This window comes from Calypte anna, chromosome 1 (genome assembly GCF_003957555.1).
Source record: "Calypte anna isolate BGI_N300 chromosome 1, bCalAnn1_v1.p, whole genome shotgun sequence".
In the NCBI taxonomy this organism is placed as follows: domain Eukaryota; kingdom Metazoa; phylum Chordata; class Aves; order Apodiformes; family Trochilidae; genus Calypte; species Calypte anna.
The window spans coordinates 191,825,925-191,970,103 of record NC_044244.1 but is presented as its reverse complement, the minus strand read 5'-3'; the positions used below and the strand labels follow the sequence as shown (position 1 = coordinate 191,970,103).

Here is a 144,179-nt window from a genome sequence, read left to right as displayed (position 1 = left end):
TTCTAATTAAGGTATTAGTTGTGTGGTTCAACACAAGCATCAAAAGTTCAGAGAATGTGCTTCAGTTTGTGTTCTGCCAAGATTCCTTTGGAAAGCCCCTGTGCTTTTCTGTACTACAGTTTCTCAACAGGTTTATGGGAGAAGCATTTCTTACATCTTGGGAAGTATTATGAAAAAGTATATATATAGTTTATGATTTGTTTAATTAGTACACTGCTGCTATATAAATACCATACACAAAGTAACTAAGAAGTAAAAGAGCCCTTGAAATAGTGTACAGAGGAGAATGGGAGAACTATAAATTATACTTTAAAAATCTGCAGTCAGTTTCAAGAAATTATTTAGTGATATTTTAAAAGCACATGGTGGGTACTTTAAGGCTGGATTTGATATATATATAGAAGGATTGTGCCAAATGTAAGTTCTCATAGGACTGCAATAGTAAATGTAGAAAAAAAAAAAGGATTTTCTGTAATGCCTTGAAGAAACAGGGTCTTAAGAGATGAGCTGGTTTGGGTTTGGGTTTGTTTTTTTTTTTTCACATACCAGAAGATTTCTGGATCATTCAGGGACATTGAAATAATTTTTAAATATGTGGTTTGAAAGTAAAAGTCTTCCTCCTTTCCTTCATTCTCTTCAGGGAACACTTCTTCACAGAACCATAGGGTCACATAGGTTGGAAAGTCCCTCCAAAGCTCATCTTCTATAACTCCTGCTCAAAGTAGGACCTCTTCAAGCTGGTTCCTTAAGGCTTCATTATGCCAGGTTTTAACACCTTCCAAGCAAGAGATTCTGCAGCCCCTCTGGGCCCCTCTTTTCAGTGTTTGACTACCTTCTTGGTAATATTTTTTTTTTGCTTGTACTATTTTCAGTGTTTGACTACCCACATGATAATATTTTTTCCTTTTCAGAAATTCCCATGCTTCAGTTTGTGTCCCTTGACCTTCATCCTTGCCTCATCCTTTCTCTGTGCATCTGTTCTCTACATCCTTCCATCAGGTAGCCATAGGTAGCAATGAGTTCCCTCCTTAGATTTCCTTTAAGGCTGAACAGACCCATTTTTTTCAGGTTATCTTCGTACATCATGAGCAATAGTCCCCTGACCAGCCTGGTGGCCCTGCATGGTCAATGTATTTCTTGTCCTGAGGAGTTTAAAGCTGGACACTTGTAAGAAGTTGTCTCACAAATGACAAAGAGAGGGGAAGAACTTCTTCTCTTGACTTACTGCTTACACTCTTTTTAATAGTAGTCCAGTATGTGTTGATGTGAAGACATTTTATTGACTCACATTCCACTTAATGCACACCAGGACCTCCAAGTCTTTTTCTGCAAAGCTCCCTTATTGATCCCTAACCTTTGCTGTTGCATGAAGCTATTTATCCTCCAGTGCAGGACTTTACATTTGCCTTTGTTGAACTGCCTGAAGTCCCCCTGAATCCATTCATCCAACTCATCAAGGATGCTGCCTAGAAACCCTGACCTCCAACGTATCAACTGTTCATCCCCAGTTGAGTATTTTCTGCAGATTTGCTGTGATTTCTCCCCTTTGCATTGCCCATGTCATCAATAAAAGACATTAAACAGTTCTGCCCTGGTATTCCTCCCTGAGGGGTGCCATCAGTAACCTGCAGCCAGTTGGACTTTGTACCACTGATCACTCTTACAGCCAATGTCCAAGCTAGTTTCCCACCTGCCTTGTAGTCCCCTTGCTCAGCCATATTTCACCAAATGAACTATAAGAATACTGTAAGAAAACATGTCAAAAGCTTTGCAAAAAGTTTACAATGTCCACAACTGCCCTTTTGTCTGCACAGTCATCTCACTGTAGAAAGTAATTGATTTGCCCAGGTAAATACATGCTGGTTGTTTGCAGTTGGTCTCTTTGTCCTTCCTATCTTTGGATGTGGCTTCCAGGGGGATTTTCTCTATTACCTTCCCTGGACTAAGGGTAGGCAGAGTGGCCTGTGATTCCCTGGATCTTTCTTGCCCTCCTTGAAAACAGGTGTGACCTTCATCTATCTCCAGTTAGGAAGAACCTTCACAGATCTCTATAACCTTTCAAAGATGTTAAAGGGTGGCCTTGCCATGACATTGGCCAGCTCTTCCAGCAGCCTTTAGCCTGCTCCTCCCATCTGATCTTGTGTCAGTGCTCCCTAACTGCTGCCATCATACCTACAGAAGCCTTTCCTGTTAACCTTCACCTCCCTGTCTGGCTTCAACTCCAGATGAGCTTTGGCTTTCCTAACACCAGCCCTGCATGCTCCAGCAATGTTTTTGTATTCCTCCTGGGCAGCCCATCTGTGCCTTCTCTCTCTGTACACTTCCTTTTTGTGTTGGAGCTCACCTGGAGTCCCTTGTACATCCATGCTGGCCTCCTGCCACACTTGCTTGATTTTCTGTACATCAGAACAGATTGATCTTTTTTTCTCAGAATAAGGTTGTTCTTGAAGATCAAGCAGCTGCCCTGGGCCCCATGCCCTCAAGGGCAGTCTCCCATTGGATCCTGCTAATAAGATTTCAGAGTAACCCAAAATCTACTTTCCTAATCTCCAGGGTTGTGATTCTACTACTTTCTTTTTAATTTCTTTTTTCTTTTTTTTCATTTCTCTCCAGATTTTCAGCTCTACAGTCTGATGTTTGCTGCAGCCAACTATGCCTTCATGTCTTTGAGCAGTTCTTGTTTATAACAGGTCCATCAAGACACTTTCTCTGGCATCTTTTGTTCTTGATACACCTCAGGTAGTCTCTAAGAAACCTTCAGAGAACCTCCAGCCTCCTGCATTCTTCTGATTGTGATTTTGGCTATCAGTCAAGAGAGCCCAGTACTTTTTTCTCCAAGAGCAGGCAGTAGAGGATTATTAAAAAAGAATGTAAGAAATAGTGATAGTTTGAAGAGACTTAGAATAAGCTCAGGGTTTCTCAGCTGTTTAGATAACACTGAATTTTGCCACCCTAAATATGAAGGGGCTGAGCTGTGCTGGGCAAGGAGGATACTTGAAATAGAGAGCTAGTGGACAGGTAGATTAAGGAGTAGAAACCTGGAAAACTAAGCTTGTTGCTACCACTGCCACAGCCAGCATGGAAAAGGCTGGAGAGGTGTTGTCCCCAGGCAGTACCTGTTGGCTTCACATCTCTCCCATCACTCAGTGGAGCAGCTGTGAGTCTGACTTCTTAGGGCTCTGACATTTCCAGTGGGGTCCTGGCCTTTGTGCTGCCTCTGGTACTCTGCTACCTTAGGTAACAGGTATTTTACCCATCTACAGAGTTAACTTTGCACCTAAATTACCCAGTACTGGCCTCTGCTTTATAAAAAGGGTTTCTTCTTACCGATATTAAATGTTTTCTCTGTGCGTATAGGTCGGAATTGCTGAATTAACTGGAAAAAAGTAATTTTAAAAATTTTATTATTAGCTTAATGGGAAAACATAGCCATGGCAACAGAGGTCGATTCTGTTCTGCTCCATGTATTGTCAGGAGCCCTGTCAGTTAATCTCCAATTACAGAGGCTGTTTAACTGGTATTTTTATTAAGCATTTGAAAACACAGCTGGATTTTCAGAACACCATTTGAGTTTGTAAGCCTGGCAGCTGGTGTTGTAGTTTTTTCCCTGTAGAAACAGCAAATTTAGAAACCAATGAAAAAGTATTATCACAGAAACCCATAGCCTCCTTTTTGCATAGTGGGAATGCAACAGACAGAAAAGGCTGCAGTCTTTTTTCTCCTCTCACATTTGAAAGATTAATGGGTCAAACCTTTAGCTGACTCATGCTTTGAAAGCAAGGAACAGCTCACACATTTAAATCTTGCTGCAGAAGTTCAGGGTGATATGGATAAAAGTCAATTTTTTTTATCCATCTGCTAGAGCTAACAACCTGCATAAAAATGGAAGGTGTATCTGAATCAGAGGATGAGACAGCTGAGTTGATCTAACAGATCAACACTACTGAAGGAAGAATATTTCACCCACCACTCTTTCCAGACCTTCTCCATGTTCTTAATTCTGGTTTTCCACCACTTAATCTTCCATGGGCTCAGCTTTTCCAAAGGCTACCTCAGTGAGCCTGTTCAGCTCACTAACTCAGAAGAAAACTGATAAGCACGAAATAATTTGATCTTTTCAGCTAATGAACAAAACCAGATTTCTGCAAATTCTCTGCATACCCCCACAACTGGTACAAAGGAAGGCACAGCCAAGAATTAAAGATGTCTAAGAATGAAGATCCAATCCTGATGGTAGTGGTGAGCTACAGCTCAGCAATCTCCTGAAGTCTCCTTCTGTGCCACTTCAGTGCGTGGTGTGAGAGTGAAACAGTTTGGCCCAAGGTGTAGGACTGCCTGTGCTACTCTCACAACTGAGCTGCTGTGATGGCAGAGGGACAACAGCCTCCAATTGGCATCAGGAAAGCCTAAACCCAGTCTGTGGTTTCATGGTGAGCAACAGCACTGCTCAGGCAGTCACATCCCACCTCACCCACCTAATTTCTCCTGCTTCCACCTGCCCTCCTGTTCTCTGCCAGGGAGTGATTTATACAGCTGTGTAATGAATCACACAGGTCAAACGATCTGCCAGAAGAAAACAAACAACCTTTCTCCATTTTGCCTCCTTGTATTAGATCAGTTCCCTTGTTTGTTCATGATAGAGCTACACAAACAGTTCTGCTGGCACAGGGCAGGGAGGGGCACACAAACAATTGGTGGGAAGAGAAGGAAGTGGGAGGAAAAAAGCCAGAATTAGTTAAGTTGGTATTGTCCCCAAATAAATCCTCATGGACACACAGCTCATGTGAACAGAGCATCTGGTCTAGTTTAGAGTGACTTTTCTTCCAGAATAGCTTGTTCTGTGTGTGAAGGAGCTTTCACTGAACCAGTGAGGCACATTTACAGTGTAGGAACCATATTTATGAAGGGACTTTAGACCCAGATTTTTTTAAGAAATATGGGGGATCTCCTACATTAGCTCTGTGGTACAGTACAATAGCAATGCAACCTCTATGAACAGGAATCCAGCTGCTGGTTTGGCATGATTTGCCTGTATTAGCAGCTATTAAAAATTTTCTAAATGCTAAGGGCTGATGTCCATCCTATTTTGGCCATCCCAGAACTTGTTCCTAGAAGTATGACTAGTAATCTACTAAACCTGTCATCACAGCATCAAAGAATCTGAAAGACCTGTATGCAAAACTTATTTTCAGATACACTGTATTTCACTTGCCCTGTCTGAATAGTGAACAGAAGTATGTGCAGCTACCACCCTAGGATTTTCTCCACACCTTCCCAGAAAGTGCTACAAAGACGATCCCCACCAAGATCTGCATTCAACTTGGGAAAGATGCAGCAATCCAGGACCATCCAGGGAAGCTCCATACCTGCATTACCTCTTGGCAACCCTTGGACAGGAAACTGTTGACCTGGCACTGTCCTTGACACCAGGGAATCCTCCTAGATAAACAACCCTGTTACACAGCCAGCCCATGAACTTAGTACAGGCTCAGGCCTTGCACTGCATTGTCTGTTCTCTGTAAGCATCACTTGCCAAAGGAGAAGCTAGTGCAAAAATATATATAGATGACTGAATAAGACTTTGCAAAATGTGGCTTTTGCTTTTCCCTATTTGTACATAACTTTTGCCTTTTTCCCATGCCCCACCCTAGTTTTCCTATGTAGTTGACCATGACAATACACTTTCCCTTAAATATTTTTCTACTGAAATAGCCACACACAACACTTAGCCCAAAGTATTTTCCACTGAAACACACGCTGTCACGATGACTGTGTTGGCCTGATCTTTAGAGGCTATTCACAGTGCTAAAGTATCAGTGCAATGATTAGCTGCAACAAAATTTGATGATTTAGAAATGCCTTAGAGACATACTTATTCTTTCTAATTCAGGCTTCCTTTAGCTGCATGCTGTGGGAATTATGTGCTGGGAAAAATGGTCTGACACCTAAGGTTAATCTATATTTAAATAAATGGGTTATTCTCTCAGCTCGTATTTCAGTTTAATTTTTCAGTAGTTGTACTGGAAAAACTCCAAGGTAAGTGTGAAACCTTGTAATATGGTGCAGGCACAGATTTGCCAGCAGTGCTAAGGGGCAACAGGCCACACCAGCAGCTGCTGTATCCCATCACCTCATGGCTTTGCTGTTGTTTTTCTTGACCCTAGAACTGTGTTTCCTAGGATCTACCTGATTCTGGTGATTAGCATCTTTCTATTCCTGAACCATTCCTCTGGTCACACCAGCTCACATAAAGCTGTTATCTCTTTACAAAGAAGAAAGTCTTGGCCATTAATGGCTTTTTCTCCCACTTAAGAATGTGGCTGCACCCTATTCCAGTCGAGTGCTGCAGGCTAGCACTAAAAATCAGCTTCTCATTCCACTGTCATTTTCCCTCCTGCCTCAGTCCTGTGTTCCCTCCATATCACATGGTGGCAAACCCCATTTGGATTAAACCTCAGGCAACTAAACTCTTACTGCAAAGGTTGTTGCAGACTGCTGCTGCTAAAGCAAGGGGGCAGTCAGGGGGTATCCTGCCTTCGGTGCCTTTCCCCTATCACACATCAGCTGTGGGCACATGATTTATTTAGTGGTGTTCATAGCTCAAGGCATACATTGGAATCTAATACTGAAAACAAACTAAAGAGAGAGAGAGATTGGGAACTGGAGAACTCTTCTAATTGGGCAGATGAGATAAAAGTAAGGAGGGAGGTGTTCCCACAAGGTATCTTCTCCTCAACTCCTCTCCAGTCCCCTCCTCCCTCCCTCAGTAGCTCTTTTCCCATAATAATGATAAAATGTTTATATGGACCCACACAAATTCTGTTGGTTGTAACCTCTTGGGTGGGATGGTTGTTAAGCTCTGTGCCCCTGAACTGTAATCCAAAAGCTACAGCCAAAGAGTAGGAAAAGGGAGGAAGAAGGGGTGATTTCTCATGCTGATGGAAATTGCTTCCCATGAGAACCTGCAGAGAACACTATCAAGAATTTGCAGGTGCAAGGTCATGAGAACAGCATGAGAAAAATAAAGGAGAGATAGTGCCCCAGAGTGTCTGGGAAACATTTCCAAAGCATCTAGAGAGAGAGGACATAGAGCTGGGGGTGGAAAGCAGGTATGGAGTCACTACAGAGGGCAGCAGCCCCAGGACACACTGCTGGTACATGCTATGTCCTGTTTGTCTCATCACAGCCGCACACTGAGGTGGGGAAAGGCAAGTCTCTGTTCTGGGCCAAAGCTTATTTTTAGCTGGGTGAAAGACACTGAACAAAACTACTTTTTAGGGACCCCTCTCCTGTACCTAACACCTGTCTTGAGCTGACATGAATTGACCCGTTAGGTATGTGGTCAGCCAAATCAGAGATCAGATAGAAAGCTAAGCAGTTCAGAAAGCACAGAGTAATTTTAAGTATCACACCCACCATCAGAGAGAAGACATGAGCGGAGAGATGCATGGGACCATTTCCCTGAGCAGCAGCAAGGGCAGAGGGTTTTTTAAGCCCATTGTACTTCCAGCCACACTTTCCTGTCCTCTTCCTTGTGTGGGCACAAGCACCCCAGTGCCATGGTTCAGGGCACGCATCTAGCCATGAGCTGTAACTTCATCTTTTGATTTTCCCCAAACCTGGTTTACCCCTTGGCTACACAAATAGTGGTGTTGGCCTGACAGAAGGGGCTGTGCAGGGGGTACAATCCAGTGCCAAAGGGATGGTAGGAAAAAAAATCCATAAGCTGATGCTGCTTTTCAAAGTAACAAGTTAATTTCTTTGTGCTTTTGCCACTTTTCCACTTGAAGACCTGACAAAGTTTGGAGATGACAAACTTGCTCTCTGCTGGGTACTACCAAACTAGCACAGTGCTGTTGCAATTGCATTGTACTGTTCCTTGCTGCCATTCTTTATTAGTCTGGCTGCATTACCAACTGTGAGTCTCCCTTGTTAAGAATTTTTCAATCTATTCAGTAATAATTTAGCTGCTGGAATGGAAAATGGATACATTCCACATGGAAATGTCAAAGAGGTGGGAGGGGATTGAAAATACACTGGGGTATGGAATTAGAATTCCAAAAGCTCTTCACATATTTCTAAAAGGGTCTGAAAATAGGGTTTTAATGGGGATAAATTGAAGGTACTGCACTCAGGCAGGAATGTTTAACTGCATAAGCATGGGATGGAGAACACACAAGTAATGACCAGGTTTCAGGAAGAATCCTAAGGAGATTATAACAGATAAAAAGCTGAATAATATCAACTACTGCAGTGAAGGTCTCATCTGTTTATTCAGTTCCAGGCACTACAATTCAAGAACATTATGACTCATCTGGAGAGCATCCAGAAAAGAACAAGCAGGAATGATGAGAAGGTTGAAACCATGGCCTGCAATGGAAAAATGGAACAAAGTGGAACTTCTTACCTTGATCAGAAGAAATCTGAGAAAGGAGATGATATTAGGTGTGAAAAATCAAATTACATTGAAAACAAAATATATTGTTATAAGACAAGAAGCGATGAGCTGTAACTACATCAAAGAAGATTCAGGTTATGTATAGGGAAATATAGGAATAGATAATGAGTAAGAATAGATTGCTGTGGAAGATGATATATGGACTCTTTAAGATTGGGGAAATGTCAGTCAGAAATATTTTAGGCATAACTGATCTTCTATAAGACCAGTGGCCTCTTCAGTTCCCTTCTATACAGGCATGTTCCAGGTGCAAGGCAGGCAAGAAAGAAGCACAGAATACACAGGGATTAGTAGAAAATAGAACAGTCTAATGGATTATGCAGCAGCAGAATCAGGGGAAAGTCTCATTGACCCATTTCATTTAGTGCCAAAATAAGGTTTGAGCTCAGGGTAGCTACATATTTCTGATACTCCTTGAAAAACTTAAGAGTTAATGTTTCCACAGTGAGTATACTGGCTTGTTGCTGGGAAGTAGCTTATTAAGTTGGCTGGCAGAAGAAAATTGCCTGTGAAAACTGCCTTTCAGTACTTTCTGTGTATCATGGCTTAGGTTGGGAGTTGGCTGTGGCTCTTGTGTGGAAGAAAACTGTGTTGTAATATTGTAAAACCATGATAGGAATAAATAGCCTTCTTGGTTTTTTGGTCCAGCCTCAGACTGAAGACCTGCTTTTAAATTGTGTAGCCCAATGCAGAGATGGCCCAAGCTCCTGTGTGCTAACCATTCCTCTCCTGGTTTCATGTCAGCACTCAGCTGGCAGGCAGCCTCTGGCACTGTGCAAGAAAAGCTTCACCTCAGGCTGAGCATCAGATACTTCAGGTACTTCCTATCTACTCCTCTCCCACCAGACAGCATTCATTTGCCATTGGGCTGCAGACTGCACATACTGCTGGCTATGGATCAACTCTTACCTACATATAAAGGAACTGTTGAATAGATGGAGATGACACTATATAGGGTACCAGAAATGTTTACAGCTTTAGCTATATATTGTCTGTTGTTTGACTATATTTGATGGAAATTATTAGGGCCAGATCCAACTACGAGCAAAAAAAGGAACCCTTTGGTCCACTTCCTTCAGGGTTATCATCAAAAAGCAGCCACAGAAAACCTTTTTAAGAAAATAAATTTGGTTTATTGTAATAAAATTAAGATGTTTGTATACTTGCAATCTTGTCAGATACTTACCTGAGATACAGACAGCAGGATTCCTGCCACTAGTTTCTGAATAGCCATGGAGTATCTCTTTTCACTTTCAAGTATAAAAGTCAAGAAAATAATAATACTGATTTCCTCACTAATGGACTTTGGACCCTATTGAAGGAAAGTGCTCTTCTAAGAGCTGCTTCATTATTTTCATGAGAAAAAAAAAAAAGTAGTTTTTTAAGGAGTCAGGGAGCTTATGAGATGACTTGCTGAGAAAATTGCAGATTTAAGACTGCATTAAAAGCTTGTTACTTAGCCTTTATTCACACGTAGCATCTGTTGTATCTAAATAAATTTGCTTCTTTCTACTTCCCTTTCAGTTAATACCAAATCATACTTTTCTCCAGAAGTTGTAGTTCTGCTTTTATATAACACAGTCTGAATTAGACAGAAAGAATGCTGAATTAGACATAATCATAGCTAAGGGGCTTCAGATAGAGACAGACTGACCTCAGAGATGGGTTCAGAGTAGGAAGCTGTCCTGGACACCAGGTCATCAGGAGCTGCAAAATTCCAGCCAAAACATTGCCACTGACAAGGAAACTATGAATATATACACTAACCAGTTCCATAGTGGAGTTTAATAGCTGTTTCATTTACATTTCATGGATTTTTAAGAGTAGGAGTATTGTGTCATCCAGCTTGACCTCCTTTTTAGTAAGCACAACAAAATTTTACTGAGTTGGTTAGTGTTGAGCGCAAAATCTCATGTTTATTAATAGTATTTTCCACAAAGGCATCCAGTCCTGAGCTGAAGACTTGAAGAAATGGAAAATCTACTGCTTCCCATGGTAGTCTGTTCCACTGGTTAATCACTCTCACAGCTGAACAATTGTGCCTTATTTCTCATGTTAAATTTGCCTGGCTCCAGCTTTTCCCAGCTTTTCTTCCTATGTCTGTCATTTATAAAGTAAGGAGACCTGATATTTCTTCCCTGTAAGAATAAATTCTGTCATACACACTCTGCTTTTAGTTTTTATTTTTTAAAGATAAAAGATACAGCCTCTTTAAGGGTAAAAAACCAGCAAACATATTGTAAACAGCTGTGACCACAGTAGCATTTGCTGTGAGTACCCTGTGTACCCAGCCCATCAGACCTCTTGCCATGTTCCTCTTCTGAAGAATCCTGTCCTCTGTCTGCTGGCAGGACATCTCATTTCAGTCCCAAATCATTGGGTTCACTTCATTCCTTTACAGGTAAGTGTCCTGGCTCACTGCTGAACACATCTTGGGCAACAGCAGAATGTGGGGGGGAGGAGGCCAGGGACCAGCAGGTAACACAGCTGAGCACAGGAAAGGATCTTCACCCACAGCCATGGTGCTGTGACCCACAGTGGTTGTTCAACTTTGATCACAATTCTGTGACAATTGAAGCCAGTCTACTTGCTATAGCCCCTATCACTCCCTGGCACAGCTTGCTCAGGGCAGTTGTAGATGCCCCAGCCCTGGAGGTGTTCAAGACCATGCTGGGTGGGGCTTTGATCAACATGATCCAGTGGGAGATATCCGTGCCCATGCAGGACGCTTGGAACTAGATGATCTTTAAGGTCCCTTCCAATCCAAACCATTCTGTGATTCTATGATCCCACCCTGTTCTTAGTGCCAACTCTTATGCTTGTATCACCCTTGATGACCCATTCCAAGGCAATAAATCAGCAGGAATCTTTTGCTTTTTTTTTTTTTTTCCTGCCACTTTGGTGCCCAGAACCAGCTCATCAAGGGATTGGACAAGTTCCAGTGTGAGTGTACTGGAGGACATTGAAATCTGTGTTCATATTATAGTTGTCAGCCCCTACAGCCATTTTTAATCTGCCTGTGATCATGAGTCACAACCCTGAGTTTCTCTGACCTCATAACAAACTGCCACAGTTCAACACCTTTCTCACAATTCATCTGTAGAGCTAAAACCACCTCCAAGATTACTATTTTATTTATAAAGTCAAGTTTCAACACATTACAGATGCATGGGTGAGGTAGGACTGCATTGTCAAATTGTTGCTGGAGGAGCCCTGCCTACATCTCAGACTACACAGCACAAGGAAAACCTCAGATCAGCAGATTTTCAAGGTCCCTGAAGATACCCACTGGAATGCAGCCACTTTGTTAGAGACCTGAACTGGAGGTTTAAGTAGAAGGTCCCAGTTCACAGCCTTGATAAACTTTTCAGCAGCTGCACATCAGGGTGGCATTACAGGCTTCTGCAGAACAGCAACATTCTACTCTTGGCTCAGCAGTGAGGTGTTTAAATACTGGAGAAGTAAAAAACAACTGCTTTGTGTTGATTAAGATTTGTAACAATTGTGGTCACCTAAACCAGCCTTAGTTTTGTTTTGCTCAGGGGATGGCACTTCACTCTTAAATAAAATGTAATATCTTCTGATACTGACAGCTTCCCAGAGCAGCTCACCAAGCACTGGCTGTCAGGCTGCTGGTCCTGATCGTCTGCTTTCCCCTTGTGTCTGTTCATTTCATATAGTTCTGATTGTAAAGTAATAAATTCGGTACCAAAAGCTGATGACATGTCCTCCAGAAGGAGAAATCTCAAAAGCTTGTGGATAAAAAAAAATAATTCACAGATCTCTGTTTTCTAATAAAATCCCTGGAATTATCATGGCTCATGTTGGCATGGCTTAATTTTTTTAAAATAGATACTGGAACATAGCCAGCTGCCCCAAACAATCAAATCAGAGTTATCTACCTTGTTTCTAGGTTGAAGAAGCTTCTCCAGTATTAAAACCAGATTGTACTTGGCTTTATAATTTCACAGCAGTTAAAGATACGGCAAACTTTAAATGCATTTGCACACACAATTATACGCACAGCATTTCCAGACCTTCTCAGCTGTAATTACATGCCATTGTTCTACCAGAGAGTTTGATGTTGTGCTAGGTTTGCAAAGAGAAAAATGCTAGAAAGAGGAAATTTAAATGCCCCGGCAAATTCTGCCTTCAGTGGGAACTTTTTTTCATAACCAAGAGCATACCATTTTGGAGACATCTGAAGATGAAGTTTTTCTTACATTCATTTTCCCATTATACCTGGAGCATGAGACGGTTCAAGCAACCCTGTTGTGAGAGGGAGGTTCCAAAGGTTAAAGATTGCAAACCCCATATCAAGATTAAGCAGATCCCACTATCTCATGCTGTTGAACCTTCAAACCAAACAATGTGATTCAATAGAGATGTCTACGTTTTCCTGACATCATCTTTAATCAGGATGCCCAGCAAAGTATTGGAGCTTGCATAGGAATTACCATATTGGATCTGAATAGTGAACTATTTAGTTAAGTATCCAATCTTTGGTGATGTCTAGATTGTATGAAAAGAGGAGCATGAATACTTGCAGTGAGTGGTTTCTCTCTAGCAGTATCATTTACAGGTTGGCTACACTCATTCTGTGGGCTTTGAATATTTATGTCTCTTCCATACCAAGTTTTGGTCTCTATTACTTTAAGTAATAAAGGAATCTCGTTTTCATTAAAATACTCAGAAAATGTTTATTAAAAGTTCAGAAAACACTTTCCACACCCCAGTCAACTTCTCACTTTAATATGTTGCAAGTCAGTGGAGGTTGTACAGTGTTTGAAATATTATTTGCCTTTTTCCTTCCACACTCAGAGCTATTCTGTTTCTGTGAATGGCTTCTAGTGAAAAGCATATGAATGGGAGAACCCAAATCTGTCTCTTTTAAGCATTTACTTCATGTGCTTCATCATAGTCTGCCCTCATTTCTAAAATTAAGCTTCAGCATTTTTCCTTTAAAGCCGATGGTTTTCCATTCTTACATGATTTTTACTGCCCATCTCAACATTTTTCTTTCAGCTCTAACCTTTGTTAGACACAGGAGCCAAGCTGAGCACATTATTCTAGAAAATCCATTCAGAAACTCTTTGTTCTGTCTCCAGGTCTCTTCTTCCTTAAATAATACTGAGAACCCTCCAGATTTTGCCTCCCTACTTCTCACCTCTTTTCCATCTCAGTAATCAACATTCATAAAGAAACCCATGGACAACACTCCAAACAAGGAATATAATATGAGTAGCCCCCAGATGGCAATTGTACAGGTAATAATACAGGTTGTTTCTCTTAGTACATAAGCAAGAGTTTAGTTTGGGTAGGAAACACTTTATTGATGTTTGTTTTATGATGTTCTTCCTTTGGAAGAGCCATGGCAAGTGGAAAGAGCATTTGTTCTCTCTTTTAATCCTTCTCACCAGAACAGATCTGGGGGGAGCATTTGTGGCAGAGTGGGTGACACCATCACTCCCAGGTTTATATAACATGTTAGTACAGCAAAAGTGCAAGTTCTGCATTAGGACACTAAACTGTGAGGACTGGGATGCTTCCTGCCACTTGGCAGCACAGCAAGGCTGTGCTGACTACTGCAGCTTCTGCTCCAAAATTTTTGGCTACTCTGTGTTAACTCTTGGCTGTGATGAACATGGGTGGGGTGAGTACTGATTTCTGCCATCACTGGCCTGTGGTGATATTTTATTTCTCTCAGACAGCTTAGTTATTCCTTGTAAAGAACTTGTTAAAAGGCTCATTCAAGTCCAACTCTGCCACCTGATTCTTCTCCTCTTCCTATTTTATTGATGGATTCAAAGTACTGTAAGAAATTTTCTTACACAAAAGATGTGCAAGAATCTTTCCTAATTTGATCATCTTTCTACTTAATCTTTCCACTGGTGTCCCGGGCATGTAGGCATAGGTTCACTCCTAGCTGTGTACATAGGCTGCCCACATTCTTTTGGAATAGTAGGAAGTTTTAGTCTGTGACCCTGATACCTTCCTCTAGATTGAGCTGTGACACTGGAAGAAGTTATTGCTCCCAAATGTTCTTCACCGCGTCTCTTCCGTGGACTCCTGACCCTTTGTATCTCTCAGATGAGATGTTTGTGTAAACATTTCTAAACCCATCTCTGGCAAAGGGACCTGGATTGTGAAAATGAATTATTTAAACTTTCTAAGCCAAGTTGGCTGTTTTTCACTCAGATGGGTTAGGAAGGATTCACACTCCTCCACCAGAAGAAACCCATGGAGTTGTTATTTTGAAAGGGAAGAAAGCATAGCAGCCTTGGTGAGGAGACAGGATCACACAGGCAGAAATGGTCACTTCTTTCACCAGCCTGTGGCTCTGGAACTAAAAATCTGTCTCTAGACTCTGTCTGGCAGATGGGCTGTTGGCTTGTGGGGCCTAAGATTGTAAGTAGGGGGCTGAGTCTGAGATAAGAAACCACAGGAGACACAGAGTGGAGAGTTAAAAGTAGATTTACAGGACCCAAGGGCAGTGGCTCATCCTGGAACATACAGAAGAAGAGGAAAGTTAACTACTAGGAAAAGGAGTCAGTTTGACATAGTTAGCACTTGGGGGGTTCTGCAGTTGAAAGGTTTCAGAGACTTTTAGTGCTTTGAAAAGCTTTTCCTTTTGTTCTCACACAGGAATGATTTAGAGGTGACACTGAATTTGTATCACCTTACTGATCAGAACAAGGACCCTCAGTTCCCAGCTGGGAGGATGTACCCACATGGAACATTCAAAACTAAGTAAAATAAGTGTTTGGCACATTGCTGGGAAGAATACTTAAAGCCACAATGTATCACTTTGACCCATACTTAAAGATGATTCTAAATAAAATTAGACAGGTCCATGGATTCCAAAGCTATCCAAACGTACCACTGGTGAGGGCAAAACAGCTTTTTGGAAAGGACATAAAAGATCACACTTCAGATTTAAACCTAGAAGCTGGTCTGGCAATATGACTTTTATATGGGATGCATTTTTCTACTTCTACTTTCTACAGGGCATCTTCTCCAGTAAAATGACAGGGAATAAGAACAGGAACATCTCTACTATATAGATTTGCAAGTGTGGATCAGCACTTGCTAGAGGATGCTCTAGTGTGCTTGTCTGCAGGATACAGACAAACATTCAGGAGGACAGTGTGAGTTAGAGGAGCTTGATCTAAGTCCATCCAAGATGTGCTACTAGAGCAGCCTTGGGGCTGGTGATGTTTTACACCTGAAAAAGCAGTGAAAGGTTAAATGAAGCACAAATTGCTAGTCTCTGAAAAGGTTCAGAGATCAATATTGGAGTTTCCACACACAAAGCAGACATGAATTTCCCTTTCCTTTCAACACTGAAATGCTGGATGAGCATTCAGAAGCATCTCATTGAATCCTAAGCCCCTTCAAAGCTCTACAATGTGTATCCACAGTTTTTGAGTCATCCTACCATTTATTCTATACTCCTGTAACTTACTTACTTAGTCTTTGCTAATAAACTCATCCTTTCTTCCATTTTCTGCCATTTCCCAGCATTCTGTGTGAAGAAAACCGATGCTAGAAAATAACAATTTTTTTTGCACTGTCTTCTTATCCTTTTTACTACTACCCTCACACCCTGAATGCACCATGAACAGGATTCACAGGCTACTTACCATTCCATTTCCATTACCACTATGCAAAACATCATGAATATAGGTTGGGAAGCTAAACAGATGCCAGATGGAAAGTTGTCCTAATTTCTTCTTCCTGTGAAATCCTTCTGTACTCTGTTCTGTGAGACAAAATAGCATGTGATTATGTAAATAAAGATGTCATCCTAATATATATGCTATAGTTGAACAACAAGTACCTTTATTCTTTAGGTTTTCAGGGACAAGGAAATAAACCAATATTGCACATGTGGAACCATTGTGAATCTTGACCCATCTGCTTGAGTGCTCAGGCTGCTTGAGCTATAGGGACAAACTGTATTCATTGGCAGTACAAAGAGGTCATTGCCCCATAGCAACTGTTAGCACACATACACTGAACTGTGCTAGAACATTTATTTGGGTATTTTCAGGCCATGTAGATGGGATTCATTGCCCCAGTGCCCCATGTCAGTAGCAGAGGTGACTGTCTCAGCTAATCAGCTCAGGGCCCATCTGCAATCAGTGGAGGGGGCAGCACCATTCATGGACTCTCTTTGAGACATTTCATTTAGGATGGGGCAATTTCTGTTCTATGTGTCTTGCTAAGAGTGTAGTAAAGGGGTGCAAATCCAAGACTATTTCTCTTACAACTGAAAAGGGAAAAATAAAAGAATAGGTTAGTTCAGTGTTTACTATTATAGTCTTTAGTTCCTCTCAGACCTTGTTCACACCTGATGTGTATAGGTCCTTGTTGACTGGATCCTATTAAACAGACTGAAATTTTCAAGTATAAATAGGGGAAGATTTGCTTTTTGGAATAGTGGTGTGTTACACAAAGGTGACTGATTTCACAGTGCTGTACAGACACTGCATCAGAACAAGATGTTGGTGAAGAGAAGGAAAGTGACAGTGCCTGGAATTGTAATGGAGAAAGCTGCATCTGGAAGTTACCAGAACCTCAGGATCAACAGTTTTGAAGCAGCAGCAGCAACCATCACAGCCAAATGAGTTGTTGTTGTGCTTGTGGGGATGATAAAACACCAAACAGAAGCTTAGGCCCTCCTCCACAGGCAAAATTGTTGGCAGAGCACAGGTTGCTGCTGCTGAATACAAAAGGGAGTTAGGAAAACTATTAAGTACATCTCTTGTCCTTGAGAAAAGGAGGGTTATTTCCATTCCACCAGGTATTCTCCTCCCTTTTCCTTGAAAATTGATATTCTTATATCTGGAGCTTTTTCTTTATCAGAACAAAACATTTTTGCCCACCTGCAAAAGCTTCCCAGCATCATGCCAGACCAACAGTATTTCCCAACACACAGGACATGTTTAGTGGAGAGCAGGAAAGAACTATCCAGAGGACCAGCATGTACAAGATGAGGCAAAGCTGTTGAGTTGCATACAAAAAGCTTGGCAGAGTTCAGAGGGAATCCTGACTGATTGCACAGAGACAGAACTTGTAAGGATTTCTGTTCTGATGAAACTCCTATAGCCATCTAAATCCACTTCTGAGCAGCTCTGTTCAGCCACAGTCTGTACTGACTGATGCCTTAACCCTAGAGCAGGCACATATAGATGTTTAATGGTGACAGGCACCTGAACTATTTTCCTGGTTTTGCCCTCTGACAGTGCTTGGTTTTCATACATATGGACAAAACAAATTCAGTGAATAAATTGTTATCGCCTCTCAAAGATATTTTCATTATTAATTATTGGTGGGTAGTAGTTTAATGCTTCCACCTATCATCTCCTCACCTATAATTCTACTGGAAGTAAAACAAAATGGGACACTACACAAAACAAATGACCTGAAGAAATTTCAGGTTCTGTAATTGACACCCTAATTACAAACATGAGAGTTGTTTGAGAGTGGGCTGGGAGGTCTAGGTGGACTTTTTCAAAGGAAGATAATTATCTCAAAAGAGTGCAATCACAGCTGTAACTACTCTGCATGGGTTCCAGGCTAGGATGGCACTTGTTAGCTTCTCCATAGAATCAGTGATTTTCTTTCTGTTCTGAAATAGCTCATCATGAGATGTTTAAATACGTCTTTCAGATACTCCATCTACTTAGGCAGAATAGCATCTTTTGATAAAAATAATCCTTAGGCTACTGATGTAGCACTGATTATGTTCTTTCTAGACCAAATGTAATGTTCTCTCAGCTCTTGGCTGTACATTACACCTTTCGTGGTGTGTTCTATCTGGTTTTTGTTTTATGGCATGAGATATGTTAGAGCATTTTTTATACAGAATATTTTGGATATACTTGATCCACATGAAGTACTTATATTTTGGAAAGTTGTCTAATTTTTCAAGCTATCCCAGCTGGTTTAATAAAAAAGATTACCAGTAAAATTTGTTTCACCTGTACCCGATTGAAGTGTAACTCTTTCTGCCTGAGTAACAGATGATAGAAATCCAGCAGCCTGGAAGCTTTCTGCTTCCCTTGAGCATATTCATAAAGGTACTGATCTTTTTTCCCTAAAACGTGGCATTTTCCAGACACAAACAAGCAAACAAAAATTGTACCAAAAAAAGAAAAATTTCTGCTTGCAGCATTGTGTTGGACCTAGCTGGTGTTTTTCAGCTAGAAGCCTGAAAAAAATCAAAACCAGAAGAATGAAAAATTTGTAACAAAAGGAGCAGACAAAGTGTAGTGTTTATGAAAGAGGACAGTGGAAATCTTCACCAGAAAGTTTTTGTTAAATATGATTTGCACCTGATTTTTCAAAATGTGTTTATCTGATTGTTATTATTTACTTGTTGTGCTGTTGGCTCAGGAGACTTTGAGCTCAGCACTGTATAGAGATGGGCAAATAGCTTTACAACCTAAATTCAAGACTAAAGACAACAGACCTATATGGAGAGTGAGGAAACGATGCAACTGCATTAGTCAGCAAAACAGCATCTATTGCCAAGTATTTTCTAGGCATCAGGGCCAAGGATGAGCATTCACCAGAATCTAATTGAATCCTAAACCCTTTCAAAGCTCTACAATGTTCATCCACAGTTTTCTCCTCCAAGGAGGGGTCTGAAGGAGAACAATGAACAGGGCTTATAGATATTTAATAGGAATAGGGGTCTTTTCTGGAAACATGGCAAATATGAAGCAGAAGCAGGAGCCTTTCTCTCAATATGGATGATAGAGATATGAAGGAAAGTGAAGGTGAAGAGATACAGCTGAGTTTAATCACTACAGAAGAGGAAGCCAGTAAAATATAACAGATGTGGTTATGCATCTAATAGACTTAGATTGTACTTACTATCTGCATAGTTAGCATGACCCATAGTCTGAGTGAAGTTATCTATGAGTTCCATACTCTTCAGTAGTTTGATTGTAGGCAATTTCCACAGCTTGCTCATGAAAAAGACATGAAGCTTGCACAGAATTTTTATCCGTGAGATGCATAGGAAAGGCTTTATCCTAGAGGAACATAAACAGTTGAGACAGTCTATATTTAAATTAATTCAAAAGAGGTCAAGGAAGTCAAAACTTATACCAAATATATGGGTCTGACTGACAAGCAAGATCATCATACAGTACGTGGAGACTGAGAAAATTATAAACAGGTTTTGGTAGCGAAAGCTGAAATATCTCCCTGGGTTACATGGAGTATAAACCAACTCCACAGAAGATGTCAAATCTGTATGAGATTTTACTTTGGACAGAAGGGATAGGACTCAGATGGCACTATATTATATTTGTACATATCTGAGCCAATTATCCAAGCTCCCTTTGTAGACAGTGGAGACCCACTGAGTGGATTTTAGGGTGAAATCAGTTTCATCCAGGCTAAACATAGACCAGTTCCAAATATAAAGGTCTCTAAAAATACCAGTTTCTTTCCACTGATTACAAAAGGCAATTCAGACACCTAGTTTAGCTGTAGGCACCTATGCTAAAGATGCCTGATGTTAGGTGAGATGGTTCCCAACCCCTGAGGCAGATCTGGAGCTGAAGCAGAAATTTCCAGAATAGACCTGGTAGATGAATATTTGTGAGTGTGAGATCTCCCTGAGATATAATGCAAAGTCTGTATGTTTGTGTGTATATGTGCTGCTCACCAATCTAGCATGCATGAAATTGTTGCTTTCAGAATGAGTGGAAAGGCTCCTGCTCTGGATGGAGGCTTTTGCTGCATTGCACATTGGCTTCACTCAACATAAGGAAAGCAGCAAAGTGATTTCCCTGATGAATACAGTTAAGCCTTGTTCCAAGAATACTGTCTGTGTATCCAGCAAACTCTTGGACATGTACATTTCCTTTGGCTCTCAAGTACTAGGACCACAAAATACCGTATAAGTGCATGAAATCTCCAGAGTGTTTTTCTTGAAAAGAAAGTTTTCATCACTGCAGAGCTGAGGGCAGACATTAATATAAGTTTCTTACTGCTGGCAAGGACAGGTGGCCATTTCTGTGTGCATGGCACATCTGTAAATAAAGCAGATCTGGCATGTTTTACTGACTTGTCTCTCCTTTCCCACCCAGTATCTCACAGCTGTGGATGAAGGGTATTTGGAGATAAGCATGCTTGTAAATAGTAACTTTGATAAAGAAAGCCAAAGCTCAACATTTGAATTAGAATCTCACCACTTCAATAAACTGAATTGTGCCAGCATGAATCTTTTGAAGGGATAAATAAGGATTGTGTGAATGAATAAAACAATAAATGCTGCGAGGTAATAAATCTCAAGTCTTTGGGTGCATGGTAAATCACTGTGCCTATACATAGGGAAAACACTTCATGACTTTTGGCTTCCACAAATAAATAGAGATTTCTTACTTAGAAGGGAAGGAGAAAAATAAAATTAAAAAAAATAATTAAAAAAAGGAATTTGTAGCTGCACTAATTCCTGTGGTTAGAAAGTATTTGGATAATGATGGGATATCAATAATAACCAGGAAGCAAAACAACAACATAAAATAGCAAACTCAAAGGCAGTTGTCTGAGAGTTTTCCATCAGTCAGCTCAGGAAAAAAGAGCAGATTTTAAATAACTATTGTGGATGAACTCACCACTGTGTTTCTACAGGCTGATGACATGATGACTGCTTTGATTTCAGGGTGATGTAAAGCCAGACCAGCACACTGTTGACACAAACCCATTGTTTCATACCAGTGGAAACACTTTTGAGTTAATGGGACAGGTCCTGACTGATTCAGACCAGAAACTGAGATTGGAATAAGCCAACTGAAGCAGATTATTTGATCCTAGTGGAAAGCTTTTAGTCTTCTAATTTATCCAGGACACAGATCATCAGGACACATCATCATCAGGTAGCTGATATGGTGAAGGACCAGAGAAATGAGTGGCACGTGGAAGCAGTAATGAAATTCCTGAAGTCCGTTGAGTTACTTCTCATGTAAAGACAGTAAAGCCATATATACACAAGTCCTGTGGGATCTCTCCTTTGAATTCATAAGCCTAAATAGGCAAAGAAGACAGCACAGGGCCAGAGTGAAGCGGTATGCTACAGCAATCAAGTGTGCAGGTCTTGTAGCAGCACCAGGGATGGCCACATAGTACAGTGCAGAAGGAGACAATGGATGCTATCTGGAGAAGAGATCCTCTGTGCCAAGACTCTGTACAGAGCAGAGCAGTATGAGAAGAGCAGTATAAGCACTCTCGAATGTCTGTTTGGAGATGCAGGCCACAGCTTTGGCCTGAGTTGCCTTCTATTCCACAGAGTCATGAAAATGCCCTCATAGGAAAGAGGTGTCCCCTGGCAAGATCTCCTATGGCAGCACATTGGCTGCGCCCTCCACTCCAGCCCTTCGTGAGCCTCCTGAAACAGGAAAACACCACATGCTCATGATTTCATCTCATCTGTTAGCATAGCAGATTCCCTCGTTGCTTATGTTTTAGTACCCACCTATGAATTTGGAAAAATAGCAGTTTTCCCATACAGGAAAACCTATCGAACAGGGTTTTCTTTCCACATTATTGCCAGCTCCAGCTCTAGTCTGGAGCTTGAAGATACTGGGTTCAGTACAACATTATATTTTAAAGATGTGTTCTCCTGTATCAGGGCCATTAGCAGACTATATAAGTACCTAAATGAAGCTCAGGAACAGTTTTAAGATCTTGCTGAATTATTATTCATTTAAGTTTATGCTAAACTATGTCAAACTGCAGAACCCTGGCTTCAAAAATAGGAACCCCTCATTCCCCCTGTGCATACTAGAAAAGCACTAAGTCCCTTTCAGAAAGGAAATCTAAATTCATCCTGCGCATCATTTGGATGTCTGAGTCAAAGGTTTAGTTACATGTCTAGCCAAGCCACAGAACGTTTTCACATCTGGATGTGTCCCATTTGCTTAACTGCTTCAGTCTGTGAACAATTCCAAAATACACTCAGCTTTATTATTGTAAAAGAATGTAATGTTATATAACCAAACGTGAAAGCACATATTGTGGAATATTTCAGAAAGAACAACATGTTAAAACTGCACTTTTAAAACAAGGTTTGAATTTAACCAAGAAAATGGCCTCAACTGGTCTGCATATGTCAATAGTTTACGTAATGGGCTGAGAGCAGAGCAGCCTGCCAGGAGAACTGCTTTTAAAATTAAAATCACACCGGTGGGAGGGGAATTGCTGTCTAACCTTCAGAGCAGAGATGGGCCTAAGCCACAAAGATCAGAGCTGGGTTGTTCAAAAGTTTGAAGCATTTAGATCCTGGGGTATAGCCCTGAAGCAAATTGGTATTTGAAGTAGATTTAGAAGTTATCCCCAAGGAATTATGATTGTGTTGCTCCCTATAGTATAGAAAGAAATCCTGAAAGGTTATAAAAATAAGATCTTGGGATGAGGCAGATTTTCTATAAAATATTAGCAGTATCAAGACTGACTTTGTCCTAGTTTTATTGAACGGCTTCTTAGGCTCTGAAAATTATCTTGAGTGCTTCTTCATCCTTTGTTCCTAAGGGCTCTGAGGGCTGCCAAAATAACAGCAAAGCTCATTCCAGGCCCAGATATGTAGCTAAGTTAAGAAGGCGATTGTGATGGAGCAGAAAAATGCCAGCTCAGCCCTCCCAGAGACTTTTGGAAAGGTCTTGGAACTTGCCTGTGCCTCAGATTCCTACCTATAAAAAAGAGAAATAGTCTTCCACCATAGAAGAGTACTGTGAGAATATATGAGAAATATTTCTGTGCCTATGAAAGGCCCCACTTAGTGACAAGACATTGTGGTGGAGAAAATGTGTTAAAGATTTCCATAGTCAGGCATAAGCAGAAGCTTTAATGTAAAAGAGAGGAACAGACACCAGAGCAGACTACTTTTTAATTCTTTGAGGTTACTTTCATATATCATAAAGATGAACCAACTTCATTTGTTCCTTTGGAGTTTCTGTCCTTTATTATGCTGCAAAATTTCCTGCTAAATTTCCTTTTTTTTTTTTTTTTTAATTTGGAATTTTATAGCACATCAGCTGTTTGTGGTTCCCTCAGTCATCATCTAGGCATGATGAAAATAACCTTTACTTTCCAGATGAAGAGTGGACAACTCCCAGCACTCAGATAACACTGCTCTCTGCTTCTGCACTGCTGTTATCTCAGGAGGATCCCAGCATGCTTAAGAAACCATGGGCAAAGTCTGCCTCCTGGATACTCAGTGTCTCTTAAATACATCACCGGGTATGAATGTGGGTTTCTTTGTGCAGATATCCTTCTCCAGTAGCATTCCAGCAGCAGGCAATCTCCGTGGTGGGAAACACAGCAGCCTTTCCCATTCTGTGCCACCAGGGTTACACAAAGGAAGGGAAGTGAGGAATACGTCATCCAACTGCAACTACAGAGAAAAGTCAGGAAGAAGGAAAAACATCTGAGCTGGAACATAGCCACTTCTCAGAGGTTAACACCCTACTTCTGTGAAAAGTGCTGTAGTCATAATGATAAAAAAAGTGGCCAGGGCCTTGTGTTTCATCTAAAGAAAGGTTTTTCAATTCAATTTCCATTTTAATAGAAATCAAAATGCAATTCTTTCTAGGTGCACCTCTGGGTAAAACATGTAACAAATAGGATACCTTTTTTGGTTAGGAAATCTTGAAAAATGTGGTGTGTGTCAGAATCCAGTGAGTAAATCAATTAATAATTATCAGCCGATGGCTTATTAGTGAATCATTTGTTTCCATACTTCACTCTCCATTACTCATGTCATGTGGCTGATTGCTTAAGGTTTTGTCTCCACTGCAAAGACGGATCTGTTCTTTGCTTGGAGGTACCTGGGCCAGATCAGCTTTGCTGCCCACAGCTGCATTTTTCCTGGAGGTAGAAACTGCTGTGCCTTGCTTCCATTAGGATTTACACTGGGGAAAGACAGCTATTTTAATGGAAAAAACCACTGGGCTTGTGTTTGTTTTTTGTTTGCTTTGCACTGAACATGTCATTTTTGTCCAAGACATTGTTTTAGCTTTATAATTGAATGACGGAAACTTTTTAAGCAGAACAATGAAATGGCATTCTTCTGAAAAAAAAAAATCTGGTTGTCATCCAACTATTTGCAAATAATTCTCATTGCAGAAGCCAGAGTAAAACAAACTCATTAAAGTATTTGTGAAGACATTTGGCATTTTGTATTTTTCAATAGATTCTGCTCACAACCACACTTGGGTATTGCTCTGTACAGAGAAGGGAGTCCTGTTTCCCATCCAGCATCACTGATTTCTCACTCATTTGATCCTATTCATTAAAGTACACCATAGCAGCTCAGCTTTCCTCCATCTTATGCTCCACGAAGCTTTAACTCATTCTGATAAGAAACAAGATATCTAGAGGTAACCAGGAGGCCCAGCTAAAAATATAACTGAATTACAAGCTCACTTTTTGAATGCCTTTCTTGTATTTTAAGTCTGCTTGTCAAGTGAGGTGACATTCAGCACTGAGCTGGATCTCAGAATCTCAGTCATTTCTGCTTAATGCAATAACCTCTTGAATGAAATAGTTTGTTTCCTGGCAAAGAGCTTACCAGAGAAATTAGACTGCTCTGGCATGGCACTTAAATTGGCTTCCAGAAAGCCTGTGATTGTCTTCTGAAGCCCGCTGAGCCAGGAGTCTGTTCTTTATCAGTGCTTCTTGGTCTGTTCCCTTCTTTTCATACCAGTTCCATGCAGCACTTCAAGCTAATGATTGGGACTTCTTGGGAAACTTCTCTAATTTGGTTCAGGACATCACTTCTAATTTTTTTTTTTGTAGCTTCATTTTGTTGCTGCAACCTGTATCTTGTGCATGTATAGGAACCTGAATCACCATCTTCTGAAAAAATTACTCAAGCTCTTAACCTACCGCTAATAATCTCAGTTGTTACTGACTGTTCTTCCACCCATCTTTCCTTTCACCCATCTACCACTCCACCTGGTTACTCTTCCAAAGTCAATGTGCTGAACTTCACAATTCTGTTCTAATCTGACACCCACTGAAGTCAATGGAAAGATTTAAATTGACTTCAGTATCTCTGGGTTGTGGTCCAGGTCTAGCAAGACATTTTTGAGTTATGATACACATCATAGCTGAAGAGTTAAGTGCTTAGGTCTGCAGGTGTAATTCACAGTGTTCCTTAGGCACTTAGTTTAAAAGTGTAATTATCTTTTTCAGCTTCTACAAAGAGAATTGTGTCTTATTTCTAGCAGATGGGTACCATTATCATTGTTCCAGGACACACTAGCACCTCAACAGAAATGCTAATACTCAACCACTGTATATTCTCTCCCTCAAAAGTTATCCCTCCAGATAAAAACTGAAACATGTGAGGTGGAAGAGATATTCCATTGAAGGAGATGCTTCCATTGCTGCTGTTTATCCAGTTCTTGTTTTTTAACAAAGCCCAGAAATACTCATAATTCTGTCAATATGAGTTGATTAGAGGGGTAACCTGATGGTGTAAAAGAAAAAACAACTTTCATTATTAATATTATAAATCCATAACAAAGGACTATGGAATGAAATTCTTCTGTCCTAGAGACATGACCTCTACAGTTAAAGAAGTTGGTCCTCTCCATGCCATTCATTTTTTAGTCTGTTAGCTTGGAAATGCCCACAAACTCTTAGATAATGTCAGGCAGTGTGAGGTTTGTGACAGATATTCCCATGTAGGGAAATGGGGCTGTAAGTGTGAAGCATTTTTCAGTGTGCTGAGAAACACAGTCTTGAAATCATTAGAGCTTGCAGTCCAGGAGTCACCAGGAAGTGAGAAACTTCAAATAGCTTTTCACTAATCCCTTGAGCTGATCAGGCCCTTTCCTCTCTTGGGCATGAGTTAAAAAATTAATTTTCCAGAACGCTTAAAATATCATCTATGTCTAATTATTTTTGCATATGCAGGGAAAACATGCAAAACCATTAAAGTGACAACAAAAACATCCAGAGAAATGCGAGCTATTTTAAAGTGGCCAAATGCCATAGAGGCTCCTACTTGAAACTTATGCAGTTTGCTAGAGAAAAATGCACTTGCCATGGTCTGTTCCATCATCCAGAAGAATCTATAACAGGAGACCCTTTCCATGGTTTGTTCAATCATCCAGGAGAAGTCTACAATAGGAATACAAACGTGTTTAATTCTGGAGACTGAGCAGTTTGAAGAAGTTCATAGAAACAACTTTGTTGCTGAACAACAGGACAGTGAGTTAAGGAAAAGCAGCAGGAACCACTGCCTCCATAGTGCCATAAGAAAAGTGCTTCAACCCTGGTCTTAACTGCTGACCAATGCTCAAGAAGTTTGGGTGTAGTTGGTCAGCACCAAGTTCCAAAGTAGAAGTCTGTGGAGAAGTTACTGACAGTGTTCAGAGAACTTGCTCTCCTCTATTTTGCTTTCCATCCAATAAATTGCTTTAAAGGAGAAACCTAAAAATACATCAAATGCTTCCTGATAAATATTTTTCCTCATACACTGTTTCTGTACCTGTCACAGCGCTGTTATGAGAGTGAAATGTTCAACCAGCCACTCTCTGCTGCGATGCTCGGCATGTAATGGTTCTGTTTGAGAGCCTGGGGTATGAATGTCAGTAGATCCAAAGCAGAGGAAACCCAAAGAACTTCATCACTCTAACAGAGATGTGGAAAAGCTTCCTGGTTTAAAAAAGTAAAAATAATAAAAAAGCTTATGAAAACTGGTAACTCTACATTTACGCCTGGTGTTATGTGATCCTTCCTCCCTTTGAGTTACAGTGGATACCTTGTTCCACCTTCAGGAAACATCCGGCCCAGTGGAAGGAGGATGTTTGTTCTGTTCTTCTGAAGAAGTTTGAAGCAGAGCCCAGTCTGGGGCCCCTCATGAAAGGCTTTGTGATGCCACACTCCCTTGAGGAGATTTTGAGGGAATCTAATTTGCTGTGAGATACAAATGACACCGTTTACTTGAACAGGTTTTTCCCCTTCATGTGTAATGCAATCCTCCTTTCCAGCTGGTGGATTCCTGTTGTCCCATTTTGCTGAGGCATGCACTGACTTGTGTGTATCCAGTTAGAATGTTAAAAAATATTGAGTGCTCTGACTCTCGTGTCTGGGTTATTTGCAGCTTCAAATTGCCAACATTTTCAAATTTAATGGCCAAATTTTTGGTCCTAACGAAACATTTCTCAGCTGATAATCTAGGTCATCAGGATATTTTTAAAGCTGATGTTGTTCTTTGTTTCTATATGATGACTGCAGCCAGTACATAGAATTTGTTTGTCTGTTTTACATTTATCTTGAAAAAAAAGATAGGAGAACTTACAAGAGTCTTGTAAGAGACAAAACATTCAGTCCACTGTTTAAAGCATAGAAATATCATCTGCTTCTCCGGTGACTACCCATTAACTCTAATTTCTCATACATACCCTGAGTAAAACCATATCTGCTCAGGATCCCATGTCTTACATTTATGTAGCAGAAACTTCTGAAAAAAAATCCCTACTGAAACAAAGGAGAAAGCTGATTTCCTAATTTTTAAAAGGCAAACAACAGTTAAACAAATTCCAGAACAAATAGATTGTGGTGCCTCTAAAAAAATCACAAATGAAACCATCTCAGTCTCAGATACCTGGTTATTAGATTGTTAAAACCAGGACAAGTTTATCTTTCTGTACTGTGAGAATATCAGTGGTGCTGTGTGTCAGATTCCCCTGAAACTGCAATCTTCTTTATCTCATAACTGGCCAGCTGGGGCCATGTCTGGCTGCTGTTGACATCAGTGATTCTACTGAAGGGACTAAATAAACAGTTAAATGCCTAAAAGTGCTCACCCATGGAAAAATATCCCTACAGTCAGACTTGCTTTAGCTTTACAGTCACAGAAACGGGGTCAGAGACTTGCCCTGTATCATTCTCATCCATGCAAGTGACAAGTTCACTGGAGATGGCAGCTTCTGCCTCTAAGTGCAGTATGGAAATAAAACCCAAATCCAGCCTCCCAGTGCTGGTCCTTATGTCTGTACTTCACCCTGGTGAGAGGCCACCTGGGCTATTGTGTCCACTCTGGACCCCCTAGAGTAAGAAGGACAAGGACCCTCTGGGGGTGAGCCCATGGGGGGCCACAAAAATGATCAGAAGTATGGAACACCTCTGCTGTGAGGAAAACCTGAAAGAGTTGGGGTTGTTCAGCCTGGAGAAGAGAAGGCTCTGGGGACACTTTATAGCAGCCTTTCACTACTTAAAGGGGGCTTAAAGGAAAGACAGGGACAAACTTTTCAGTAGGGCCCATAGAAATCGGACAAGGGGTGATGATTTTATACAAAAAGAGGAGAGATTCAGACTAGATATAAGGAAGAAATTTTGTATGATGTGCATGATGAAACACTGGCACAGGTGGCCCACAGATGTGGCCGGTGTCCCATCCCTGGAAACATTTCAGATCAGGTTGGACGCGGCTCTGAGCAGCCTGATCTAGTTGAAGATGTCCCTGCTCACTGCAGGGCAAGTGGATTAGAAGACCATTAAAGATCCCTTCCAGAGCAAGCCATTCCATGATTCTGCAATCTGTTCAGCAGACACCAAACCCACAGCTTAGAAAAAGTCAAATGGTCGCCATGCTCCTGCAAAGCCCCTTAGGATTGATCTTGTATCTACCACAGAGCTAGAAAGGCTTAAGAGCATTTTTATCAATCAAGCTTCTTGTTTGTTAAGTAGCAAACGAAGTGGATCAGGTTGTTTCCATTCCAGCTCCAGTGGGTACAGCTGCTGTTTGATCTTGGCATGCTCCTTTCATGCCTCGCTGCATCAACATGGTGACATTTTTATTTGGTTTTGTTGGGTTTTTTTTGCAAAAAGCCCATGTGAACATATCCACTGCTCCATTTGGGGATAATTTCATGGTGTTCAAATAACTTCGTTTTAATGCTTGTCTCACTGCAGCATGAGAAGCTACAAGGAAGCTGTTTTCACTTCTGACATCTCAAGCAGGAACATCCCACAACTGGGTTTGACTTCTTTTTACAATACTCAAGAAATTCCATTGCTTGAGGAGTTCTACAAAGAAATACAAGCAGATAAAAGTCACCATTACATAATGCCTTGGTCTGGATGGCTTGGACCAGGATATCCAGCCAGAAACACTCTCTTTATTATATGTGACAGACTCAGACCCCTTGAGCTCTGACAGGGGTGATGTGGGTGTGCCTCCTCTAAAAACCTCAATTCTAAGAGCAAGTAGAGCCAGTCTGGCATCAAGCGTAAATTAAGGCAAGCTCAGAGAGACATCAGCTCTACTGCTCATTACTTCAGCAATACAACCTTACAAACAAATTTCAAATTTGCCTTTAAAAGAGTATTTATAAGGAGCATGGTCTTGTCCAAGTGGTGCAAGAACATCTCTATAATAGCCTCTATGCATTACACAGGATGAAAACAGCTGATTAGACACTCTTCATGCTTTACATAAACATGTTCTTGGCTTTGTGGTTCATCCTTTACAATACAAAAAAAAATGCTATGTGAAAATTCACATTGAACATGTCATTAACCTTCTTAACTCTGACCCAGCATGATGATACATGTTGGAACTTAACAATATCTTTTACATAGCAAATATATGTCTCTGTCCCAGTCATTTCTGAGCACAGAATAAATAAATGTGGATTTTCCAGCTGTACCTGTTAAGAAAATTAAAGACCCTCCTCATTAAAACTTGTAGCATCTTGTTATTTGAATAGCTCCCAGGGAAAGCTTAGAGCCAAGTAAATGACCCCTTCCCTTAACAAGAAATTAGGGGCAGCAAATAAGCAAATTTGCATATGGGAAATGCTTATTATTCACCAGAATTAAATGTTTCCTGTTCAAAATGGCAACAGAGGAGAATCTAATTCTCTAGTGTTTTATTGAGCAGCTAGGAAGTTAATGGGAGAGGGAAGATACTACACATGTCACCTCAGAAAATAGGCTAAAGCCAGCACTGAGAATTCTGCTGAAGTATGCTCATATTCAATATTAAATGGGCTCTTATTTGCTTGTTTAAATTCATATCTAAATAAGACAGCTCTGAGGAGGGTGAAGGATTAATGCAAGTGTATTCTAATAATACAAAAAAGCTTACAGGGCTTTTTAATTGTCTATCTGTCTGTCTGTCTATCTATCTCTTTATATTGTAACTAGAAGGGTAAAGATTAATTCTGCCAAGATCTTCAGAAGTGGCCATGACTTTTTATAGTACCAAAAACTACATTTACATTTTTACAGCTGCAAAGGAGTTAGTTTCACAGCTGAGAACAGTTTTTTCCAAAAACAGGCTTTCTGAGATATTTCAAGGAGGCCACTTGGATATTAAAGATGTGAGTGTGTTCACATCATCAGTGTCTTTGGAAGATTTTAGCCACAAGGGAACTATCTTCTTAGTAATATAGCAAGCTGTGAGATAACCAGCTTGACTTTTCTGGCTAGCTCATAATGCAGCCCTTTTTGAGAAAAGCAATGAAAACACAGTTTGCATGAAGTATCACATGACACTATACCGTAGGGAGGCAGAAAAATCTTATATTCCTCTTACTGTGCAACAAAATTCAACCAATAATGCTCAGATGTCTGCCTTAGGTCACCTAAGAGAAGCTACCTCACCATTTTGGCAGCCACCCAAAGTGTGCATTTTGTGTCCAAAGTTAGGGTGAAAAGGACATAGAGGCAAATGATTTTTCAGGAAGGTTGACACACCAAAAAAAAAAAAAATCTTGGAGCATTTTTAACAGAAACAAATACTTCACAGAGTTTTACTTTCAAAGGCCTGGCTGTGGCTTTTGTTTAGTTTCTTTTGTACTTGGCAAGATCCCAGTGTACAATTTGCAGAACATGAACTGCCTTTCCTGTACCTGTGGGTAGCTCAGGATTAGCATCTCTTAAAAGCCACTCAGGGCAGCACATGCAACTTCACTTGCCCATATCTTCTGTTACCAGTAGCAGTGATGGGGTTATAGGACCTGGGGAACATCTCATCTTGGGCACCTCATCAATCATTAGCAGTCCCTGTAGAAGTGGTAGTTTTCCAACAGTGACTAAAGGTGGATGTCAAGTGTAACAGCAGCCAGAATTAAGAGGTTTTAGGTTGGGAGGGCTTTTGTTTAAACAGCTGTTTAAATGGGGTAAGACTGGCCCATTACAAATATGTAGCTATTACATACAGAGCACTGCAGGTAGAATGATACCATAAAGCAAACCTAGAAAGGTAAATTCTCTTTCTTTCAGCTGCATGGTTGCCCCAGTGCTTGTTGGCTGCCCTATTCCTGTGATGAACAGCAGCCACAAACCTTCTGGGATGCCCAGTGTGATATAAACAGCACAAGGTAGTGAGAATGAGCTGGTAAATCTGACTCAAAGAGAGGGCACATGTATAAGGGATGTGAAGACACTGTAGCTTGGTTTAAGAGCTGTAGTTTAAATCTGCAGAGAAAGCATCTGGTGCAGAGATATGTAAGGGACTCAGACTCCACTGTCACTACAACCCCAATGTTCCATCTGTGGCAGCACAGGAGTGTCCCAGTGCACTGGACAGACAGTGTGGTCTTGGTGGGGAGAGAGGTGGAGGAGAGAAGGACAAAATTGAGAATGAAGTGTAGAGACAAAGAAAATGTCTTAATGTGACATTAAGGATTTTGAGTGTTGTCTTTATCCCCCTTTCTGTATCCCACAAAAACTTCATACTGTGCTCTCAGCAAGAAAACTGTCCTATGCTGAACGTACAGCCTAAATCACCCAAGGGCTAAGAGGTCTTCAAAACCTTCCTATGGTTCCACCTTGACACTGAGCCCACAAGCTCTTTAGGCCACTCTCTACTGTGCCTTCCAGTGCAAGAGCATGGGGCCAGCAGGTGAAGCCAGGAGAGGCCAGGTGGGGAACAAACAAAAGGAGATTGCTCTTCATTCAATAGATTGGCCATTTTCCCTTTTTTCTTTCAGGGATTAGCCAACTTAGAAACAACCTTTGGAAACTAAAGAGGGCTGAAGAAAGACAGAAAGCAGAGAAAAGGAGAAGCCAAGTGACTGCAGGGAACAGTGCCTGAAAAGAAGGGAGGAGATGGTAATAAAAGGTTAAAAAATTTACAAGTATGGAACTAGAGGTGGACAGGGAACAAAGGACTCTGGTAAGCTGCTGAAACAGCAATGCTGTTTTTTCCAGGAGCAGAAGGACAAATAGAAACAAGCGTCCTAGTCTTGGGGATCAGTTAAGCTTATTCCTCCTGTTAACAAAGCTGGCTGGCTTGGCCAAGACCAAAAGGAGGTAGGTAAGGTCTTTTAGTTGAGGCAAGTGTAAATAAAAAGATGAGGAAAAAGGTGTAGCCTAAGAGACTCTGGGGGAAGCTGAAAGATGGAATGCAGCCAGGCAAATTTGATCTAGATGTGTGCAAAGCCTCACCTTGCAAAGAAAGACATGAAAAGAAACTTTTTGAGCTGGTGCATTAATGTATTTGTGTCATAGAACGATAGAATCACAGAAGGGTTTGGGTTGGAAGTGGCCTTTAAGGAACCTCTTGTCCACCTCTTGCCATGGGCAGGGCCACCTTCCACTTGGTCAGGTTGCTCAACACCCCACACAACCTCACCTTGCACACTTCCAGAGATGGAGCATTCACATGTTCTCTGGGCAAGCTATGCCAGTGTCTCACCACCCTCATCATAAAATATTTCACTGCTTGAGTGGGAATTTTATATTTTATGTCCATAGCAATCAGAGGGATTTGCTTAGAATATAAGATGAAAGACTGGATACCAGGCTAAGATTGGTGAATAAGGAAGGAAGAGAAGAAGAAATCTCACTTTCTGAACAGAACATCTTGCTCTGTGATTTCCACGGACATGGGAAGTGAAGGCACAGCAATACACTAATGAGGACTGGGTTCTTTTTGCATGTGCTTCCAACAGGGCTTGGCACTGTTATCACTGCAGTTTTGGTAGTGCTGAGAAGTCAGGGATTCTGGCCCTGGGTCTGTTAGTGCTGGCTGTGCCAGCAAGCTTTAGCTCTCAAGTCCACAGTGAATGCAAGAAACAAGAAGAGACAAAAAACAGACAGGGAGACTTTAGGTAAATACCTATCTGTCTTGTCTGTGACATTTGGAAGACATCACCTTGTTTTCTAAACCCCAAACAAAATTACAGAATGTCTTAGAGTTCAGAGGAACCACATATTTCTCTCTGCTCTTCTGGAATGACAGTGGTAGGTGAACTGAGTCTTAAACAGATGATGGATAGAGGCATCTCCTTCCTTTTCCGGAAATTGGAGTCATTACTGAGACAGACAGCTGGATGAAGACCAGTTTGTGGCATAAATTTAACTGCAAGAACACAGATTTTTTTGCCAGCTGTTTTTGAGATGGATAATTTTTAAGTATAGGAATCGCTTCATCTTACATAATTCTCTCAGGAAATCCCATCCAGTTCCCACAAGGAATGTTTGTCCTGAGAGTGAGAGGGAGATACTTTTATGTCTGTCTATGTATCTATCACTATGACATTCACCCACTAGAATAATCTTCCTATTAAGTTAGAGGACCTGTTTTGCCATCCTGCATTTAGATTACATATCTTTTTCACTGGGAGTTACAGCCTTTACAGATGCATTTCAAATTCTGTTCGATTTAATTAGTGTAATTATCTCTCTCCTAATGGATTGGCTTTTCCCTCTGTGAGCCAGGAAGAGTCCAGCTGCAGGGAGACCAGGGAGGGCTCACTGGTGTCACAGCAAACCTCTCACCATCCTCCTGTTCACAGTGTTTGCTCTTCTGCTCCTTTACCAGCAGCTCCTCCTCTCAAGGTTCACTTCAATTCAGTGAACTTTGCAAGAAGCTCTGTCACTTCTTGTGGTCACCTGGCTGCCCCTGTAAACACAGGCTCCTTATAAGCTACATGTCACTGTCTCTACAGTGACAAACTGCAACCTTCAGCTCAGACCTGATGGAAAATTTATACCATATCTAAACTCCCTCTTACCTCCTTTTGTCATCAACAGCACCTCACAGAGATCTGACCTCCAGAAGTTGTAGCACAAATGCTTTTAACAGGCTCCAAGGAATGGTAGGAGTTTGGCCCAGACCTGCCCCCACATCATGACTTTCCTTCCCCACCTTCATCCAGAACTTAATAAATTTGGCTCTCTTCCAGGAATGAAACAAAGGACAGAATACTGCCTTTAATCTGCATGTCTTGTTTTCCCCAGCAGTAAAGGAAGGGTAACAAAACACATTTACAGACCTCTTAGGGGTATTGCGAGGGATAAATTAGTTAATGCCTGGAACATGTTCTGTAATTGCTCAAAATGTTGTAATGCAAAGTGTGAGCAGCATGTGAAAAAGGAATCACCTTCAGAACCCCAGTGATGCTGAGATAAAGCCTTACATACAGAAAGTGCCATTTTAAGAACAGCAGTGCTGTCTACCGACCTCACTCTTAATGCTGATGAAAACACTTGATTGAGGAAAGATGTGGAGGTGCAAGCAGTGCCTTCCTGACATGATTTTTGGGATTTAAACAGGCATCAGGAAACCTGTTGCACTGCAGTTACACAGCACAAACTGCTTGCTTGGTCTATGACCAGTTGTGAATGAGTCTGTGAGGGATGATGCAAAGGATATTAAAAGAGGAAATATTAGCAGTCCAGATCTTAAAACATCACGGCTCAGATTTCATTACCATAAAATTTGTTTTAAAATCTCTACATTTCCTATAGGTATCAGTTGTGGAGATGGGTTGCTCTTCCTTCCAACTTGTAAGCCCTGAATTTTTAAGTCTTTGCTTTGCAAATCTGATAAAAAGAAAACTTTCAAAGAAATAAACTGAAGCTGAATTTCTCACGTAACTACTGAATTCCAGAAGCTGGGTTTTAATGTAAAATGCACAGAATTATAAATGTCAAGAGCAGAGCTAACAGCTTGGTGAAGTACCCTCTGCCCTCGGCAAAGGCTTCCTACAGGTGTCAAGTTTGGGCTCTGCTCTGTTTGCTTCTCATAAGGCATAAAAAGGGTCAGGTTGAGGGAAGGACACTTGTCACATAAAATCACTCTGCCATATAACATCACCCCTATGCTATAAGGACTTTGCCAATTTATAATGGCTGCACAGATTTGTACTGATTTGCTGAGCAAGTGATTTCAGAAATCAGTATGGGTTCTCTCTGTCCTCACATTTTTGAGTCATAAACCAGAAGCTCTGTTGCTCAGGTGCTTTACTGCTACACGAACAGCAATATTTACAACACCCAGAAACAGACTGAGGAGGCAAGGCACACAATCAGTCTGAAAGCAAAGGAGCCGAGCCAGTTCCATAATCATGTTTCAAAGTATCTGCAATCACATCTGGAGAGCAAAGCAAGATATATATTCTCCTCCCCTTTCCTTCTTCTTTCCATATGAAAGGTATGGCACTGTGATGCACTGTCCGAGGGCTAAGGTCATGTTTGCTTTGATCAGATAACAGATTGTATAATAATAGCTGGTTGGCATCCAAGAAAAAACCTGCCTCTTTTAACTTGTGGTTTATCATCACAAGTGGAAACAAGGATTGCTTCTTTTCAGGGACACACCAAATGAAGGACAATTTGCAGGAACCAGATTCCAGACAAGTGGTCCACTCTGCAGCATCAACACAATAAATCCCAGCTCTAATATAGCTTCCAGCTACCTCTTGTACAGGAAACTTTGATGGTTGTGAAGTGGTGTCCTCAGGATCTTACTTTTGCTATAGGCTTGCTTTCCAACTGCTCATTAGTTTCTAGAGGAACTGAAGAGTTCAGTCTTACTTAAAATAAATTCCAGGACATATCACCTTTGGCAGGTTTCTGCATGGAGATAATAGTGTTTACTCCTTAGCTTTACAAGGGTATTGGGGCTGTTATTACAGCTCTGGTACTTTGACCATGTAACTGCTAAGTTGTCATAATTTTCTTTCCTTCGCTCTGTCATGTCTAAAAGAGGACTTTGAGATTTATAGGTTTCTCAGTCATCCTTCTTTCCTGGGTGTCAAAGATGTCAGGAAATCATGTTTGCCTTTTACAAAAGTTTGTGAGTCAATATCAAATACAGCTGAGGCTTTGACTCCCTTTTGGAGCTTGTTATTACATCACAAGAAGAAAAGGTAACGTGTCTAGAAGCCATAGATCAAGGATCTGTAATTTATTGCCTGCTCCATGGGTACTGATGGCACTCACAGAATCTTCCTGGGAAAGCTGGCCCTCTAAAACTGTTTCTTTATTTCAGAATACATATTATCACAACAGGGCATTATTTTCTCCTTCAGAGGTTTTTAATACAAATAAATATAATTCAAATTCTGTCATCTTCAGAACTGTAACTCACATTTTATCATTTTGGATAAAAATGCTGTGTTTAACATTAATATCTTAACTAAGTCAAAGTGCACATTTACCTAGTAGCTACAAACTCTCTCCAATGCCAATTAGAGCTCCTAAACAGCCCCTTGGATATGGGCAGAAATTATGATAAATTGCCCTGGTTTGGGCCAGTGTTAAACCGTGACATAAATAAAACATTCTTTCAATTAAAAAGTTGCTTAAGAATTCTTTGTGGCTATTTGAAACCCTCCAAAGCCTCAAATTAAGATCTGTCTTTCTTGCTGAGCAGTAGTCTCATTGCCTTGCTTAGTCATTTTTGAAGGCTGAATTCTTACTATTTTATTTAAGAACTGAGAAAAAAGCAGCAGAGTATTCTGTTCCACATTTGTTAAATACATAAATGAGATGATCACCTGCAGGGGGTTGGGAAAGGAGGAAGGGTGGAAGATAAATCACAGTGGAAATTCCCTAACTATATTTCTCTTTTAAAATAGCCTGGCAATAGTTTCAGAAGACATTATTTATAGAGCACCATATGCAATAAGAGTTCAACAGGCATGGGAGACACAAAGATTCGGTCCCCAGAGCATGGTTCAGAATTCACTGACTGCAATGTCAAAGACCACTTTCACAATTTGCACATCCCCCAAAGTCCCACTCTTGCCTGCATGTTTTCACCTCTCATCACCTCTCTGTGCTGACACACTGTGGACCCACATCATCAATTGGATCAGGGAACTCTGATCCAGCTGAAAAAGTAGCCCTGCAAAAGAAGGACAGTGTTATTTTTCTGTCAGATGAAGCTCCCTGATCAGATCCATCACCCAGTAGCACAACTGCTGTTGCAGGAGGGCAACACATAAGGAAGGCCACAGGGGCAGGAAGGGGATGTCACAGTGTCTGCAGCAGCAATGCCAAGAGGCTGACTACAAAACAAGTTCTCTGGCTCTCTCACCCTGATGGTCTGAGGGCAGGATTTACTTTGGACATGGTGAGTCATTCCCTTTACTAAATGGCACTGCATTCCCTTTACTAAATGACACAGCAAAGAAAGCCTAAGGTTGCCCCCCGTTCTTGTGGTCTTTGTGGGAGCCTGCAGCTAGGCTACCCATGTGAGAATCTCAGCATCTCTTTGGAAAGGTCAGGTTAACTTGAATCTCTCCTGGTTGTGGAGGAAGAAAGTGTGAATGTCAGATCCTAACAGCTCAAAAAGCTGAAAGCAAAGGGAAGAATCTTATGCATATACAGCATAAAATGTAATGACTCCATAGCCCATGCTATGCCAAGTTAATGTCTTATATTTAATTAATTTTTATTGGCTACTTTGTTTGCTGTTCATTAAGGGAAAAGCTGCTTTCAATGCACACTTTTGAGAAGTCTATCCCAAGAGGAGAACAGCAGAGTGTAGATTAGGGTTAGGGGCACAAAAAGACTGAGGGAAGAGGGGCACAAACAGTTTTGGGAAGAGAACCAGGGGGGAGAGAGAAGGAAGAGAAGGGCATAAGAAGCAAGGACAAGATGAAAAAAATGTCAGGAAGAAGACACAGAAGACCTAAGGGTAGGTCCTCCATGTGCACCTCCATAGAGTGCATGAGCTGTCTGGGCTGCTGTACACACTGTAGGTATTCTAGCTCAGCAATCCATCTCATTACTACACCTACCTGCTCAGTGCACTGCTACAGTGTGCTCTGGAGGTGCAGCCTGAATTCTGCTGGCCTTGCAAAGAAAACTACAGACCTCTGCAAGATGCAGGAGGTGAAGGGAGATGAAAAAAAGACATTTAAACTTGGAGAAAAGATAGTAGCTAGCTAAGCAGAGGAGATATATGGATTTTAAGGGTGGTTTCAGCTATATTATGGGGGACAGGAGAGAGTTTGGGAGGCTTGTTAGGAAGAAAAAAATAATTCCTGTATTTTGTCATGTATGTGCCCAGGGGTCATAGCTAGATACTCACATGTTCTGACCAATGGAACCTTTTAATTAAACAGAGGGTTGCTTCAGCATTTTGTTGTGCAAGTTTAGTTTAAATCATCAAAGCTGCTTCTGTTCCTGTGCTACAGTAACTGCCCTTGCAGCTTCTTAGGGCTGGAAGAAGTGTCAGCAGAGTTCTAAGGCAGAGCATGTGACTTCTGAGACTTGTGTCTTGCATGGGATCAAAGTTTTGTTGAAAGCCCTGTACTCCTGGGAAATCCTCTTCATAATTAACATTTATATAACAACTCCTTTACTGGCCAAAGACATGTTTACATTCCTCCAGCCTGTTTTCTTCAGACACTGTTGACCAGAAGTTTTTGCAACAGCATTGGAATTAGGCTTTTGTTTTCAGCTATGCTCCATCTACCCATGAGATGTTTAGCAAGTCTCTAAGGGGACAAATGCTCCCATACATTCCTTTGTTTACCAAAGAACCTGGATGCATTCTGCTTTCCTTGAGAGTATGAATCAGAAAGAAGTGCTAGAGAGCCTGTGGTGTCACTGAGCCAACTTACCTGCCCCCACCAATGGGAAATGGGGTTGGGGTGGAAATCTCAGAATCTCTGATGAAAGATGCCCAACCTGAAGAGGTGACAGCTCTGTGGAGTGTGCTGCAAAGTGACTTGAGGAATGGCAAGATTTCTGCCTTACCCTCAAGTCTTTGGGGTATTTCTTGTCTTTGTGCCTCCTGTCTTAGTGTTTATTGTCTGTAAAATGGATGGGCTATAAAAATCTTCACCCACTGTGACTATCAGATACATCTTACAGTCTCATGTGTATAATCATCAAACTCTCAAAAGCCTGAATGAAGATGGTGCAAGAGAAAGAAGTGGTCCAGTTAGCTTGTAACCCCTCTTATGATTGTGAGTTCTCCTTCCATCTGGCTCACATCCCCAAAACTATCCAAATGATTTAATTTTGGCTAAAATCACAACCTCCCTCAGGACAGCTACAGCCTCAGGGTTAGAAACCCAAATTTGGGAATTATTGCCTAAGAGTGCTCATGTTCTACTGTGGTTTCTGAAGGACAGATTTTTAACAGGCAAACCATCTGTGCAGGAGAAAGTCAGCCCTATGAAACAATGAGATGTCCTTTCTAGGAAACAAAATGATCTGCATCAGAGAAACGTCAAGAGATAAGTTCTGTGATGCTATTTGGAAAAGTTCTTCAGGTAGCTGCTTCTCCTAAAGCTGTGAAATATCACATCTGGGAATGAAGCACTCTTCACAATTAAATTATTGAAAAAAAATAGTAAGCATTTCTAAAGAGAGAAAAGGCCAGTAAATATAAATTTGTTGGATGTCTGCATAGGTAGTAACAGGAGAGTATTGCTGCTCCCAAACTGAGTTTGGCTGCCTGTGGAGAAGTGACTGGTAAGAGCAGCTGCCATACACACTAATTTATTGAATAACCTTCATAACCTTACTGGGAGGAATTCAAATTGCAATTTAAAGCAGTAAACCTTTGCAGGGAAGATAGCAATGTCCCTTCTCAAGGAATTTCTCTGGATTCAGTTCTTGCTGATTCAGAAAGAATAAGCTTTACCTTTTTGTAGCAGGATTGGTTTGAAGCCCACATCTGCTTCCATCAAAGTCTTTTTCATTGGACATTTCATAAGTTTTTCACAGATTGTAAGAGTATCTTTGTTTAAGGATGTGCATTTGAGAATGACAGAATTCTGCCCTTAAATTTGCACAGAAAGTATCTGCTTAGTGAGACACTGCAGTTACATCATGCACAGGGACTACATCTAGGATACACATCAGAAGCACTAGTATGATGCTTACTCATTTGCTGTATAATACTTTACAGTTCCTGTTTAATAAACAATTAATCCCATGTTAATATCGTATTTCTAACCACACTGAAACCTATCTCATACAACCGGGCACACAGAAATTAAAATCTGGTTTTTAACACCTTAGAATTTAAAAATTTTCTCTCAGGTTGAAAACACCTTACAATTTCACTTTCAATAAATGACTGGAGTCCCAAATCCACATTTGTAGGGAATGGGTTTACTCTGTGTCAGTAAGAATGCCAAGGTTTGTCACAAGGAGCTGACTTTCAACATGGAAGTAATGTTCCTCAAAAATTCCATGTCACTGATACTCCATTTTCTAGATTTTGTTTCTTTCAGTAGTCCACAACTTTAAAACTGTGCTCTTCTGTTCTGCTAAAATATGTGGACTAATCTCTGGTAAACCACTATATTTGATTTAGTTGAATATGTTTTAATAACATTTTTAGCTAGCATAGTTAGTTCATGTGCCAAGTATTACATTTTTTCATTCCACAGCAAATCAGGACAAACAGTACATGTCCTGCTGTGTCCGAAGCCGATTTGGCCAACTTTCAGCTATGCTAATTAAAGAATACAACAATCCTATTTTTATCTGATTTTAAAATATTACAGATACACTGGTAACTTCACTTGTTTCAATGCAAAGTTAGTTAATTGTGGGAAAAAAAAAGCTTAGGAGTTTGTTTTGTACTATTAAATTTCACATGCACAGGCCCATTCTCTGATACATGTCATAATGTTAAGAGATGTCAAACAGTTACAAAGATTTGTCAAATAAGGCTTAAGAATAATATAGATTTGGACTTCAGTAAGCAGAATATTATGGGACAGAAGAGAAGGTAAAAGAAAGAGAATTCCAATATCAAGGTCGAAAGACCTTTACTGAAAAACCTTGCCACAATACCAACAAAGTTCTGTTTTGAAAAGAATGTTTCTAACATTTCTGAACACTTTGTTTAACCATTTGGACAAATTTTAACTAAATAATGTTTATGAACATCAAGCACTCCAGCCAAAAACTTCAAATTATGATGAACCTTAAAAAAAAAAATTGATATAATGTCCCAAGAGTAAAAGTCTTTGTTAATTTGAAAATAAAAGTGTTCAGATCAGGCAGGCACTAAAGTTGCAGTACCAACTCCCTCCTCCCCACCTACACAATTCATTTCTATACTGCATTGGCATTGCTGGTCATACTCTTAGTTTACAGTGAGAAAACCTATTCTGTTTGAAGTTGATGGGCACCTTGCCATAGATTGACAGGAACAGAATTTGGCATCACAAAGCACACTGCCTGGGATAAAATATGGACCTACAAAGAATGTGATCTGTGGTTTTACCTGCCTATACTACTGTTTTCTTTACAGCTGCTCTTGGTTAAATATTCTTTCTTTTAGGCATCTGATCTTTCAGGTCAACAACTTGTTGCACAGACTACTTATTTCCTCCAACAGGGTGATGTAATCTGAAGCAGTTCAATGCATCTGATACTCGTTTTTGCCCTTTAACTTTTGCTGGTTTTTTGGGTTGCGTGTGAAGGCTAAAAAATACAGGTGGACAGAGTTGATCAGCATCTTGCTTTAGTTCTTCCTTGGTTTCAGCTGCTGCTGCAATGCACAGGGTCTTCAGCAATAACCAGGCTCTTGGAGAATTTTAAAAGTGAATGCCAACATGTGCAGGGTTAGTGTTTGACTTTAAAATACCCCAGTGCAATCTGAGAGACTATAATCCCTTCTTTTGGATCATTATTCCTCCTTTATTCCTCTAGTAGCAAGCACTGCCAACATGTCTGGCTTTCCAGTGAAAAGGGACACTGTATGAAAAGGCAAGGGAGGGCTTATCTGATTAGCAAAAGCACACAGAAGAAATGGTCCAAAGCATAGAACTAGCTAGGTGGGCCCTTTAGAAATGAGACACAGATCCTCTACCACCCTTTCCTCCTGCATTCAGATAAAAATGACCAGGAAAAATGCCCATGATTTAATTTGCTGGACTGCAGCCAGCTGCCAGTGGAAAGGTCCACATCACACAACTACCAGCCCAATAGGGGTCTTCTGATCTGCAGTCACAGAAGTTTGTTGCCAGATTCATTTGTAGCTTTAAATCAATATGGATTTACCAGGACTCTATGAAGGGAATTTCTGCCTTACTGTAACCTCTCTCCCACTTCTCTAGTGTAGTGCTGGCAGCTCCCAGTGTATCACCTTATCCTCTCCCTTGCATTTCCACTCCATCTGCAAGTGATGAAGAGCCAGAGAGAAGGCATGAAATGAGGCAGAACTATGAGTATATAATCCCCTGCATTAGGCTCCCCACTGTGGGATGTCCCTGAGGGCCATGGGCTGGCAGAAAGGTGTTGCCTGGCATATGGCTGTGAAGGGAGCACTGTAACCCTGACATTCACATCTGGCCTTCATCTGGCCCTGGCCTCAATGAAGGCAACAAGGAGAACATATAATCTGATCAGTTGTAGACAAGAGGCACAGCTGAAGCATATTAAGGCAAGTCTGCACCTCTGATATTAAAAAGTTACTAATTCTGAGCTCTCATAAATAACACTAGGAAACAAAGGATGATAGAGAAGGTGAGAACAGTCACCTGGGTATTACTTGTAATTATGTGCTTCTCAGATCATGAAAAACAAAGCCTTTTTAAAAAATCCAGTTAATTTTGGTTTTATGCATTTCCTCTATTTCACTGAATGGAAAGCACTCTCATTTATGCACTTGTGTGTACTGAAATGAATTAGGACAAATCCTCTATGGATTTTAAGGTTCAAAATAGTTTATACACCATCAGACTGTTGGGAGGGATTTAGTTAATGTCTGTTTCAGTAGAGCAGTTTGATTTAATTGCCATGAAGTCTGCCTACATGTAAATGCAGTCACTGACCCCTGAAGCAGAGGGCCAAATGCTGATAGCCTGGCTCACTTCAGTGGGCAAGATTAAGATCTCACATAAAGACCAGGGAGTGGGACCTACCTACACAAGCCTTGAAACCAACTAATTGGCATAAATGGATTTATTCATCTGCAGAAGGGAACCAGGATTTACTTTTTCTGCACAGACCCAATTGTGAGAATACTTTTCACACGTAGGTTTTCTTCTGGGTGAGAAGCCCCATTCAAGTCAGCATTGGCAGCACTGGACCCAGCTATTTACTCGCTATAGTTGGCATTGCCAGCATCAACATTTTTGTTTCAGCTCTACATCAAAATTCATGTGGGTGTAAAGCTTTCCCAGACATAGAGCATGAGCACATGAGCCTCAACATTAATGAGGGAAACTATTAAGCTCTGCTGCATGTATGTGTGTGCAAGACTGTGAGCATAAGTACCAATTATAGCTTGGCAGCAGGCTGAAATGGCTGTTGCATTCACACCCTTCATTTTTGTTTGTTTTTAACTTCCCTTTAAAATATTCCTTTGGGGCTAAAGCACGTTATGTTTGCTTTTGGCTCAGAGGTGACGGTGACTTCAGAAAATGATAGGAGCTGCTTCTGAGTTACAGAAGCCCAGAAGGAATGCAGTTCCTCCTGTGTCTACCCCGCTGGCTTGGTGTTTGTGAACTGGCAGGGGAGTGAAATGAATGACAGTGCCCTCTCAGAAGTGCCCAGAGAAGTATTCTTATCAAATGCTGTCTCCTGCCAAGTCTCGTGAATGCTGCCAGCCTGGAATGATGGGGAGAAGTATTTGGCAGCAATACCCTAAGGTTTTGAGATGAAACTAGGGGGAAGTGAAGGAGACAGTGTCACTAGCTGGGACTAGAACATTTGTTTTTTCCTGTCGGAAAGATGGTCTCCAGAAATCTTGTGGAACTACAGTCGTGCATTTATGCTGGTAAGGCTATGCTGCAAGGTTTGGTTTTCCTCTTGGAGCATCTTAGTTACTGTGAGAGTGCCCACTGCTGAGAAAGGATGTGTTAAAAAGAACCCTTAGGGAAGAGCGGTATTAGGGATGCTTGCTGATGGGCAATACATGCAGACACAAGGGACAGTGCACTTCTCACACTTCAGAGGTGTCAGTGTTTGACACATCCACTAGAAAGTGTGAACAAAATGTAGGGGAGCTTCTTGCTTTTCTATCTCACACTCAAAAAGGCATTTGTTACACATTTGTCTGCCAGGTAACAATCCTGGTTTTGAAAGCATTTGCTTATGGTATTAATTACATGATCAATTTTCATGTCAGGACAAGGAAAGAAAGGTGTTATAACACACAATGGAATTCAGAAGCATCATATTTGTTTTCCACCTCTACTTAGATCTTTTCATATGGCATGAGAACTTCTACCCAGTCCTGGTACTCCTGAGTGAAGGCAGTAAAATGAGCTCTGATTGCTCCCCTCCTGTGACACGGTACTGACTCACTTTTCTCCCTTCCCAACTGCTTTTCTCCTGTCAAAGATAAGTTACCTCTCAGGCAGCTGCTTTCTTCCTTGACAAAGTCAGCTTCCTTTTGGGGAAGAGAACAGCAAGTGACACCAACTACTAATTAACTGAAGCTGCATGTGAATATAACAAAAGCTGCAGAGCTCAGAATACCATGCATGAAGGAAGGATGGTGGATATTGGTCTTATATCAAGAGGCACAAAAGAGCAAATGTGAAAGGGACAAAAGAACCATCAAAGCTGGCACCAATTCCAGAAAGAAGTAAGAGAATTAAGAAAGAGCTGTCTGATTCAATATGAACTTGAGGAAGTTGGCTTTGTCTGCAAGGATGAGAGGTTTAAAGTAGATGTGAGGATAAGAGGGGCTAAAATAAAAACAGGTGCTGTAAGAGGTATGCAGAGCAATGAGTGATTTCAGCAGGAACATTTTGGGTAGGCTCAAAGTGGATATTTAGATGGAAAAAGATAATGTATTTGAAGCAGAAATTAACTGAGCATGGAATAATGATCCTTAGGAAAGGAAGGAGATGAGTGCTTAAGGTCTGAAGGATCAGAAATACAATTTCATAGAAATTGGATACAAGAGAAGCAAAAGTAAAGTCTGTCAGGTCACCACGTTACATGAGGGCAATAGGAACATTGCAGGTTTAAAGACACACAGAATGGAGGAAAGAGGTATTAATTAAAAAATCATCCTAACTCTGTTGCGTTTGGGGCTATTTGCTGTATTCTAGCAGCTCTCAGCAGTCGTGTCTCCTCCTCTGAAATGGAATCTGACCAATCTGCATAGCTCTGCTGGGCTTCCTGGTCTTGTTGGCAGCATGAGTGAGTAAAGAGAGCTCCTGGCCTGGGCTACTTTGAATCACGGGGCCATTCACAAGTGTCACTTTCACCTTAACTTTTTTATGTCCCAGTTTTGTTACATTTATCTTTTCGGAGGTGTTACAAAAACAAAATAATTTTTGTGAAATTATTTTATTACATTGCTATGATGCTGCAAATCATACTGAATTCCTACTACAGTCAAGCTGAAATATGACTCTATACATCTTTCACTAACTCTTTGAAAATGGTTTTGAATTTATTATACTGCAGTTAAATGGGAAAATGTTTACTAGGCTGGGCAAAATTAGGCTACTCAGTAACCTTGGATTGCTGTATACAGTCAGTGAGAGGCCCTGTTTTAGCTGTGCAGCTGTCTGGGGTTCTGCATTGCCAGAGGTGCAGGAGAAGTCAACCATACAGTCCAAAGAGGCCATGGACATAAACATGGACCTGGTGTTTTCTGTATCTGCATCTATTCTACATCCTATGTCTCTAACTCAAACAGGCTGTCATAAAATTCACTTTTCCTTAAATGTTGGGGAAAATACTATAGCCCTTAACAGCAAATCAAAACATGGTCATCCTTGAAATGGGGCATGGGAAACACCTGGGCTGTAGCACTTTTATAGATCACTTATACAACACTAAAAAAGTGTTTCCCAACTTTATTCAGGAGACTTCACTCCCTCTGGCTTTCCTCCCCATTGCCTCCTTGCCTGTCACTCTTACCATTCAGCAGTTCCATCTCTGTTCCATCAGCCCAGCCCTATGCCAATTTTTTTGCCTCTGCAACTTTTTTTCATCAGCTCCCTTCATTTTCCAGATTATGGTTGCTGTTGTGTTGTTGGTTTGTAATTTTTTTTCCCTGTTGTTATTGCTTCCACATAGGCCCTGGAATACTTGGTAACGAGCCTGCTAGTTTCTTACCCTGTGCCTCAACAGTTTTGTGCCTCAAAAGGCTTTATTTCCAATAGATGGTAGAAATTCAGCCCAAACTCCCATTTTGAACCTGAAGGTACCTCCAATTAATGGTGCCCCAAACCCCACAGGTTTCCTAATTCTTTTGCAGCATGGAGGAATGGCATGGATGCCAGCAGCCCTGTCAACAGCAAAGAAGCCAGTCAGATTGCAGGCATTACAGAGTAGTAGGCAGCACATAGAGTAGAAATGATCCTGTTGCAAGAAAGTGACATACATAATAAATTACAGAGGTCATGCTGAGGCAAGGTTTTCAGAACTATACAATAACAGACAGAAAGAAACAGCCCTGTCAGCTTGTCTGTCCTTCCAGGATAGCTGGATGCCTCACTCACACTTTTGGGAGCTTGTGAATGCAAGATACAGGGTTTTCACAGGAGCTGGATCCAGACCCTGGAAGAACTTTTCACAAGAGAAAAGAATGTTGTTTAGGTTTGTCACTTTGCTAAATATAGGACTTCTATCTTTGCAGTAGTTTCTCTTTGGGTATGTGCTCCTTTCTCCTTTCATTCTCAAGCACACCCAGGCACACAAACAAAAACAAATGAGTTATAAACTAATCAAACTTGTTTTCTTCATGTTGAAAAGGAAAAGAGATAATATTTTGATTTCAATTTCCAAATCTCTGGGAGGTGCTCAGATATTATCTATCACAGTGCTTCTAGCTTCTCACTGTAATGTTGTCAAGTAGCTTCTATCAATTAAAAACCAACAAACAATTACAAAAATATGTTTTGCCATCACTGCTCTCTTCCCTTTTTGCTTATGAACAAAAACAACAAGCAGATTTTTTAACTGAGTGGGGTAAAACTGTGGGGGTTTTTGTGCGTATGAAGAGCTATAAAAAGACTAAATTTATTTTTGGTTTTGGATCTCTATGACCAAGGTCACTTTTTGTCCCTTTAAGAATGAGATATTTTGTCCAAATGTGGTCTCAGTAACTCCTAGAGTTGCAAACTTCCTCTGTTTGGGTAGTTTAACTGTTCCTGGGGAAGGCAACAGGCATATTCAGAGAACTGATGGAGCCTAAATTACTTAGGCCAATTCCATGGAACTTCTCCAAACAGCAACTTGAAGTGGGGTATTGAAATCCTGGTCCTAGTTGAAGTTAGCATAAAAAATACCAGCAGTGTGAAAATTATTTAGCTCTCTGATTTGCAGTATAATTTGGAAACAATGCAAAATATGATGCATTCATGGATATATGTGTTGCTGTATCAATAGCCTATAGCAGTCTCAGTTTTTTTATGTTGCAACGCTTTATGCTAAAGCTGTCTTATCTGAGTCCACTGCTGTATACATCAGTGATTTATTTCCCCAGCATGGATATCTGGGACTCCAGAAGCAGTTCAGAAGGAGCCAAGAAAAAAATACCCAAACATAACAATATCTTCAGAGCCTGGCATTATGAAGGAAGCAACTTCCACATCCACACACACAGCAATGGCATTATTTGTGTTCAGCTTTCACCATATGTCCTTCCTCTGACACTGATTTTCCTTATGCATTATAAACTGATAATCCTACTTATACATCCTTTCAAACAGACAGAGCTGAGTAGCATTTGTATACTGCTTCTGTTTAAGTTGCCTAATAAATATTTCAGTGGCTTCATGGATGAGGGACAGTTTCAAGACGACTCATCAGGAGGCACTTCTGGGAAAGGAAGAACATTTGTCTGCTGGAATCCTGTGGTTTTGCTGTATTATTCGCTGCTGTATGTCAGGAAAGGAGAGGAGCCCCTGTAGCAAGTAATGAAAGTTGCAGATAGCTGGGAGGCTCTGACTGCATTTTGGGAACGTACCCGAGAAGGTACTGACTCCAGTATCCATTCCTCGTTGTCCACCACTACATCTGGGTCATGCAGTTTACAGATGGAACTTTAAGGAACAGTCAGCCAGCTTTTATGAACAGAAACATTAAGTAACTTTGTACAAAATCCCAACAAGCCAAGGACAGAGCTGCTGACCAAGCCCAAGAGCCTGAGAAGCATTAGCTGAGCAGTAAAACAGCGGGAAGCTGATCATTAAAGACCTGAAAACCACCGTTTTATTTTTTTCTGCTTGCCATGATGTACATTCAAGATTTTTCTCGTCAGCTTTCCAATAAAAATAACTCTGAAGATAAGCACAATCACAGAAACCACACAGCTCCACGCTCCTCATGGCCAGCGAACAAGATTGTTCCTCTCCACGCTTTCATTGTCTGAGGTGATGCTACGGGAGTTTCCTCAAAACTTTGAGGAACACAAAAAAACTTCCTGCAGGGCAGAGGAGACACCCCACCTGCTCCACGATACCTTAACACACCGCTTTTCCCCGCACTGCCTAACCCAAACAGGGGCTCACACCCGCTCCCTACCCCCCAACCACCGCTGTCTGCCCACGGGGAAGGGCTGCCCCCCACCCACCCTCAGGAGGGGCCCATTTTTGGCGGGGTCTGCTGGGCCCCCTCCTCCCCTTCTCCCCCTCCCGAGGCCTCGGGTGCTGAGGGGGCTGCTCACCCCCCCCCCTCCAAAAAAGAGTCCCCTGGCGCATTCCCACGTGACATTTCCACGCCCCCCCCCCCTCCGTGGGTGTCCTGGGGGGCTCCGCGCGGGGCGGGGCGGCGAGGAGGGCGGGGCGTGTCGCGTGTCACGTGATGCGGGCGGCCCGGAAAGGTCCGAGGAGGAGCTCCGCCGCCGCCATTTTCCTGCGGCGCCCAGTGTGTGTCCCCTGTCCCCGGCCCAGCGGAAGGCGCGCAGGGGGAGGGGACGGAGGCTGGGGGAGGGGGGGGTGGGAGGAGGAGGAGGAGGGGTCCCTGCTCGGGTGACAGGTCCGTCCCTGAGGGCGGAGCGGGGGCCGCCTGCGGCACGGCGGGGTGAGGAGTGCGTGCAGCTCCATCCCCCGGCTAGTCCTCCCGTCCCGGCCCCTGAAGAGGGAGCGGAGCCGCTCTCGGTTCCAGCACCGCCAGCAACCCGCCATGTCCGGCCAAAGCCTCACCGACCGCATCACGGCGGCGCAGCACAGCGTGACCGGTTCGGCGGTCTCGAAAACCGTCTGCAAGGCCACGACCCACGAGGTCATGGGGCCCAAGAAGAAACACCTGGACTGTGAGTACCGGGGAGGGATGGCGACCGAAGGGCTTCCCGCCGGGCTCCGCTGAGGAGAGGGATTGCTCGGCCTGTCCCGGGGCGCTGTGGAGCGGGGTGTCCGCTGTGGGGCTGCCTCCTTTCTCACCAGCCTGGCGGGGACGTGAAGCCTCGTCAGGCGGAGGAGTTCTGTGTGTTTCAGCATAGGACGTTCTCATGGGGGGGAGGGCGGGTAGGATCGGGGACGTGGCGATGGAGAGCTTGGGAGAGGCTGTTCAGTGTATCTGCGCTCCAGAAGGGGCCTTATAAGCTCTTCCCTATGCACAAGGCCCTGGAGAATGGGGGCTTCTAAAGGGATGGGGCTTCTCCCGTATCCCTTCCTTGGAAAAGGAAAAGCATGGAGGCTAAGCAGAGGAATGGACTGTAATTTCCTTACTAGTTGATCTCGTTTGTGTTTTGCTAGGGAAGCACTCCCCTGTTCTGTAGATGAGGTGCCGGAGGCTCAAGAAGGAATAGCTAACCGGTCATCTTGATTTTTTCCTAGATAGTCTACTGAAAAAAATAAATGTTTGTCTACCTTTCTTGTAGCTCATAGAAGAACGGGAAATGAGTGCTTGAAGACCTAATCTTTATTATTAAGGGTGTTCTTAGACTTATCCATTCTAGTCTGTCTCCTAGACAGATGGGTCCAAGAGGGCTTCTTTAGATCTGCTGTGCCTGAGCTTCACATTCCCTGCAGCGTCTGGCCATTTTTCTGTTTCAATTTAAAACAGATCCAAGGTGGGAAGAATTAAAAGGCTTGCTATCAACTATGTTCTGTTCAGGTGTTTGTGAAGAGAATTATGAGCACCAAAGTTCATACTAGTGTGTCTCTCACTAAGCTGTAAGGTCACAGGACTGAGGATGTTCTTGGCTTGAATACCTGATTATCTTGCATCTGGTTATTCTAGGCCTTTTAACGACTCACACACCCCATCCCCCACTTTTTCTTTTTTTTTTCCCTTCCTCCCATATGTAACGAAAGATACTGGAGAGATGTGTAGCTATACCTTCTGTATGTGTGCTTTCCCCTTTCCTCTCACCCATGTCTGTGAGGAGGTTGGGTCTTCATGTGTCTTGAATTTGTGCCTCCTGTGTCTCTCTATATCCAAATGAGAAGCCCAGATGGTATTACTGGGGTTAATTGTACTGCAGTTATTTCTTATTTCCACCAACCATGTCTGACTTAAAGGTTTAAGCAATTCTTGTTCCACCAGTACCAAAGAGGGTTGTGATACTTTTAGGGTAGCCCCAGAACAGCTGCCTTTGTTTCCTTCTGGTATTCTCTGTTGCATTTCATGTTTCACATGAAGACTGGGTGGTAACTGAGTGGCTTTATTTTTGATCAGCTCCGGGTGTCAGAAGGCTCAGTAAATCTTTGGGCTCTGTGTACCTTAGTCTCATCAGATAGAGAAAACACCTTGTCATATGGTTTATGTGTGAAGTTGTGTTACTGGATTTCACACAACAGAAGGGATGCTTTCTGGAAAAGAAACCTTTGTCATGTTTAGCCTGGAATAGTGCTAGAAGTACAGTCAGTACATCAAACTGACCAGACATCTGCTCTTCAAACGGGCATATGTCTATAGTTGTGGTGTTCTGAATACGGTTGCTAGGGGACATCCTAATTGACACCTATTTGATGCTGCTGTAGAAGGGTGCTTGAACTTCCTCAGAAAGATACCTAACAGTTTCTAGATAACAGGACCACTTCTGTATTCCCTTGTCAACTCTAGGGTGTCAGAACTACCAGTCCTGCCTCTTTCTCTGAGAATTCTTGTATAAGTGCAAAGTAAACCTTTTTATTATTATTATTAGTTTTGCTGCTTGTCGCTTTTTTTTTTTCCAGTGCTTAAAATAGAACATGGGTAGATCAGTTTTGTATGCTGTCCTTAAGTTTGTTGGGAGTCTCTGTTCCTGGCATCAGGAAATGACACATGGTTTTGTAGTTTGAAAATTTTCTTTGTTCATAGTGTTTATGGTTGTATGTTTAAAAATGAATGCTTTTTGCACAAGCTGTGACTCAAGCCCAACCTCTGAATTACTTGCACATATCTTCCTTTTGCAATAAACAGTTTAACTGATAAGTACTATGAACAACAGATAACGTACCAGTCTTCATAGATGGCATGCTTCTTAAATATTTTTCTAATTAGTGTTTATTGTGATAATGACTGAAAACTTTATTAAAAGTTGTGTCCTGGAGGAGTTAATAAGCAGTTTTCTAGGGCTGGTACTGAACATACTCCTGGTATGAAGTCTCAGTTTTGTAGCATTTTCTGTGACCATGACGTATGTTCTTGTTAATATCATATGATATTTGTATCACTTGTACAGATCTCAATCTTTGACTGCCCTGTCTCTGAAATTCTTTTTTTGTTAAGCTTCAGCCATCATGAACACACCTGAGTAGCTCAGCCTCACACAGATGTCAACTCATACACTTGGAGGGAAATCCAACATAGGTACCCGTGCTCATGATTATTACTGTCTTTATTTGTCTTGCTCTTGACTTGCTGTAGAGTTGCAAAACTAACATGCTTCCCATCCTAGGTTTGTATATTCCCTCTGCATTTTCCTCAGTGGCCATTACCATAATAATAAAAGAATATAAGAAAGCATTCTTAGTTCATAATGATAAAAATAAAATCTACTCCAAAAAAAAGTTCTTTCTCTCCAGTTAGAAAGCTTAGTTGCTTGTTTTGTTACAGGGAGAAGGAGATAGAATTCTAATTTAAGAGTGGACATGGCTTATGGTAGGTACCAGCAATCATATTATGGTCATGTACTTGCACTCATCTTTTTCTCCTTTTTGGGAGGTTCAGTCTTATAGCTGGGATAAGATTTCTTTTTTTTTTTTTTCTAATCTAGGTGCTGCTTTTGTAATGATGGATTACTTGTTAGATAGTAATCAAGCAGGTTTAATAGTCTTGAAACCCTCAAAGCATGGTGCATGAAATTTCTTTTACAGAAAACCTAGTTTCTTGAGGAGTTTGTCCTAGTTTTCACACCTCTGAGCACACTTCTTTCTCTCTCTTTTTTTTTTTTTTTTTTTTTTTTTTTTTTCCCCCTCCATTATTTTGGGAGGGGAATGGTGCTTCTGTAGATACTTCTGTAGATTCTGTAGAATTCTGTAGGTAATTCATCTTAGAAAAACCCAGAGATACATAGTTAATGCCAAGTAGGAAGTTTCAAAGGGTCAGCTGAGTGAAACTGCTGTAGCAGTGATATCTCAGTAGCATAAAAACATTTGTGTTCATGTTACAGAGTGCAGTTAAAAGAGCTTTGATGTGAAACATGTTAAGGGTTGGGTTCTTGAATGAGTATGGCATAGTAACACTATCTGCATGTAGCTAATGGAGTAGCACTCTTTAAAGGAGAATGTGGATGGATGGCTTGGAAGGAAGTTGCAGTGCTGTAATTATCCATTCTTAACAGGAAATCTCTCTATAGTTTTGCCAGAGTGTAACTTCCTTGACTTCTTGTTGTGAAGAAAAATCTGTATACTTAATGGCTTACCATCTTCTTTGTGTTGGGATGTTTGTGTGAAGCTATCTAAGTGAAAGTAAACTTAATTGAGCTTGTTGGGAACTTATTTCCCAAGTCTCTGTTTTGGTTTTGTCTAGAGGCTTCTACTAGAATTCCAGATAAGACTTTGTGCTGGGGACAGCTTGCATTTCTAAATAAGATCGTACACAGAGTGTATTTTATAAAACTGAGGGATGAGGATCATTTCTTTTCCCTGCATCTCACGAAAGGAATGTAGTAAAGCTGGGAAAAAAGTGTTTCCAGTGCTCAACTGCCTTTATATACTGAAGCACCAAATAATGGTGGGGTTTTTTTTTTGTTTGTTTTGTTTGGTTTGGTTTTTTTTTTTTTTTTTTTGGTTTGGCAGGGTTACCTGAGGTTTCTGGTGGGTTTTTTCCCATTTTATAGCCTACTTAAATTTCTGGAGGCAGTCCATTGTTTATTGCTTGTTTGTTTGTTTTCTTAGAACTGTTTCATGTAACTGTAATTATTTCAAATATAGATAATTGCATTATTGCAACTTTCTTTTGAAGTATTAATTTTTCTCTCTAAATTCTTTTATGATTACTTTATAATTTCTTCCTTAGCCAACTTTTCCTAACTTTTAACTGGAATTCCTTTGGAATACTTGTTTATGCCTTTTAGTAAAGTATGAGAACTATCATACTCCTCTAGACTGCCAGAGGGCCAATTTTCTACCTCAGCTGCTCATTTGCAGAAAGAATAGCCATTTAGTGCTGCAGCTGTTGTTTTATTTTACTTAGCCTGAAGCATTATTCTACTTCGGGTGAAGTAAGAGGCAGGAACTAAGGAGGAGAAGCAGTAGGACACCTGCAATCACCTTACTGTGAGTCTTCTCACTGCCATTGTTTCCCATGAGCTGTGGTTATTAAGGTATCATGTAATTTTGGGCTGTAGCTCTAGTTTTTTTATTAAATGGTGCAGTAATCTCTCAACTTCTAAAAGTGATGTTTGGAAGAGGCATTCTGTTGCAGTTCAGCATGTGATCCAACAATACATTTCAGTCTTTTTTCTGGATCTTAACATAAGTTTTGGATCTGTAGATGTGAAAGTTTTAAGCTGTTCCTAGTGAGTGACTTGGCTCACAGTGTAACACTAGTTTGCATTATAATTCAAGAGAGATGACTTATTCAACATGGAATTTAAAGCTTCCCCTTTTTTCCTTGTGTATGTTGCTGTATTTAAAGTACATAATCTGTAAACTACAATACCAAGTGGAGCTGGTAGAATGCTGGGAAAATTCACTTGTAAAATGTGAATTTTGAAGGCACATCTTGCTCTCCCTGGAAAATTCAACATGCTTGCTCAAGCAGAGACACCTTTTGCATTTGAAAGCTTTTTTTTTTAACAGCATTCCTTCATTTCAGTTTCTCAGTATCTTTAAAGTCTTTTCACTATTAATTCTTAAATACCTATATCTTATTTTAAAATATCCCTGTTAGTACTAATCAGATATGCACACTTATTATCTGTAAGCCTTGCAGAAGCCATTCCTCAGGCACATTACAAGAAATCAGGTAAGCACTGTAAATGGCTTGTTTATAAAATCTTGAAGTCTTGTAGTGGGATGGCTATTAAATGTTTCCAGACAGTTCAGAATGCAAGCAGTAATCTCAAATATGTTCTTACATCTGTGTAATTTGGGAACCTCTTCTGCTGTAGCAATGAAAACCACTTTGTGTCAAAGAATTGATTTTGTCTATGTGTGTCCATAAGTATGTGAGTTCAACCATATAGATTTCCTGCCAGTTGAAGTCTTGGCACTGGAAGTAGTTGTAATTTGGAGCTGAATGTTATCTTGTGAAGGCTTAGGTAGGAGACATTTTGTTACTGATTACATCTGCGCTGGATTAGAAGGAAACAAGAAATAACTGGCCAAAAAGCTGCAACCAAGTGGAAAGGAAAGAAACGGATGTTGATATAAAACTGTTGGTTTTTATATTTTTCTTGCTCTTCTAGCAGTTTTCTCCATTATGAAATGTAATCAGGAACAGGCAGGGTATGAACTTACTAAATGTGTATCCTAAATTGAAAGGAAGTAGAAATACTGTTGCACTTGGTATTTCACCTCTAGCTTTACATCAGAGCTTTCTCAATCAGCTTGTAGTTTCTGAACCTGAAAATACTGTTAGTATTTCCAGTGCTAACTTGTGGTACTCTCAAATCTACTAGTAGCAAATCCAAGTTGAGGGTATATGTGTCAAATTGGGTTTTTAGACAACTAAGCTGTATTCAACTGTGTGAAAATAACTTGATGAAGTTAAAGCATTTCATAGACTACAAATATGCTGGATTTTTCAATTGTGACTAAACATCTCCTGTGCTATTTTGTTGAAGGAGCTTTAATGAAGTAATGCTTATTTGGATCATTTGCAATAGCAAACATGAGTAATTTAGGTCTTTATAAAATTTTGTCTCAAAACAGAGGGTGTAAAATAACAAGTTCTACACGAAAATTTAACTTGGTAGTGTCAATTCCCAACATGAACCATGAAGAGAAATTCTATGGTTTTATTTTAATACGTGCTATGACATATATAGTCTGTAAATAAAATTAAAAAAAACCCAAAAAAAAAAAAACCCCAAAAAACCCAAGACAACAAAAGTGAGTTTTGATTAATTTTGCGCTCTCCTATATAATTCCCGTCAGAGCTGTGTTGATTTACTGAGGCAGAGTTCTTTGGCTCAACCTCTTTTTCCCCTTTCTATGCATTCTCCTAGAAAGACACTTTTGAAATGTGCACATAATGTTCTTTATTGCTTCCTCCCAGTTCAGTCACAACATCCGTGCACTGCAGCAGCGGTGCCGCTCCAGCAGCAGCAATTCTTTTGCTTATGTAGGAAGCGATAAGTTTAGACGGGTTGAAACCACACTCTGGTATTTCACATATTTACTCTAAATATGGTACTTGCAGTAGCATGTAGCTTAGCTATTCTAGTTGCCAATTGTGTGCTGTGACATCACAAAAATATCTTTGTAGCCTTTGTCAACTTTTAATAGTTAATACAGTTTAAAGCACAGATTATGAATCTTTGATACCACTGTTTACTAGTCAAATATGTAGTGTACAAAATAAGTTCTTCGGGTTAATAGTTTGTAAAAACTGACTTTTTTTTTTGTAATCCAATTGGAAAAAGCAGTAGTGAAATTTGTATCATTCATCAATTGGTTTTGCTCAAAAAAAGCCCAGCAAAACAAAACCAACCCACTGGTATTCAGTTGCACAACATGACATTCTAAAGTTACAATAGTAAACTGAATTTCCAGACCCAGGGTGTATAAAATAAAGTTTAAAACTAAACTCAGGTTACAAACAGAAGCAAATGTATTTTAAATTATTTATTTTTATTTATTTATTTTAGAATTTGACATGCCTTGAATCTGGCAGTGCAGCTCTGATTGTCATTTGTTTTTCTGTCTGCTAAATCAGAAGGTTGAGTGTCTTGGCTATCAACCAATAGAAGTAGGTGTCCTCATTTTCCTTGGCATTCTTAAGGGCTGCTTGTAACTCACTTTGTTGATATTTGGATTCCTCTGGGGTGGATAATGTGCTATCATGTGATACAGCAATGATTCTGTACCTGTCCGTTGCTTTTCAGGTGTGTACTTTTTGTTTAGGGTTTAGTTTTATTATGTAGTCTTGTGTCTTTCTTTTCTCCTCTTCTCCCTATAATGTTCAGAAATCACATCAACGTTTTATCTGCATATGTTTCCAGTTGTGCTTGGTTTATTTGACTGGTATCTCCACTCTTGCTGACAAATGGGTCAATACTTAATTGGAAATTGGGTCACACTTAAATTTGAATTTCCTTTATCCCCTTCTCCTCCCTTCCCTCCCAGTATTGATGCAATAGTTGCAGCCATACATGCAAGTCTATTTCAAACTATGAAGTTTTCTGATCCATAGCTCTGCGTATTCTTGACCTGACCTTTTTTTAATGTGAAGTGTTAATAGTTGTTTAAACAGTTGTGATGGTTAAGCCACTGTACTGACAGTGGTGATGTAATTTGATTGGATTTAATTGTCTGTCCCTTTTTCTCTTTGCCAGAAACCATTGGTGTTCATAGTTCTGCAAATAGGCTGTTATGAAGAGATTAAAAATAACTTTCATTTAAAAATCAGTCTGCTAGAAGTACTGCATTACATATAACAGCTACATTCAGATGTAGTTCACAAAGCAATTTCTGTTTTGATGTAAAATTATCTTCATTTAGTGTAGCTTACTCATGAAATGCCTTCATTTTTCAAAAGATACCTAAGTTTAGTATTTGTGTAAGTGATTATAGGAGCTTGTAAGTTTTAGGGGTGAAATTCAGGTGGTTTACTTGCAATTAATTTTTTATTCAGCAGGAGCTATAACTAGTACTGTTTGAATCATAGCTGCAGTTGAACAGAAAGAAAATACCTTTCTGAACAATAATGTTGTGTTCTGTTTTCCTCTTGACAAGCCTGAATTTGTTTACTGTTTAGAAATACACTGGAATCCTTAGGGAGATTCTAATTCTGAATTAATTCTCAGAGTAACATACTGTGTCACTTTGCTGACATTGGTACAGACATAGATGTTGATATAGTCAGTTGTAATTAAATGGGGTTTATTCAGATGGGTGAATTTAGATTTGTTATCTTTTTAATAGAATTTTCTGCAATGTATGGAAAACCTGTCTTAGATTAAATAGGAATAATTTATGCCTGGAGTGAGAATCACAGTACAGCATTGTAGACTACAGTTGAGGTATCAAAAATATACATGAAGTGGATTTTAGTCATAGGAATGAAAGAGAACTTAATGGAAACCAAATATGAACACTTTTGCATTCCTGGGATGTAGTTATTTATAATAAGAATATGAAATACATAATAAGTTGCTACATTTGATTAGCTGTCTGATGGAAAAGCTCAAGGTGCACAACTCTGAGCTGTAAACATTTTTGAAACACAGGGACACAGGAGAAAATGATCATCTAGATACAGACTTCTGTTTTTAAGTTCTTGGTAGGTAAGAGGGAGCTTGCTCAAACTTTATTCCAGATATGTTCCTCTGGAATTCTTTGCCATAGCAGTAGTGTTATTAAGCCTAGCAAATGTAATGAAAGCCAAAACAAATAATTTCCTAGCACATTACTTTGCATTAAAAGTACAGAATATGTGAAATTCATTTCAGTGCTGAATTTGGATGGAAATGCAGAGAAGCTTTTGTTTGGTTTTTTTTGAGTTCACAGATACAAGGCAGCAGCAGAGTTAGCTCAGACTCTCAAGTTTGGAATTGCATTGTCATAAACTGAAAGCTCTTAGGTCCCCAGGGTCAGATTTTCTGTTTTGTTTTGGTAGCTTTTGCTTTTTGTTTACACAGTTATTTTATGAGGAGACTTTCTTCATATTTAGTTATCTGTGACTAAAATACAGTGCGTTGGAGGAATTACTCTTGACGTTTTTTTAAACTGTTAATGAGGAGCCTTTGTTGACAGGAATGTGGTCAGCCTCTTGGTATACAGTAGGGCTGACACAAGGTGTTAATACTTAGTTTTACTATAGCTCCATGTATTTTTTTCAGGTCTCTGAAAAACTTGTTCTAACCAGTGAACAAGTCATACAGTGAAGCAAAAAGAATAACTGTATTTTGCATAATCCTCCTTTGTAATCCTCCTTTAATTGAGAACCAAAAGGCAGATGCTACATCTACTCAGCTTTGGAGTCATCTTGGAGTCTGTTTGTGACAGGGACAGTCTTTGCATATTGGTAAAATAGAGAAATTCCCATCTGTGGGATACAGAGGAGTTCTTTCTGTGTGCAGCTTCCCTTACTGATACAGTTTCATGTTGGAGGGTTTGAAGCTCTGTGTTTGTTCTAAAACTTGGTGAAACTTGATAACCACGTGGTCACTAATGAAGTGCTCAGGAACACTGAGACTGGGGGAAGAGAAGAATTTATCTGATTTATGGAACTCAAACATTTACAGCATTGTTGTAAGAGGGTGGGTTCTCCTTTGTAAGGTCCTTTGCTCTAACCTGCTGAAAATCAATAAATGTTAATATATGGTGCTGGAAAAATACAACTTCATTTTCACTCTCCATGTTAAATGAGGATCATTCTGACTCCATCCTAGCCTGTACCAGAGGATGTTTTAAAACTTTGAGCAACTTTGACATGGGCTGTAAAGGTTGGTTTGTATTGTTTTAACTCTTCAGCTTTTGTGAAAGGTTGCTGTTCAACTGTGCATTCAAACTGTGCTTAGGATGAGCCAGCATGAGTTTTATTTGCTCAGGGAGCTCCAAATACCTTATGGGAGAATTTAGTCAAAATTGAAGAAGGAAGAAAGAGCTAAATTAGGCAGGCATTTCCAACATTTCTATTAATAGTTTGGAGGATTTTAGCTGTTCTTTAACTTGACTCCCTTCCTCTATGGAAAGCTGCACGTTCACAGTATGTGTGAGCAGAAATAGTTTGTTGAAGCTAGCTGTGTTTTGATGGGGGAGGCAGGTGCTGCTTTTTTTCTTTGAGTTTCAGTGTTCCATGTTATCTAATTTACTAACAGTTCATGTCAAAATCTGATCCTGTATTGGCAAAGAAAAAGGTATGAAAATGGCTTTCAGTGACAAATCTCCTTTAATGGGTTCACCAGCTTAACTGAAAAATGTGAAATAGATGGTATAGAACTCATGGAGCTTGTATTAAAATGGCTGCAAGAAATGCTTTAGATCCAGGTACCAGGAATATGAGTTGCTTGAAAAAATCAGTTCAATCAATTTAGAAAGTACCAACACTTCTAACCAAAATTTCTAGAATTTTGCATGTCACCAAGTATGTTAGCATGAAAGGAGCATCTTCATGTTTGTTTGTTTGTTGTTGTTGTGTGGGGTTTTTTTGTTTGTTTTATTTTGGGTTTTTTGTTTTGTTTTTTTTTTATTCAACTGCTTTGTCATATTCCTGTTGGGAAAACCGAAAAATTAGTCCCACTTAGTAGTAGACAGAAGTCACACAGAGGTGTCTGGTACGTAGATGGCCTTTCACATAAAGAAATTGCTTGTGATATTTAGGGGAAAGAGCAATGAACCAGAAGGAAAGCAACACACTTTCACAATTTCATGTCTAGAAGTCATTTTAGACTTCATACTATCATCTCAGTCCCCATGCTTTGTCATAAAGCTGACTTTTTTAAAATTATTTTTTCAATGTAGAGAAAAATAAAACTTCGATGCATTGTGCAAAACAGTGTATTTAAACTGTTGTGCATAACATCAGAGTACAAATCTGTGACTTGTTTGTTCTCTGAGATATTAGCCTAAGTACCTATGTACTGTGCTGTCTTGTGGGGTTGTTTTTGTGGTTTTTGTTTTTTGACAGTCACTTTGTTGGAGAAGGTGGGTGTTTGATTTTCATTGAATGATAAATATTTGAAGATTTTTCTGCTTATTAGTCACATGATTTTCTTGACTTTGCCTTGTATTCTCTACTTTTTCACTTTTGTCAGGCTAGTTCTTACGTCATGTTTTATAAGGTCTTAAATCATAGCTATTTTTTTTAAGATCTGTGAAGCTGTTTAGTCAGCTAAACCAGCTAACAATCATCTGACAGGCACTGTGGAAGCATGCTGGAGATCAAGAGAAAAGCAAGATCTGTATATTTTTCCATACAGAATAGGAAACATTGCATGTCTGGATTGTAGTGTTGTGTGTGTGAAGTTTGTTCACAGTGAGACCCTGGGCTGGGGCCTGCTGTCTGGAGAGTTTTACTCCTACAGGTAGGCATCATGCTAGTTGTGAGGAAAAGCACGTAGCACTGTCATGTAACAAGTAGTAATAACGTAAAAAAAACCTAAGTAGTTTGGATTTGCTTCGTGTCAGAAAATGCACCTCTTCTAGTAAGTTTATGTACTGTGCTTTTGATAGTTTCTATACCAAATTATTTAGTCATTTTTGCATCTTTTTTTTCTGTTGAAGGAGCATAATTTGATAGTCATGCTATTTTAGGATGTCTTAGTCACCCTTTGGTGATACATGCAAAAGTTTCCCAGATTTTTTGATTTATCAGGTTGAACTTCTTTTGCTCCTCTTAATAAGTATATGAAAAGCAGTTAGACTGCTTTTTAGCCAGTATGCTGCAGAGGCAAAAGGATCTTTAATAGATGCTGTTTTACCAGCTGAATCTTTTGACAGTACAGTTTATTTTGTACAATGAACTAGCATGAACTCTTGACAAAAGAAGGTATATTTCCACAAAATTGTGTATCTGTGTGTTTTTTTGTTAATAATTAACTGGGCAAGTCTCTACTGTATGTGAATCTGTAGAGGATGATATCTGCCATAAATATGTCCTCCCTTGCTTTTAAATATTGCTACAACTACATTGAATTTATTACGCTATTAAATTTCTGATTTGCTGAAGACTCCAGGACATTTAGTGTGCTGCAGGCATTACAGACTCTGGGAGGTTGCATTGTAGATTGTGTTTGGACATGAGTGCTTTCCAGAAATTTGAAACACTTAGATGTAGAGAAGGTCACAGTCAGACCAGAAAACTGCTGTGTGGAGATGGATACACACATCTTCATCTGCAGTTTCAGCACTGATAGAGGTAGGTAAATACAAAGGCATAACTCCTTTAACTCAAATACGTTTCCTGGCAGCTCCCAAAGGCATTCAGGTGAAATGTGCTATCTTTGCTCTGAATTAATGTCTGAATAGAAGGAAATCCAATTTTCATAGTATTTTTAAATGGGAGAGAATAACAGATAGCTCAAACAACTTTGCTAGAGTGAATATGACCTTTGAGCTTGTGAAATGAGACAAGTATAGGAGTAGGAAGAGCTCAGATGAGATGACTTTAGTTGTTTTATCTTTGGTTTTGCCTATTAGACTGTCTAATTAAAGATGCAGCACTGCCACTCAAGGGGAGAAAAAGTAAATTGACACGTGTGTGGTAAGTTCTAAAGTAACAAAGATCAGAAGAATTTTTTTGGCTTGAAAATCTGTTCAGTGAGATGTGGTGGCAGGAGGTCAGGCTGAGGTTTGTGCTTGATGGTGGTTTTAGTTTCACTGTGCTATGGAGTGACAGTTCACCACCACCACAAAAACTACATTGCGATGCATCCTTTAGACTGAAGTGATCTAGAAGTCAAACATCTAAACCATCTGAATTGCACTTGTGTGAATACTTTGTATGTTTAGGAGCTACGTATATATTTATAATTAGAAACTCCTCTAGAGCTGTTTAATGACAAAATGTGCCATGCATGAAATCAGGCATATTTTCTTTGACTTTCTGTAATCCAGGATTAAAGAAGTCAAAGATCTTGGAAGGCTGCACAGGTACTTTGGCTGCCTTTGGGTATATTTTTTGACAGGTTTGATCTGAATTCCATATGGAACAGGTGAGCTCTGGGACTGGAAGCTTTGAAGAGAGGGCATTTAGCTTTGTCACAAATGGTGGTATCAACAACTGCAAAACTTGTTCTCACAAGTTGAGATCAGTAGTTCTTTGCAGAATTGAGGAGGGTCAGATACTGGTGTAAACCCTATTTATATTAAAGGCCCACTTTCTTGAAAATATTAAAGCCATTTTTTTCTGCGAGACACTTATAGAATTGTGCTCAGTGTGGGTTTTTTGTTCTGCAGTGTCTGCTGTTGACAAAATGGTTTCTGTGTTTCAGTATACTGGGCTACAGTAATGTTACTGTACCACTGGTAGAGAGTGCCAGGTAAGGGCATATTGTTAGTACTTTGCATGAGTTTTGGAGGTGTTTGAAGGCTGCAAGGACTGGTTGCTTATTGCTGGCAGTACAATAGCAGCTTGTATGTGCATTTCACAAGTCCTGTTTTTAACACCCTTCTATTAGCACAACTTCTTTATATTGTATGGAGCTGTGATATCTATGGAGCATTTACAGACTAATTTCCTTTAGACCAGAAGAAAAAGGCTCTAAGTGCATACTATAACCAAAAATTGACAGCATGCAAAGGCAGATGGCTTGGTCACTGCTCTTGTCAGAGAGGATAGAGAATAGCATAGAACATATTCAGTGCATACTTGGTGATGAAGAGACCTGAGGGTAAATATCTTTGGCATCGCGTACTGATATCTCTTGGTTGTCTATAAACCATATTATGTGTCTTCTGCATCCACCTTAAGGTAAAATTGTAGGATAAACTGGAATGTGCAGACTGCATGAAATAGCTATCTGTATGCAGTAGGAGACAGAAGTAGTGTTCAAACTGTATGATTTTCCAAGAAGTTAGTCTTTATCAAAATAGAAACATTTAACTTAGTGCAATTGTGCTGTCATTCATCCACTGTGTGTGATTATCCACACTATAAATATTATATTGAATACTTAAATATTTATTATATTCCATATGGTAATTTAATATAACATTTAATATGCTGAACTTAAATACTTACTTCAATATTGAATCATATGGCTGTCATTCAAAATCAAAGCTTGCCTGGCCAGCTGTCCTAATGTACCTTCAAACAGTGCTGCTCACCCATAACCCTTCAGGTATTTACCTGCTTTCTAGTTCGTCAGAAGTGGATGCATCTTCAAGTGTTTGCAGTCATGTGCTTTTAAAATACTGACTTAATGTTCTGAAAAAAAAATATCATAAATTTATTCATAAATGCATAGAAGCTGTCATGTGAGAAATAGTAATTGCTTCTCCCTGGTTTAAACAAGCCAGTGGGTTAAATACTCAGATGGAATGTACTGCTTGGGCAGGAATTATCATGTTCATTGGCCAATACAGGCATTTTTCATCTTGTAATTAGGAATTATCTTTAGAATATGATTCATGGAATACAACTCATTATTAAGCATGTTTGTAAAGATAGGATCAAAGCACAAAGTTTACAGATACATTTCAGTGGGAATATTGAACTAGTTTGTGAGGGGGGGAGCTAGAACCTTCTTTGGACTAGATTTCATGATAATGCTTTAAAAGGCTCTGAAGGAATTGAATGTGGAGCAAAAGTGTTCAGCTATGTTAGCACATCTTGCATTTTTCTCAGCCTTTGAGTGCTGAAGCAGTAGTTTATTTGTTCTGTTTAGAGGAATAAGTTAAGATCTTCAGAGTAATGCAGTATGGGTGAAACTTGGAACTTTGCAAGGACAAGGCTTTAGCAGAACAAAAATACCTCGGGTAGCTGAAAAGCTGTCATAACAAGTATAACTTGAGAGGGAGAAAAATATTACCTGTATAAGTAATTTTATACATCCATCTCTTATTATGAAATAAAGGCAATTAGAAGTTCACAGGCTCTGAAAAGATTACAGTATATACCTAGGGCTCAGGAAGAAAAGTTTGTCAATTGTGTTTGGCAGAATTTTTATCTCTGGAATCTGGATCATTTATGCTAATAGGTCCCCCCTAGTTTAAATTTTTAAAATTCTGTATATGTATTTCAGTTAAATAAGTGTTGCATGTGGGAGACTAATTTTTGATAGATCTTTCAAACTGCTACAGTGATAGGTAGAGGGAAAGCAGTGTTAGCTCTTGGAAGTATAAAGGGATTCACTCAGGCTTTCACTCCTCAGCCAAGGTAGTTCCAGTGAGTGATAGATTATCTGGCCTAGGCTGAGCTGACAGAAATCTTCACTGCTATGAACATTAGTTGGGAATTGCTTTTCACAGCTCTATAGCTGTGGGCTCCTTTGTACTTTTTAACTTGTATTCAGTGAGCATGACTTCATCATATATAAACAACATCACTATAAAGGTATGCTTAAAAATGTCTCTGCTTGCTGGATTTGTAATAAAAATTTGTATGTTTGTACTAAAGAGAGCTTACTATGCACTCTTTAAAATGGCATAGTGAGAAAGCTGTGGTGAAAAACCAATACCAGCAAAAATCCCTAGTGAAGCAGTAGTTTATTATGTCAAAACAGATCTTCTGCAGAAAGATTCCGAGTCACTGGTTATTCATCTGAAGAATTTTTTTCCAGCATGCCACATCTACTCTGGAGATCCATAACTTTAAATTTTATAACTGCATCAAAAAATAATTAACTTAACATGCCTGTTGAGATGGCTCAAACATTGACAGGCCTTTCTCCTTTAGGCTTCACAAGAGAGATAATTGTGGCCAGACACCTAATACAGTTATTCTTTACAAGAGGAAGGAGGAAAGGAATGGCTTTTTTTTTTTTTTTTCCTCCCCAGAAACAATGCTAAGGAGTATTTACTTACATTAGTTGAACTCAGATTGGCAGGACCCGATAAGCATCTTCTGAAATGAAATTTTGAATTCTACTTAAATAATCTTTTAAAATTCTGGTGGTTGTCTCTAAGAAAACGTGAATACTGAATAACAGCAGACAAAAAGGAATCCCAGAGTGAGCCGAGGACCTGAAAAATTTATCATTAGACAACTAATATCTCTTAGATACTTTTGTATTAATTAATATTTTAAGATGTTAACACAGATAGCTCTCTCCTGTTACAGCTGATCGTAATGGAGAGAGCAAGCGTGTTGTTTGGTGTGTTTTCTCTGCGTAAGTCTCTGAGTAGTGCACAGGGAAACTGCTTTGGTACAGGCTGATTAATTTTGCAATCCGATGGAGGAGAATGTTTAAAGTGGAGAATAAGGCCCTTTCTGATTCGAATGCTACTTTTTAGTAATAATCTCTATGTTGAAAACCAAAATGTGTTAACAGAGAATAGTGTTCAGCAGGGGTGTGGTCAACAGCTCAATGCCCAAATGGAGGCCAGTGCTGAGTGGCATTCCCCAAGGGTCAGTACTGGGACCAATGCTGTTTATAACCTTTGTCAGAGATGTGTCTAAGATGAAGCAGGGGAGTTGTGTTGACTTGAGGTCCTTTCCAGACTTCACTGATTTCTGTGATTTGATTGCAAGGGAGATGGCTGAGTCTAACCTATGGTGGGCTCTGAAAACAAAGTAGCTGTTGTTTGAAATAATACACATGTTAGTTAATGGAGGGAGTCAGAAGGAAAGTGATGTTTATGACCTACTCTTGTTTCCCTGTTGTTGGTGCTCCTAACCTAACTGTTCATGTAATCATTCTGACCTGTTCTTAGAAATGTGTTCATCTGAAAAACTGACTTACCTGACATGTTAAACTTGTGTCAAGATCTTGAATTAAGCTATGGTTTGTATTCAACTGAAGAGCAGAAATATTTGGGAGAATGAGTTAATTTGTAGCAGTAGTATCGTTCATGATATCATTTATGAGATCATTAGTTCTGAGTCTGTTCAGTTGTAGGCTTTACAATCTTTTCCTTATATGAAAGGGAGAAGAAGAGTAAGAAAACTGATCTAAGCTAGGTGTCACTGATACTGGTTCTACAACCTGATGTCTTGGAGTACTTGTTTCTTGGAGGGATACAGACTCCAACAACCCATAAATTTAGTAAAAAAATATGCAGTAGCTGAGTGTAGCATAGCAAAACTGTTTAGTCTAAAAGGACTTACTTCAGATGTGCCATAACAAGAGATGACCTCCAGGGGTTCTGACCAACATGACTGATAAATTCGTTCTGCTATGATGATCTGGCAATTCAGGTTACTTTTTAAAAATCAATTTAACATAGTACCATAAACTTTTCTTGTCTCCAAGTATGTGGTAATGGTTACAGGTTGAATGGAACAGGTTATAACTGTTTTTCCCAAGGAAAAATGTATCTGATCAGATAAACATATGGGAGGAAGTATCATGGTCTTGGTATGCTTAGTTTCTGAGATGCTCTATCTTGTTTATGAGCCATCATGATACACTGTAATTGTGCCTGTAATTGTTTCTGGATTAAGAAGACAAATACAGTTGAAATGAAGAGTGTTATATTTGCAATATGTGGCTGGAATGTTGAGACAAGATTTAGTGTTATTTGAAGTGTGATAGGGGTACTCAACAAGTGTAAAGGTAAGAAAACATTTGAGAAGCGATGTTCCACTATGTAAATTGATTCTGTAAAGGTATCTTAGCTGGACAGGTCTTTTCTGCAGTATTGGGAATTGTGGAGAACTTTAAATCATTATGAATGGTGGATCAGAACAGAAACTTGGCATCTGCCTGTGTGTGGGAATTAGGATGAAAAATTAAAATAATCTTGTTTGTCAGAGTGAATCACCTATTGGTTTTTGAGTTGCACTTCCCTTTTTTTAACTTCTTTTACCTTTTAGTTTCCTGATGCTTTGTTTGCTGAGGAGTTTTGATAGACACTCTTAAAGTTAGTTGGAAAAGACATTTAAGGTCCATCCGAACCCATTTTTACTCTTTTTAACAGCAAGTATCTTAGTTTTTGCAGTTCTCAAGCATCAGAAATAAATGTTAGTCAAAGAGGAGTAGGAATAAATCTAGATAGAGATACCTGAGGCAGTAAAGCTGAGTTCACAGGGTTACTGATAAGAGATTTAAATTAGTTTCTAGGAATTGCAATTAGAAATTGAAGTTTTAGGTAGGAGAAAGAACATGAAAGTCTTACTTGAATTGGAAAAGACAAGATGCATCTTGATGAAATGAGAATATAAATTGTTGGCTGCAGAACAAGTTATTTTACATTATATTAAATATGCCTTCTGCATCTTTTATGCTGCTTATCTAATAAAAGTAAGATTAAATCACATTCCTTTTTAAACATGGAATGCCCTGAACAGAGTGGGGCTTCTCGGATGTTTTTGGTGCTTCCATAAATTATTTCCTGAGTCAGGATACCTAGCTCCTGGAGCAGTGTTATATGCAGAAGAAGAATTTTCAACTGGAATGTTTATTGTTAATTATGCTAAGTGTGTAGTTCAGATTTCCTGGTCCCCCTCTCAAGAGGACTTGGGTGAAGCCACTAGGAAGTCTGCTGTAGAAAACTCCTGGTAAAGCAGTTTGGTACAAATGAGAAAAAGATGCTACATTTTGAACACATCCAGTTTCTGGCATGTTTTGTTATACACTGCAGAAGTAGGTGTTTTCTGGTAATTGTGAAAACATCTAAGTATCACTCAGTTTTCAAATACAAGCTGATTATATAATATTATTCTGTCAGATTAAATGTCAGTTACTGGCTCAGACTGAAATTTAACATCATTCTCTTTTTCTAGCTTGATCACTTAAGTATGCCATTTGGAGCTTATTTTGGCACAGGCTCCATTTGCAGTTACCAGATGTATCTCTTTGAGGAAGAAATCAATTTCAAGAGATTTCAATTTCTGCATGCTTTAATTCATGTTCAAAATTACTTTGATTATTGTTTTTCAACAGATTTTATTTGTTTAAATTCAGGAACTTTCTAATCTTATTTCCCAGTATTTAATAAAGGATATCACCTATGGAAGAGGTAGGAAACCTGGCTTTAAAATGTCAGTTGGAATGTGTAGAATCAGATTTGAATCTGTCAGGGTTCATAGTTATCAGAACTTTTAATCTGTAGAAGGTGGTTTTAATAATAGATTTTTACAGCCAGGCTCTGAATTTTGTTCTTATCTTAGGTTTAGTTGTTGGGTTTTTTTGTTAGGTTTTGTTGTGGGGTGTTTTTTTTTTGTTTTTGTGGGGTTGTGTTTTTTTTTTTTTTTTTTTTTTTTTGGTCTGGTTGGGGTTTTTTTTGTTTGGGGTTTTTTTGGGGGGGGGTTTTGTTTGGGTTTTTTTTTGTTTTTTTTGTTTGTTTTTTTGTTTGTAGTTTTGTTTTGGTTTGTTTTGGGGTTGTGGGGTTTTTTTTTTGTTTGTTTGGGGTTGTTTTGGGGTTTTCTTGTTTGTTTGGTTTTGTAAGTGTTCAAAATCCTTTAATGAATATTGAAGAATAGTACATGTTAAAACTTCTTCAAATATTTTCAACGGGTTTTTGATATGGTTCCTAAACTTTTAAAATAAAACTCTGTATTTGTGATTTCATTTGAGTTGGTTTGAAACCAGATAAATTTACAGATACCCTAAGTGCTTGTTACCTTCATAATCAGCTTGTCAATTTGGGTGGACAAAAATAACCACTGTAATCCAAAATACTTGTCCTGAACAGTCATTTGAAAAACTTTTTTTATTGATGCTTTATACTGGACGTTTGGAAACACAGGGCTATCATGACTGGCATTCTGTTCAAGGAAGATGAGCTGTTGCAGAAATTAGAAGAAACCAATGCAAGTAGAAAAAGATTCTACTCTAGAGAGAATAGGTAATTCTAATCTTTTTGTTAAACTTTGCACAAACCATCCAGGCTAAAAATAATTTTTTATTTCAGCAAATGACAGAATACAAACTGATCATGGAAACGTTTGCAACTTCTGCAGTATGTACCTAAATTAAGTCTTCTTTATTCAAGGTTTGCTGTCAAATGTTCCATTAACTTAACTGTAGTGCCTCTTTGTTTGTTTGTTTTTGTCCTCAAAACCACTTATTTTTCCCATTGCATAACATTTTTTCCATGTCCTTTTGGAAGGGAAAGATATAGCACACATGTGCCTTGCCAGAACTGGTGTCAGAAGTGCTTAAAACCAACATAGATAATGTTAGCTGTTTTGGGGAGTGAGGCGAAGTTAATCCTGAACCCATACAAATTTCTTTAGAATTAGTAGAAGTAACTTGAACTTTACATTGTCACTTAGTGCCTGCTGTAACTATATTTACAACACAGAATGAAAAGAGGGAATTTTTTGCCTATTGGTAAACCTCCTATTGGCATAAATCCCATCACTTGAGATGGATAACCAATTGGGTGAAGATTGTCTGGCTTTGGATCTTTGAAATTTTTCAACCAAAATCTTGCAAAAGGCCTCTGGCAGAGTGAGCTGCTGCTACACTGTCTGTCATTATGTGGGGAATGGTCATGGCTCTCCCGTGGGGACAATGTCTTAACTGTGGAACTGTGTAATACGTTTGTTTCAACATTTATATTTCAGTTAACATTGCTTACCAGATGGGGCAACATTTAATGTTTGTTTTTCTGTTTCAGTGATTAAATATTTGTGTCCAGTGAAAAGCATTAACAAAAGAAAATGAGACATAACATAGTAGAAAGTGGTGTAACTTGAAAGTTGTGACATACACTGACATCTAGACAGCTAGGGAAGGGAATTGAACTTGAATCTTAGCAGAGCAGGCACCTATTTATTGGGCTCTGGGTTTTTTTGTGGGGGTTTTTTTTTTGTTTGTTTGTATGCTTGTCTCAACTGCTGCATTAAGCAGTGACACCAAAATTTTTTCCACTGTACATGATTTTCAAAAGTGTAATAAAACTGACAGTTTTTCAGCTTTGAATGTTCTATCTTGTGGAGAAACTAAACTGCTTCTGTAGAAGAAAAAGAAATCTTGTCAATAGCTTTCAAAATCCTTAGCTTAAGCATTTTATTAAAATCGGTTTGTACTGCCTTTGGTGAAAGGGCAATTGATTGTAAGCAACTCTTCAGTAGAGTTATCTTAAGCATAGACACTCTCTCATATTCCATCATTAGTGATTAATCACAAGTGCTCCCTCGTGTAAGTAGAATGTCAGTCACTAGCATGTTATCTTTTCAGTTTGAAAGCTAATCCATATGCTAAACGGATTGTATTTTACTGAACTCCTCTACATGGGTGTAATTTCATAAGAATAATTACTCAACTAATTAAAAAATGGGGTTTGTTTCCTTTTATATTTTAAAAAAAATGGCTTTGCTATGTTTCTTTGGCTTCAGTTATAAATTTACCAATTAGAGAGACCTGATCTGATGCATACTTGGCTTATATACCAATATGTATTTAAATCCTAGTAATAATTTTTGGCTTTCATCCTGTTAAGAAAATATGAAGTGTTAAGTCAAATGAGAGCTTCCTGACAACTTCATAGAGTTTGTTGGGTAACCTCACTTCTGGAATGCTGAACTCTTGGTATTCTGCATTTTTAGAAGAATTTAGACTCTTGACTATTCTGTAAGCACAGGGTATTAAGAATTTTCATGAATGTTTTAATTTGTACATGTGTGATTATATAGGTGTCACTTTTATCATAGTGTTTTCTTTGTCATTTTTTTAAACTTTGACAGTATTTTTTGGTAGGGCAGAGATATGCAATATATGTATCTGCCCAAATGTAATGATACAAAGAAATGAGCTGTTTGCTTAATTTAATAGAGTGGTACTTTTTAGGTTATTTTTTTTTATGATAAAGTATTCACACGTAGGACTTTCTCTTTGGCATAGCTGTGTACACATGTATTTGTGGAAGATCACAGAATAAACTGGAGTCTCCTATTGGACCTGGAGCTAAGTATGTGCATTTTCTGAATGTATAAGCTCGGGCTATTAACATGTGGTTTACTTTATTAATCCTCTGTAGCGTCTTTTGTTTGCTGATTTTATGTTGGCTTGGGAGAAACCAAGTATTTGTTTAATGTGGTGAAGGTATACATGCCTGTGTTTAATTATGCTTTGTACTTCTAGCGTTTGCTAGTTTCTGAAGTTAAAATATGCATTAAGGCAAATTTTGGCCCCTTTGTTGTTCAGATAGGCATTTCCATATTGAATCTTGAAATAAGTTGCAGTGCTGCCTTTGTGACACCAGTTTGTGGCTGTGGGTGGAAGTCAAACTTGGGCCTGACTCCTGTAAACAGCAGGGGTGACACAGTTTTGTTTTTTTTTAACATCAATACCTCTATCAGGAAGCAAAATAAAACATTGCATCAGAGCAAAGCCACTCACACTGAATGGCTTCTCTGCAGAAGCTGGATCCTGTAAAGAGGAGCAGTAGTAAACTTATCTGCTTGTTTTGAGCTCTTTTTGAGCTGTTTTTTTTTTAAGGTCTTTGTATTGTAAGAATCATCCCTCTTTATTTCTAAAAAACTTGATTTTCTGGTAGGACCTGTGACTTAGTTTCTGTTCTAGTTGTAGTTAATCTGAATATTGTATAAGAGCTGCTTCCCAGGCTTCAGTACCTGTTTCCTAATAGTTTTCCAGTCAGCTTCATAAGACTGGAATATCCATGTGTGAATGAAGAGCTCTTATTTTGAAGATTTGAGTCCTTTTTTAGATGAAATTTAGCTAATGTGGAAGAACTGTATAATGCTATATTCTCCCTTAATTTTTTCATCAACACTGAAGTAATGGACTCCTTCATTGCATCTGTCAGTTGGGAGATGCTGTTCCACAGGTCTCTTGTTCTGTTGTAGTTTCTCACCTCATGAAGTTGTTGTGCGGTCTTGAGTAATGTCTGTCCTCTACTACTTAACAGTAGTGTTTAAATAACTTATTTTGCAGCAGTTTGTCCCAGACAAGCTCAGCTACTCAATATTGCACCACAGCTGTTCTACATTTTTAGTCATTTTTAGTCATCTTAGCACACACCAATTTGGATTCAGTGGGACACAGAAAATGGGCAGGTGACTACTGGAAAAAGCAATTCAGCGTTCTCAGACTTCTTGGTGTTTGGCCAGAATTTACATGAGGGATTAAAAGAATTTCATTTGTGTCTGAGTGAATATATAAATAAAGAACTAAGTGGGATGTAATTTACCTTACTTTTCCTTTATGGTTTTGTGGTGTTTTGTTGTTTGTTTTTTTTTTCTTTTTGGGTTTTTTTTCTTTTTCCTTTTTTTGGGTGTTTGTTTTGTTTAGTTACTGAAGGGTGTAATTTATTTAACTCTTGGCACTGTCTGTGCCTACTAATGTTGAATGATCAATATTTCCTTTATCTGCTTACTAGATGGTTACCATGTTTCACATTTATAAAAAATAATCTGTCAGCATGTTGAAGCATATAACCAATTACTTGCTCACCCTAGATAGCATCTTTGGTTTAACAGATGAAAAAGCAGTAGTTACCAAGATTGGAATCTGTCACAGTTGCTTGACCTATTTTAAAGTAGCTAGAGGTGTGGGGCATACTTTCTGGCTTGGAACATCTGATTCTTTTGAATATTTTGGGTTGAGGCTTAAAAGTAAAAATGTTGCTCACAATGAGTATAGCTAACACATTGAAAATAATCACATATTGTACATACACAAAGTATGTAATTGTGACTTATGATCAGCTTACTAATCAAGATGTTGAAAAACTAAATTAGACAGTCTGATTTAATTATGTCTACTTTCAAGCCAAATTTTTATAATAGTAATTCATCTGGTTGCTTATAGGCTCTAGTGCCTGACCACTTTCATTGTGAAGATTTTAGATTTCTTCATCTGATAGGAATTTCCTTTGTTGCCACTTCTCATCCTTTTTGTTGAACCTCCAAGAAACAGCTGACTGTGAAAATAGAGCTTGTATTCCTCCTCCCTACCCTCAGCCTTCTATTCTGCAGATGAAATAAACCCAACTCCTTTACATGCTTCTTGTGCATCATGTAGTCTAAGCCCTGGTGATCCTGATGTCCTTTCTCTGGGCTGTCTCCAGCTGCCCCTGTGCCTATGACTGTGTCCTATGACTGCTGCCTTCTTTGAATACATGATTGAACTTTGTTGTTTGATATTTTTATGTTGGGTGGCTTATGATATGGAAGTTGTAGAAGCTTTTAGACCTGGGAAGGTGGTTTGTGCTTCCCAGGAGAGTTTCTTTTTTTCAGCTGTATTGTGTTGTAGGCATTAATGCAGAAGGTAATAGAGAGTGACTTTCCTTTCTGCAGCATTGTCCAGCCATAAGTATTAAATGCTTCTCCTTCTTCTCTATGACAAGATCTAGCATAATACTGGAAGTCATCACACTTCCGCTGAGGGTTTTCCTTTTTTGCTTGATGTTTGTTGGTTTTTTGTTTGTTTGTTACTTTTTTTGGTTACTTTCTAAAGTTAAAGCTCTTTCCCTTTGGTTATATACCTACCTATGGTGTTGCTCACACTATACTCAGTAACTTGTAGTCTCAAGATGTGTTGCTTCAGGCACTTTGGTTTCAAAATACATAGCTAGTATTTTCAGAGGTGGGTGTGAGACGAGTAGTGTAGGATGTGACAGTAATTATATATTTGTTCCTCTCCCTTAATGAAGGGTGTCTGTGGGAGTAGGATAAATAAGCAAGAAGACTGTGACAGTCTTCATTGAGAGGCAGTGTAGCAGTGTGGGATGCAGGATGCTGTCTTTTGCTTTGTCTGTACTATGCTTCTTGTGCTATGGTTAGCACAAAAATTGCTGATGTAATTTGGATTTAATTGTACAAATATTTCTTTACCTAATTAACATTGCTCACGTGAACACTTCCATAGAAGCTTTTAGAGAGATGTTACTTTCATGAAATGTATATTATGTAGGCACTTTGGGGAATAGGACTTAACAAATCATTGAGCATCTGTGTTGTTCAACCTGCATTTAGTATGGAAAGAAACTTTGTTTTGCTAAATTTAGTTTGTAGTAACTGGTACTACCATAACTTTTTTCCTTATTTGCATTTTGAAGTTCCATTCAAGGCTAGACCTGCCTGTGTATTTCTCTTCTTGCCTATGCTTTCTCCCAGTCAGCTACTAGTTCTCCTTACTAGTGTGCCTCCCCTCTCCCCCACCCCCATGTTCATTCATATGCTCTTCACATAAACACTCATCAGTTCTGTGAGGGATGATTTTCTGCTGGGTTACAGAGCCTGTTTTCTTTTACACACTGTAACAGATACCAAAACATGATTTGAAAGTCTAATGGCAGTTTAAAAAATATTTCTTCTGGCACAAATTATCATCTAGAATGAATATAATGTTTTTAGTAATTTTAGATAGTGGATTTTCAAGTGGCACCTCGTTCTTGGTTACTTTTAAGTAGTTGGCAAATACTGCATTTAAGAATAGAAGCTTTTATTTTTTAATACACATTTGCAGCTCTTATGCTAAAATGTATGCCTTGCTATCCTATGTTATAGGATATATATATCTCTCTCCTCTAAAATATACCTTTGTATTGATATGTGTATACCTTTATGAATACCCTTGTATTTAATGTGTGTTCCTGCCAGGTAGCCTTGCACAGAACTGCTTGTGTTGTTAACGAGATGGGAAGACCTGAAGATCAAGAAGCTTCAGGGCTTGGTTTTAATGATTGAGTTCAGAGCACGTCTCTTGCTGAGTAATATCCTAGCATTGTCTTAACATCCCCAAATCATCATCCAATAATAGATAACCGTGACTTTAAAATGAGGTCATGAATGCCTGTAGTCATCACAGTTTTACTTGTAGATAAAGCAGTGGCTAATCTTTCCATCTCATTACATTCCATATGAGGAAATCATTTCCTGCTTGCTTCCTTTAATAGTTGTAAATAGCAGCTTTTTCAGTTCTGACCACGTTAGCTGAGTTTGTGTTAGGCATGCTTACCTACTTCTGGGACTGAAGGAAGTTCCTGTCTTTGAGTCCTTTGTGATAAATGATTATTCATAGCAAGATACCAAACCATCTTCCAAGGTTGGATGTTTCCCTTTCTGTTGAACTGATGCTTCCATTTAGTCTTTGTAGCCCTTTTGAAGTGGTAAAAGTAGTAGAATATCATCATTACTATGTTACATTAAGCTTCATATTAAATGCTAGCAAGCTGTGTTACATCACATCTGGATGTTAAAATTGTTGCTTCTGTTTTGCTTGTCACTGTAGCATCATGGTCTTCTGTCATTGCTTCCTTCATTGGTATTTGGAAATAAGTTATTGGATTATTACACGTTATTATAGTGCTTGTATTATAAGTATGGCTCCTTGTGGTTATGCAGTTGTGACAGTAGCAAATCTAGAAGATGGACAGGGTGACTTTTTAAACAACTATTTGAAGAGTCACTAGATCTTGTCTACAGGAAGTCCATGTTGAATGAAAATTGGATAGTTTTTAGCCTGACAGCCTTGGGGTTTGCTGTGATCCATCCATCTTTTCCACTGACAACTCGCTTTGTTGTAACTAAGTTCATCTGTCAGCTTCTGGTGGCGTATCTAGAGCCTTACTTTTTTCACTTAACATTTCCTCTGCCCTTTTGAAGGTGTTGATTGTATTGTATCAAGACTAAGCAGTATATGAATCTTTTACTATTCACATTGAATAAATGTCTAGAAGGGCTTACTGGTCCAAAAATCATGGAATTGTGGAATGCCAGGTTGGGAGGGGTGTCAAGGATTGTCTGGCACAACCTTTCTAGATGGGAACATGGTTTAGCTGAGTCTTAGAAGTGTCCTGTTGGGAATCCACTACTTCCCTGGGGAGGTTATTCCAAAGTCCAACTGTTCTCATAGTGAAAGATTTTCTTCTGATGTCCAGTCAGGATCTCCTCAGGAGTAACTTGCATCCATTACCCTTCATCTTTTCCATGTGACTTGTTTTAAAAGGGAGTCACCATCATCTCAGTAGCCACCCTTCAAGTACTAGAACATGAGAATGAGATCTCCTGTAAGCTTTCTTTTCTCTCCAGGCTGAATGAACCCACCAGTCTCAGCCTTTCTTTGCATATTAGGCTTCCCAGTCCTTTGGTCATCTCAGAAATCTGAGGTTTACAATTAATTCTAGTCATAATCTCCCAGTAAACATTGATTAAATGGTAGCATGTAAGAATTATTTTGCAATTAAATGCTTTAGATGTTTGAAAATTGGGAGTAATTAGTCAGCGAACAGTGTAAGTCATTGTGGCACTTCTATTTTAGGACCTTTAAGGCAACTGCAAAAGCAATTGAGGACAAGAAATCTTGACAGTGAGCTAAGTGGAACTGATATTGTGAGGTGCTCATGGACCAGTGTCATGGTGCTTTTCAAGTAATTGTTTATTTTACTGGAAAGCCCCTCAGTTTTCATAGGAAATATTACTATAAAATATGTACTGATTTTTGCTTATGTTATGGACCTGCTTTCATAGAACTCAGTTATAACCAAAATTTCTTATTACAGATTTAATCCAGTGCACAAATGAGATGAATGTGAACATTCCACAATTGGCAGACAGTTTGTTTGAAAGAACTACCAACAGTAGCTGGGTAGTGGTCTTCAAATCTCTCATCACAACCCATCATCTAATGGTGTATGGAAATGAGGTAATACAAAAAATATGTCTGAGAACACTTTTAGCACTTCATTCCTATAAATGTCAGCTAAATGCTTCCACTGATTTTTGTAAGAATGTTGTTTTTTACCCTTTTGTGTCTAACTCTGCATTAATATAGATCTCATCATACATTTATCTACTTGGTTTGTTTCTACTTTAAAGTTTATAATTCTAGAATCAAATGTATGTCCTGAATGCTGGAGGTACCTTCGTCTGATATGTTAATCTTATAATAACAACCCCAACTATATAAACCCAAGAGGAATTATCTTGAATGGTATTCTGAAAGTTGGAAATGGAAATGTTTTTTGGTTCATACTCTAGCTAGTCCAGATGGTCTTTTCTCCCATATAACTTACTTCTGAATGCATTTCCACCATCACTAACCTTGTATGGGCAAATGTGTGCCCATAATCTGTTTAGCTAAATAACACCAATTACTTAGAAAAATGAACAAACAAAACCCCAATTTAAACAAAAGGAATAACCTTATTTTTTCCTACTACTTACCAAGCCAAGCGTAACAGCAGCTTGGATGTTCTGCACTTAAAAAAATCCAACCTATACTTTTAAGGCTTTTTTGGAAGCTTTCTGTAAAAATCCTTTTTACTGTGAGCAGTCATCATGATGTAAGCTACATGGATTCTAGAATTTAGCTTCAGAAAATTGCAAGGGTTTTGTAGAGAAGACCAAAACTTTGCATTTCAGTGTTGTATTCAGGGTTCTCACAGGTTGTGTAACTGCTTCCTCTCACTAACTGGCTGTTGTGAGGGGTTTTTAGTTTTGGGAGGGGTTTGTTGGTTGTTTCTTTTGTTTGCTTGTTTTAAATATACATATATGTATATACTTGTTTTTCTTGAAGGTTAACTTTAGACCCCTTCTGGTCTTGGTGAAAATCAATGCTTTGAGGCTAAATAAGCCACAAGAGGGCAAACTTCTCATGTTGGCTTTAAGCATTATCACTCGGATAATTGACACTTTAAAGAATAGTCTATACAGTTTTGCTGTTCTTGCTCTTTGAGTTTTATAGATTTTAAACTGATACCAATACACTTATATTAATTAAAGGTATTTCATGGGGCCACTGTGTGAAATACTATTTAAGAATAAAACTGACAAACCAATTTTATTTGCAAAATGTGTTACAGAAGTAATGGGTAATGAATGAGCAAACAAAACAAAAAAAACCAACCCAAACAAAACAAATCAAATCACAATTGAAAAGTGTTTGGTCCTCTAGCTTTTGTTTAATTCATTTAGAGGTAAGAACTGAATGCCTTTACCCTTTTCCAGTCTTCTTTTCAATGTATGTAAGCTATGTATTTTGTGCTAATGAAAATAATTGAGTAGTGTATGTTATGCTAATCAAACTTTTTTTTTTCCTTTGTCACTCAGTGTGTGTGATTGGTTTGGTTTTGTGGGAGCTCTCTATACTGTGGTTCATAAGACAAAATTGGTTTTCCTACCAAATTAAGATGGGTTGCCAGTGATCTCAAGTGTGTCTTTACAAGATGAAAATACCATCATTCATTTTTGTGAAAAGTAATTTGGAATTATGTGTAACTACTGAGATGTACTGTGATACTTTTAGTGTTTTATATGATTTCTGTGTTTATTTAATGCTTGATGTATAAACAAACTAAACCCTATACCATCCCATTTTTGTATTTAAGCCAAGTGCTACTACAGTTGTATGCTGAGTAAAGATGGCCTTTGCTAGTTGTTAAAATGAAATCAACTGCTATAAAATTGAAGTCAGTGAAACAATTGTGAGTATGTAAAATGAGAACATATTGGGGAGATGACTTTTTCTGAAGTTTTCAGCTCTATATTCTGGCTTAAAATAAAGTCTTCTAGTCAGAGGCCTTCATGCAATAGCTATGTGATTTATATTCAGATTTTTACATGATAAATAATAACCATCTTAATTTGGAAGTCTAGTTGAGTTTTCTAATAGTTTCCAGATCCGAGATCAGTCTTAAGCATAAAAGCTGAATTTCATTAGCTGGATAAAAAGAGTTTCTAGTACTGTTACTTCAGTTCCACATCTTTGGTAATATAGTAAAGGCATTCCAATTTTTCCTTTCATCTAGCGTTTTATCCAGTATCTGGCGTCCAGAAACACATTGTTTAATTTGAGCAATTTCCTAGACAAAAGTGGATTGCAAGGTAAGGAGTGTTTTTCATTAAAAGTTAGTGCTTCTAATTTTCTTAGCTGAAGAGGTCTGACTTAGTGTTCCCTAATATTTCTAAAAAGATTCCTCAATTTTAAGAGGCATTTTGATTAGTAAGTTAAAATTTAAAAAATGCACCAGATGCACATCAGATAGATGTCATTGACTATATCAGTGAGCAAGAACTATGTCAAAAAAATGTATTAATGCTTCAGTAAAATTTTTGAAGACCATTCTGTTAATCTTTGAGGCTCATTCTATAAGTAAATTTCTTTCTGCTTTACATTTTTCAGCTAAGATACCCTTCCAAACTGTTACATTGCAGTTCAGCACAGTTCTGATCCTGCATATAGCCATGTAACTGGTTTTTGTTTTATTGCTCATTTCTCCTGAGGTAGTGTCTTTTATTTTCAGCATTACTACTTATTTAGCTACTTCTAATTTTTGCCATAAGTATACTAAAACAAGCACACACTGCAGCTGCCTGGGCACAGAAACCTCCTTGATGTTAAACAAGGATCTACTAAGTTATCTCATCTTACTGAGTCTTAACTCTCATAGTCTCAGTATAGATTATGAACAAATTTTTTTCTGTGTATTCTTAGACTGACAATTACCAAAATACTGCAGATCACCACTATCTTAACATAGGGATGTCTTAATGTTTCCTTTAGTGCCTTTGTTGTATTTTTTCTATTTAGTTGGAAATGAGAGAATGTGTTGTGGAGTTGATGTGAACATCTTTGTGAATGTAGCATGTAATTTTTTTTTGTAGTAATTTCTATTGTAGAACAAGAGAACTTGCAGAACTTGGTTTGCTTTTGGAAATAATTTCCTTGGGAAGGGAAGAGTAAAGTTCTACATAGTTAACATAGTTCAGATCTTCTAGATATTTGTAACATTGTCTGTTTGATTTATTTGCTGAATGTAATGATGTACCCAGTTATTCAAAACAGATTAGCTGTACAAGATCAGGCAAAAATACATTGAACTGTTGTGTTAATACCTTGGATTTTATTTAGAGAAAGGTTCTTGTTCTTTAATAGGTAAATAATAAGCTTCTGAAACTTCTCTTTTAGGCTATGACATGTCAACATTTATCAGACGGTATAGTAGATATCTGAATGAAAAGGCAGTTTCCTATAGACAAGTGGCTTTTGACTTCACAAAAGTAAAAAGAGGGTAAGGACTGTATTTTTGCTTTGCTTATCTTGAGGTTTAATCTTATGGCCTGTAATTCAAGTGGAAAATACCCGTGTTGGCTCTGGCTTGGTATGGACAGTAATGTCTGCTTTTCTCAGCTGAATGTCTCCCATAACACACAAAGGCTCAGCTACCCCACTATGCATCCTGCAAAAATATCTTCAGTTGTAATTTTGTTTTTTAAACATCAACAGTATAGTATAAAGAAATGAAAAATGGTATGCATTGTAGGGGGTGTGTGTGTGTGTGTGTGTATACATATATAAACTTCTATATAAATTAGAAGTTTGGACAGATCTTCCATGACACATCACAGAGTTACTTTGCCTTACGTGCTGTACAGGGATCTATGCAATTTGCTTAAAATTCTAACTCTATAATGTTAAATTACAGGTGTTTTGTGAAACACCTTGCGGTACTTCCTGCAGTTTCTGTATTTTTGCCCTGTGTTTGTGAAATTTACTAAGTTTGTAAATGTAGTGGAACTCATTTTAATAGAACGTTGTGGATGTTAGTTCTGAACTTGCCCACAGGAATTAAAATTTTCCTTAAAATGGGGTCTTTTAAGAGAAATTGATTATTTTAGACTAGCTACCTGTTTACATTTAAAATAACACAGTTCAGAATGCAAGTAGTTGGGTAAATTGGATGTTACAGTGAATTTTGGAATGTAGAGATCTCCTTTATCGAGAGTGCTGGAGGGAATGTTCTGGTCATGGTTGAAAGTGTCCTTTGTTGTCCATTATCTCCATATGCAGTGCTTTTTAAAGTTTAAAAACATAATTTTAGTTTTGTATTTCAGCATGCTTTATCACCCATCCACAGGACAATGTAGCTTGATGATTAAATGTTAATTCTTAATTAACTCAAAAAATCTCAGAACTGTTAAATGGGTTAAGTGGACTAACAGGTTGCCTAATGGTATCTTCCATTTATGTTAAAAACCCATTTGAAATTGGCATGAGAACATTGTTCAGACCCCTTATTCTTCCTTGCTATTACTGTGCAGTCCATTTTATTTTGAACTGTGATGGTAAAGGAAAAGGGGAACACTTGGGCTCCTAACACTGTTTCTGCCTATAGAAATGATTGAAGTCCCAACATGAAACACTTAGCCTTTTACACATGTAAGATGTGGTGTGGTCACTGCAGATACCCCAGAGCATTTAACAGTTGTTTTATAACCAAGTGCTTTAGGCCTAATGAGGTGACTTATTTAGCATGCAATATGTGCCTAGAGGTCCTGGGAGCCATCAGGAGTAACTGCTCCAGTGGCTGCAGTCTGCCTCCTGTTTTCTTAGGGGATCTGATCCCATGCATTGCCATGTTAGGGTTATTGCAGTTGCTGTTGGCTTTCTAGGAGGGAGTAGAAAGCTGGAAGCAGCATTCTCTTCATTGCCTTTCAGCCTGGACAACAGCCACAGCTTTTTCTGAGCTGATGCACTATGAGGTTTGCACATGTAGGAAATGTTTGTTTGCTGTGTGCATGCTGAGGAAACTGCAAGGCTGTCTGATTTATCTTACAGAAAACATTAGTTTCTTGTCACTGAGGAATCGCTTTCACCATGGTTGGTTTTCATGGATGCTTTTGCTCTTTGTCTGTTCAGTCTGGACAGCTAATACACAACAAAATAGTGGTTGTCATCCTTGAAAAGAAATGTCCTATAGTCTCTAATCTTTCTGGAAAAACTTGTAAACCATGTTGCTGCATTTGTTTATTCTTTCTATTATTTTTAATTGAAGAGAAAATAATCCAAATAATAACGCAAAATAATAATCAGGTGCATTATTTCTGAGCATTAGTAGTATAGTTTCCTCTGAAAAAAATTTCATCTTGGATTAATATTTTTGTCAAATAAAAGCTGTTGCTTTTGCACATTGCAGTTACTACCATTGTATTGGCTAGAATGCATTCCTAAAAATCAAAATGTCAGCTTTGAATGGCCATGTGATAATTATTTTCTACATTATTTTTCTAACAATTGCCTTCAAAATTCAAGTGAAAATTTTTTTGTTTGCTTGTTTTGCACAACAGGGCTGATGGAGTGATGAGAACAATGAGCACAGAAAAACTCCTAAAAACTGTACCAATCATACAAAATCAAATGGATGCACTTCTTGACTTCAATGTAAGTTTAGCAGCCTGTACATACCCAACATGCTGTTGACTTTAGAACAGGTTGCACAGCAAATGTTTGGATACCCTCTCCCTGGAAGTGTTCAAGGCCAGGTTGGATGGGGCTATGAGCAACCTGGTATAGTGGGAGGTGTCCCTGCCCATGGCAGGGGTTTGCAATTAGATGATCTTTCAGGTCCCTTCCAATCTAAACCATTCTCTGATGTGATACAATACAAATTAGGGTTGTTTATTGCATATATTGTGTAATAATTGTTTGTTCTTTTACAAGATAATTATTTCTGCCCTCTATCTTTTAGATATGTTAGTGAACATTAGTTTAACAGAAATGTCTGCCAAAGTGATTTATTTCTGTGCTGAGTGATCCTGTGTTAATTTGCTATGCTGCTACTTTCCTTAATAGCCAGTGAGACCATTGGAAAGCATGCCTTGGGATAGGATACTGGAGTTCAGCCAGAAGTTTTCCAATAAGGGATCAATTCAGTTAAATTAACTTTTATTTCTGGTCTTCCTAGGTCAATAGCAATGAACTTACAAATGGTGTAATTAATGCTGCCTTCATGCTCCTCTTCAAAGATGCCATTAGGCTGTTTGCGGCATATAACGAAGGGATTATTAATCTCTTGGGTAAATATAACCCCTTTCTGCAATGTTAAACTTTGGGAAGGGAGCTCAGTACACAACTGCAAAGGGTAATTCTTTTTTGAGAGGTTGAAATAGTCTTTCTTAAGCATAAAAATATTACTGTTATTTCCAAGTCAGATTTTTTCCCAAGGTTTTCCTGTACAATTACATTTTCCATTGCATTGTGTACGGGATGGGTAAATGTCTGAAAGCAAAGCCAATACAAGATGTTCTTCACATAATGTTTTTTCTTGAACTGCTTTGTTTTGGTTGGGTTTTTTGTCTCACTGAACTGCATGGCAAACTTGAGTCATGATATTGATGCTTTTTTCTTTAAGAAACAAGACCAGTCTGACCAGTCTTTTTACAGTCAGTTACAGATTTGTAGTCACAGCATCTGTGATTGCTTGGCTGTCAAAAAGTTAATGTTGGTTGGTTTTATTGATTGGTTGGCTTATGTTTCTAGAGCATATATTACATTTGAAGCAAAATTGCAAATTCAGGCTTCAGGCCCTTTCACTTGAAAACACTGGAGATGCAGGGGAGCCTAAAGTGGGAGAATAATTAATCTGAAAGTAATCTGTTGATTTGCTTGGTTTGGTTGTACTCTGGCTAACTGATTACTGTTATTACCCAGAACTTTCTATATGGAAAGGAAAAGCCAGAATTACCCAGTGAAGGACAGTCATGCTTCCAGCCTGAAGCCCCCATATACTATTTTCCCTCAGTAAAAAGAACCAGCATGCAGCTGCTTTCACTCTGTTTTTATTGAAGCTTAATATAGAAACAGACTTTGAGATCACTATTTCGAGGAGGGTGGGACCCTCTGGCTTTCAGCACTGGTGTTTTGTAATCTCTTGCACCTCACTGTAGACCACACCATAACAAGAGACATCAGTTCAGTAGATAGTATCAAAATCTTGCCTGATGTGTGGCCACTGGAACAGAGTAGATGTTTGGCAGATTGTAAAGCTGCCTTTTAATTTTTTTTCCCCCTCGAGAAGATAAATTTACATTTCTTTGGGTTACCTGTTCTTAAACCTGATTGTCCTCTTCAGGATGCTTACGCTTTAGTGAGATACAGTATCTGCAGGGTAACATGTAATTGCATGCATGTGAACATTGGCTCATGTTCCAGGGAGCTTTTGCCATTTGGTACAAGTCAGGCTTTCTGACTTCTCTAGTTAACATAACAGAAATACATCTTCAGGCATTTTCTCTTTCTTTTATATGCTTTTATATTGCATATCCTTTGCAGAATGCCTGATTTCTTAATGTAAGTGTTCTTACTGTTTATAGAAAAATACTTCGACATGAAAAAGAACCAGTGCAAAGAAGGCCTTGATATATATAAGAAGTTCCTCACTAGAATGACACGGATCTCGGAGTTCCTTAAAGTTGCAGAGGTAAACTCTACTCAGCCAAACTTTGCCCTTTATTTCAAATGGCTTATAAATTGCTTATTTTCTTACAAAGCAAATACCACTTCCTTACGTCCTAATTGCAGTTCCATCAAGGGTCATCTTGTCAGTCTCTACCTTGGTGATCAGTTCATTTGAGGACTGTGTTGAAAAACCTGACTAGAAAATGCTGACTGGTTTATCTTTTATTTAAGGAGGGTGTATAAATATGCATTAAAATTCCCTTGGTTACATGATATTTGTGAACTTTCTTTGAATAAAAGCCTTGCTGTAAACAAATGAAGTAACTTCACAGTGATCTGCTGCTTTCTGTGGTTCTAGCTGTATTCTAGTTTGTAACCCACAATTCTGCCATAAGCTTTAGAAGAAGTAACAGCTTCACAAATAAGAAACTGAAACAAGTAGATGAATGTGTGTTTTTTATCCCTTTAAAGGATGTCTTAGCTATAGGTGTGTTTGCAGACAAAACATCATTTATCTTGAAAAATGTTTTGTTTGTTTTGTGTTTTGTTGTTCGGTTTTGGTTTGGTTTTTTTCTTCTTTTTTAATGTATCTATTTAGTCTGTTGCATTCTTTGTTTTGGAGCATGGCTGAATTGTTGTCCTAGTAATACAGAATTCCTCAGTCAAGATGTGTTCTCTGCTTGTTTTGCTTTCCTTCATTATTCATGTCTGTGTTAACCAAAAATTAAGATGTAAAGCTTGTCTGTCCTACAGAATATCTCTTGTCAGAAAGACTGCCTTCAGCTATCTTCAGTTGATAACTCCATCAACTGAAGCAGAGAGTATTAATCTTTCTATTGTAACAATCCATATTCTGGTGCAGAACATCTTCAGCTTGGTCTGCATTTTAGAAAACAGCTTCTTTACAAAACTTTGACAAAACCTTTGTTTTAGCAAGTATATTCTCTGTATCAGTGGTTTTGGGAATTTGCTACATGAATTGTGGGATAGGCAAAATTCTTTAGCCTTAGTTCTGAAGCATTTGATTGTTTTCCTGATTTATTTCTAAGGTTGTATCTGCTAAGATATCTCTAACATGCCTACCTCAAAGGTGTATGCATTAAACAGAAGAATTATTGTTACCAACCATTACAGAGTTCAGAGTGTGGAGATTTAAGATGCATGTGGACAGATTTGTGCTTTTTACACGATTCCATCTTAATGTTGTTTGTTTTTTGAGCATCTCTGCCTTTAACAAAAGCAAACAAGTTCTAAGCTCATTTGTTTTGTTACAGCAAGTTGGAATTGACAGAGGAGACATACCAGATCTCTCACAGGTAGATAAACCTATTATACATTTGCCAGTACATGTCTGTTTTGGGGTTGCATAATCAGGAAAACTTGGCAGTGTGGCATTCACTTGTGCTTTCTTGCATATGTTGTCACCAAGTTAATTCCAAGTTTGTGATTAAATCCAACCTCTGTCAGAGCCTGGCCTTCATATGCAGTGATCCTATTGTAAAATATTATGGATCATTTGTGTCATGCTGTAATTGAGTTTTAAGACAACCTGATTTCTATCATGCTGGAAGATGCAATTTATATCCCTAAGTTGACATAGTATAACTTTTACATGGTATTATGAAGCTGTGGTTTTTAGCAAGCCTGCTTTTGGCTGTATGCCCATTCAAATCATTGTGAAGGCTTGCAGAGCATGTACAGAGGAATAACTTTAGGTACAATTTCCTTCTTAGTGTCTCTTGAAATACTGACTCTTTCCAGTTATCTGCCTACTGTTTCCTAGCTGTTAATTTTAACATCTCTTGACATATTTCAGTACCTACTGGTGAGTCATAATGACAGAGTAATGTAGTGAAGAGATAGCATCACTTGATACTTTAAGTAGTTAAGGATGTGCAGGACACCAAGATGTGGTATAAGTATTCTGAGCTGTGGTACCAGTTGCCCTGCAGCTGGATTCCCTGAAAGTCTTAACTGCTGATTTGCTTCACCTTAGATTCTTCAACTCTGTTCCCTGATGTCTCTGTTTTCAGGCACCGAGTAGCCTTCTTGATGCTTTGGAACAACATTTAGCTTCTCTAGAAGGGAAGAAAATCAAAGATTCCACAGCTGCAATCAGGTGCTTACAGCCTTGTCCTTTTAAACCGTTGTTAAATCATATGTTAAATCCATTACTTAAGGTTTCATTATAAACAAAAATTTATATAGGCTGTGTTGAAGACAAGACTGTATTTGATTACCAGTGATAGAATATCAAGTAATATTTTTTTGCTGAGTATTTAAGGTAAGTTCTTCCAGGTCACCAGAACTGGAATCTAAAGAGCTGCCAGTGCTTGCTGTAGAATCCTCCAAGTAGTAGTTACTTTGTAACATCTAATCTTCACCTTTGTAAGAGGAACTACTTTTTGTTCATTTGCTACTTGCAGAAGTTCCTTATTTAATATATGAAACATTTACTTGTTATTGTTCTTAAACTCTTATGTTTCAGCTGTAATCCCTTTTTGTCAAAAGTAAGATATTTCCAGAAGTTCTTAAATTAAGAATTGATTTTTAAAGCAATTAGCAACTAAAGCCATACTGCCTATGGTGGAGCAGTCACTGATTTTAAGTGCTTGCTGAAACACAAAGTGCTATCTAGAGGAGTACTCTAGGCAACTAACTTCATTGTTTAAATTTTAAAAAGTTTTGTATTGCAAAATTCTCTATTGCATGTTCAAAAAATAAGGCCAGTAATTTTTATGTTCTTCTTTTTCTGGCAGGGACAGTATCAGGGCTTAGCACCATTTTGTTAGCTACTTTTCAGGATATTTGCTTTCTTTTGTAAGTTTGCTTTTTAAAAAAATTGTTTGTTTTTTAAAAATTAAGTATTTGTTTTAAATTCTTTTGCACTCTCATGACACTTTCACATGATAAAATTTCAAACTTTTCCTCTGGGGTATACTGGCTGCATTGGTATTATCTTAACTAAACCTGTTAAATTAGCAACGATTCTAATTGGAGCCCATATTATTGGATATTCCCATCTATCTACAAATTGTCATCTTAGGCAAACAGCAGAAGAGCCAAAGGCTTCAAACAAACGCTGTGATGCAGTTTGGATGAGAAACATTTAAGGGGAAAAATCCAAAATCCAGCGTGTAAGAGCAGATAGCATAATTTCTAGGTGTTTTCATTTTGCAGTTCATACCCTGTATCTTGGCTGAATTTACCACTTTGCATTTTACAGTGTAACATAAAGCAAATGTTTATGAAAGAGTTTAGAAGGAGACTGGGTGGATACCAGCAAAGTGTTCTTCAGATGTTCCTATCACGTGCCAGCTATTAACAGCCAGCTTTTCTCTTGTCCAATTACTTTAGGGCTACCACCCTTTACAATGCAGTTTCTTCTCTTGCAAGCACTGGCCTGTCCCTCACAAAAGTTGATGAAAGGGAAAAACAGGCTGCACTAGAGGAGGAACAGGCTCGCTTAAAAGCTTTAAAGGTAAGCATACAGAATTTTTAATTTAAAACACTTCTCCAATGTTCTTGTTGATAGCTTCTTAGGATTTTTAAAGCAAAGGGAAAAAAGCAGAGTTATTAAAGCTGAACATCAGCTGCTGGCGAAGTGCTGGAAGTAGAATCTTGGAATATATCATGCAACTTGTAGAGCGTTTACTAAAATAGTTTCTGAAGGATTTATGCCATGACTGACTGTTGCAGTTATAAGTAGCAGGCACTAGTGTGTGGAATAAATAAAAAATTCTTTAAACTTTGCTTTACTTACCTCCAAAGTCATATACACAAATGTTATTTCTGGATTTCTTATGCCAGCTCACTTTCCCAACAGGAGCAACGTCTAAAAGAACTTGCAAAGAAACCTCATACCTCTCTAACAACTGCAGCTTCTCCTGTGTCGACTGCAGCAGGAAGCATAATGACTACACCAGCCATTGATATTTTTTCCACCCCGAGCTCTTCAAACAGGTATGCTTAATGGTGTTGCTTCATTGTGCATTTCCTCTAATTTTCTGCTGCAGAGTATACATTGCAAAAGGTTGGTGGTGTGTAGAGTTATATGAGTTATGTGATAAGAAATTATATTTTGAGTGAAGTTATTAGAAAGATAATCTATTGCCATAAATAGTGTTAAAAGTGTTTTTTCCTCATCTGTTAGCAGAATAGTTTCAGATAATAACCAGGTGCTGGTAGCCCTTGTAGCTGTTCTTAGTATGCCAGCTATAATATTGGAAATGTAAAAAACATGTGCTTTGTAGCCAGAGAACCATACTTGTTAATTTAGGAAAAATAAAGTCCACTTGGGAGGTCATAAAGGAAATACTGAATCAGTGTTTCATTTCTAACTCTTTAAAAGTAGTGTACCAAATGTTCTTGGTAGATTTTCAGAGAGCAGAAAAGCTGGATTTGAAAGAAGAGGGGCAGGTTTTGCGTTCTTGGGTTGTATCTGGTACATCTCTGTCTGCAAGGACTTGCAAAGATTTTGCAGGGAGTACTCACTGCACACTAATCCTGATCTTTGACTAACAGGAACTGTTGGTATGAGTAAGTGCCTGGTCCTCATGCTCTCAAATAGGTTTCAAATCAAGCAGTAGCAAAAGGTAGTGTTTGTATCAATATAGAAGGAAATAGCTCTCTGAAGGTATATTTTTACTCAGGGTGTGATCATAAATCTAAAGGATTGCTTAGTTGTTCTGTTAAGGGTCATGTAAGAATCTACTTGTCTCCTTTAGCTTTTTGCTGTTCTTTAAAAGTAGCCAGCACTTTGACAGCCTTCTTTCCTCATTAGAAAGCTGTGGGAAGAAATTACCTGACATTGACTATGTGGAAAATAGCTGAATTACATCTAAGAAGTTAGAGATTCTGTCAGTGTTAGTAATTGAAAGACTACGCTGAAAATAGATTTTCTTTTAAATTGCTTTTTAGTGGCCAAAATATTTGAAAGAGGTGTATGCTTTGAAATAGTATCTTTGAATATCTGATCTTGCTTCTGAAGAGGTCTGAAACACAGAAATATCTGATACCACTTCATGAAACAGCCTGAAATACTACATAATGAAGATGAGAGCATTTTCTTATAGAAAAACAAATGGTAATTTATCTACATGTTTAAATTCAGTCACTGGCAGTATGACATTTGTGAGCAAAGAAGAAATTTTACAGCAGGAGCTGCCATCAAGGGGACATGTTGGGTCATAAGTGCAGTAGCTTTCTATTACACCTAATGTGTGTGATTAATCTCTATCCTTAACTTGAGCAAGCTTTCCCTTGGAAAATATCTTGGTTCTGCTGTTAACATTATAGGGCCATGCCAGACCATGCTGCTTATTAACAGGAGCAGTGGTGTCAAAATGTGATTTCAATCACAGTTAAAACAGTAGTAAAAACTAAACAATGCAAATGATTGAGTCAACAAGAGAATATGCAGAGATCTAGAATGTGGCTACTAGCCTTTAGACTCTGCCAGTCTCATTTCAAAAGCTGCTTGGGTGCCACAGTGCCTTAGCTTCTGTCCATAGTAATGCATTTTATGTGCTAAAAAAGTTCTGGGTTAACACCCAGTAGTCCATTTTTTTCAGGACTGATTTAAAGTGTGAAATGAACTGTGCAAGGGGATGAATTTTATTGTTCCTGTGTGACTCCTGAAATGATTGCAGTGGTTGTATTTAAGACTTTACTTTTGTTTCCGTCTGATGTTCTTGCATCACATTTTGGGTTTGTTTAGTCTAAAATGTGCCTTCAAATGAATTTTCACACAACTGATGTGTGACAAAGTGTTTCAAGGCTTATTTTTTGCTTTTCCCAAAGTTCTTGATTAGCTAGTTTGTCATATGTGGTTGGTAGTGGAAAGATGAGTTGTGGAATTTAGATCTAACATTCTGGTGGTGCAGCCCATTGGAGATTGTTCTGTCATCTTGCTTGTGCCATACTCTAGGGCTTCCACAAGATTACTTTAAAAGTTGCTGAAGAATGCTGGACACAATATGCTCTCACTTGGTGTTGAACTATCTGTCTTAGATATCTTTGACAACTCATTTGACATAATGTAGAGCTTAGCTTGCTAAATTAACACTTTTCTACAGAACTGAAAATGAAGTTCAGTTGACCTTCTGATTTTGGCTTAATTCTACCCATTTTGTAACCAGTTTGTAACAAAGCTTTCCTTACTGTTGACAGTCACCAGCATTTGCCTTGTGTTGAAAACTGATGTAGTTCAAACAGTTGTATTAATTTGTCTTTGTAGCACTTCAAAGCTGCCAAATGATCTGCTTGATTTGCAGCCAACTTTTCATCCGTCTGTACATCCTATATCTGCTCCACAAGTAGGAAGTACCTGGGGAGGTAAGAATTCTGAATTGGATTAAGGTTCTAATTACTTTGGCTGTGTTTCTCTAAATGTTTCCTCTGGTCTTTGGGCTGTTTCTTCCTTAAAAACAGAAATCTTGCAAAGATAAGCTACAAGAAGGGGATGAAAGGAGTGGGAAAGGTCGAAGTTGGGTGTGGATTAAAGTAATGTATCAGTAAATGGTCATTACAAAGGATTTTAAGAGTTCTTGGTAGCAAATTTACTTTAATTGTTGTTCAGCTCTATCAGCCTCATAACTGGTGTCTTCAAGAGTCATGTATGAAGCTGTAGAAACATAGTTGTGGGAATTCAATTCAGTGCCAGTGTCTGCCAGATGGCCCACGTTGCCTAAATAGGAACTTGAATACAGAATTTTTTTAATGCGTTTTTAAAATTTTGTCTAGTGTTAAATCAAATTTGCAGGTGATAATAGAGCAGGATGGGCCTGAAAGGAGGCAGTTGTGACAACTGTGCACAGAAAGCAAGGAAATTCAGAGTTAGCTGTTGAAAACAAAGTAAGGCCACTCTATACAAATTTTCTGCTGCATTTCATTTAACTACAAAGGCAAATTAGCAAAAAAACATGGCTGGATATCTAAATGAAGAGGCAAAACTTAGAAGGAATTCTTCCCTCCAGAATTAACTTTAGAAAACCCAAATTATTATTCTGTCCAGTTACCAGGTTGGACTGAATGAGATGTTGCATTAGCTTACAGATACAGGCAAGTCCTTAAACCAGGGAGGCAACAAGGAGAATTCCAGAAAATTTACTTCAGGATTGGTTTGAATGTTAGACCATTTAGTCATATACTTGTAGTCATTTTTTCTCTTTGCTGCTTTGCAATGTTCCAGAATACTTCTGATAGGGGTAACACATTTCCTGCGTGGAAGTGGATATACTGGTGGAGGATTAAATATCTCTTACAAAGATGTTTCTTTTTACTTTTCTACATAAATTACACTTAATAGAATAGTAAACTCCTGACCTATGTGGTTATTTCCTGATTTATTTATTTATTAAATCAGATGCTTGCAAAAATGTTTTCTTTTGTGATTTGAAAAGTTGGGAGTTGCTGCTTCAGGAAGTTTTGTAGGCACCAAAATAACCCTGATCTTAAATTTTACTGTTTCTTTTTTATGAGCTATAGATTTTTCTAAACACCTTTCTAGTTATCTAGCAGATCTCCCTAATAACCAGTGTGTATATTCTACTTTCCTATTAACTTTTTGCTATGTACTTTGCATTTTGTGTATTTTCTCACATTTGTTTGTAATTAAGTAATGCCCAGTTTTGAGTTCTGGAGACAATGCTAATAGTGGCAGCTTCAAAAAATGAAGAAAAATACTTTAGTTTTGCTGAGTAGAGCATCTTTTGAGAGGTTAAGTGAGGAACATATGGAATTATGGGTACAAATGTCAATGATTAATAGATTTAGAGTTTAGAAATGGAGAAAAATGTTTTGGCTCATATTGTTTGCTTTCTGGAAAACATCTTCTGTTTCAGCTCATCTTATTTGTTTCCTGGGTGAGAGATAAAAGGAGAAATTATCTTCCTCTTGAAAGTCAAATCACAATTTCTTTATTAATCTGAAAATTGAGCCTGACAGTCTGTGTGTGTTCAGTGTTGTGCTACTCCTGGTGAGAGTCTTCTGTAATAGTCATTGATATATCTGCTTACTGTTAACACATGTCTAAATACTACTGAGATTTAATTAACTGTGAAGGTTTCAGATAGCTAAAGTCTTAGGCTAAAATTCTGGATTCACCTTTTTTTTTTTTTTTGTGTTCATCAAAAGAAAAAAAAACTCTTCAGCTTTACAGACATGATCACTCACTTCACATAGGTGAGGTAGGTAAGAAGTGCTTTCCACATTTTACAGATGGGGAAATCTGAGCAATTAACTGACTTGTCTGAAGTCATACGGCAAGTCAGTGGCAGAGCCAAGAATGGAACCTGAGCTATTTCCAGTCCTGTGCTCTAACCCCACTGCACAGCATCCCTCCCTTAGGTAATTTTCTGACGTTGTATTTGGTGTATATGGTGACTTAGAGAAGAATATCAAACCAGCTACAAGTTACAGTGGACTAAAACCAGCTACTGTTAAATATCTTATTCAGAAGCTCCTAAGTCTGTAGCATAAAGGCATTGTATGTGAGGTGCTGCCTTTTGTCTTGTGTTTCCAAAAATGTTAAAGCTAACAAGGTTTAAAAGTCCCAAAGAATGGGTTTTCAGTTTACCTTTTTCAAACTGTAAGAGATGCCACTATAAAACCTTTTTTCTCTCAGGTAAAATACTTCTAGCTGGATGACTTAAAGGTAGAAGTTTGCAAAACAAATTAGTCGTTTAAATGCACCTGGATCATTAATGCCTAATGATAGCCTGAAGGTGCAGAGTGATTCAGTTGACACAAACAGATGCCATGTGTGTTCAAGGATAAAATTGGCTTTAGAAACATTGAGGTGGTGTTGTCAGAGACAGCAGTTTTTCAAATCCAAATATGCAAGGTTATAAATTGCCCAAACCCAATTAATTTTCAGTTACCTTTGCGATTAGCATGGGCAAGTTTGGGGACTTGGACAAGATTGAACACATTGACAAGAATTAGGCAGACAAGTGAAGAGTCAGAGGACAGATTACATTTCTGAGAAAATCTTTACAATCTGAGGTTCCATTGCATTGCATAGTCTTAGTACTCAAAACCCATGAAACTCCATTATATGACCTTGGGATTTGGGAACAAAAAGTAGTATGCAGTAATTTTCCTGTTGATTGTATGTGTAAAGTGATTCCAATGGAGAGTAGTTTCAGAAAAATGTTTTAAAACTTTTTATCCTTTGTAGTTTCTTTCATACGGTTTTATCTGAGCTGTTTATTGGGATTGTCTGGAGAGCAATCTAGCTGTGTCTGGTATATTTGCCAGCTATCAATTTGTACCTAAACTTTAGATGCAAAACAAATGTATCAGTGTGGAAATAATCCGTGTGACCTATCTGTTTGGATTTTTTCCAATTACAAGGAGAACCAATAGAATCAGAAGAATGTGAAGCAGCAACAGAAAAAGCAAGCAGGAGCTGATTAAAGGATAATCTGACCTGTTTTATTGTCAGATCTGTTTGTTCTACAGCTTCTAGAACAGCATTCAAAGCAGACAACAGTTCTAAGCAGTACATGAAAGCAAGGACTCAGTTTCAGGTGACTGACTGATTACCATGTCCACAAGTGCATTAGGTGGTAATATTACTATCTAAAATGTATATAAGACAACATATACTGTATTGTATTGCTGTTATAGATCACAAATATTGTATTAGCTTTTTTTCCCTATCCTTTATTTAGGGTTTGACATGGTCTTTTTGCTGACTGAATCATTTAGCAAAAGGCTTTTTAAGATACTTCACTCATTTTTGTTATGTAGCCAGTTTGGTAGAGACATTGGGTCTTAATAACTAAGATACCTTGAGCTTACAGGAAATCAAAGCATGTACTTAAGCCTGCAAAGAAGAATGCAGATATGGTTTTAAAATTTCACTTTCTTTTGGACCTGCAGATGACAGAAATCTAAATATTGTCAAGCTGCAGGGGATTTGTATCTAAGAATCAGGAGGTCAGATTCAGGGAGAGGAAAAAAAAAACTTATGGGTTTGAAGCTGCTCTGTGAATCATGGTAGTATTTACAAGATTTATGGATAAATCTTGGATAACCAAGATTTTTTTTAAAAAGGCCAGAAACTGAAGTGCTCAAGAAATCTCTGCTGTATATAGTTTCTGTAATGGTTTTTCTTAGAAGAGTAAGTTGCAGTTCTAGGCACTGAGATAAAATAGACCTAGATGTAACTCTTGCTGATCACACTAGTGAGTTCCTGGGTTTTCTATTGATAATTCCTGTGCTTTGTTTGAAGCCAGACAGCTAAACCACAGCTCCTTCTATCAGCAAGTATTGTAGCTGCCTTTTGTATACTCTTTCTTTGTCTGTTGGATCCTGGAGCACAGGAGTATTGTAGCTTGGCAGTTGTATCCATTACCAGGAAACCTTGAAACTCTCCTAAAAGCCTTGGGAAGTGATTCACATAGATCCACGTTTCCTTCATTGCTCTGTACAGTCTGACTGCTTTTTGATGAGGAACATTTTCCTCTCACTGGACACCGTCCCTCAAAGCAGAGAAAGGTTTTGCTTGCTTGCAGTTAATGCCATATCCACAGCAAGCCTGTCAGCTCCTGATACTCTTGGGCAGTAAGGAGAGTGCTTTTGTCTTGCTTGCCTCCTTGGTGTATTCATAGCTCTTGAAAATTTCATGGTTCCTAGTGAAAACAATATATATCCATAAACACAATTTGAAGAAGGAGGAACAGTACAGCTCCATTGCTCCATTGGTTTGTGTTTGCTCAGGTTTTTAAAGCTGTCCTCAGGATGGTCATTGAATCATTGCTTAGCACCTGGGGTTCTAAGAGAATGTGTTTGCTCCAGAGAATTGGATGTGTCAGGACATGATTAAGTGAAGCAAAAACAAATGAAATTCAAAGAAGAATAACACACTAATTTTCAGTAAAAACACTATATTGAAGAAGTAGACTTTTTAATACGAATATGGTATTAATCTTTTTTTAAAAAATAAACTTAGCTAGTACCTAGTATTTTTGTTGAGCAGAGAATGGATGATTCTGGACAACTGGAAATAAGCTGGTTCATCCCAAGTTTAGAGATATCAGGAGAAAAGCTATACTTCCTGGATTCTTGTTAATTCTTACTCTCCTGTACCTAGGAAGCAGCATGTAACTAAATCCATCTCCCTTTTCTTCTTTCTCTTGCTCTCTGGAATTGAACAGATCCTTTTTCTGCTACTGTTGATAGTGTTGATGATGCCATTCCAAACCTAAATCCTTTCCTTACAAAAACTAATGATGCTGCTCATCTGTCTGTGTCTTCTGATGTATCTACTTTCACCAGTAGGACACCCACACATGAAATGTTTGTTGGTAAAGTACCATTTTAAACTAATTTCCTAAAAATTCTAACAATATTTTAGTTCCTTGAGTATATTTATGGGACCTTTCAGAAGCTAAATCTGGTCATTTGGGGTGATTTTGTGTTGTGTTAGAACCTTATTTAGTAATTATGCCATGAAAATGGTGTTAAAATCCTTGCTTGGCTACATAGGTAGGATTCTCCCTGATATAAAAGAACTGAGTTATAGTTAAAGCAGTTGTTTAAGTGTGATTTTACACAAAGTCTGCTTAGGATTTCAAGGTAAAATATTTCATATGCCTGAGAATGTAAAGAAAATGTTCTTTGTTTGTTCCTCAGGTTGATATATTCTATTTAAACATAGAATCTTGTTGTGGTTTTATTTTTTTTGTAGCGGTCCTTTTCTTCCAGTCAGGTTGGCATTAACAAAAGCGATAAAGTCATACACATACTTGTGTGTGGTCTACTCAAACTGCTTTCCTACTGAGCAGTAAACCAATGACTCACCCCTTAAAACTGTTGAAATCTTACTTTGGATGCAATTCAGCATGGCTGTCATGTTAGAAAACCTTCAAATGTTTCTGTTGGTGCAGCTGGATAGTAATTTGATTGCTTTTCAATATGAAGAATTACAGTAGTTTTCATAGGCTACAAATCAATTAAATATCAGTTCTGTTCTTGAACAAAGCTGGGTTTAAAGGCAATCATGCTGCACCAACAGGGCTTACTTTCTGCAGACTGAACCCCACTACAGCTGGTGATAGAAGAATCCAGACTTACAACAGAGAAGATCTCTTTAGAGATACTCAAACCACCTAAACTTTGTCACCATAGCTAACTTGTTTCCTAGCTTGTCTTTGGTTAATGGGGAGAGAAATCAAGCAAGATCAAGCAGAACAACTCTTGCTCTAAACTTCTTTCTACATTCCCTAGGGAGGGTTAGTTGGCTGAGACAGTAGTATATAAATACATTAAACTGGTACTGCTGCAAAATAATCTGGCCTGTGTTTCTAATCTATGTTCCCACACTTCCCATAAAATTTGTATGGTTCATGTGAGTGTTGAAATGCATTTTTAGTAGGGTTATGTTCAGTCAGAGTTGTCCTCTGTATAATTTGCTCTGCAGTCATACAAAAAGTTACAGTGCAGAGCTGAACAAGGAACTTGGTAGGTTTTCGTGGCACTCACTGGTTTGTCTAATGTTAATCACATGACAGCCTGTAAGTTGCTGGAGAGGGATGGCATTGATTTGTTGCACTCCCTTCCAATGTCTCATTCTCTAAAGATGCATCTAGAACCAAAGCGTGACCTCCTGACCAGTTGATATGTGAAATATAAATGCAGTTATAGCTGTAGCACAAACAAGGTTCTACAATAGTGTGAATGTAGATTTAAAATAACTCTTTCTGGTTCTTTAGATCATTACAATCCATTTACTGCACTAAATCCCTTTGTGGCAACCAAATATGAAACCACTATTGGGCTGTATCCTTATACTTCAGGTATAAGTAAAATGCCTTGAATCTTTACACTTGCTTCTTCCAAGGGTGTAAAACAGGGCATTTGGGAAAAAAAAAATTATCCTAATATAGCTGTAGCTTTGAAACTGCTTTCCCCTTGTGTGTTCTAGATTATGTAAATGTGTTTTGTACTGTATGTCTGATGTGTATTGATTTCATTCCATTGGTTCTGTGTTATTAGAGTATATGTCGATTTATAGATTGACCTGAAATTAAATTTTTTGAATAGCAGATAAACAGTATATCTTGGTTCTCTTTCTGTAACTCTCCCTCTTCTCCTTTCTTGGCTTTCTCTCTTGTGTGACATGCCTTATCAGATTCTTTTTGTGGTCCTCAAGCTTACCCTAATGCTTCTCATTTCCGCAATGAGCCTTCTTCTGTAGCTGGTCTATTTGGAGGTAGGTAATGGGATACAGCTGTACCACACACAGAAATTCTAATGTGTCACGTGCCTAGAACTAGTAGGTATGGTTTTGGCTACAAAAGTGCGTATAGTTATAGTAGCTTCAACTTTTATTCATGTGCTTGTGCTGGGTGTATTGTCACAAATGGTGTATACTTTTTTCCATTTGTGCAAAACTGAGGTTTGTTTATTCTAAACATGAAATGAGTATCTCTCCATTTCAGGATCTCTTGTAGGTTACATGTTGCTACATACCACGTGAACTACTTGCATGTGAAAATTATCTTCTCATTTTATTCTACCTCATTGCTTTTAGCATAATGGGATCGGGATGTTCTTGCTGCTTAAAGCATTTTTGTTGATATAGTACTCTTAAACTGTGCACTAAACCAGTACAAAGCTTTGCAACAGAGGGTGAGGGAGAGGTATCTGCTGCGTTAAATTACTGGCTCATCATGTGTGCAGCCATGTAATGGCTGTGTAGAAACCCAGTATTGATGGCAGTTCTGAAATTACACCCTGACAATTGGTTGATGGGCTGTGGACTGTGGCAGATGATGATTGAACCAAGTTGAACAGGGATTGTTGCTATGTGAGGTTTAGAAATAACTTCAACAAATGGCTTGTGGAAGAGAGAGTTCTGAAAAGCACCATAAAGTCACACTGGCTTACTGTCTGAATAGAAATTAGAGTTATGTAGAAAGCTAACTGGGCTATGACTCTGTGATGATTACTTTGTTAAGTCTTGTGGATTTATCCCCTCAAAGAAACTCCATTAGTAATACTGACCTTTGCACCTTTTAAAACATCCCTGTTAGACAAGATGCCCTGAGCTAGTGGTTGATACCAGGAGTAGGATTTGATCTTTTTCAGAAGCTCATTCAAAGGATTCCTGTGTATTGTTTTGTCTATTGGCTTGTCTCATCTCATTAGCTTCATACAGCTTGAAACTTCTTAAAATGTGAGAGCAGGAATCTCAGCTTGTTTCAGTTAAAGCCATTTTCTAAAGAAAAATATGAGCTATTGCAAATCAGATTTTCTGTTGGCACAGGCACAGTTTTAAGAGTTTCAGGACATCCCATCATAGGAATGCCTGTCACAGATCAGAGTATCTGAAATGGTTTGTTACAACTTGATGGTATACTTGTCATGAAGATACTCATTTTGGTTTGTTGTTTATTTACTTCCTATTTTTTCCCATATTACTGCTTCCCATGTTTTGCTGTATTGTTTATTTGTTTTAAAGAACAGTGCATTGAATAATTCTTACAGTAGGATGCTTGATTGATGTTTTACATCTTCCTTTAAGACAAATAGGAAGAAGCAGGTAATCTGCAGTTCTGTGAAGCTTATGCTCAGGGAGAGCATCTGAGAGATATAAATTTTTTTAGGGGAAATGTTACTTAGTTCAGGAAAACAGTAAAATTGAAGTGAGCTGCTGTTGCAGCAAGCTTAATGAAATCCAAGAAATAATCTTGGTCAGTTATTTCTGCTCACTGTGGTGTTTTACTGATAATTTTTTTGTGATCCTTTTATTTCTCCATATCATGAACATTTCTGTTAGAAACCAGGTGAACTGGTTTTCAAGATGGCATTGCAATTTTTTTGTATGCTTTTCATAGTAAGTAATAATTACTTCTCTACTAGTCTGGATATCAAGATGATGTACGTGCACACTTGTATGGTTGGTCATATGTAACATTAAAAAACCTAAAATTTTAGAAACATGTCAGTATTCACTTCCGTATTAGTGAGCTATCAACTTAATACTGCTGAACATCATATTGCGATGCTTTGTACTTCAATATATTTTTACAGTATTGGGAAAAAAAAAGTGTATTTCCAGAATATTATTTTACATATATGTAGGAGACACATAGAGTAAGTTCAGACAGGAACAGGAGCGGAAACTTTGTTTTTAACTCCCTCTGTATTCTGTAATTACAAGAAACTTATTGCAAAACATGATCACCTGCGAAGTCTATGTCCAAAATAGCTAAGCAAGCACTGTAAAATTAATTATAAGTATTAAGAGTCTCTAAACAAAGGCATTGCTAGTAAACACCTTGGAGTGGTTTGGATCTTAATCCACTTGTATCTAAAAGAATTGCTCAACTAAAATAAAAGATGGTGGGAGAGTCATGTCTAGGCCGGCAGTTTTTAAACTGGTTCTGTAGCAGCCAGCTTCTTTTCCTGGAGAAACATTGTGATTATTTCACTAATAATATTATTGTAAGTATTTGATAAAAAAATAAGGAAGATATGAATAGTTAGAACAGAGCTTTAGCAACTGGGAGAAGGAAGAGTGTCTTTGGCCTGTCTGTCCAGTTTTTGAGACAAAACCCTTCTTTGGAGGAGTTACTCCGAACTTCAAATAATCTGCTTGCAGCTCTTTCTCTTGCATGCTTCTCTGTATCAGGGTGTAATCTGGACCTTTGAGGTATTTCTAGTCTTTCTGCAGTACTTAAATAAACTACAGGCTTCTGGGACTTGGCTTGCATAAGGAAGGTGGATTCATGAGAAATGCTGTATAAAAACATTCAACTTTGTTCTTTTTCCCCACAGGGTTCACACCATCTCCTGTTGCTCAACCACAGCCATCAGCTGGCCTTAATGTTGACTTTGAGTCTGTGTTTGGAAACAAATCTTCTAATGTTGTCCTAGATTCTGGTGGTAAGATACTTACTAAAATAGATGACGTATGTCCTTTAATTTCTGTTATTCTTGAGGTATAAATCTTTTAATCTATATTTACTTATACTGCTAGGGCAGTGATCCAGCTAAAGAAAAGAAAGCTGACTTTAAAAGGTCAATAGCATCATTACTCATCCAGTTTGTCTTAATCTAGAATAATTTTCCTTACACACCATTTTTACTCTCTCAGTCTGGTGAAATGTTTACATTAATTTCCTTCACTTCGTTGTTTTATGCATAAAAAATGAACACAGCGAACAGTCTTCATTTTACATGCTGTCAGCTGAAATTGCCTTTTTATAAAATGTGATTGAAAGGAAAAGTTGCATCTTAATTTTATATATCTGTGGCACACATGTTTGGCACTTTTTTGCCTACATGTTGCTCTTTCAATGCTAATTTATCACTTTCAGAAATAAAGTTATCAAAGCATGCACAGTTAATTCAGATTGTATTAATACTTAGTACTCCATTCTTTGAACATCTGGAAAGAAAACACTTTCTGGTCTTTTGAATTGGACTATTGACATCAGATTTTTGGGGGACAAACCAATTATCTGCTAAAAGCAAATGCATACACATTTTTATAACGTTGAAATACTTTAGAGGTTTTTGTTTTAAGTTTTGATGCAGTCATTGTTGATCCGTTCCATGTAAAACTGATGTCATATAGGTTAAACCAGTTAAGTGCAATCTCCTTGCTGTAGTAAGCATTTCCTTTATTAAGAGGCCTAATAAGTTTTAGCTCTCTTGTATGGTGTAGCATGACTAGGTTAAATTTTGTATTTTAGCCATTGTGTTAAACTCAGTGTCTATTAAATGGAATGTCACAATATTCAGGGGAGTCCTTGATCCAAATCACTTCTTTTATGTTTATCATTCCAAGGTTTTGATGAATTAGGTGGTCTCCTAAAACCAACAGTGGCCTCTCAAAACCAGAGTCTTCCAGTTGCCAAAGTCCCACCTAACAAATTAGTGTCAGATGATCTGGATTCATCTTTAGCCAATCTTGTAGGGAGTAAGTATTGAACCACTAACATCTAAATACTTATTTAACTCATCTAAATGAACAGAATTACAATAGTATCTTTTTCTACTTTGTGACAGATTTGGGCATTGGAAATGGAACTACCAAAAAGTGAGTATGCTTAGTCAAAAATTGAACATTTTTGTTTTCTTGACAGTAAATTCTTGTGAAAGTACAGGTTCAAACCTGTGTGTAACAAAGGAATGTTTACTTTCAGAACTAATTTGGGATTGTACTTTGTACAAGATATAATGAGTTGCTGAGAGGTGTTGGAAGGTGCTGGTGTGATAGTGGTGATAGTGACAGTGATTAACAGCAAGCAAGGTGTCCTCCTGTCACTGATTCCTTTCAAGCTCTTTAATTAGTTCATTAAAATGTTTTTTGCAGTTGTAGGTAGTCTTAGCACACCGTATAAATACTTGGTGAAATCTGAGTGTGTGTGGGGGGCTGTATTAAAAACTGCAGCTACAACCTCAGAGTTGTGGCTGACCTTCAGAGCAGTGAATTTTTACAGTATGTATTCTGCAACACTGAACATCTGCTCTAGCAGGGAAGTTGAGAATGTGATTAGTACAGTTCAGGCTTATTGAGACCATCTTTGCCAACTCTGTCATTCAGAAATGCAGTATCTAGTTGCTGTTGATTAAACTATCTGGACTCAAGAGTAGTCAGATGGACTAAGTTACCTGTGCTGGGGAAATGGACTGAGATCAGATAAAGCTGAGGCAGCTCATGTTGAACACCTTAGCTTACTTTTCCTAGCCAAAACAAGACTGTTTATCAACTCCCTTGTTGAATTAGTTTCTTCACTGACAAAAGAAGATACTGAAACATTGTTTATTTGAGGGAGTTCTGTAAGAAAATACAATGTTTTCTAACAATTCTTAAAAAAATTTATTTGAAGTGATGTGAACTGGACTCAGCCAGGTGAAAAGAAACTAACAGGTGGTTCCAACTGGCAGCCCAAGATTGCACCTACAACTGCATGGAATGCTCCAACGTTGGTAAGCAAATACACATTTTGAAATAGCAAGTTAAGGCTGGTGTATAAGGGAGGAATTTAAGAGATCTAGAGTTGCAGTAAGAGGGAATAGGAGATTGAAGAAGTGGTTAGTTTGAGGTGTGTACTGCTGGATTTGTTTTTCTTAGCTATGTATTTCTCATAAATAATCTGGGATGTGATATATGCAATTTTTTGCTAAATTTGAGTAGTGTTGGACCACTCTCTCATGGCAAGATCGCAGCCTTTGTGTTTCACTGAACTGACATAAAACTGAATTCTAGGGATAGTGGTGGGGCCTTTGCCAAATAGAAAAGTGGAAGTGTGATGAGTTGTTCAGTGGCAGTGATACATCAAGTATGTAGAGCATGACATCTCTGCTCTCTCTGGGGGCAAGAACAGGCCAAGAGATCAAACCCTTTTATATTTCTAGAGCTGTCTGTGCAGTGATGTGGGCTTTCTTAATCTATCACTGCTTTCCTGCCCCAGTGTTTGCAATAGTTTTTAATTCTTGTCAATTTTGGTGATCAATTTCAGAGTGTCTCTCTCTTGTAGAAGGTAGTATTACCAAGTATTTTGGGGTAGCATGTAGAGTGAGGGTTCTTAACCTCTTTTTCCTTTTTGCATGTAGTTAAGAGTCTGTGAGTAGTTTTCACAATGCTAACAGAATATTTTTACTTGTGATTCCTACTCGCCCTTTCACCAATAATCTTCAGAACTGTACATGGACAGAACAGGCAGTAAACCACCCCTGAGGATTTATGAAGAGACTGTAACTGACTGAGGGAGGTTGAATCCATGGTGTAATAATACAGTGTTTTGGACTGGGAAAGAGAGGGTTTGTATCCCTGGATCCACCACCTCTCCCTTGCTAAGTGCCCATTACCAACTTGCTATTCTTAAGTAGGGAGAACTTTGTGGACCTTACTGGAGGGTGTTTAGATTCTATGTTTAGGTGTTATAGAAACCATAACTACTCACCTGCTTTAATGACTGGTGGTTTGAGTTTACTTGTGTGCTTGATTCTGTTTAATAACTCATGTCTTTATATACATCTTCTTGTATACAAGTCATTACATTTAACAGCTTTTATTACTTAGACTGTTGAGACACTTCTCCCTGTGAAACTGTTTGATTAACATAACATCTTGAAACAAATGTTCTAGAGGGGAAAAAAAATTTTGTCTTCCTCTGCTGGTCTATTTATTGTGGAGTTGCTGCTGCTTGCTAAATAAATATGCTTTTGAAAATAAGGCTTTCTGTCTTCAGAAAAAAGGCATATACCAAATAAATGGACTATGCAAAACAATTGCACGTGCAGTAACAATGACAGTGTCACAGGTGTATGTACTCAGTAGATGACTTGAATTACAAGAATGTGTTGGGGTAAACATTCAATGTATTTGTGAACTAAAATGCTATCTGTGTATATTCTGTTGTGTAAGTATTTGCTTCTAATCCAGTGTTATTGCATTATGTAATTGTTCTCCCTGGGAAATACAGAATGGCATGCATTTTCCACAATACGTAAGTGAAACAACCCACAGCCTTTTTGCAATCGACTGGCATGCTGATATTAACCACTGCTGTTGCAGAATCTCATAACCTCCTTGCTATTTACACATTTCTCATTTTAAAAATCTTTGGTGTGCCAAAAATTGAGCTTTTCCTAGCATACACGAATTTCATAGGTGGTCTGCAGGCTCTTGACTCGAATGATGGCATGGGAAATACCAAGATTATTTTTCCTTGCTTTAAACTGTACCATTGCTGCCAGAGAGCTGGGGTGTGTGTCTGTGCTGCCTTCAAATGCATTTGGTGAATTTTGAATGAGGATAAAAATGTTTGTGTTTGAATAACTGCATGAAACCTCACAGGCTTCTGTTATCTTTGGCACTTGATCCACATTTATGGTAGATCTTGATTTTTATTTATTTATTTTTTTATTTTTTTAATGGGAGAGACCAATATGTCATTAATGCTGTTAAAATAAAAAAAAAATCAATGCTGACACTTTACAAAGGGCAAGCAATAACCTATGCTTGCTGTCTGTGGACAGTAATAAATCTTTTATTTCAGAAAGTTTTTCTTTCTGTCAACAGTGATATTGTTCTTTCCCTTTATTCTCTTTTTATTGCAGGGTAACTGTAACTAAAGGATGGTAGGTGCACAGTCGAGCAATCAAAATAAACTTAGTCAGCATGTTTGTGTGTAGGTGTGAACACACAACCAAAACACAACAAAAAAAGTAATTTTCAGCTTTTCTAGCTGAATGAAATATAGGGGTAGTACACAGCATAGATAATTCTTGATTGGGAAAATCTGGCAGTTGAAATCCCAAGGACACTGGCTACTATCTATGAAAAAGCAGCTGATATCTTATAACTGAATTCAGAAGCAGCTTTGCTAGTGTTCTCTTCTTGATGTTACAATTTATTTGCTTTAATTAATTCAGCATTACCAGTATTTTGTCAGTTCTTCTTTTCTGTATGAATAATCTTGATACTAAGAAATTTATATTGTTTTTGACTTGTCATGAGTTGTAATCCTCACAGCACTAGCATAAAAATTATTCAGAAGGTAGAATGGTTAAGACAGCAAGCTTTCTAATAATTATAAGCACTAATTTATAGTCTTGAAAAAAAAATTGGTTTTGTCCTTGTAAGAGAGAACACTGATTTAGAAATTGGCTAATGAAACTGTGGAACAAATAATATGGTTAGGATACGAAAAACTGTCTTTATATATCTTTTTTTTCCTAAGACTTATCAGCTGTTTTTATTCATGTAAGTTGCCAAGTTGCTTACAAAACAGCTTGACCCAAGGTTTTGTCTGTTGATAGCAATTTTGCTGTAACTTCATAGAAATTACCTTAGTTAAAGGGTAACAAACATACCTGCAAAATACTAGGGGGATTTTCTAAGGTGTTCAAATTCCCTGGATGAAGTAAGTGGGTGACAGGGAATGAAAGTTGGATATTCATGTTAGGGTTGAGTTGATTTTGAAGCATGGTAGGAGAATTCCTCTAGTGTGTACATCCTGGCTAAAGAAAAAAATTCCTTACTGCTGGTAGAAGCAGTGGTAATTTGTTTTTTCAGTCTTTAAAATTCTCGTAAGACTCCCTGTGCACCATTACTTCTGATATTTAAATATAAGTATTTATTTCATGGGATTTATAAAACTTCTGTTCCCTGCATTTTTTTTCTCTCAGACTTCTCTGCGTCTCATTCTGTTGTGCTTAAACAGGATGCTTGAGGGAAGGATAGCTTGCAGTTTCGTTTAGTCAGCCAGAATCCTAAGAGGTTAAAACAAACACATCATTATTGATTTGTCAGGATGGTCTAGAAACTTCAGGTCAGTTATTGTATTCCATCTGAAATAATTTGAAGACACTCTTAAGACTGCAAATCCTATTTATTCTTTGCTATATTCCTAATAAGCTAAGTGCTGTAGTTGGACCTTAGAAAGCAATATCTTACCACTATGCAGCTGATCTTTTCTCCTCTCAGTTCACTCCTGTTTTTCACACCAGGCACCACCTGTAATGGCCTATCCTGCCACAACACCAACAGGAATGATGGGCTATGGGATGGTGAGTGGAACTCCTGCACTTCACAGAAGTCAAATGTTTTGTATCATCTGATTGCTTATAGATTGGTAGCAGTCCTTTTTCTGAACTATTTTACAAAGAAGACTGAATTTCAGCTCCTATTGGTGCATTCTTCACCAAATCATGAAGTCCTGGTTTTCTGAACTATTTTTGTAATTTTTGTCTGAAATTAAGTCTGTCCTTCCTTACCTCACTTAATTTTTCATAAACTTTAAAAAATTAAGATAGTGTACATTTTTGGTGGGCCTTATGGGTGTAGAAATAAATGTCTCAGAGAAATAAGTGTATATCATGTCAGTACATGTCAGTATGGATAGCTACATTCACAACAGGAATGTTTAGTTTTGTTTTATAATTTTTTTTGTGAAGTAAAACCTTCTTTAGATACTTGCTCCCAATCTCAGGAAAAGGTGTCTGGAATGATTGATGCTGGAATACTGCTGTGTGTTCTGGTGTTAGCTGACAATTGGATTTCTTAGTGACACATCAGTACCAAAAGGCTTTTGACATAAACCTGACCTTGTTTCTTATTGCTCTGAAAGCTTGTACAAATTTTTGTTCATGACTTAAATTTCAAAGTATTTCTGGCATGATTTGCTTTAATTCTCATTCTTTATTATTATGGTTGTGATGTAACACAGCTTTGATGAGTGAATGAAAGGGAAGAGAACTTACTTAAAAAAAACTATTCCTTTAAATGCCTCACAGATCACTATGACAAAAATAAGCTAAATGATTTGTAATTTGTATATGTTCTGTAACTGAACTACACAAGGGCTGACCTGTGTTCTTGAGAGTCTTTTGGGAGAGCATCTTGTTCCCTGTTACCCAGCCATAAACTCTTTAGTATGTTCAGAGCCAAGTCATAGTTGATTCAGATTTGACCTGTGCAAATTTGCACTGATGGTACTGGAAGCATTTTCTTAGTTACTTGCTTCAGTTACTGGGGAAGGTGACATATTTAGTGTATAGAAAGTAGTATTGTGTGTTTTGATAAAGCAGCCTTAATCATAGGGTTTAAATGCCAAGGGAAACTGGGATTAGTTGGAGCCAGAGCTCTGCTGTCCTGAGTTATTACATGTTCAAAGCATGTGACATTTGGGTGAGATGAGCCACTACAGAATGACCAGGAGGCTTTATAACATATCCTCAACACTGTTCTGGATTATTCAGACTTTACACAGGACATTTACTGCTAGGAATTTCTGAAATGTTGATATTTTACAATTGTGTTGAATTTTCCCTAAAAGCTGGAGTATGCACCATAGCTCTGAGCATGGTCATTCCAAAGTTACAGTCTAGCAGCAGGCTTTTCCCTTGGCGAGGGTGTCCTGGGAGTGGCAATTTTGTCAGTACCTCAGCATTCCCTGGCTGTTGGTTTCTGCATCTGTCTTCATTGTGCCAGCAGTTATTTTTAACTTGTTTTTTTTTATAGGGTGTTTTCATCAGAGTCAGTTTCTTGAATGGGTTCACCATTTGATTGCCTTAACAGCTGGCTGGCATGATAGGAGGAGGACCAGGATTAGTCAAGGAAAAAGTTCCTTGGCATGGGAATTGTCTCTGTAGGACTGCTGCTGGTATCAACCCAAGCCTGAGAGGAGTGCCAAAAGCACCAGTGATGGGTGTTTGCATAAATAAAATCTGACTTCTGAGGCCATTAGCATATGTTAAATGCTTAATTTGGCTCAGCCAGAGTGTCAGTAACACCTTACACTTACCTTGCATAATGGCTTAACATTCAGTGTATGTGTAGTTCTCAGTTTTCAGTTTTTCTTTAACTCTGTCAGTTCTGCATTGGTATCTGTAAAATGGTTTCTCTGCTTTCTAAGGCAGGCAGTGAAGGGCTGCCAGAGCTCAGTTTGGGCAACAAGAATCATAGAATGGCTTAAGTTGGAAGGGACCTTAGAGATTATCTACTCCAACCTCCCTGCCGTGGGCAGGGACACCTTTCAACTAGACAAGGTTGCTCAAAGCCTCAGAGGCTTTGAGGACCAGCACAAATGCTTGTGTTCCAACAAGTATTTCAGTATGTCAGATATTTGCAGGAAGAGGTTAAATAGACTCAGTTGTTACTGAGAGTATGGCTTGAAAAGGCTGTAAAGTTCCTTTCTAGTAACCTCAATTTGAACATCATAGAAAGCTTATATGATTGCATACATTAAATTATGACCAAGACCATTTGCCATTATTATTTCCTTCCTTAAATACTTGCAGTGTATTAATTCTATGTGTGATTTGACATTGTCTGGATTTTTTTAGCCGTCACAGATGGGAGGAATACCAGTAATGACACAGCCAACTTTGATATACAGTCAACCAGTCATGAGACCACCAAACCCCTTTGGTCCTGTACCGGGAGCACAGGTGTGTAAATTATTCAAAATCTGTTCTAGTATCAAGTTACTGCTGGGTCAGTTTGATTAAATATGTTTTAATATTTTCTTGTGTTGGACAAATGTATTGCACAAGCTCAGCAGTTCATGTATGGATTGCTTCCTGGCTTCCTATATCTAGGTCAGCAGAATCAAGGTTGGTTTACAGAAGGCAAGAGGGCAACATTTTAAGACATTGTTATTGTGGGAAGATGACTGAGGCTGTCCTCAACACTAGGCAAAGGATAAGGATATTTGATGTCTGATGTTTGCTGTGAAGACAGACTTCTTAAGTTTGCATTCTCTTCTGCCTAAGTGTGGCTATGTGGGACTGGGCTGCTACAGCTTTTTCCTCAGTATGTGTGGTACTTCTTTTGATCTGTTAAACTTGGAAGACTGAGATGATAAAGTAACAAAGTGTGATATTAACTGTAAGCTTCTTTTCTTTCAAGTATTAGGTGCATGCTAATATGATGGCATGGGTATGGGTTTGAAAAGGGCAAGGTGTCAAATCCATGTGAAACTTCAACCCAGCACCTGGTTGTTAGTACTGCCTACCCTCAGTGTGAAGCATTGAGCACATGCTTCTAGTTTTAGCCATTATATTCTCCAAAGGTCTTTGTATTTTTCTGTGATTTTCACAGAAGACAGTATTTGCAGCACTGTGAGGATACTGAGATCATTAAGACTTTGTTGTGTTTGTGAACTGTGTAATTACAGGCAGATCCAGGTTTAGCTGGCAGCTTTGAACTCCAGTATTAACTGTGTGGCTTTATTTACGAGTGAAATGTTTCTTTGTCAAATTCATACTGTATGTCATGGCTGTTAGAAAAATGTATTTTAATGTATTTTAACCTTGTTGCAAAGAACTCTAGTTTTCTTTATAGGGGACTGCTTAAAAATTTATAACCTCACTTAAGTGCATTTTTGGGACCAGAGTGTTGAGGGAAAAGAATTCAGCAGGAGCTTGGAAAGGAAAAGAACCTCAAACTTCTATCCAATGCCTGAACCTCATCCTTTAACAGGAGAGACTGTGCTGTGTGCTGCCAGTGGGCACTATATCCATTTTCTTCACTAAACTAGATTTTAAAAAAATATATATTTTAAAAGGCTTTACCTGAAAGGGGACCCTGTTAGATTTCTGTAGCTAGAAATGCAATTTTCAGTTGACTTTCTCCTGAACATCTGAAAGCCACTTTATGCTTTCTGTGTCACTTCAAGTGATTAGGATTTTTATACTGTTTTAAGGGGGGAAAATGTGTTCATGATGCTTTTTAAACAGAGAAAAAGTGAAAGGATCCTCAAGGATGAGCAGGTTTCTTCCTGCATTTCCCAAAACATCAATTTTGCAATGTCCTTTAAAAAAAAAAAAAAAAGTCTGCCTTCCTGCCTCATGCAGTTCTAAACAGGTAGTTCTGGGTAGTTAGGTGAGCCTTTCTGCTTTGTTTCACATTGCAGGGCTTGGTCTAGGTTGAATCCCAGCTGGCTGTCACAACAGGAGAGAGGAATTAGTCACAAGTGAGGTGTGTAGAGCTGTATTTATTATGCTTATCTGACAACATGTTTGGCTCCTGTGAGAATTAATTTGATAGGAAAAACACCCCTTGAATCAGCATTTGTTGTGTGGCCAGGAAGATTTGTCCCTGGTGTTGCTTGCAGGAAATGAGCTTTCAGAAGTCTGACACTAATAAAGAAACTTAAATGAAGCAAAAACTTCACATCAGAGATGGCATGCACTAACATACAGCCACAGAGTGGAATTCCAATACCCTAAACTTACTGTATGCTTTGTCTTGCAGTGGTTCTGAGATCAAACAGATTTGTCTGTTTAGGTTTAGTTCATATTTGTCTTGTGACAGAAATAGAAATAGGAAAATAAAGAAAAATGTGTGTTCTTGATGTAAGTAAACAAATCTTAAAGAATGTTTAATGGTTATCTGAAAGGCACACAGGGCAAACTGCCTGCATCCTACATGGTCTACTCTAAACACCATCAATATTCTGATACAAGTTTTGTCCATGGTGTCATTGCTGCCAAACAGTAAATTGCTTTTAGTATTTCTATTTAAAGCACCAGATTCTATCGTTTGCCTCCTCATTGCTGTCTACTGTAAAGAAACTTGAAGGTACTTGAAAGCCTGATGACAGATAGGAAGTTGTTGCTGAAAAATTATATTGCCAAGTTAGTGTGCTGGAAGCTGTATGCAGACTGGTAAAATGGGTATCCCAGTGTTGTCCAGTTTCTTTATAACTTAAACTGGTATTTCTACTTTGATACTCTTAAGGACTTATTGTAATAAATACGTTTTTCCTACCCTCTACACATAACCTATTTTGCTTCTCTTTCCAAGTGTTCTGTTTACATGCATGCAACTTTATTTCTAATTGTTGCTATCAAAAGCAAAGGGTAGTTTTGGTTTTTTAAGGGCAAAATAATTTGAAGCAATTGAGAAGGAGACTATAACAGCTGCTGCTTTGAAAATCTTAAGTATTCAGAAGATAGTAATAGTTTTAAAAGAAGCATATCTGTACTTTTTTTTCCTGTGAAATCATCTCTCTTGCATTAGAGTCAGTATTTATCATATTTCATCTTTATGAGATATTGGGCTTTTCTCACTGCAAAATACTATATCCTGCTACCCAGAACAGTGAGAAGAGTCAGAGCTATATGGTTAAGTTTTAGCTGGCAGGGGGTGGAGTGTGTGTCTGAGGAAGGTTAAAGAGTAGCCAGGGTGATGGCAGATGTGATTCAGCACAGCAAACTCGGAATGTTTCAGACAAGCCAGGCCTGAGTGTTCAGTTAACTGGAATGTAACTACCTGCTGCAATATCTGGGCATCCCAACATGCAGCACCAAAAACATCCTCTTGTTGGCTAATATAAAATAGTACAATACTGACAAACCATTGCTATGCCTTTAAGTGTTACATATTCTGGTCTGATTGCCCCCAAAAGGACATCCTGAGGAGAAGCAGCTGGATGGTGACAGTTTTAAGATTTAAAATAGAATAAAGGAAGTACTTGACCTACTGCCAACTTCTGTGTGAATGGTAGCACTGGGGTTGTTAACAGCACTGAATTGTACAGGAAAAGTGGTAGGAGTGATTGCCTGGTGAGGGCACAGAATAGGTAAATGTGCAAATGAGTATGCTGGCGTTTTTGGTTTGGTGTTTGGTTGGTTGGTTTTTGGTTTTTTTGTTGTTGTTGAGGGTGGTGGTGTTTTTTTCATTATTATTTGAAACTGTGGAAGAACAGGCTCTGAAGTTCAGGACAGACTTAAGCCAGAAGGTTCCATAGGTGCTCCTTTTGGCACAATTATCCTATAATATATGCTAAAACAGCTTGACAGACTTGTTTAATGAGAAACCAGTAGCTGGCTAATGATGGGAATCAGCACTACACTCACTCACAGTAGGTGGGTTCTTCTGTCTTACTGTAACACCAGGGATTTTTTTGTCTTTGGAAGAAGTGAAAATTGATGACTTGTTGGAGGTGAGATGAAACTTTGGGCCTGGCCCAGCACAGTTCATTGCATTTCAAATCAGACAAGCACTGGGCAGACAGGAGGGTAAATCCACGGGTCTGGGCCTACTGGTGCTAGAGGAGGAGGAACCTGTCCTGCTGCTTTAAATATTTCTCCTTAGAAACTGCTACGGTCAGTTCTAGTTTTTAGATGTATTTATAAGTGGTGTTCTGGATAGATGCAATGTAGGGAACTGCCTAACTATACTTGCCAGTCTTCCTTTTTAGAAGAATCGTGTTATTTACTGCAAGGTGCTGTGCCCTGCCTGAATTTGGCTGTGGCATCTGGGAAGAAGCATTGTCAGGTTCTTTCCCAGCATTTAACCTGAGCAGGCTTCCTGAAATTTCACCTCTCTTTGTGGTTACAAGCTGATGTTGCACAAATGACAGAGCTCTAAACCTACCAGTCTTCCACACTGCTTTCAAACTGAGACATTACTTTGGACTTGATATCAGTTGGAGATTTGCCAACTCATTTTAGCAGGACTTTTCATGTGTGACTTCAAGCCATTTGACCATGAAGAGGAAGAATGTCTCATGGAATGAGGTCGCAGCAGGCATGCCTTGCTAAAGTCATGTCTCTGCTGTCAGTAGTCTGGCACAAATCCTGGAGAGGAGGTGGGGTGTGTGAGCTACAGCTTTCCAAAGGGAAAAACCAGGCTTAAAAGGGGAATTTCTGACATCCTGCTTCTCAAGCACTTTCCATTCTGTCTCATGACTCTTCCATAATTTGTTTATGGGGACTGGATTTGAGTGCCCCATTGGGAGTGTGGTTTCAGGAGGGGGATAAAGACTCCAAACTCGACAGAGTGCTGATCCTGAAAAAAATCCTCCTCCCCACCTGGTTTCTGAGGTAGACATTAGCATGAAAAATTTAAATTTGCAATGGCAGTATTTACACTCTGGGCACTTTTGCAAGCAGTTCCCATAAGCATATTCCCTGTCATGCATAGCTTGGCAGGCATTCAGGATTCCCAAAGGAAATATGTCTTCACATTATGTTTTTTGCAATGGGTATGAAGTGCAAGCATGCACTGGTGATTAGGGACTTGATTAAGAGTAAATTGCTCAAGTGATGGACCCTGACATGGAGAAAGCTGACTTTTTTCGTAACTGCCAAACCAAAGCTCTGTTGGGGGGAGAGCAAACAGAATTTAATAAAGCACCATTTATAACTGGGAAGCCACTAACAAAGCAAATGGCTTTAAAAAAAAAAAAATCAACAAAGAACAGATACTCCTGCAGTTACAGACTGCAGATTATTGGTCCCTTCCAGCAGCAGGGACAAATATTTTTACCTCCTCGTAAATTACATACTTTTTATGGCTGACTTTGTAGGCTGGTGCTTTAAATACATGGCTGTAGGATGTGATTTTTGTCAGTGTGTAGACTGACAGTCTCACTCTTCAGTTCTCACTTAAAACAGTAGTGGCTGACAAGCTATCACCTGTTGGGTTTTTTTTCCTACCTCCAGTTTATGTCCCAAATATGTTCTCCTGGGCCCCAAATTGAGAATCATCAGTTATCTGCTCTCCAGCCTCTTTTTATGCCATCCTATTTTGAGAGGAAAAGTTGCTGAAAGCTTTTTCTTCTGGAGAAGATTATCTGGAAAGCTGCTATGCTTGGCCAGACCCCCAGCCTCATCTCTCCCTGCCAGTACCTAGTTTTGCCATTGAAGCAGGAAGAGTGTTTCACAGGAGTTGGGCTCAGGATTTTGTATCTTCCTTTGAAGAAAACTGCTGTGAAAGTGTGAGGTTTTCTGCTTATTGGGCAGATGCCAGTGGAACTTTCCTTTCCGGAGGATTGTGTCCAGCTTGTTTCTGCATTACACCAACCATTGAAGAGGCTTTCTGTTTTCCATATGACCAAACACCTTGTTTTAATAGTTGATTTCTGCCAAGTTTGCTTCTTAACCTCCCCTTGTCCTTTCATTACCTGTTCAGCTTTCATATTCTGTCATTCTGAGACCTTTATTCTTTTTCTTTCCCTTTCTCTGTCGTCTTTCCTACTAGCTGTCTGCAGCATCCAGCCCTTCCAGTCAGAGTCCTCACAGAGCCTCAGGAAAGGATCCCTTTGCAGAGATCTCTCTCCAGGATTTCTTGTAGAACAACTTAGGTATTGTCCATTATTCTGGGAAGATGCATTTTGTTTTGGCTGGTTTTGGTTTTGTTTGTTTTTTTTTTTTTATTATATGGAACAAAACTAAAGTTCTAATTCAAGTTTTATGAGCATGACTAGAACTGTTTCTGAAGAAAATAAAAAGTCATGTTGAGTTGGAAGCATTGTGGAAGTGACTTGGAAGCTCAATAGACTGAACTGCAGCAGTGCAAAGGCCCAGTCAAGTGATTTTGCTTTGGACCACTGGAAATGCAGTTTGATATTTGCCTTCTTAACTGCAGGAGCCAGCACAGGTTGTACCTGCTGCAACTGGGGAGAAGGAGCTGGTGCTGCCTGGTATTCACCACTTGTCAGGAAAATGTTTCAGGTTCCTGGTTAGCAACAAACACCTGGCTGCTGCTGGCAGTCTGCTCCTGTGCTTCACCAGATGGCTTGACTGAAAAGTTAACTTTATGCAGAAGGAGGTCCCTGGTTTCATGTGCCTAAGGGTTGTATTTTGGTGACAATATTGCAGGGATAAGTAGGTTTTTATTGTTGGACAAACCAGCTTAATGCAAAGAGATGTTCCAAAGGCTGGTGTGGTTGAAGAAACATCCTGATGGCTTTTGGTTGTTTGCTGTCCCTGGTTTTGTAAATTTTTTATTTCTCTTGGAAACTTCAGATCTTGGGGTAGTCTGAGCATTTGGAGAATGGAAACTTATGTAGAAAATGTGTGTTTACAATGAAGTCCTGCTTCTGTTGGATGTTAATATGCGGGTTTTTAATCTTTCCAGATTCAATTCATGTAACTGTGTTAGATGGAAGAGAAAGGAACATTTCCAAAAAGATGTGCTCACCAGTAAATCCCTACTTCCAGGAAAAAAAAGTGAACTTCAGTCTCTCAAACTCTCCTCTTCCATTAAATGTTGCAATGAAATGATGAAGATCAATGAAGGAACCTGGGACAACTCCATCAGAAAACATCAATATACAATATAAAGCCAAGAATTGCCATGACTTAAGACTAAGATCTCCTTTATGTCCTGGTGACTAACAGGTCAATTTCAGCTTCTAATAATGTCCATAATGGGTGGTAACACACAAAGAGAAGCCTTTGTTCTGGGAAGTGAGATTGGTGTTTGGAAATGCTGTCTGGAATGGAGATGTCCTTTACCATAACTCAAACCAAGACTCTGGGCAGGGGAGGGTCAAATCCTAACTCTTAATTCTGCAGTTACCTTTTCTTCACTCCTCACAAATGTAGGCACAGCAGTAATGGAAATTAACTTTTTTTAAAATTATATATTCAGTTTGCAGTAGACATTCCTTATGTATTATTGTTTGTATTTATTTATGATTATCAATTTAACATTAATATTGTATCAAAAAAAAACCTCCTTATGAAAATGAGTATGGATGTATACAGTATGTCTGATTTTTATCCACAAAGAATGAATCTGATTCAGAATGCTTTTCAGCTGACATACAGAGCACTAAATATTTTAAAGGTCTGAATCTCATGAATTCTCAGTGTATATGGGAATTAGGGAAGAGCTGTAAAATGCATTAATCCTTATAGTCAATTCTGTGCCTAGGATTTTGCAAGGGAACAGTTAACTGACTAGGAGAAGCACTACATTTTTAATTCGGCATTAGTGCATTGGGAAGGAACTTTATTGCTTTGTGCTTGGCGTGTCATTATTTTTACATTTGACATTATAAAGCCTTTCCAAAATGAATGTGAGGAATTGCTTTCACTTTAAGACTTTCCTTCCTTTCTGTAAAAAAATAAAAATGGAGATGTTGTGTGTTGGGGGGGGAGGGGGAAGCTTTTTCATTTGGCTAGTGCCATGTTTCTGATCACACACCTTTTAAAAGTCAAAAAGGGGAAGCAGCTTCCTTACACATGTCCAGTGGGTGTTTAGTTAACAAAGAATTAAAGTAGCACTGTTGATCGGTGCTTTGTGTAAATACATCATAACTTTTGGGTGGAATGGGGCCTTCAGAAGGATTGTCACTGATATGAAAGCAATTCTGTACATGAATTAAGCATACTTGCTGCATTGTCTCTGCAGATTCTATTTTTGTTTAAAATATTAAAATGTATGTTAGCAAAAATGGGTGGATTTTCAAATAAAATGCAGCTTCCACAGAACTTTTGTTACGGTATGAAAGTCTGAGGTGCTTCTTTTCCTTTTGCTGCTTAAAATGTGCACTGATACTTGCTTTGTTTACTTAATAAAATACCAAATGTATTTCATATGTCCATATTGTATTCCAGGAGGTGCAGCACTGTGAATCTGTGAATGATGTGATCTATACATCATCTTGCTGGTGGAGCTGTAGTAGACAGCCTTAGTTCCACTATAAATGAGTTGTCTTGTTAAGAGCTGGATTTCTTACTTATTGTGTTATTTCACCATCTTCTAGTTTTTCAAAATATTCATGGCAATAAACTTGTACTGTTTATAACTGAGCAAGAAGCATAGATATGCCCCAGGAAAATATTTTGGTAGCTTCCAGTGGAAGGTAATGCTGGAGAAGCTTTGAACAGTTTGCTGAGACAATCATCTGCAATTAGACACTGGTTTTTGTCACAGGGAAATTTGATAGAACTGGAACTTTTCTTAGGTACCTGAGGCTCGTCCTGAAGGATGTACATCCAAAAACGATCAGATCAGTAGGTCTGAATTACCTGTCTAAAAGCATGAATAAAAAAACCTCTGAACCTGTTACTTTTAGAGTATCTTATGCACCTGCCCTGATCAGGGGAGTTAAAAGATTTTAGTAAACTGTGTATTAACCTTCCTACAAACAAAGCTTTCCATGTGGGACTGTCCCACCAGAGAACAGCTTCAGGTCAGTGCTTGCTTGCACTCACAATACCAAAAACTGGAATTTTCTGGGTTAGCTGGAAAAAAAGTGTGTGGTTGTTTCCTTTCACTTAAATGGTAACTGAAGGACAGTCCGGGGCTTGTGTAAAAGATGAAGGCTGCTCTTCCTCCTCCCCTGTAGCACAGGGTTACGATGAAAACAGACACCAATGGTAGCACCTTTTTTTGTCTGTGATGTACTTTGCACAGGGGTTTCCCTCTGTTTTGAGGCTGCTGACAGAGGATAGAGCTGTGGTCTTGGTTTTCACATCTTTTCCATCCCCTGAGCCCCCTTTGAGGGGCTGTGATCCTGAGGTTGCAAATCATGGATGTGCCAAAAATTTCCAAACAAAACCACCTCTTCTGTCCAGATGATGAATTCTTCATCTGTTATTCTTCACTGCTCTCTGTTCTTCAGCACAGCTGCTGAGCAGGTTAAGCTTTATTGTTAGAGGCCTTTGCTAATAAACCTTGCTTTTGGTTTACTCCTCAGAGACAAACTGGCTTGAGATTTTTTTCCTAAAGATTATTTTCCCATTTACTTTTTTTCTTAAGATGTTTGTTTTCAGTATCACTGGAACATCACTCAGTTGTAGCTTTATTTCAAACACATAACTCACAGACAAGTTTATTTTAAAGAATGACTATTTTCAATATAATGGGGGTTGTGGAAACCTGATTCAAATAAAATGAGTTTTCAAATGAAAACTCAAAACTGAGTTTAAAGGCTGTTTAAATGGGAAGAGCAAACTGTCTAGGGAGCTGCCTACTCCTAGCAAGCAGTGGAGAATGTAGCACTGTGGTAGGTGTCTGCAGCTGCTTTTAGAGCTTTGTAAAGGAAACAAGTCAGAATTGTTAATTTTTTAATTTTTTTTTTAATTGGAGAATTAGATAATTAAAACAACTGGATTTACCTCTTGAGACAATTAACTTTTACCAGAAGAGGAACCTGAACAGCTACCAACTTTGGGTGTTTTCTAAAAGCCCAAATAGAGATTTTTCATCTGAAGACAGATCTAAATCCTTTTGTTTCTGTTCTCTTTGGTTCAAAGTCACAAACTGAACTGAACTGTTCTGTGCAGCACATTGACACTGACAGTACCTCAGGAAACACTTTAAAAATGCCTTTGCATGTCTCTACATGACATCAGATGGTCCATTAAACCAGCTCCAGGAGTAAGTCACAGGCTGTCCCAGCTGCTAAACAGCCCTTCAGCAAGAAGGGACAGGGTGAAACCTTGCATTCTTTATGAGACAGAAACTGCCAATTTTCTGAGCCTGGTCTAAATTTGGTAGCAATGTAAGTGAATTGAAGGCCATGACATAATTGAGATAAGGAGCGTGGCAGAAAAATAAGAATTAAGGGCCAAAACCAATGGGAGAAACAGGAAATGTGATTCTGATGGGATCAGAAGATTGACAAGATAATGTGAGGGGTAGTGAAGAAACGTGCTAAATATAGAAGAAAAACCAATGTTAATGGGAAAGCTCTTAAATAAGAGCTTTCTCCACGGCCTGCTGGCAATCTTTTGACTTGATCTTTGCAGCTCGCCCACACTGGGAGGGAGCAGAAACAGTGTTGGCATCTTCTGCTGAATTTGCCCAAGGAAAATCTGTGAGTTACTGATGTGTTCCATGTTGAAAGTGGAGAATGAAGAGACCTGGATGATCAATAATGCAATGTCCTGGCCAGATCAGGAGGAGTGAGGAGGAAAGAACCCTGAGCTGGTTCCCTTGAAGGTGTAAAACAGCTGCCACCCACTTGGTGCCCTTTTGTATATGGAGGCTGAGTAACTGCTACATCTATTACACTTGTGGGAGATGATTTGCCCAAGATAACAAATCTGCCTATGAGTTGAGTAAACCACCTATCTTACCTCTTCTCTTGCTTCTCTGCTGATGAAATTTCCAGAGGCATAGATCAAAAAGCCTTGAAAAAAAATTCTTTTAAAAGTGTGGGAGCTGATGATGGGACTGAAAATGGGCTGGAGGCAGCAAATGGCTCTGGATATCCAGCAGCTGTGGCACACAAGGAGAGCTGAGATCTTGGGTTCATTTTCATTGCATGGGGCTCTGCTTCGTTCAGGGTGGTCACTGCAGAACTTCCCCATGCCAGCCACAGCAATTTCCCAAGTATCCTATTTCTAGAAAAACATTATTTGATACAATTTTAGCCTCTTGCTGCACTCGAATCACTGAAAATGAGGAAAAACTCCAGCGCCATGTCAAACCCCAGTTTTCCGTGGCTCAGTGGAGATTATCTGATGGGCCACATTTGGAAACAGTCGTTGGCATCTTGTTACTGTGTCATGTCCTAAAACAACACCCTGATTGTGGTAGTCTGCAGAACATGAGCTCTGGAGAGCAGCATTCCGGAGAAACATCCTTATTTTTACAGTGGACTCAAAATCCAAGGGAAAGTTTTTTAGAGGAATATCCAGCTGCAAAACATCATTGGCTTAAGATGCTAATGCTGTTAGATCCTCTGTTGTTTGCTTGTCACTGTAGTGTAACTTTTCAGTCCATTAGCTTCTGCCTTGACCTTATTCTGGCAAACTCCTTTTAGCCCACAGAAACAGAGTGCTTAATAACTCCTCTCTCAGAAAGCAGCCAAACAAGAACAAACGCTGCAGAACAAGTCTCCTATCCTCATTTCCCAAAACATGCAGGTCTGAACCTGTGGAAAGATTGCTTTGTTATATAACCCAGCTGAAGCAAAGGCTGAAAACCCCTCGAAAAACCAGACCAAAAGTTAAGTAACCTCCATTCCCCACAGCTCAGGCTGGGGAGGGATCACACTTGCACTGCCAGACTGTAAAACGGTGTCATCCAGTTGCTTGGCTCTGCAGGGAAATTGCCCAGGGAGGGTTCAGTCCAGCAGTGTGCTGAGGTAAGCAGCTCCTTCAACCACTGGAGTGGATACAGGCGAGCAGCACACCCCACCCCACCCCTCTCCATTGTGCTTCTGAGGCATTTGATGGATTGCTGGTTCTCAGTTCCAGCAGCACATGGACTTCAGTTCTACTAAAATGCCTTTTATTACCACACACTTCCATGCAGCTTGGGCGATACTCATACTTAACTTTAACTCTGAATTGCCAGTGAACACTCATGAGATTGTTGGGTTTTTTTACCCCTGTTTAAAGGGCAAGTTTCTTAGAGTTGTGTGCCAGGTAAATACATAACTGCAGCTCAGCCAAGGCTTCGCCTTGATTATCGTTGTGGGGACACAAGGATGCTGTTCTCCATCACGTAACCTAACCAGTGTCCTACAGTTGTCCTGAGCTACAGAAACACAGTAAAGAAAAGGTATGTCATAAAGGCAGGTATTTAAGGGTGGTTCCTGTTAGTTTTGTGCTACCTGGAGTAGGGAATCCTGACTCCCATGGCTTAAGTAGGAGTTGGAAGCACTGGCTGTGCTCACTGATCAGCCCTCTCTGTTTTACAACATGTTCATTCAGAGATGTTTTTCCAGTAACAATGTTATCAAATCCAGATGCCTCATTTACTGAAGACCTGACTTTCTCTGTGTAAAGCCTCACACTGGCCTTAATGCTAATCCTGTAGAAATCAAGGGGATTTGGGACACTTCACTAAATATGTTTTGCTACAGGCTGTTGCTTCTGGCTTGCTCCCTCATCAGCATATCTCAGGTTTCTTCTTAACTCCCTCTCAGTCACAGGGACACATAAGGGAAATGGCTAAACACTGACTCTGAGAGACAAAGTTTCTTTTTTCCAAGTTTACATTGTCCTGTACCTGGTGGTCTGCACTACGGGTGTACACAAGGAAAAGCCTACAGATGGGCCCTACATTTACATGGCCAGGGAATGGAAGTGCCCTCTGGGGAGTGGTGGGAAGAGCAAGAGGCCTGTCCTTAACAGGCTCAGCATAATCCATATTCCAATTCTGCAAGTAAATGAAAAGCTAAACTGATCACTGAGCAGAACTAATCTGTCTTTCAGGAGAGCCATGTCATGGGGCTTGCACTTCTCTCAAAGAACAGCCAGCATAGCTGAGAGGAGACTTCTGTTGTACTGAAAACATCTCATAAACATGGATTTCCATTCCCTCAGCACTGCAGGGCTAGGAGCACCTCAGTCTTTGTGGTAGCTCAGTTGGGTTGTAGAGGGATGCAGCCAAACTTATTTAACTGTTTACTACATGGCACTACAAGTGAGATCCAGTCTGAGATTAAGGCTCCTGCTTTACATGTCTACTTGTAAACCCAGTTACTGAGGAGCTGAGAGAACGGATCAACTCACCTGCAACCCAAGGAGACACTTACTGAGCAGCAATATCTGAGCTCCCTTGAAAAGTGAAAAATACTTGCACTGAAGTACAGGATGAGACCTGCATAGACACAGGTTGTTTAAAATGTGAAATTAAAAAAAAAAACATGAACACATTTTTCCCAGCAGCTGATTAACCCTTCATGGGTTTAAATCAGATTATTCAGTGCTTACACAAGTGTCCAAATGGGAAATGCATTGGTCAGAAGCTTATTTCTGCCTGTGAGAAGTTCCCTGGGCTCTCCTAGTAGGGTGTCCAGGATGTGCAATGAGAGTGGGAAAAAACCCCACTGAATCAATCCACTAAGATACATGTTCACAGGGACTAGCCACAAACCACAGATACAGGATTACACAAAATATCTGGGCAATGCTAAAAAAAAAAATAAAAAAATTGAAGACTTTGATGATTTTTATGCTTTTTTTTTCCCCCCTTATTAATTATTGGTTATTTCAATATATTTAAGTAGGGGGTTTGGGGAGACAGATACAATGCATTTAGTTTCTAGCAATAGTTGAATTATGCTTGGATAAATTAGATTCTGCTTTAGCAAAGTATTTTGTACCAGGGCTACATTTCTCAGCAGCCTGCATTTACCCATTCCATGGCTGATCAGGAGGGAGCTCCACATCTGACAGACTGCAAATGAGAAACCCAAAACCTAACTTTTAACTCAGATTCTTTATTAGATATTTGTGCAGCTATTTGACTTGAGAAGCCAAAGAGAGAGAGTTCTCACAGTGGTAAGGAAAGCAACCTTTCCATTATCCATTTGCATACACACACCTCTCATTAGACACGTGTAAATCATGATTTGAGCACTCAAAAATAGTTTCCACAAAGCCCAGCACCACACACTTGAGGAACACAGCAAATATTTAATGAACTGGGAGTGTGACATTTCTATGTTAGCAGCACAGCTTTGCCTATGTTTCACCAACCTTTTCTTCACATAAGGCCCTGATCATCCGAGCTGTGATATGCCTGTTTGATCTACCATCGTCTTCATACCTCCTGCTTGGCATGTCATCTGTTTCTTCATGAATAGGCATGGTTCTTCCAACCACATACATGAGCCTTGTCCCCAGAGGACCCTGTTTTAAATATTCCTTAAGAAGAAAGAATATTGTTCTGCAATTAGATTAAAAAAAAAAAAAGCTGTTCTGCAAAAAAAAAAAAAAAAAAAAAAAAAAAGCCCCAGCATCTTTCCTGTAAAGGTTCTGGCCCAGGTTGTTCTGTTTGGTAAATCAGTGTTGACTGGTTTGATTTACAAGCAGACAGTCTTAGGAGGCTGTGGCCCAGCTGCCCTCTCCTTTTCCTGTGTGTTTTCACCCATAAGATTTTCTCTGCAAACCAAATTCTACTCCCAGCTTCAGTTCTCTGAGAAGAACTAAACTAATCCAACTAATTCACTGCTGCCAAAAGAGAGAGGCCCAAGTCCAGCCATGTGCTTCCACCATGTCTGTGGTCTTCTCCAAACCTCTGAGTCACTTTGGTTTATTAACCCAACAGACAACTAATTCAGGAGGAAAAAATGCTATTTTCTGCTGGGTTAGTGAGTGAGTCAGCTGCAAAAACGGTCTCTGTGTACCCTAAGGGCAGGAACAGGACCATACAGACAAAGCCAGGGAGAGAGAAGCAAGACCCTACAGCACAAGCTCTTGAATCACCTCTATTTAATAAATGCTTTCACATAAGTTGCCACTGCAATTTAACTATTTTCAATTATAGCTTCATTCTTAGGAAGGGCAGGAATGTCAGCAGCACCTATGGCCCTCAGTGGGGTGAGCTCTACAGTGCTGAGAGTAGGAGGAAAGAAGTAAAGCCAGCATTCCTCTTACCAAGGCAACAACTACAAAGAAACAAACACCTGGACAGATTTGTTGTTGTTGTTGTTGTTAAACATTCAGTTTTTCTCTGTAGTGACTCTTCAGGACAAAATATCTCCTTAAATCAGTCTCTAATCAAGGCAGCAGGATCATTTCTTTGGACACAAGTTGCAATTAACCAAACTAACACCAAATATCTAGAAAAAAAAGTTGCTGGGGGGAGGTTGTTTTGTGTTTTTTGTTGTTGTTTTGTTTCTTATTTTGGGTTTTTTCATTGGGTTGTTGTTTTTTTTTTTAATAACCCTCATTATTGAGTAAGTCTGAATAGAATATTTAATGGTAAAGAAACCTTTGGCTTGATGACTTTCAGAATTCATACTAGGGGGAATTTAACACTCAGTGTTTCACTCACTGATTCCTAGGGCACCATGCAATTGCCAAAACAATTAGTCTTGTGCTATCAGAAATGCCCTGAGGCAACCAAAACACCCATGTGAGGCTGACCTGTATGACAGAACCCATGCTTCCAGCAGTAGATCATGCTCCACACTGAAATATGTTTGTGTCAGTAAAAGATTCTATTATTTTAACTCACCTGGAAATCTTTTTTATCTTCATTTAACAGCCTATCAAGAGTTGGAGTAAAAGGCTTTTCCCAGAGCTCCTTGTCCCTGGCTTGAGGCTCTCTTTTAGACTGAATCTTTGCAAAGTCTTTAATCTTTTGACAGGGGACTGTGACACTTCTGAGGCTGTCATCTCCATCTGCTTTCCCTTTTTAAAGAGATGAACAATGATGTGTATGTAATTCTTAAGCTTTATGAAGATCAGAATTAGTATTCAGTATGGGCATTGCCCTTAACATGGCTTGGCCAGTGTGAATTAATTAACATCTTGGTAAGACTTTTAGTTGGCAATCCAAGCCAGATGTTAATTTTGCTCAGTTTTTTCTCTGTTTATTTCTGTTCACAATTTCTGATCAAGATCAGAGACCAAAATTGATTGGAATCTAGAATAATGGTCTGTGGCAAAAGGCAGGAGAAAAAAATCAGCTTTTATCAGTTTATCAGTGCTTTGAGCAACCTGGTCTAGTGGGAGATGCCCCTGCCCATGACAGGGGTGTTGGAACTAGAACCCCTTTATGATCTCTTCCAACTCAAACCATTCTCTCATTCAATTTTAAAACTTTGTTACAGGTAGATTATGGTCTTCTTGACACAAACTACATTTTACCATTGCTGTGCTGACTACAATTCACTGAAAAATTAAGTTTGCTATGTAAAACAGGCAATTTGATAAAAAAAACTTAAGAAATAAATATTTAAATGTTCAGTGACTTCTAAATTCCTTATAATCTGTTGGCATGCACATTACTTGCATACTCACTAAACTCTACTTCATTGATTTCATCCTTAGGAAATTTACCTTGCATCTCAGCTGCCTGGGTAAGAAACAAAGGCCTATGGAAAAAAAAAATGAAAAAAAGGTAAATTCATCTTACAGGTCTGAATTTTCCTGTGCAACTTTTTGAGGTGTGGGGGAGGGCACCCTTTCAGAAAGCCATTTGCTGCTTAACCACAAGTGCAGAATAGTGCAATGGTTTAAAAATGCAATGGAGGCAGCCAGGTAGCTTAGTGGCTAGTAAGCTGCTCTTTTTTATTCTTAGTGCCTAAGTTCAACTATGTCCATGAGACTAAAAGAAAACAAATGTTATAGTCTAGAGTCAGTCCAAGATTCAAACCACAGCTGGCAGCTCTCATGTAAAAACAGTCCCAAATTTGGAGACTAGAAAAAAATGATCAGCTCTTAAGACTTGGAGCTTTTTTATGCAATATGGCTGAAATCACTGAGCTGAGACTGGAAAATAAAGATGGATCATCCCCATTGTTTCATGGTGCTTTTAATACCATTACTGTTGACATTTTGCTGCTAAATTAATCATTCTCCAGGGAACAAGTTAAGTAATTTCAATATAAAAGAAACTAATACTACAGACACCACTACAGACAGAGCTATCCCAAGGCTTCTTCCTTACTCAGTACCTCAGTACTCAGGAAATTTGTTTCATTTGGGATTGCAAAACTCCATATATTTGCATATTAATCTTCACATCCTTAGACATTGTGTCCACAGTAAAGGAAAAATACATTACTCAGCATTTGGTCTGAGACAACTATAACAGAAAGAAGCTATTTCCATGCCCCAGTGGTATCCCCAGTGCTAAAATAAAATTGGCTGCCACTAGGTCTTAACAGGTAATTAACAAAGCCAGATTTTTCCCCTTAATTTTGATATTCAGAAGGTTACTATGTCACACAGACATAAATTCCCCACATACTCAGATCCTGCCTCTCCTCAACTACCAAACTACCTTGGCTTTGTTGTGGGAGAGCCCAAATAGCTCCAGAGGTAAGAGAAAGCATTATGTTTTTTTAAAAAATCAAAGCATTCTTAAGTCTGTAAAGGCACCACTTTACCTGGGCTGTCTCAGATCCTGAAGCTTGCTATCAATCAGTTTTGTCACTAAACTGATATTTTCTTCTTCCAGGAGCTCAATAGAGGCTTTCAAATCACTTATTTTCTTTCGGTACATCTCAATCTTTTGAAATGGCAAAATAAAAATAAAAAATAATTTTTTCAAAAAGGATGGTCTTAGACAGACTATACCCATTTTGGAAAGCTTTCATGGTAGCTATCTTAATAGCACATACCTAGAAAGAATGCAGCTCTATCAGCAAGACCATGCATTTGGTGGAGAAGCACAGTGATACATTTTCAGGCAAAGGGCCTCTCTGCTTTCACACAATTTTTTAGAACCTTTCATTGGCACAACTCTGTCAATCACAGCCACAGATTTGGGCTATGCAGCCCTGAGCACAGAACCTTCTGATGTAGCCAAACAGGTCTGGGAGACAGAAGTCCTGCATTTTTCTTTTTTGCTTTCACATCAGAGCTTTGAGAGAGAGAAAAACCTTCTTTTTGGAGTTAAATTCAGGTTCTTTCTTGCTCAGCAAGGGTTGCTTTTCTAATTCCTGCCTATATAAAAAACCTTCAGTCCAAGCTATCCACATTGGCTGAACCCCAGGTTCTCCTTTCTTTTGGACTGGTAATCACCCCATTTTGCCATGAAGTTATATCAACCACAGGATACCAGTGATTCAGTTCCCACAATTCCTCTCACTTTTCCTGAAGTACAAGCAAGTTCTCAGCCCTTTCCTGGGAAGTGGAATGTACTATGTGATGGATACCTCCCCAGAAATCTTAGCTATATGCACATGTTTAAGTACCTAGTGATCTGAATACATCTGTTCTCACCAAAGCCAAATAAACCCAGCTATTTATAACCCAAATTTACAGTTAAAAACCAGTTCCCATTTCTCCTGGAGATTTAGAAAGGTGAAAATGACAGGACATTAACGAGTAACAGGATGTGGCTTGTCATGATGAGGTGATGCAGCTTTGCACCATCATGGTGTGACACAGTAACTAGGGAAAAATGTGACTGAAGTCTCTAAAGCTGTTCAAATTTGGAGGTAACTAATTCAGGGCTGTTGCATTAAGTCATTTTTTCAGTTTGATGGCCAAACTGAAAAAAAAAAACAACAAACTGGGACAAAACTGAAATTTTTGTTTTATCTCCCCAAAAGAAAACACTGGAAGTCTGTCAGCTATTTATAAACATCAGCCTGAAAGAAAACATTTTGTCTATATAAGAAGAGCAGAGAAAATGCCTGGGTCAATTCAGAGGACTGGGGATGTTTGTGATAATAATTCTGTTTTGCACAGCACTAATTCATGACTAATTCATAACACAGAAAACTTCTAGTTGAGGAAAGAAACCCAAATCCCTCTAACTCTGAGGTGAGGGCCTGTCAGGACATGATATCGTGTTGGTAATCCCTCTTGTTGATGCTTCTTAATGTGTATAAAATTCCTAAGTGTTCAGTCAGACAGGAACACTGGAAGGGAATTCCTACTCATTCAATGATATAATGTAGAAATTCAAGCTCCTGTTTGTTTATACAGATTGAAACATGAATTCCCTCCTGTTCACCCCTCTCTCACTGCCTCAGAAGCTGTGGTTTGGACACCCTCCCTGGAAAGTTAAAGATGTAGGCTCAGAGGTCATTAAGGGGAAGGAGGAGAGCCATGTCCCTGCATATTGGCAAATATTTTAAACCAGTAAGTAAAATGGAGAAACCTCTGCCAGGTTTGTTCGTGTGGCACTGAAACATAATAAGCTCATTTATTATTTTTCCAAAAATGTCTCAGTTCTAAACTGTGAGGCTGCAAAGGTGGGGAATAGTACTTCCTCCATTCAATCTCTTGCTTAGATTTGATTGCAACAAAGAATCTGTATTGATTGGAACAAACACGATCAAACTTTCACCATGGAAAAATCAGTTTCCTAAATTTGGTTCATAAAAAAAAAAAGGTTTTTTTCTTGACAAGAAATGTTACTACATAATATGTAGCTCAAATAAGTAATTAAAGGACAGTATAAAAGCTATCAAGTAATCCATTAAAACTCATTATGATTTTGATTTTCCTCTCTCCGGTGTATTAATCTCCAGTGTATTCTTTATTATCTCCTGTTTAAATCTGTCTCAAGCTTTTTCTCCAAAAATGTTTCCAACACCCCTATAATTTTTTCTTTCAGTATAGCAGCACTGGAACTTAACTGCAATTCAAAACTACATTTTTCAGATACTTGTATGGATGAACCTTTACACCATATGGTATGCCAGTTCCCACAGATACAAACACTTAATTGTATGGAACATGGTAATCCTTCATATAACTGCTTGGGAAGGAAAAAGGGTCCTTCATTTGTAAAAGCAGATGTTCAACTTTTACTTTTATTCACCACATACACTGTTTACTACTCAGGATTGCAAACTAATTACAGGAAAATAGCTCTCCTTTTCCCATGGAAGCCTTCAGAGGCCCATCACTGGAAATAGTTATGACTGTAGGTCATGTATTTCAAACCTGAACTATCACAGTAAACAATACACAAGTGATCCTCTTACCTCTGCTTTTAGCCATTGATTCTCTTCAATTTCTCTGATACTGTTTTGGTCTAAGTATCTTACAGCATTCTGAGAAAAGACAATTTAAGGTCATCTCATCTGGAAGCAGGACTTTGCCAGTGCTGAATACTATGAAGAACTTCCTTCTCTTTTTAACAGGAAAAAATTAAGAGACAGCCTCACAGCAGAAAACAGTAGCATCCCCTGAGGGATTACAAGGGGATACAGTCCACAGAAACAGCTGCTTCTTCTTCATCATCCTGCCTAATGTTGTTTAGATGTCAAGCAATTTACCAATATTTTATAATTTCCCATATTAAAATAGGACATTTCCTTTTTGCCTAGCAATCCTGATATCTTCCTACTACTGCTCAGATCTTCTGTTCTGAGGAAATCAAACTTTTAATATTACAAAAATTAAGCAAAATCACAAATGAGGCTGGACTGGTCTGTGACAAGTGACTTAATCTAATGCTAATGAACCAAGGCTATAATTTAATTATTCATGTTAGTAAGTGGAAAGGAACTACTGGAGGGAAGATGCCACTGTAGATCACCATAAACACTCCTTTGGATTATGTTCTTACATGGCTGAGAATCCCAGCAATGAAGTCAAGGAATGTAAACATCTAGTGGGCCCAATTGGTGATTTGTACTGAAGTATGTTTTACTTATGTTTTGTTTTTCTTGAGGAAGTTGTCACTATAAATACTTTGTAAATCATAATGGCAAATCAGAGGTGCCAGATTTCACAAAATATCTCTACATTAGTAAGTTTAAATTTTACACTTGACCATTATTTTGACATTTTAAAAATGCTGCACTTAAAAAAGCACAAAAGATTTCTTTTCAAAGTGATGTATAGTTCCATGGAGACAATCTCTTAGCATGTTATTGTTTTGTAAATCTAAACATCAAACATCAAAATCAAGACCACAGCAACAGTGACATGTTCTTGAACAAGTCATGTCAGTGCATGGTGCCCCAGTTTCCCGTACCTCATTTGCAAAATGCCCTCACATCTACTCATTGTTAATCTGATGTGAAAATATAATGCCCAAGTGTGTGTAACAATAACTAATGCCATGTTTAGTAAGAAAAGTTACAGTTTCAATTTATTAGAAAAATTCCAGGTCTTAATCCAACTAAAACAATTATTAATGCAGAATCTTAACTATGATAAAGTCAGCACTCTTAAAAAGGCAGAAGGAATACCTCAGGGGCCTTTTCCTTAGTTAGCTTCATGTGATTCTCAACCTGGCGGTCATTTTCTTCTTTCATTGCTTTCAAAGTATTTCTATAATATTCTTCAAAACAAACAAAAAACAAAACAAAACAAAATATCAATATTAGCATCAATTTATTCTGACAACAGGTAATTGGCATGCTGTTCCTAAACTGGAACTTACCCGACAGCATCAAAAGCAGAGATGCTCCACAGAAAAGGATTCAAACATCCTTCTCCATAAAAATTGGCCTCCTAAACCCAAGGGACAAGAGTGCTGACTACAAAACTAGAAAGCTAAACTGACTTACACATTACTTTTGGCAACTACTTCACCTGTACAATTCACTGCTGAGCAGTGAGCTGAGCAATCCTCTGCTAAAATATTGCTACCTTAACAGTAAATTTTGCCTCCACCAGTAGCAGAGCTCTTGGAGTCCTATAAGAGATTTGCCTAGAAAAACTTATTTTTTAGGTCTAGAAGCATATTAGATCACCTTATGCACATGGTATTTTTTCCAGACAGTTATTGTACAGAACATAATGAATTTGTTGACTTATCTCAGCCTTCCAGGGGGGTTTTAATTTGACAACAGGAAAAAATGTAGAATGTGGCATTTTCCTCAATGATTTGCTTGCATCATTACTTGTGGTCATTATTTACAAAGTGTGGTGTCTTACGCTAAACTGAATTTGTTTGGCTTCAAGTTCCAGTCACTTGCTATTTAATTACTTCCTCCTTCCCTTCAACAAAAAATACCTCTGCTGCTGGTATTTTCTCCTTTAGAAGGAATGAATGAGATTGTAGAAATGTGCTTTGAAGGAAGGCACATCATACTTGTTCCAGGGGCTAGCTCTGCACTTGTGTTGCAGACTGCCTGTTGCTGATCTGGCTGTAAATCAGTATCTAGTCATGGACCCACTGTGGAGCCAAAGGCAGTCCAACATGAAAGGTGCTTAAGTCGTGCTTTCATTCTTAATTTAACACTGTGGAAGCTGGCCTGCCTTAATCAATCCACCATCTAGACTTGGCAGAATGAAATGGAAGTACTTACACACTATAATTAATTCATCTTTTCATTTTTCCAGGCAGCTAAACAGCCTTAGTTGTACTGGGAGAATGAAGAAAGGGAAGAGTGGTTCAGACGTATTTTCTGTTTCTAACAGGGATATTTTCCCCAAGTCTCTTGCTACAACACTGTTTCTCCTGACCTCACATTAATGCATGTCTCTCTTCTGCCTCCTGTCCCCTTCACTGTCATTTTGTCATCTCCAGATCACATAAACTGTGCCAGCACCAAGCCCTTCAGAGGTACCAAAAGATACAGAAACTTCTTCACCTATGCTTACTCCCTGAGCCTGTTGCACGTTGGGGGGATTAAAAAGCCCAATTTGCAGCCACATCATTCTGGAAGCTTGTTAGATTTTGATGTTGTTACTTTTGTTGTAGGTTAAATGACTGTCCTTCCCAGCCACTTCATAAGTTCAGTTTTAGGAAACTGAGTTAAACAGTATGCTGACATCCAGTAAAGGGAGCACCACTTTGCAGTATGTTAATTAGGTAACTACTATATGTGCCTCTGTAACAGCCTTTCTATAACTACACTTGCATTCAACTGCAAATTTTTGGCTCTGTACCCCGTGACATGCAGGAGGTCAGACTGAATGTTCTTACTGGCTCATTCTGGCATTCTATATAAAAGCCCATTCTCTTTTTTATTTCATATTTCAGCAGATGTATAACAACATTTTAAATTGATTAAGGACATGGAAAACACATAATGAAAAATACCAAGCTCTCCTGAATACAGAGATGGAAATCCAACAAGCTATCTGGCAACACAGAAAACACTGTGCAGATCTTAATCATGACGAAATATGTTTCAAGAGACAAAAAAAGATAGCAAGCTGGCTCTTATCCACAGTAGATGATGCCTGGTAATGGCTGGCACAGAATATAGAGAGACCCTTAGAGCAGTGTCACTGCCTGTTACTACCAGCTGCTTGGCTGTGCTCATGCATACTGAAAGACATAAAGGAGGAAACCCAGGACATCCTTCTCCTGTTAGAAGCATGGTTTATGTAACAGCAAAATATTTCAATGATTTTTAAATAATGCAGTAGTAAAAAAATCTTTGCAAAGCACTCAGCACCGGAATATGTAAGCTCCCAAATTAATCCACTGTTGTGTCTGTACTGAAACTGTTCCCAGGATTTGTATAGGTCAGTGCTGGCAATTTTGCCGGGCTTCATGTAAGAGCTAATGCCGAGAGGCAAAGTTCAGACCACTGGTAAACAGCTCCCTCTAGTTCTGCAGTTCCACCACCGTGCCCAGCGCAGGAGAGAGTGTTCAGGAACGAACTTGTACTGCTTTCCTGTCAAAGGAGTTTTAAACATAAACATATGAAGTGCTTGTGGCATGAGAAGCAACAAAAGCAGGGCAAACTTTTTCAAGGGTGACAGCTAAGGGAGGCCAGTGTGTAGGGAACCTAAATACATGTAGACTTATTTTTAGAAAAAAGCAGTCCATTATAACATTTTAAAAAATATGGGCTGTCTGTATCTTACAAGAAAATTCTCAGATTTATTTTCACAAGGCTATCAGTTTCTTTATGTATTCGTAATTTCTGCAGCTTCATAAAATGCTTTGAAAAGGGCCTGTCCTGGATACAGAGAAAGAGTTCTTCAATGTTTTTAGGAATATGCAGTCTGCTTCAGGTGCATTGTCTTGCAAATGTTCATAAGAATTACTCTCACTTCACATGAAACTAAATTTATAATTTAATTAATTCTCAGAGGGAATACAGAGCTCATAAAACTTGCATTACACTGGCTGTAAACTGACCTGCATTCCTGTGAAAGTCATCTTTGACTCCTTTGATGTCTTCTTCCAGATTCATAATTTTACTGGAGTGTGTTTTACTTCCTACATTTTTATACTCCAACCAATAATCCCTCTCATCCTGCTTTACTGAAAGTCTTTGCTCAGTTTCTTCAATCTGGGACTGCACATCTAGTAAAGTAAGAACATCAGAAGATAAATTCATCACCAATTTCTTGAACTGAAAGTTCATAATTCTTATGACTTCATCAAATTTTCGAGTAACAGCACTTTCACTGGGATTGGAGAAAGAAGGGTGATTCTTCTACACTACAATGCATTACAACACAATGGCCTTACATAGTGTCAAGGGCCACCATCATTGCTGAAAACAGCTTGTTCTTATTCTGCCAAGGAGAGACAACAGGTCTCATTAAAATGTGGTAACCAAAGGCACATGTGACTTCACAGGATGACAGCCAGAACATTAAATAGTCAAAACGGCTCATTTTCAGCATTAATAATTTTTATTATATTCCAGTGAAACCAGTCCATAGAGCTTTCATGAGTTTGAACTTAATAATATGAAGCCTTTTTACTTGCACAGTAATATACGTCACTTGGAAGGAAGAAAACAGTCTAACATAGGCTAAGTTTCTATATAAAACCAACTTTTTTTCAATTTTATCTTAATGTAGTGAATAGTTTTACTTATAAGCCCTCTACGGTCCCACACCACAGCTAGAGCTTAACTTCAGAGAGGAAAAACTTTATGCTTTTTATGCAACAAGGAAGTTGGATCGCTATTTAAAATGAAAAAAAAAAAAAAAAAAAGCACAGTCCTAACCATGGAAAGAGCAAACCACACTTCTGCAACTCACAACACACCTTTCAGAAGCTGTTCTTTGTCTTTTTCATACTGCCACGTTGCTTTCAGTGACTCTTCCACATCATCCCTAGTGACAACCTCCTTCTTATCCTGTTTTTTCTCCTCTTCTTCTGTTTGTTTTAGGATACGCCCAATGTGTCCCTGCTGCGTTTCCTTCAGGAGGTCATTCTATGAAAGGACAATAGAAGAAAAGGTATTTATTGAAACATTTTCAAATTAGTTTTCAAACTTCAGTAATGAAGAAAAGTAAAATCTGATCTAGTGCCAGGATGCACTTCAAAAACACTCAGCTAAACACCTTTGCTTCAAATTCAAAAAGGATGGAGCAAAAGGGAGAATCTGCTAGTCTCAGAAGTTTCTCAGAAGTTTCTCAGTAACTTAAGGACCATTAGAAGGAAATGAGAGTCAAATGACTGTTGCATTCAGTGCAGTACATGAATAATTTGCCATTGAGGAGAAAAATTTCTTTGTGGGTTGATTTAATAACTATTTATTTGTAGGATTTATTTACTTCACTTCAACATTCTTCATGACAATTTACCACCTTCACACAGAAAAATCAATCAGGTCACTTGCATATAACCACAGTAGAGTCTTGTCAGAGCTAGAATTAGTTGCACCCACTGATTTCACAACTGTGATTATAACCACTTGCATTGATCCTCTTAAGTGACACAAAATGTTTGAACTTACTGATTGTGTATGTTTGCTCCTGTGTATGTTTTCTCCTTAAAGGAGAAAATAACCATACCAGACAGACTGTAACAGTAACCATACAGTAGAGAGTCACAAGCATTCCTCATTTCTAGAAGGATTAACTCTAAACCACTCAGAAACATTATGCAGGAAACAAAGAATGGAGCTCTAAGATCTATCAACACCTGGGTAAATTGAGCAAATCACATTTCAAGCATACCCTGAAGTACCTTGCACACTCTAAAATATAAAGAAGTCCTTGAGAGACCATGAACAAAAAGCAAACTGGGGGAATAACCATAAAAGCCTTCAGATGACTACAGAGAGAAGAGCCAAGTGCCATTTCCACTGATAGTTAAGGCTGAAACTGAAATACATTACAGACCTCAAGTTGGGAAGGAACACTAAGGAAAACTGAACAGATGGGTATTTAGAAAAGCACGGCAAGTATCAGGTACTAGGAGACAGAGAGATGTTGTTTCCATGTTTCACTGCTATAGGAAATGCAGGCTGCAACATTGTTTAATCACATGACCAGTTTAATGACTTTTAAGCAATTTGAATTCATTTAATTAGGTGACTGTATATATATCCCCTTTAAAGGTTCACTGTTCTCAGTCATCAGATGCCGTATTACAGTTTCTTACATACAGTTCTTTACAGGCACTTCATATATGCAGCTCTTTAAAGTCTCACTCAGGTGTGATCAATAGTTACTTCACCTTGCTCTAAAAAGAACCCATAACAACTCTTAAACCACAAGGAAGTGAGTCTTCATCAAGCAGTGCTAAAAATTGAACCTAGACAATTGTGTGATGTTCTTGCTTCTTCATTCATTATAACAAAGTTTGCAAGAATAAAAAAACCTCTTGTAGATACCTCTGCAATTCTGTTACCTTAGAAGTGAATCAAAGAAGGTCAGCAAATCTCAAAACTTGGTTACATCTGCTAATAATACATACAAAAATGAAGTGAATGTATTTTATTCTACTGTTCACTGAAAGTGTGTTCTTGACTTCCCTGAAGAATATTTGCAGGACTGTTTAAAAAGGCACATCTGAATGTACTGCAGTACAGTTACCTACTGAAAGGTGGGTGGGCTCACTGTCCCGTGTTTGATTCGGAGTAGTATTAAATACTTAGGTGGTTACTGAATATCTCCCATGCCAACAGAAACACCCTCACTGAAGTCACATAACCTAAATGAATTCACTTTACTGCTGTATCCTCTTCTCCCTTGTTCTACCTCAGCAGTGACTTTTTTTGCAAGGTTGTACTTAGAACATTTATGCAGCATGTCAAATTTAATTCAGATAAAACTTTATGTGCTAAAAGTTACCAATTCTAGTTTCAGTGACTGTAAGAAATTCTCTGCAATGACTACTTATAGTGAATGTAGTATTAGGATTAAAGAATAAAATACTGCATGTAAAATGTGTTGGGAAAAGGATGTGTGGTCACTTACTCTTTGATGATATTCTTTGTTCTTTTTTTCCACTTGTTTCAGGTCAATCAAAACTCGATCAATTTCTGCTTCTTTTGTCTCAATTCTGTGGAGAAAGAGTCAAGAAAGAGAAGCTCTTAGGAAATCAAAAGACAGAGGAATGTTACCTAAGCTAACTAAAATGTAAACACTTCTTAAATATTTCTTTTTCTATCCTATTGCTTGATTAATGTGGGTAGATACCACTGTCTGTTTAATACACATAAAATATAAATAATTCCCATATACATCTGAACTTTCATATTAGTTTGGATCTCACACTCCTACCGAGAAAGAGACTCCCTGATTATAATGTTCCTTTGTAGCTAGGAAGGACTAAGCTGATTTATTCCTTTCTGGTTGTGGTTTAACCTCAGGTCTCTTTTAAGACAAGATTATTTGTGCTCCAGAAATATTAATTCCTCATCACTCACCTCAGAAGAACCGTAGGCAACTCACTCAGGCATCGGTCAGACGAATCCTAAACTGAACAATTAAATGGCACTAAATTCTTCTGAAAATATGGGGGGTTGAACTTCATAAAGTGTATTTGTACACCAAGAACTTGTTAGTCTTTAAGATACACTAAAGAAGTAGGGTCTGCTGCCTGAGTAGTTTCTTCTAAGTATGTTTATAAATTTCTAAGTATGTTTAGATATTATCCAGGTTCCTCCAGTGTATTGATGATAACCTCTTGATGCAATTGGTGGAGGAGCGAACTAGGAGTGGAGCATTGCTGGATCTTGTCCTAACCAACAAGGAGGGCCTGGCTGAAGCAGTGAAGGTTGAGGGCAACCTTGGCTACAGTGACCATGAGATGGTGAAGTTCAGGATCTTATGTGTAGAAACAGGATTCCAAGTAGAATCTCAACCCTGTACTTCAGAAAGGCCAACTTTGCCCTCTTCAAACAATTGCTCAGGGCTCAATTGCTTCAAACAATGGGACAGGGCTCTAGAAGGTAAAGGAGCCCAAGATGGATGGTTAAGATTCAGGGACCACTTCTTCCAAGCTCAAGACCAGTGCATCCCAATGAGAAGGAAATCAAGAAAGGGAACTAGGAGAGCAGTATGGCTAAGTAAACTCAAATGGAAGAAGAGAACCTATAGATTGTAAGGAAGGGCTGGCCACTTGGGAGGAATATAAGACTGTGTCCTGAGAATGCAGAGAGGAGACTAGGAAAGCTAAAGCCTCCTTGGAATTAAACATTGTGAGGTTAAGGACAACAGGAAGGGCTTCTTCAAATACATAGCAGATAAAACTAACACTAGAGGCAATGTAGGCACTGCTGAATGTGGTGGGTGCCCTGGTGACAGAGGATACAAAAAAGGTGGAATTGCTGAATGCCTTCTTTGCCTCTGTGTATACTGCTGGAGAATGTCCTCAGGAGCCCCAGGCCCCTAAGGCCACTGAGGAAGTCAGGATAAAGGATGAGTTTGCCTTGGTTGATGAGGGATGGGCTAAGGATCAGTTAATGAGTCTGGAGTCCATAAATCCATGGGTCCTGATGGGATGCACCCACAGGTGCTGAAGGAACTGGCAGATGTCATTTGTAGCCTGCTCTCCATTTTCTTTGGTAAGTCATTGGGAATACAAGAGGTGCCTGAGGACTGGAGGAAAGAAAATGTCACTCCAGTCTTCAAGAAAGAGGACCTGGATAACTACAGACCACTCAGCCTCACCTCCATCCCTGGAAAGGTGATGGAACAACTCATTCTTGTTGCTGTCTCCAGGTACATCAAGGACAAGAAGCTTATCAGGAACAGAGAACATGGCTTTACTAAGGGAAAGCCATGCCTGACCAACCAGATAGCCTTCTGTGAGGATACAGCCAGATAGATCAGTGATGGCAGAGCAGTAGAGGTAGTTTATCTTGATTTCAGGAAGGCATTTGACACCATCTCCCACAGCATCCTTGGAGCTAAACTGAAGTGTGGCCTGGATGATTGGGTAGTGAGGTGGATCAGGAGCTGGTTGATGGATACAAGCCAGAAAGTTGTAGTCAGTGAGATGGAGTCTAGTTGGAAGTCTGTTTCTAGTGGAATCCCTCAAGGGTCAGTACTGGGACCAGTACTATTCAATATATTTATTGATGACCTGGATGAGGGAATGGAGTGTACTATCAGCAAGTTTGCTGATGACATAAAACTGGGAGGAGTGGCTGACACCCCAGAAAGTTGTGCTGCCATTCAGAGGGACCCAGACAGACTGGAGAGTTGGGCAGGGAGAAATATAATGTATTACAAGGGCAAGTGTAGTGTCTTGCATCTGGGAAAGAACAACCCCACGTACCAGCATAGGTCGGGGACTGAGCTGTTGAAAAGCAGGAAAAGGGACATGGAGTTGGGGGTGCTGATGGATGGAAGGATGACCATGAGCCAACAATGTGCCCTTGTGGCCAAGAAGGCCAATGGCATCCTGGGGTGCATTAGAAGAAGTGTGATGAGTAGGTTAAGAGAGGTTCTCTCACCCCCTCTACTCTGCCCTAGTGAGGCCACATCTGGAATATTGTGTCCAATTCTGGGTCCCTCAGTTCAAGGACAGGGAACTGCTTGAAAGAGTCCAACACAGAGTGACCAAGATGATGAAGGGAGTGGAAGATCTCCCTTATGAGGAAAGGCTGAGGAGCTGGGTCTCTTCAGCTTGGAGGAGAATGAGGGGTGACCTCATTAATGTTTATAACTATGCAAGGGGAGAGTGCCAGGAGGACAAAGCCAAGCTTTTCTCAGGGGTGACTAATAATAGGACAAGGGGCAATCCTTGTAAACTGGAGCATAGGCAGTTCTGTGTAAATATTAGGAAGAACTTTTTCACTGTGAGGGTGATAGGGCACTGGAACAGGCTGCCCAGAGAGGTTGTGGGGTCTCCTTTCCTGGAAACATTCAAAGCCCACCTGGACACGTTCCTGTGTGACTTGCTGTAGGTGACCCTGCTCTGGCAGGGATCTTTTCCAACCCCTAACTTTCTATGATTCTATGATGATTCTATGATTTTAGTGAAAGAACTTGCTCACTGCTTTCACAGTTTTCACAGGCTACTTGTCATCCTCTTTGCCACAGTTGTAAAAAACAAGCATTGTTTTCCTGGTGTTCTCCATTCTAGAATGAGAAAAGCTGGACTGCAAATGGTGTCTATTTAAAAAATTATCTGTAAACTTTGCCTTCCTGGAATTCATTCACCGTATAACACAATAGAGGAAAGTATTACCATTATCACAACATCTTTTACTGTTTCCACATCTATTGTTCCTTGGGGTATTTTTTGGGGTTTGGTTTTGTTTTTTTTTTCCCCTCCTCATTGTACTAAGCTGTTTTAAAAGAAGATATTTTTTATCCTGCTAAGTTTAGATCACTCAGTCAGTCATTCAAATTGTAGGCTAATAGATTTGAATCCTCTGGTGTCAGTGTGCTCCAAGGTATTCTTCAGATTTTTCCTGATGTTCAAGGCTATGAGAGACTGGAGCAGAGATAGAGGGGTACCTCACTTGTAAGTGAGAAATATCACACTTATTATGCAGAGGCAACAGCTTGGACATATACTGTTACCTCCTAAACTACCTGCCAGTTTAAATCATTTTGAATAATTATGATCTTAATGTCTGCTACTTGAATATTTTCCATGAAGTGACAATCTACATCTGTCAATTTGTTAATGTCAAAAATGTCTACGAGTATAAATTTCTATTTTTTTCTGCTACAGATTGGAACTTTCCTATATAGATGATTGTTCTATAGTATTTGTCAGACAAAAGCCACAAAACAGTTACATTGATAATTCCTTTGATTTGATTTTTCTCAACTCTGTACACTAGTTTTAATCTAGATGATTTCATCACCTAGAAACAACGTTTTTCTCCTGCACCATGTCGGTGATTAATGGAATAGTTGTTACTAACCAATCCTGAAACAGCAAACTACTGCAAATGCAAAATAACAAACTTGCTATGAACACCAAACCATTCTTCCATGTACAGGGGAAAAATCAGGAATGGAAGTTAAATAAATACTACACACCTGATAAACCCTAAAGAAGAATGTGACAGATACTCACTTGTATGGTTATGCTTGTTTGTTCAATCAAGTGTTAGTCATAGATGACAGAGGTTGAGAAAGAGAGGGAAACAGAGGAGAGAGGTAGAAAGATAAAGGAAGAATGAAAAATACTTTTCTTCCCTTTTTCCCCAAGAAACAAAATATCTTGTGTCACAGCAGCACACATTTCAGTGGAAGACTCTTCAGACAATTGAGTCATTTGCTTGGTTATTTGAATATGCATAACAATGATTTAATAAAAAAGAAGGGTTTTTTTCCTCAGCCCAGTAATGCAGTTTGCTTATTTATTAGCAAAATAGATGGTTTTGCTTTTTGACTTTTTGGATTGTATTTATTTGTTATTAGATTAAGCTAAACCTGGTCTGTTTCACTATGGAAATCTGTGCTCTGGTCTTTGTAAAATGAAATAGAAAATCCCACATAGCCCCTGTAAATTCCTATAGATGTCGCTAGAACAGTATGTGTTTGCTCTTCAGTTTGCATTCCCTGCTTTTAATTTCTACTGCAAGGCACATATCCTTGTTCCCTAAATGCTGATAATTGATGAATATTGGATGTTGTTGAGGTTTCTTCCATTTCAATTTCTATCTCTGATACAAGGCACAGAGATTCATTTTTCTCCTTTCAGTCATCTACCCAAGATACTGGAGACCAGATAAATTGGAGGTCTTTTATAACTACTTCTGATATAATCTTAGCTTTTATTTTCTCTGCTGGATTTTAAGAGACCCTTAATTTATCCCTCCATTACTTTTAAAATAAAATTTTCCTTTGTGCTCTGGTCTCAGTTGCACCAAAGGAGCAAACTGAAAGGTCTGGAGGTTTTGGCTAGTGACTACCTACCTCTGTGAAGCCCAAGGAATGCTAGCAAGTAGAGTCAAATGCGATTTTGCAATTTCAGAGTATGCTGATCAAAAGCTTGCTGCTAACAGACAAAAATTGTGGGCTTTTTTTTTGTTTCTAACAAAACTTTTCCCAAGTTATAATATAACTGCATAAAATTATTTCTGACCCACTTAAATGCTTTCTCAGAGGTATAGTTTTAAAAAGTGTGTATTTCTGATATAGCCTTGAAAGCCCAAGATAACAACAGAAAAGAACAGCATGCACACTCCACAGTCAATCAGCTCAGGCTCCGAACTGAGTTGTTTTCTGCTTTATCCAGCCACATATTCCATATGTGTGAAAAGTTAAATATACTAAACCTACTGAAATTCTAGTAAAGATTCTGGAAAAGCTGACTCAGGTTCTGTAAATTGCTCTTCTGGTTTCTCTTCATTCTTCTTCTCCTCCATGTTTTTTGTTATACCTGTGCTAGAAGTGAGATCTAAAGTGAGGAAAGGGCAAGCAGAAAAGAAGGAAAAAAAATAATTAATGATTTACAAAATTACATCATGTTCACCAGCTTTTGTTCCTTGTGACAAGTTCCTAACAGTTCTGAAAAACAGAAAACAAGACTAATTTTTTTTCAACAATAATCCTGACCAGGGTAGCACTCAGGACCATATTTTGGGGACATCTCGAAGTGTTATCTTGAGTAAAGTTGTATTTGTTTACAGTGTTGTCTATCCCTAGTTATTTATTGCATCCATTGCTGTGGGCCGGATTTTACATTCTTGCAAATGAAACCTGCATTTAGCTGTTCCTCTTTCAGCCCCTTGACCCTGTTTTTTTTTAAATCAGGCTTGTTTTATTGAGTCCACTTGTTCATACACATCTCTTCTGCTCTCCTTCTGTTCTCTTAGTACTATGAATATTTGCTATGAATATTTGCAGTTCCACTGCAACTCTGATATGAATTTTCATTGTCAAGAGATGGAATAAAACCACCCTCTGAAGGGGTGTGCAGGGTTATGCAAGTCAGCAGCATTTCCTGGGTGTGTTGTCAAAACTACCAACCTCAATTCAACTCACAATGAATAGTTCTATATTGGTACTGGTAGCATGTTATATAAAATAAAATTAAAAGACTAAATAAAAGGGCACTTAGGAAGATTCCTCACTTTTTGTGGTCACATAATCAAATGACCAAACCAAGGTTAGTTCATATAACTCAGAAGGTTTTATTACCAAATGAGCAGAAACAATGTATATAATGATTTTAAATTAAATTGCTTTTCTGAATTTAAGTTCTGAATTCTCACAATTATCACTCCAATAACTATATTGGTACTAACTTGTTCTGTGACTAAACTCAGCAGACTGATACTAAGCAAGCACAAGAAAACAGGAAAAAAACCCAAACAAAACAAACCAGAAACAACAAAACAGTAGAAAGACACATAGCAAGCCTGCCAAATCAATTAAAAATCAAGGGAACAAAGTTAAACCAACTATTGGTAGATGCACTCTAATCCATACTCTGGAGCATGCCTGTTTGGTACACTCATCATACCCTGAAGCCAGGCAGCATCAGCGTTCTGTATACAAAATAACTTTCTACCCTAAATGAGTATTTGAAGTCTGATGACAAAGCAAGTGAGGGTGCTGAGGGTAGGCAGAGCTGCAGGAAAGCTCACTGTGTGGCAGCTCTGCAAGGTAAGTTAAAGAAAGGGTAAACATACCTTGGAGTCTATGTTCCCACGCAGCTCAGACCTTAGAATATCTTTTTCATAATGTTTTATCCAGAAGAATTTTACTCCCACTCTGTTGGAAACCTGCCTGTGCAGTTTTTGTATGTTCTGCTGCTGGAAAAAAATTCACACTCACAGGGAGAATTGTCTGGTGCTGTTCATTAGTCTTCATACCAACAGATTACTTTTATTGCAGATATTTCACATTAACATGGAAAATTCTGACCCCCACCAGCAATACCCTGAACTTCTGAAATGTCCCAGATCAAAGTTTTAATGGTTGCATATTAGAAAAATATTTTTGCTGTGGAAGTTCAGTACAGTCATGCCTGTGTGACACTATCACCACACAACTGCAGTAAACCTCACTAACATTTACCATCGAAGAAAAAATCTTTTTGTACCTGAGCATCTATTGACCAAGGGAATTAAGAAACAATATGAGACAGGAAGTTAGGTACTTAGCTCCCCTAGACCCCTTTTAAATTTCCACCCCAAATGCACAAGTGCAGAGTGCATTTTTTAAGTATAAAACAATGAATCTGTCAGCCATATTCGGTGCAGAATTAACTTAACTGGTAATGATTCAACCTTCACTGAAGCATTTTACTGATTCAGAAATAGAAGATCACTGCAGCACTTTCTAACTTAAAAAAAATATTAAAATTTCTGTCTCTCTTACTTAAATGGATAAACAACTCCTCTGCTTATAACAGGATACAAACTGAAAAGCTTTGCACAGCAGTTCTTTGAAAAGGTTTGCATGGGTTTTTTTTAACACCAGCCCCAGGTGAGTTCCAATGATATATTTATGAAATTCTTCCTGTGCAGAGAACAAGAAAGCCCCCAAGCTGTACAACACAGTAAAAAATAGTCATACGAGTAACAGATTTGCTGATTTTTGCACACCATAGAAAATACACACACGAGAGAGAAAGGAACATAATTAGGAGAACTGTGAATTGACTGCGTATTTTAAGCCAGCAGGAAAACATTTGCACAGGGCAATATTTATTTCTTCTCACAAACAAATAAACCATGAGGCATAACTCTTGACTCTCCTACCCTATCCCTATGAGCACTTTCTCAACCAGTAAGAACACTGCCATGTGTTCTTACACACAAGGAGAGCAAGGAGAGCACAGACACTGCAACACAACTACCACGACATTCCAGACCACCTGAATGGGGGCTCACCATTCACATGAGCTCAATCCTGATTATCAGTGCCCCTCACACCACCACCCACACTCACATTGTCACCCCTGTATTTCAAGCAGTTGCATATTCAAGTAGCCTCCACTCTCTCCATCCATCAATAACCTACCATGCAGCCCCACCATAATCCCTTCCCAACCTCCAAAGCAGGCTAAGAAGTCCTCCTGCCCTTAACTCTTTCCTGACTAACCTGTCCTGTGTTGCTAACTCCTTCATCACCAGATGGCCAAAGTTGGGCCCCCCCTTACACTGTCTGGAGCCTCCATGTCTACAGTTATCAGACTCCACTGGTACTGTCACCTCTATGCTGCCACCCACCACTAAAGAGTGCCCTAGACAGCCATGCTTTGAAGAATCTCTTGGAGAAAGTCCAGAGGAGAGGACAAAGATGATCAGAAAGCAGAAGACAGCAAGACAAAGTGAGAGTTGGGGTTGTTCAGCATGGAGAAGGCTCCAGGGAGACTTTATAGCAGCCTTCCAGTACCTCAAGGGACTACAGGAACGCTGGGGACTTCTCACAAGGTCATGTAGAAATACCATGGGGGGGGAGGGAAGTTTCAAACTCAAAGTGGGTAGATTTAGATTAGATATTAGTTAGAAATTCTTCACTATGAGGTCAGTAAGACACTGGAACAGGTTTCCCAGGGAATTTGTGGGTGCCTCTCCCTGTAAATGTTCAGGCTGGACAGGGTTTGGAGCAACTTGGTCGCCCCTCCCCATGACAGGGGTGTTGGAACTAGACGAAGGACCCTTCCAACCCAAGCCATTCTGTGATTCGATGATCTCCCCTCACCCT

The 144,179-nt window shown here is 38.9% G+C and overlaps 2 protein-coding genes across 8 annotated transcripts; one reads left to right on the top strand and one right to left on the bottom strand.

Moving 5' to 3' along the window:
• The first annotated feature begins 49,589 nt into the window (after positions 1–49,589).
• PICALM (phosphatidylinositol binding clathrin assembly protein) lies at positions 49,590–117,123 on the top strand. Of its 7 annotated transcripts, XM_030451112.1 has the most exons (22): positions 49,791–49,877; positions 52,280–52,360; positions 77,179–77,321; positions 79,426–79,501; positions 80,586–80,688; positions 82,745–82,838; positions 83,362–83,473; positions 84,770–84,876; positions 86,129–86,170; positions 86,888–86,973; positions 88,212–88,335; positions 88,681–88,817; positions 91,093–91,190; positions 100,647–100,754; positions 101,662–101,793; positions 101,883–101,913; positions 102,707–102,806; positions 104,306–104,329; positions 106,335–106,394; positions 108,672–108,776; positions 114,319–114,421; positions 115,198–117,123. In XM_030451112.1, exons 2-21 carry the CDS (start codon positions 52,324–52,326, stop codon positions 114,409–114,411), a joined length of 1,812 nt encoding a protein of 603 aa, XP_030306972.1. In that variant the 5' UTR covers positions 49,791–49,877; positions 52,280–52,323; the 3' UTR covers positions 114,412–114,421; positions 115,198–117,123. The 7 variants fall into 7 exon arrangements, with proteins under 7 accessions (XP_008494995.2, XP_030306990.1, XP_030306947.1 ...); XM_008496773.2 differs by lacking the exon at positions 52,280–52,360 and having other exon boundaries at positions 49,590–49,877; XM_030451130.1 differs by lacking the exons at positions 52,280–52,360; positions 104,306–104,329 and adding an exon at positions 96,020–96,169 and having other exon boundaries at positions 49,590–49,877.
• Positions 117,124–122,453: 5,330 nt separating this feature from the next.
• CCDC83 (coiled-coil domain containing 83) lies at positions 122,454–140,887 on the bottom strand. The gene is made up of 10 exons (XM_008496771.2): positions 140,802–140,887; positions 135,525–135,609; positions 133,363–133,531; positions 132,499–132,666; positions 129,644–129,735; positions 128,429–128,497; positions 125,873–125,994; positions 124,770–124,855; positions 123,994–124,169; positions 122,454–122,678 (listed from the first exon to the last, which is right to left on the bottom strand). Exons 1-10 carry the CDS (start codon positions 140,885–140,887, stop codon positions 122,496–122,498), a joined length of 1,236 nt encoding a protein of 411 aa, XP_008494993.2. The 3' UTR covers positions 122,454–122,495.
• Between the last annotated feature and the right edge of the window lie 3,292 nt (positions 140,888–144,179).

What these genes read in the sequence shown, in the direction of transcription:
- PICALM (XM_030451130.1), top strand. Translation starts at nt 49,748, where the DNA reads ATGTCCGGCCAAAGCCTCACCGACCGCATCACGGCGGCGCAGCACAGC. An exon ending in AGTAGGAAGTACCTGGGGAG is followed by an intron (nt 91,191 to 96,019) that starts GTAAGAATTCTG and finishes GGAATTGAACAG; the next exon opens with ATCCTTTTTCTGCTACTGTT. An exon ending in GGAAATGGAACTACCAAAAA is followed by an intron (nt 101,914 to 102,706) that starts GTGAGTATGCTT and finishes ATTTATTTGAAG; the next exon opens with TGATGTGAACTGGACTCAGC.
- CCDC83 (XM_008496771.2), bottom strand. Translation starts at nt 140,887, where the DNA reads ATGGAGGAGAAGAAGAATGAAGAGAAACCAGAAGAGCAATTTACAGAA. An exon ending in GAATCTTTACTAGAATTTCA is followed by an intron (nt 135,610 to 140,801) that starts GTAGGTTTAGTA and finishes CTTTCTCCACAG; the next exon opens with AATTGAGACAAAAGAAGCAG. An exon ending in CTAAGGAAAAGGCCCCTGAG is followed by an intron (nt 128,498 to 129,643) that starts GTATTCCTTCTG and finishes GTCTTTTCTCAG; the next exon opens with AATGCTGTAAGATACTTAGA.